General features: G+C 38.2%; 4 protein-coding genes, 1 long non-coding RNA gene and 1 pseudogene across 8 annotated transcripts; 3 read left to right on the top strand and 3 right to left on the bottom strand.

Annotated features, from left to right (window-relative positions):
• The first annotated feature begins 17,882 nt into the window (after positions 1-17,882).
• On the top strand, positions 17,883-18,673 carry LOC143664793 (E3 ubiquitin-protein ligase RNF13 pseudogene; annotated as a pseudogene).
• Positions 18,674-35,411: 16,738 nt separating this feature from the next.
• LOC143664792 (olfactory receptor 2T10-like) lies at positions 35,412-36,350 on the bottom strand. The gene has a single exon (XM_077138171.1). The coding sequence runs from the start codon at positions 36,348-36,350 to the stop codon at positions 35,412-35,414; it is 939 nt and encodes a 312-aa protein (XP_076994286.1).
• Positions 36,351-55,889: 19,539 nt separating this feature from the next.
• Positions 55,890-57,576, bottom strand: LOC143664791 (olfactory receptor 2T10-like). Its single transcript, XM_077138170.1, has 2 exons — positions 56,653-57,576; positions 55,890-56,102 (listed from the first exon to the last, which is right to left on the bottom strand). The coding sequence occupies exons 1-2, from the start codon at positions 57,559-57,561 to the stop codon at positions 55,890-55,892; spliced, it is 1,122 nt and encodes a 373-aa protein (XP_076994285.1). The 5' UTR covers positions 57,562-57,576.
• Positions 57,577-61,985: 4,409 nt separating this feature from the next.
• Positions 61,986-128,603, bottom strand: LOC143664409 (uncharacterized). 2 transcript variants are annotated; one of them, XR_013166409.1, is made up of 4 exons: positions 127,541-128,603; positions 66,307-66,680; positions 62,373-62,487; positions 61,986-62,075 (listed from the first exon to the last, which is right to left on the bottom strand). It is a non-coding gene; the product is annotated as an uncharacterized LOC143664409 (long non-coding RNA). The 2 variants fall into 2 exon arrangements; XR_013166410.1 differs by lacking the exon at positions 62,373-62,487 and having other exon boundaries at positions 61,999-62,075.
• Positions 115,809-116,782, top strand: LOC143664407 (olfactory receptor 2M2-like). The gene has a single exon (XM_077138019.1). The coding sequence runs from the start codon at positions 115,809-115,811 to the stop codon at positions 116,679-116,681; it is 873 nt and encodes a 290-aa protein (XP_076994134.1). The 3' UTR covers positions 116,682-116,782.
• Positions 128,604-128,728: 125 nt separating the features above from the next.
• LOC143664406 (uncharacterized) lies at positions 128,729-133,121 on the top strand. 3 transcript variants are annotated; one of them, XM_077138017.1, is made up of 4 exons: positions 128,729-128,783; positions 129,112-129,201; positions 130,962-131,138; positions 132,865-133,121. In XM_077138017.1, the coding sequence occupies exons 2-4, from the start codon at positions 129,135-129,137 to the stop codon at positions 133,056-133,058; spliced, it is 438 nt and encodes a 145-aa protein (XP_076994132.1). In that variant the 5' UTR covers positions 128,729-128,783; positions 129,112-129,134; the 3' UTR covers positions 133,059-133,121. The 3 variants fall into 3 exon arrangements, with proteins under 3 accessions (XP_076994132.1, XP_076994133.1, XP_076994131.1); XM_077138018.1 differs by having other exon boundaries at positions 128,768-128,789; XM_077138016.1 differs by having other exon boundaries at positions 128,769-128,862.
• Positions 133,122-144,179: the final 11,058 nt, after the last annotated feature.

Below are 144,179 nucleotides of genomic sequence, written 5' to 3'. Positions count from 1 at the left end.
GCATGGGACAACTGGATATCAACAGCCAAAAGAATGAAGGTGGACCCTTACCTCACAGCCTATACAAAAATTAACTCAAAGTAGGCAAACACCTAAATATAAGAAAAAGCATCATAAAGCTTCTAGAAGAAAATGTAGGGAAATATCTTCAAGACCTAGTAATAGGAAGTAGCTTCCTAAACTTTACACCCAAGCACAAGCAACAACAACAACCAAAAAAAAATAGATAAATGGGAACTCCTCAAAATCAAATGTTTTGCATCTCAAAAGACTTTGTCAAAAGATGAAGAGGCATCCAACTCAATGGGAGAAAATAATTGGAAATCACACATCAGATAAAGGTTTGATATCTTATATACATAAAGAAAACATACAAATCAACAAAAAAAGAATAAACAACCCAATTATAAAATGTACTAAAGATATGAATAGGCATTTTTCTGAAGATCAAATACAGATGTCTCAAAAGCACATGAAGAGATACTCATTTTCATTAGCTATAGAGAAATACATAACAAGACTACAAGGAGATACCATGTCACACCTGGAAGAATGGTTGCTATTAAACAATCAGGAAACTACAAATGTTAGAGAGGATGTGGAGAAATTGGGACACATGTGCACTGCTGGGGGGAATGTATAATGGTACAGCAGCTACGGAAGACAGTTTGGTTGTTCCTTAGGAAACTAAATATTGAGTTGCCTTATGATCCAGCAATAGCACTACTTGGTAAGTACCCAGAAGAGCTGAAAGAAGTGAAACAAACAGACATTTGCACACTGAATCAATATTTAGAAATTCCTGAGAAAAACAAATATGGCACTATTAGACCTAATAAATAAGTTAAGCAAAGTTTTAGGATACAAGATCAATGCACAAAAATTAGCAGTGTTTCTAAACACTAGTAAAAAGCAATCTGAGGAGGGAATCAAGAAAAACATATGTAAACAATTACACTTAAAAGAAGCAAATATCGAGACTTCCGGAGAAGATGGCAGCTTAGTAAGATGCGCAGATCTTAGTTTCTTCCCCAGGACAGCTACTAGGGGAGTAGAAACGATACAGAAAGTGCCCAAAGCCACAACAGAGATAAAAAAGACAGCGTACCCCATCCTGGAACGGCTGGCTGGCTGAGAGAAGCAGCTCGGGTGAGATCACCGACGCGTGCAGGCCTCACCGGGCGGGGGGGCAAGCGGCCAGAGTCACTCCCTTCCCCCTTCCTGGGCCGGCTGGGAGAATTGGAGAGGCGGTCCAGCTGGCGCCCACACCACGCGTGGCCACCCGGGCCAACAGAGAATTGGATCGGAAATCCCCAGGCCACGGAGAACGGTGACGGGTGGGGGAGGCCCCTTCCAAACCCGTGACTCCCCGGGAACGTGCACTCTCCCAGGCAGGCCGCTGCCGCTGGCGCCCTCCCTCCACGCTTGTCGCCCCGGGCTGACTAGGAAATTCGGACGGGCTCTTTCCCAGGCTGCGGCGGCCAGCAACCCTCCCTGCGTTCGGACCCCGGGCCGGCTCAAGCCGCTTCGGCTAGTGAACCTCCCGGATGGCGAGAGTTTTCCAAAGTTAAAGGTCCCACAGCACGTTTTACTGGTGGGACCCGCAGACAAACGTGTGCCACGAGCGCCACCTACTGGGCAGGATAAGAAAAACAGAACCCAGAGATTTCACAGAAAAATCTTCCAAACTTTTGGATCCAATACCCAGGGAAATCTGTCCAAATGCACAGACACCAACAGAAGATAACGGATCACGCTCAAATAATTGAAAATATGGCCCAGTCAAAGGAACAAACCAATAGTTCAAATGAGATACAAGAGCTGAGACAACTAATGCTGAATATACGAACAGAAATGGAAAACCTCTTCAAAAACGAAATCGATAAATTGAGGGAGGACATGAAGAAGACATGGGCTGAACATAAAGAAGAAATAGAAAAAATGAAAAAACAAATCACAAAACTTATGGAAGTAAAGGACAAAGTAGAAAAGATAGAAAAAACAATGGATACCTACAATGATAGATTCAAAGAGACAGAAGATAGAATTAGTGACTTGGAGGATGGAACATCTGAATTCCAAAAACAAACAGAAACTATCAGGAAAAGAATGGAAAAATTTGAACAGGGTATCAGGGAACTCAAGGACAATATGAAGCGCACAAATATACGTGTTGTGGGTGTCCCAGAAGGAGAAGAGAAGGGAAAAGGAGGAGAAAAACTAATGGAAGAAATTTTCACTGAAAATTTCCCAACTCTTATGAAAGACCTAAAATGACAGATCCAAGAAGTGCAGTGCACCCCAAAGAGATTAGACCCAAATAGGCATTCTCCAAGACATTTACTAGTTAGAATGTCAGAGGTCAAAGGGAAAGAGAGGATCTTGAAAGCAGCAAGAGAAAAACAATCCATCACATACAAGGGAAACCCAATAAGACTATGTGTAGATTTCTCAGCAGAAACCATGGAGGCTAGAAGACAGTGGGATGATACATTTAAATTACTAAAAGAGAAAAACTGCCAACCAAGACTCCTATATCCAGCAAAATTGTCCTTCAAAAATGAGGGAGAAATTAAAACATTCTCAGACAAAAAGTCACTGAGAGAATTTGTGACCAAGAGACCAGCTCTGCAAGAAATACTAAAGGGGGCACTAGAGTCAGAACCGAAAAACAGAAGAGAGAGGTATGGAGAAGAGTGTAGAAAGAAGGAAAGTCAGATATGATATATATAATACAAAAGGCAAAATGGCAGAGGAAAATATTATCCAAACAGTAATAACACTAAATGTTAATGGACTGAATTCCCCAATCAAAAGACATAGAATGGCAGAATGGATTAAAAAACAGGATCCTTCTATATGCTGTCTACAGGAAACACATCTTAGACCCAAAGATAAACATAGGTTGAAAGTGAAAGGTTGGGAAAAGATATTTCATGCAAATAACAACCAGAAAATAGCAGGAGTGGCTATACTAATATCCAACAAGTTAGACTTCAAATGTAAAACAGTTAAAAGAGACGAAGAAGGACACTATATACTAATAAAAGGAACAATTAAACAAGAAGACATAACAATCATAAATATTTACGCACCAAACCAGAATGCCCCCAAATACGTGAGGAATACACTGCAAACACTGAAAAGGGAAATAGACACAAATACCATAATAGTTGCAGACTTCAATTCCCCACTCTCATCAATGGACAGAACATCTAGACAGAGGATCAATAAAGAAATAGAGAATCTGAATATTACTATAAAGGAGCTAGACTTAACAGACATTTATAGGACATTAAGTCCCACAACAGCAGGATACATCTTTTTCTCAAGTGCTCATGGATCATTCTCAAAGATAGACCATATGCTGGGTCACAAAGCAAGTCTTAACAAATTTAAAAAGATTGAAATCATACACAACACTTTCTCGGATCATAAAGGAATGAAGTTGGAAATCAATAATAGGCGGAATGCCAGAAAATTCACAAATACCTGGAGGCTCAACAACACACTCTTAAACAACGAGTGGGTCAAAGAAGAAATTGCAAGAGAAATTAGTAAATAACTCGAGGCAAATGAAAATGAAAACACAACATATCAAAACTTATGGGATGCAGCAAAGGCAGTGCTAAGAGGGAAATTTATTGCCCTAAATGCCTATATCAGAAAAGAAGAAAAGGCAAAAATGCAGGAATTAACTGTTCACTTGGAAGAACTGGAGAAAGAACAGCAAACTAATCCCAAAGCAAGCAAAAGGAAAGAAATAACAAAGATCAGAGCAGAAATAAATGAAATTGAAAATATGAAAACAGTAGAGAAAATCAATAAGACCAGAAGTTGGTTCTATGAGAAAATCAATAAGATTGATGGGCCCTTATCAAGATTGACAAAAAGAAGAAGAGAGAGGACGCAAATAAATAAGATCAGAAATGGAAGAGGAGACATAACTACTGATCTCACAGAAATAAAGGAGGTAATAACAGGATACTATGAACAACTTTACGCTAATAAATACAACAATTTAGATGAAATGGACGGGTTCCTGGAAAGACATGAACAACCAACTTTGACTCAAGAAGACATAGATGACCTCAACAAACCAATCACAAGTAAAGAAATTGAATTAGTCATTCAAAAGCTTCCCAAAAAGAAAAGTCCAGGACCAGATGGCTTCACATGTGAATTCTACCAAACGTTCCAGAAAGAATTAGTACCAATTCTCCTCAAACTCTTCAAAAAAATCGAAGTGGAGGGAAAACTGCCTAATTCATTCTATGAAGCCAACATCACCCTCATACCAAAACCAGGCAAAGATATTACAAAAAAAGAAAACTACAGACCAATCTCTCTAATGAATACAGATGCAAAAATCCTCAATAAAATTCTAGCAAATCGTATCCAACAACACATTAAAAGAATTATACATCATGACCAAGTAGGATTCATCCCAGGTATGCAAGGATGGTTCAACATAAGAAAATCAATTAATGTAATACACCATATCAACAAATCAAAGCAGAAAAATCACATGATCATCTCAATTGATGCAGAGAAGGCATTCGACAAGATTCAACATCCTTTCCTGTTGAAAACACTTCAAAAGATAGGAATACAAGGGAACTTCCTTAAAATGATAGAGGGAATATATGAAAAACCCACAGCTAATATCATCCTCAATGGGGAAAAATTGAAAAGTTTCCCCCTAAGATCAGAACAAGACAAGGATGTCCACTATCACCACTGTTATTCAACATCGTATTGGAAGTCTAGCCAGAGCAATTAGACAAGAAAAAGAAATACAAGGCATCAAAATTGGAAAGGAAGAAGTAAAACTATCACTATTTGCAGATGATATGATACTATACGTCAAAAACCCGGAAAAATCCACAACAAAACTACTAGAGCTAATAAATGAGTACAGCAAAGTAGCAGGTTACAAGATCAACATTCAAAAATCTGTAGAATTTCTATACACTAGTAATGAACAAGCTGAGGGGGAAATCAAGAAACGAATCCCATTTACAATTGCAACTAAAAGAATAAAATACCTAGGAATAAATTTAACTAAAGAGACAAAAAAACCTATATAAAGAAAACTACAAAAAACTGCTAAAAGAAATCACAGAAGACCTAACTAGATGGAAGGGCATACCGTGTTCATGGATTGGAAGACTAAATATAGTTAAGATGTCAATCCTACCTAAATTGATTTACAGATTCAATGCAATACCAATCAAAATCCCAACAACTTATTTTTCAGAAATAGAAAAACCAATAAGCAAATTTATCTGGAAGGGCAGGGTGCCCCGAATTGCTAAAAACATCTTGAGGAAAAAAAACAAAGCTGGAGGTCTCGCACTGCCTGACTTTAAGGCATATTATGAAGCCACAGTGGTCAAAACAGCATGGTATTGGCATAAAGATAGATATATCGACCAATGGAATCGAATAGAGTGCTCAGATATAGACCCTCTCATCTATGGACATTTGATCTTTGATAAGGCAGTCAAGCCAACTCACCTGGGACAGAACAGTCTCTTCAATAAATGGTGCCTAGAGAACTGGATATCCATATGCAAAAGAATGAAAGAAGACCCATCTCTCACACCCTATACAAAAGTTAACTCAAAATGGATCAAAGATCTAAATATTATGTCTAAGACCATAAAACAGTTAGAGGAAAATGTTGGGAGATATCTTATGGATCTTACAACTGGAGGTGGTTTTATGGACCTTAAACCTAAAGCAAGAACACTGAAGAAGGAAATAAATAAATGGGAGCTCCTCAAAATTAAACACTTTTGTGCATCAAAGAACTTCATCAAGAAACTATAAAGACAGCCTACACAATGGGAGACAATATTTGGAAACGACATATCAGATAAAGGTCTAGTATCCAGAATTTATAAAGAGATTGTTCAACTCAACAACAAAAAGACAGCCAACCCAATTACAAAATGGGAAAAAGACTTAAACAGACACCTACCATAAGAAGAAATACGGATGGCCAAGAGGCACATGAAGAGATGCTCAATGTCCCTGGCCATTAGAGAAATGCAAATCAAAACCACAATGAGATATCATCTCACACCCACCAGAATGGCCATTATCAACAAAACAGAAAATGACAAGTGCTGGAGAGGATGCGGAGAAAGAGGCACACTTATCCACTGTTGGTGGGAATGTCAAAGGGGGCAACCACTGTGGAAGGCAGTTTGGCGGTTCCTCAAAAAGCTGAATATAGAATTGCCATACGACCCAGCAATACCATTGCTAGGTATCTACTCAAAGGACTTAAGGGCAAAGACACAAACGGACATTTGCACACCAATGTTTATAGCAGCGTTATTTACAATTGCAAAGAGATGGAAACAGCCAAAATCTCCATCAACAGAAGAGTGGCTAAACAAACTGTGGTATATACATACGATGGAATATTATGCAGCTTTAAGACAAGATAAACTTATGAACCATGTAATAACATGGATGGACCTAGAGAATATTATGCTGAGTGAATCCAGCCAAAAACTAAAGGACAAATACTGTATGGTCCCACTGATGTGAACGGACATTCGAGAATAAACTTGAAATATGTCATTGGTAACAGAGTCCAGCACGAGGTAGAAACAGGGTAAGATAATGGCCAATTGGAGTTGAAGGGATACAGACGGTGTAACAGGACTAGATACAAAAACTCAAAAAAGTACAGCACAATAATACCTAATTGTAAAGTAATCAGGTTAAAACACTGAATGAAGCTGCATCTGAGCTATAGGTTTTTGTTTTGTTTTGTTTTGTTTTGATTTTACTATTATTACTTTTATTTTTTTTCTCTATATTAACATTCTATATCTTTTTCGGTTATGTTGCTAGTTCTTCTAAACCAATGCAAATGTACTAAGAAATAATGATCATGCATCTATGTGATGATGTTAAGAATTACTGATTGCATATGTAGAATGGTATGATCTCTAAATGTTGGGTTAATTTATTTTTTTCCATTAATTAAAAAAAAAAAGAGAATGGGTAATTGGAGCTGAAGGGATACAGACTGTAAAACGGAACTGGATATAAAAACTCAGAAATGGACAGCACAATACTACCCAATTGTAATGTAATTATGTTAAAACACTGAATGAAGCTGCATCTGAGGTATAGGTTTTTTGTTTTTTTCTTTCTATTATTGTTTTAATTCTTATTCTGTTGTCTTTTTATTTCTTTTTCTAAATCGATGCAAATGTACTAAGAAATGATGAATATGCAACCATGTGATGTTATTAAGAATTACTGATTGTACATGTAGATTGGAATGATTTCTAATTGTTTTGTTAATTCTTTTTTTAATTAATAAAAAAAAAGAAGCAAATATCTAGGGATTAATGTAACCAAATATGTAATTACAAAATACTGCTAAAAAGAAATTCTAAGTAAATGGAAGTTTATTCTGTTTTCATGAATTGAAAGTCTAAACATTGTAAAGATATCAATTCTAACCAAATTGATTGGCAGATTCAAAAAAATCCAAATCAAATATTTGAACAGCTTAATTTGCCAAAATGGAAAAGCCAATCATGAATTTTTTTGGAAGGATAAGGGGTTGAAAATAGCAATAGCATGTTGAAAATAATGAACACAGAGGATTCACACTTCCTGACTTAAAAGATATTATAAATTTACAGCAGTCAAAACAGCAGAGTAGTGACATAAAGATAAATATACTGACCAATGGAGTTCACTTGAGTGTTCAGAAAGAGAACATCACATCTATGGTCAATTGATTTTTGACTAGCTTGTCAAATCCACTGGGTTGATAAGGAATCATTTCTTTAATAAATGATGCTAGGAGAACCGAATATTCATATGCAAAAGAATTTAAAAGCACCCCTATCTCACACTATATTCAAAAATTAACTCAAGTTGAGCTAAAGACATAAATATAAAAAACAGGAGTATATAACTCTTAGAAGAAAATGTAGGAATATATGTGCAAGATTTTATGGTAGGTAATGGTTTCTTAGGCTTTACACCAAAATTACAGGCAACAAAATAAAAAATATATAAATATAACTTCCTCAAAATTAAAAACTTTTGGGCAGCAAAGATCTTTGCCTTCAAAATGAAAAGACAACTGACACAATGACAGAAAATATTTGGAATCCATACTCCTATATGTTTTATTATCTGGAATATATATATCCTCCCACTCAACTATAAATAGCCAAACAACCAAGTTTTTAAATGGGCAAAAGACTTGAAGAGATGTTTTCCAAAGAGTAATTAAAAAGCTACACAGCACATGAAAACATATTAAACAACACTAGTTTTAGGGAAATGCAAATTGAAACCACAATGAGAAATTGTTTTACACCTATTAGAATGACCACTATTAATAAAAAAGAGAAACAGTAGTGTTGGAGAGGATCTCACTGGAATGACAGTTGCTTTAGCAGGTTTGTGCAGATGTCAGGAGGGATTTATTTCATTGTCTCTTTCTCTTTCTTTACTTGCCTTTCTTTAGTCTCTCTTTTAAGTCTTCTGCTTCTGTTGTTATTATACCCAGCATTTAAGTTGCACTAATTGCTAGGCAATTGCTTTATTGTTTTTGACAAGGCTTGGCAGATAAAATGTCCAACAGATTGATCCAATTAAATTCACGACACACAAGTAGTTTTTGAAAACAATCTTTGAAGTTTGTGCAGATACCAGGAGAGCTTTACTTCAATGTCTCTTTCTCTGGTTCATTTAGAAAACTTGATGTCCTATGGCTTAGCTGTTGCTCTCATAAAACTATAGACTACTGTTAAATGGTTTAGCACTGAAATTTCCAATGCTTTCAAGAGAGTTACTAGACTTAAACTTCCTAAAGCTATTTCCCAAGTAAGGTCATTTTCCTTGGGAAGAGCTTCAGAGGTGTCTGATTTTATAGTTTGATTTTCCCTCAGGCAATATGTCTGCATCTCTGCTTCATATCTGGGGGAAGGGAGGACAGTGACATGCTTCTCATAAAGTGACCTCCAGGTTTATGTGAAAAACTTTGGGTAGGGGTGGTAGATTTTATTCCACTCAGCCTGCCTCTTCCAGCATTGAACCTCCACCTTAGCCGTGAGCTGAAGTGAGAATGACTGAGTAGTCCCAACCATGACTCTTTCTAAAAAAAAATTTGTGAAAGGGTGTGAGGGTAATTCAGTGGTAGAATTCTGGCCTGCCAGGTAAGAGAGGCTGACGGATGCACAACAACTCTGTCAGATGGAAAGGCACATGACTGGCATCTGCTGATCCTTTGGCTTCTGGTTTCAACCAGCATCCCCAGGGCTGTTTTTTTTTCAGAATCTCCAAACATCTCTTTCAGTATTGTCTCCGAGTTTTCTCCAAAGTGATTTCCTCTTAAAAGATGCCAGTAAACAACCCAACTTGAATAGTAGGTCACATCTCCATGAAAACAACTTTAAAAAGCCACATTCACAATTGGGGGTACAATATCTCCATGGAAGTAACTTAATCAAAATGCCACACTCACAGTTGAGTGGGTCAATCTCAATGTAAACACTCTAGTTAAAGACTTCCACTCTACAACATTGAAACAGGATTAAAGGACATGGCTTTTGGGGGGTACACAACACTTCCAACCCAATGCATTCCACCCTCTGGACCTGAAAAGACATGTTCTTTACATACACAAAATTACAATATCACAAGACTTTAAACAATTTCAGTAACAATAAAAATACAATACAAAGTCAAAAACAATAGAAAATCTCATCAAAGTCAGTTATAGGCATGGTCTGTCCTAGGGCAAAATTCTCCTCTGGCTTTGACCTGTGAAACTCAGCAAGTAATTATGTGCTTCCAATACATTAAGGAGGGACAGTTATACAATACATGTTCCCATTGCCACAGGAAGAAATTAAAAGCCAAACAAGGGACAAAAAGGAAGGTATTGAGTGTCAAAGATGGCAGCTTAGTAAGGTGTGCGCATTTTAGTTCATCCTCCAGAGCGACTACTAAATAACCAGAAACAGTACAGAACAGCTCTCAGAGCCACGATAGAGACCGGGCACACAGCGTACCCCAGTCTGGACCAGCTGGACCAGCTGCGAGTCTCCAGAACAGTGAATTCCCCGAGCTGCACGCACATCCCCAAGCCATGGCGGCCAGCGGCTGGTGTCCATCCCTCACAGGTGGCTTCCCAGACCGGCTGCGAGGCTCCGGAACAGTGAGTTCCCCAAGCCGTGGCAGCCGGCGGCTGGCACCCCTCCCCCACAGGTGGCTTCCCAGACCAGCTGCGAATCTCTGGAACAGCGAGTTCCCCAAGCCATGGTGGCCGGCGCCCAGTGCCCCTCCCCCACAAGCAGCTTCCTGGAGGGAAAAGAAAGAGTCTCCAACAGTAGCAGGGACTGAGTCCAACCAAACACTAATAGGCATTAATAAACCAATTCGGACTACTGAAAATAAGCCCAAAGCTCAGACAAAACTGATCAAGGCAGAAGTCACCTATTGGGCTAACTGAAAAAGAGGAAAGGTGATGAAACAGAGCTTTCTGCAGCTGTTTCTACGGAGGCTTCGATGCCTCTGGACTCAGCGCCGGGATTACACAGGCTGCAACTGCCCCAAACACAGAAAGAAGCTGCTTTCAGGGCTGTCTCCTACCTGAACCTTCCCCACGGGAGGGGTGAAATGCAACCCAGGTGGAATCCCTCTCTCAAGGAATTCAGATCCCAGGTCTTCACAATTTAAAGCCATTAAAACCAGCCACAATCTTTCCTCTGTCTCTACCATACCCCTACAGGGAGAGCCTTCCACAGTTAAAGGAGCCACAACATCTTTTGCTGGTGGGACCCACAGACAGGCAAGTGCCACATACTGGGCAGGATAAGAAAAACACAGAGCCCAGAGACTTCACAGGAAAGTCTTTCAACCTGCTGGGTCTCACACTCAGGGAAAACTGACAGAGGTGATTCCTTCCCCTGGAAAAGAGGCCAGCTTAGTCTGGGAAAACCTGGCTGGAGTCTGTAATACCTATGTAGACCCTCCTAAGGGTAGGGAGGGAAAAGGCACCTTACAAACAGGACAAGAAACAAGAAAATAAAAAATGAAAATTTACCCTCTGTTAAACAAAACTTAAGCGAGAGACCCAGAAAAAGCTGAACTGAAGGTCAATGAACAGATAGACAACAAACTCACCTAGCAAGAAAACCCTAGGTAAGATAAGTGAAAGCAATCTCCAGAATAAATTAATAAGGTAATTAAATGTCCAGACGCCAGCAAAAAATAACGGATCACACCAGGAAAATTGAAGATATGGCCCAGTCAAAGGAACAAACCAATGGTTCAAATGAGATACAGGAGCTGAGACAACTAATTCTGAATATACGAACAGAAATGGAAAACCTCTTCAAAAACAAATCAATAAACTGAGGGAGGACATGAAGAAGGCAAGGAATGAACAAAAAGAAGAAATAGAAAGTCTGAAAAAACAAATCACAGAACTTATGGGAATAAAAGATACAGTAGAAGAGATGAAAAAAACAATGGAAACCTACAATGGTAGATTTCAAGAGACAGAGGTTAGAATTAGTGAACTGGAGGATGGAACATCTGAAATCCAAAAAGAAACAGAAACTATAGGGAAAAGAATGGAAAAATTTGAGCAGGGGCTCAGGGAATTGAATGATAATATGAATCGCACAAATATACGTATTGTGGGTGTCCCAGAAGGAGAAGAGAAGGGAATAGGAGGAGAAAAACTAATGGAAGAAATTATCACTGAAAATTTCCCAACTCTTATGAAAGACTTAAAATTACAGATCCAAGAAGTGCAGCACACCCCAAAGAGAATAGATCCAAATAGGCGTTCTCCAAGACACTTACTAGTTAGGATGTCAGAGATCAAAGAGAAAGAGAGGATCTTGAAAGCAGCAAGAGAAAAACAATCCATCATGTACAAGGGAAACCCAATAAGACTATGTGTAGATTTCTCAGCAGAAACCATTGAGGCAAGAAGACAGTGGGATGATATATTTAAATTACTAAAAGAGAAAAACTGCCAACCAAGAATTCTATACCTATAAAAATGGTCCTTCAAAAATGAGGGAGAAACAGTAATAACACTAAATGTTAATGAACTGAATTCCCCAATCAAAAGACATAGACTGGCAGAATGGATTTTAAAACAGGATCCTTCTATATGCTGTCTACAGGAAACACATCTTAGACCCAAAGATAAACATAGGTTGAAAGTGAAAGGTTGGGAAAAGATATTTCATGCATATAACAACCAGAAAAGAGCAGGAGTAGCTATACTAATATCCAACAAAGTAGACTTCAAATGTAAAACAGTTAAAAGAGACAAAGAAGGATCCTATCTACTAATAAAAGGAACAATCCAACAAGAACACAAAACAATCATAAATATTAATGCACCAAACCAGAATGCCCCAAAATACATGAGGAATACACTGCAAATACTGAAAAAGGAAATAGACACATCTACCATAATAGTTGGAGACTTCAATTCCCCACTCTCATCAACGGACAGAACATTTAGACAGAGGATCAATAAAGAAACAGAGAAGTTGAATATTACAATAAATGAGCTAGACTTAACAGACATTTATAGGACATTACACCCCACAACAGCAGGATACACCTTTTTCTCAAGTGCTCATGGATCATTCTCAAAGATAGACCATATGCTGGGTCACAAAGCAAGTCTCAACAAATTTAAAAAGATTGAAATCATACACAACAATTTCTCAGATCATAAAGGAATGAAGTTGGAAATCAATAATAGGCAGAGTGCCAGAAAATTCACAAATACGTGGAGGCTCAACAACACACTCTTAAACAACCAGTGGGTCAAGGAAGAAATCACAAGAGAAATTAGTAAATATCTCGAGGTGAATGAAAATGAAAACACAACATATCAAAACCTATGGGACGTAGCAAAGGCAGTGCTAAGAGGGAAATTTATTGCCCTAAATGCCTATATCAAAAAAGAAGAAAGGGCAAAAATTCGGGAATTAACTGTCCACTTGGAAGAACTGGAGAAAGAACAGCAAACTAACCCCAAAGCAAGCAAAAGGAAAGAAATAACAAAGATTAGAGCAGAAATAAATGAAATTGAGAACATGAAAACAATAGAGAAAATCAATAAGACCAGAAGTTGGTTCTATGAGAAAATCAACAAGATTGATGGGCCCTTAGCAAGACTGACAAAAAGAAGAAGCGAGAGGATGCAAATAAATAAGATCAGAAATGGAAGAGGAGACATAATCACTGACCTCACAGAAATAAAGGAGGTAATAACAGGATATTATGAACAACTTTATGCTAATAAATATAACAATGTAGATGAAATGGACAAGTTCCTAGAAAGGCATGAGCAACCAACTTTGACTCAAGAAGAAATAGACGACCTCAACAAACCAATCACATGTAAAGAAATTGAATCAGTCATTCAAAAGCTTCCCAAAAAGAAAGTCCAGGACCAGACGGCTTCACATGTGAATTCTACCAAACATTCCAGAAAGAATTAGTACCAACCCTGCTCAAAATCTTCAAAAAAATTGAAGTGGAGGGAAAGCTGCCTAATTCATTCTATGAAGCCAACATCACCCTCATACCAAAACCAGGCAAAGGTATTACAAAAAAAGAAAACTACAGACCAATCTCTCTAATGAATATAGATGCAAAAATCCTCAACAAAATTCTAGCCAATTGAATCCAGCAACACATTAAAAGAATTATACATCATGACCAAGTAGGATTCATTCCAGGTATGCAAGGATGGTTCAACATAAGAACATCAATTAATGTAATACACCATATCAACAAATCAAAGCAGAAAAATCGCATGATCATCTCAATTGATGCAGAGAAGGCATTTGACAAGATTTAACATCCTTTCCTGTTGAAAACACTTCAAAGGATAGGAATACAAGGGAACTTCCTTAAAATGATAAAGGGAATATATGAAAAATCCACAGCTAATATCATCCTCAATGGGGAAAAATTGAAAACTTTTCCCCTAAGATCAGGAACAAGACAAGGATGTCCACTATCACCACTGTTATTCAACATCGTATTGGAAGTCTAGCCAGAGCAATTAGACAAGAAAAAGAAATACAAGGCATCAAAATTGGAAAGAAAGAAGTAAAACTATCACTGTTTGCAGATGATATGATACTATATGTCGAAAACCCTGAAAAATTCACAGCAAAACTACTAGAGCTAATAAACGAGTACAGCAAAGTAGCAGGTTACAAGATCAACATTCAAAAATCTGTAGTGTTTGTATACACTAGCAATGAACAAGCTGAGGGGGAAATCAAGAAATGAATTCCATTTATAATTGCAACTAAAAGAATAAAATACCTAGGAATAAATTTAACTAAAGAGACAAAAAACCTATACAAAGAAAACTACAAAAACTGTTAAAAGAAATCACAGAAGACCTGAATAGATGGAAGGGCATACCGTGTTCACGGATTGGAAGACTAAATATAGTTAAGATGTCAATTCTACCTAAATTGATTTACAGATTCAACGCGATACTAATCAAAATCCCAACAACTTATTTTTCAGAAATAGAAAAACCAATAAGCAAATTTATCTGGAAGGGCAGGGTGCCCCAAATTGCTAAAAGTATCTTGAGAAAAAAAAAAAAAAATGAAGCTGGAGGTCTCGCGCTGCCTGACTTTAAGGCATATTATGAAGCCACAGTGGTCAAAACAGCATGGTACTGGCATAAAGATAGATATATTAACCAATGGAATCAAATAGAGTGCTCAGATATAGACCCTCTCATCTATGGACATTTGATCTTTGATAAGGCAGTCAGGCCAACTCACCTGGGACAGAACAGTCTCTTCAATAAATGGTGCCTAGAGAACTGGATATCCATATGCAAAAGAATGAAAGAGGACCCGTATCTCACACTGTATACAAAAGTTAACTCAAAATGGATCAAAGATCTAAATATTATGTCTAAGACCATAAAACAGTTAGAGGAAAATGTTGGGAGATATCTTATGAATCTTATAATTGGAGGTGGTTTTATGGACCTTGCACCTAAAGCAAGAGCACTGAAGAAAGAAAGAAAGAAATGGGAGCTCCTCAAAATTATACACTTTTGTGCATCAAAGAACTTCATCAAGAAAGTATAAAGACAGCCTACACAATGGGAGACAATATTTGGAAATGACATATCAGATAAAGGTCTAGTATCCAGAATTTATAAAGAGATTGTTCAACTCAACCACAAAAAGACAGCCAATCCAATTACAAAATGGGAAAAAGACTTGAACAGACCCCTCTCAGAATAGCAAATACAAGTGGCCAAAAAGCACATGAAGAGATGCTCAATGTCTCTGGCCATTAGATAAATGCAAATCAAAACCACAATGAAATATCATCTCACACCCACCAGAATGGCCATTATCAACAAAACAGAAAACGACAAGTGCTGGAGAGGATGTGGAGAAAGAGGCACACTTATCCACTGTTGGTGGGAATGTCAAATGGTGCAACCACTGTGGAAGGCAGTTTGGCAGTTCCTCAAAAAGCTGAATATAGAATTGCCATATGACCCAGAAATACCCTTGCTAGGTATCTACTCAGAGGACTTAAGGGCAAAGACACAAATGGACATTTGCACACCAACATTTATAGCAGCATTATTTACAATTGCAAAGATATGGAAACAGCCAAAATGTCCATCAACAGACGAGTGACTAAACAAATGTGAAAACCTTATGTCTGATGCTCCTTTTAGCTACTATATCAACAGAAGAGTAGAACATGTGGAATAAAAATAACAGGGGGAACAGATGTTGAAATAAATTCAGTTTGAAACAGTGGTAGGTGAAAGCGAGGGGTAAGGAGTATGGTACGTGTAGTTTTTTTTCCCTCTATTATCGTTTTATTTCTTTTTCTGTTGTCTTTTTATTTCTTTTTCTAAATCGATGCAACTGTGCTAAGAAATGATGAATATGCAACTATGTGATGATATTAAGAATTACTGATTGTATATGTAGAATGGAATGATTTCTAAATGTTTTGTTAGTTAATTTTTTTAATTAATAAAAAATAAAAAAATAAAAAAGCCAAACAAGTGTCAAAGGTCAGAAACAGTACCTAAGACCCGTAGGGCAAAGTCCACTAGATTTCAAGGTCTGAGATTCAGTTATGGCATGATGTTTCAGCGTCATGGCTTCAAAGACTAGCAATACCATTCACTCTAAGGGCTTACACAGTGTCCCTGTGCTCTGCAAACACTGGGATGAGGGTTGCAACACTGGGGAATGTTGAGGGGACCAACTTTCTCTTGGCTCCATACTCCCCAAGAATTAGTGCAGCACCTAGGCTCTCTGCCATCTCCAGGGCACATGTTCAACCACCACAAAATAATGGGGTGATCACTAGGGTCTTCTAAATCTCCAGGGAATTTGCTCCACCTTCTCCAAGGTTTGATGTGGCAAGACTCTCCTTGAACAATGAAGCAGAAAGCAAGCCTTCTGCTTTCCAGGCAAACTCACCCTTTCTATGTGGATGATGGGTCCACTCTCCTTTGCATTCTCCTGGTCCAAGATTTCTTGGCTACAGTCCTTAGCTTCCCTGGTTCTACCTTTGATGACAATTTTCCTTCAATCCTATCTCTTTTTTCTCTCTTTTAGTCTAGATTGGCAATGATCCCATTTATACAGATCTGAAATATTTTTTATTTTTCATGTAGCACACAGGGATCAAAGCCACTTTCGATATCAAAGGACTTTCAATATCAAAGGACTTTCAATATCTACTTTCTAGTTAAGTCCATTTCCAGTCCTGGCTTCTTCTGTAATGGATGACTGGTTCCATGTTTGCTTAATTTTTAAATGGGGCCTTATTCTCTGGGGTCTTACTTTCTGGAAGTCCAGAATTTTCTAGACCATCAATTTCTGGTTTCTTTGTACCCAAGAGTTCAGTTCTCAACTTATCTCTTTCCTGTCACAGTCTACTATATGCTACAAGCAGAAGCTGGACTACAGTTTCCACATTTAATTTGGAAATTTCTTCCACTGAGTATCTAAGTTCATCACTCTCAGATTCTGCCTTCCATCCACAAAGATCACCTTCCTTCCAGTTTGCAATGACACGTTCATCATTTCTGTCTAAACTCTCATTGGAGGTATCTTTAGAGTCCACATTTCTACCAACAATCTCTTCAAAACACTCTATCAAGTGAAGAAGATATATTCTCTATCAAGATTGCCATAATTCTTCTAGAATCTTCTCCTTATCTATTTCAAAAGCCAATTTTGTTTTTTTCTTTCTTGGGGTGCAGGCCAATGAGACACACCAGGCAGTACTTCCTCCTCACCTCGGTGGTGTTGTCCCTGCTCTGGTTCCAGGCTCTGGAGATTGCTGCAGATATTCAATCATGAAGACTCAGTGGGACTTCTCCCTCAGTGATGCTCCAGATGAGCCAGTTTGTGTCCTGGGGCTGGGTTCCAGGTTATTTTACAATGAGACACATAGAAATGTTCATGTTGTTGGCAACACCATATACCATCTATACTGTCTGTACCATCTTGACTGTCCAGTTCTTCATATTCTTAAACCTACTGTCAGTAGAAGCAGACTTTTTAGCATATAATTCTGAAAATGTGTCTCAGACATTTGATGACCTTCCTGTAAAATTTGGTTATAGACTCCCAGTAGAAGGTTTAAAGGGTTTTCTGATTAACTCAAAACTAGAGAATGCCTGTGAACATATACTGCCTCTACCACTAAAAGATAATCATCTTGCACTTTCATTGCATAAGTTAGAAGATTTGATATGCAATTTTTATATAAAGGTTTTAAATGGCGAGCTGGTTTCAAAGCCGCCATCATAGGTCACAATGTTGATTCTGATGACCTCAATAGCCAACAACAATGGTGTGTTAAAGAAATTTAACTTTCTATCTCTTTATTGGTGAATCATTATCTAATTCCCTGAAAGATGAATTCACATATAAAAAAGGGGACCACATTATTTTAGTTCCAGAATTTAGTCTTCCTCTGGAATACTATCTAATCCCCTTTATTATCATAGTGGGCATCTGTCTTATCTTGATAGTCATTTTCATGATCATGAAATTTGTCTAGGACAAACACAGGGCTAGAAGAAACAGACTTCATAAAGATCAACTTAAAGAACTTCCTATGCATAAATTTAAGAAAGGAGATGAGTATGATATTTGTTTGGATGAATATGAAAAGAACTTCCTATGCATAAATTTAAGAAAGGAGATGAGTATGATATTTGTTTGGATGAATATGAAGATGGAGACAAGCTCAGAATCCTTCCCTGTTCCCATGATTATCATTGCAAGTGTGTATACCCTTGGCTAACTAAAGAAACAAAAAAACCTACCCAGTTTCCAAGCAAAAAGTTGTTCTTTCCCAAGGTGACTCAGACTGTGACATAGACAGTAGCCAAGCAGAAAGGAAGTGTCAGAGCATACTCCTTTACTTAGACCTTTGGCTTCTGTCAGCACCTAGTCATTTGGAGCTGTGTTGGAATCCCACTCACCAAAACATGAGAGAATCTTCAGACTATGAGGAAGATGACAATGAAGACACCAGCAGTCGTGAGGCAGAAAATGAAATTAATGAACATAGAGTCATGGTCCAACTGCAGCCTAGGTGAATGGGATTACATCACGTGTATATAGTTTGACTTTCAGAGGGTGTAGTAGTTAGGTTCAGGTGCCAACTTAGCCAGGTGAAGGTGCCTAGTTCTGTTGCTCTGGACATGAGCCAATGGCACATGAACTTCATCTGTTGCTCATTAATCTGCAGTCAGCTAGAGGCGTGCCTGCTGCAATGAATGATGTTTGATTTAATTGGCTGCTGCTTAAATGAGAGAGCTCAATGTAGCACAGCCCAAGCAGCTCAGCATACCTCATCTCAGCACTGGTAGCTCAGCCCAGGACTTTGAAGTTGCAGAAAGAAATCACCCCGGGGAAAGCTGTTGGAACCCAGAGGCCTGAAGAGAAGGCCAGCAAAGACCATCCTGTGCCTTCCTACATAAGAAAGAACCTCAGTTGAAAGTTAGCTGCCCTTCCTCTGAAGAACTAACAATATAAATCCCCTTTTATTAAAAGCCAATCTGTCTCTACTGTGTTGCATTCCAGCAGCTAGCAAACTAGAACAGAGGGCAATTGGTTTATTTCCTTTTCAAAGGTTTATTTACATGTATAATTGTTTTTGCTCCCTTCAGATTTCTGTAGAAGTAACTCATTTGTATTCTACCATTTAATCAGATGACTGAAACAGGTTTTTTGATCCAGTATATTATCTGCATATTTCATTTCAGTAACTAACAGAAAGGTGCTATACATCAAGCATCAAAATTAGCTCTCCTTTGGAGTGAAATATATGGTCAAAACATTTTTTAAAAATTCCTTATCAAGCCTGCAGGCCTTGGTCATGGTATGCTAATGTTTTGTTTTACCACACAAGGCCCATGCTGCTGCAACCTGGCGTGAGCTAAGCCAATTGCCACCTCCATAAAATTATGTAAGATGGTTGAATTGAATATTTCCTATTTTCCTGGCATATCTCTAAATTGCCACTGTTAGTCATACTCAACAAGGTACTATTATAATACCTTTTCCTCCTATCAGCACCACAATATAAATACTTACTTAAAGTTGTCTTTCCTTCCTATTCCCAAGTAGTTTTATCCTGATAGAGTGGTCTATACTAGTGCAGATTTCAAACATTTTTTGAGGTTTTAACTTCATAGTGTTATATATGAACTTGATTTAGCAGCTAAAATAACAGGTCTCTGAATTTTACTTACTGAATTTCAGTATCCCTAAGGCTTTTATGTGGTTGTGATCAAAGCAAAAAGAAAATACTGCCTAAAAATAATGAACTCAGCAACTGTTGATACTCAAATCATGCATCTCTTAATAAAAAGCATCTTACATTTATTAGTCCTGCTAAACTACATACATAAAATAATTGTTTATTTCAAGTACTGAATTTGAAAATAAGTGCTTACATTTAACAGAACTAATGATGTACTTTAACAATGTAAGATGAAAGGCTAAATTATATTATACATCATTAAAGCTATGTAGACAATATAGACTTAAGTACAATCAGAAAGCTATGAATTTTTATACGGCCTTCTATAGGGTAGTTTGAATGTAAATAAACATGTTTTCCTCTTTAAGAACCAGCAAAAAAGCCATAGCAACATGTTTGACGTTTGCAAACAGCAACAGCCCACTCTCACTACCAAAATCTGTTTCAGCTTTTTAAATACTGCCAGAATACAATATATCAGAAATGGATTAGCTTTTAAAAAGGAAATTTATTATGTTACAAGTTTACAGTTCTAAGGCTATAAAAATTTCCAAACTGAGGCATCCAGATAAAGATACCTTGACTCAAGAAAGATCAATATCTCACATGGGAAGGCATGTGGCTGTTAACTGCTGATCCTTGGACATCGTTCTGTTTCATCCAGCTTCTGATTCCAGTGGTTTCTCTCTAAGCATCTGTGGGCCTTTATTTAACTCCTCGGGGACAAAACTCTGGGTTCTGCTTGCTTAGCATCTCATGGGAAGGCACATGGCAATGTCTGCTGGGCTCTGCATCTCCAAACGTGATTAGGCATCTGCTCTCTCTGTAGGCTCTCCAAGCACCTCAAAGTGCATCTCTGTCAGTTTTGAAGCAACTGTATTTTCTCCAAAATATCTCCCCTTTTAAAAGGACTCTAGTAAACTAATCAAGACCTACTTGAATGGGTGGATTCACAGCTCCATCTAATCAAAAGACAACACCCACAATTGGGGGTGTCACATCTACATAGAAGTAATCTAATCAAAATATCACACCCACAATTGAATGGGTCAATCTCCATAGAAAAAATCTAATAAAAGGTTTCTGCCCTACAATATTAAATCAGGACTAAAGGACATGGCTTTTCTGGGGTTTGCAATACTTTCAAACCAGCACAGTATGTCCCAGGGAATTGTACCATACCCTCGCAAACTGGTCCAAGACCTGAACTAAGTATGGAACAGAAATGCATTTAATCCATTTTCAGGGTACTTGAAATGTAAGAAATCAGTTTTTTCCCCCCAAAAATTAACCAATTTAATTTCAAAGAGTCATGAAACACAAAAGGATGGCTACAGTGATTAGAGGCAAAAAAGACAGCAGGAACAAAGCAAGGAAGGCACCAGTACTCTACCTATAACTATTACTGTAATAATTGATTTATAGGCTGAAAGTGAGTTCTGGTCATTTTTCAAGTCTCAAACTGCAGGGTGAAGCAGAAACCATTGAAGAGTAAGTTTGTGGTGAATGAATATGAAGCCTGCTTCTCCCAGTAAGTAAGAGTGCTATAGAAAGAATTCTACACACACATGGAAGAGAGAGATAAACATTAACTCCAAATGCTCTGCATAAATATGAAATTACAGAGTTGTAAGGTATTGTTAATGCTGTTACATCATATCTCCATAGTAGGGGTGTTGTCATCCTCTCCAGCAGCTCATTTATTGCATTCATTCCCAACCCCACATAACAGATCCTGTTTAGTAGGGTGTGCTTCTCTCCTTGGCCACCACTTCCCAGAAAAGGAGTTTCAGAGCCTCTAGAGGAGCAGTGCCCATGCTCTTCCAGTCGGGGCTCCCTTTTGTCATTTACTCAAAAATCTTTCTACAGGGCTTCTTTTGATTTTTAGGACTCAAATTTAAACACAGTGATGGGTAATGCAGGCTAATAGAGATTTAAAAGGCAATTATATGTTCCATTAGAAAAAAGTAAAAAAATATATGGTAATTTAAAAATATTTCTCTAATGTAAAAATAAAAATAATTTTAAGGAGAAGCATAAACATACAAACAAGAAGAGAGACTGAGAAGCATTAAAATTGTGGGACCCTCAAAAAACAGAATAGCTCACCCAATCATAGGATTTCCAACTGAAAACTTAATACCTTTGGTCCTCAATGCCAACACCAGTCACAATGATGATTGGAATTTATGTTTACTTTTGATTGTTATTACCTCCAATAAAGGAATGCATAAGAATAGAAGGTTTGGAACAACACTAAGGATTAACATAGATGAATAAAAGTATTTATTTTATTATAAGTAAGGTAAGCAAATATTTTATTTCTAATCACCGTAGAAGAGTATATCAGCTTATATAAAACCAATCACCTCTATGTGTTTGAGAACTGACATTTATGGGGATGACCTTATAACGTAAAAGATGGTATATTTCCCTTTGCATATACCCATCTGAATGTTTGGAGGTGAGCATGCACAAAACTTCTATATACTTGACTTGAATTCTGTTTTTACTCTGTAGGAAATAAAAGATAATCTAGGTCTTTGACAGGAAACAGATATGAAATGTCAAAAGGTTATCATATTTTTTCAAGATAAGTTAACCTCGGATACAGAAGTGAAAAAAAGAGAGAGAAGGGGAACTGTATATGAATTGTGACCTAAGTATAATAAAAATAAACAACTGCCACTTTGACTGATTCTGAAAGCCCCTGGAGTCTAGCTAGGGAGTGCCTGAAGAGTTTCTAAAAATATCCTTGTTGAGGGAGGATAGTTTAGCATTCTCCATAAAGCTGATATATGCAAAATTAAGCTTGCCAATAACCATAAGTAAAGATAAACTGAAAGTTTTTAAAGTCCGGGTAGTCAGGATAAGGTCATGTATGGTCATCTTTAAAGAATTCAATGTATTTTGGCCAAATCATAGGTCAAAGTGTTATAATTTAATTCAATAGAACATGTTTTCAAATTCCTTTTTTGAAAGAACATATATTTTAAATTTCAGGTGATAAATATGGACTCCAAAAATCAAATCTCAACTGATTTCATCCTGCATATCAATTAGTTGTAAAACAGATTTCAGAGTTTGGTATGGGTTACAATTCTGCAATTTTAGGTTTTTACTTCTAGCTACTCTAAGATACTGGAGACTAAAAGAAATATCAATTTAATGATTGAGCAATCATATTCATTTGTGAAATCTGACTTTCTATGCATAACTCCACCTCCACCATCAGCTTTGATCTTTCTATCCCACTCTTCAGTGGTATTTGGGCTATGCCCAGTCTCACTTTTTCATGTTGGAAGGGACTGTCAGTAATAGGGGGTAGGGAGATGGAACTAGCTGATGTTCTGGAGAGACTATCCCTCTAGGTTTTCAGAACAAGCAACTTTTGTAAAATTTTGAAATTTATTGCTGTTTTGTATATATGTTATTTTTGTTTTTCACAAAAAAATTTTTAAAAGATTGCTTGTGATGATTAAAAAGATATTTATTCCTTCTCACCTCCTATATTTGTCATTTGAGTAAATGACAACTGGAAGGAAATGAGCAGCTGGAAGGAAAAATCTGAGAGGTAGCCCATGACATACTCTGGCATCTATCCTGTAACTGCTTGTTGAAGAGTGCTTTGAAAACTATTTCTTTTTCCTTTCTTTGTTTTGTATATATGTTATATTATACAATTTAAAATAGCATTAAAAATTAAAATGAATAAAATTGGACAAAATGTAGTGCCGTCCTCAAATTTCATAGTCCACCTAGTCATGCAGATGTTATGTTGTCAGGCTGAAAATATGACACAAACTTTGAAAGGAAGAGCATTCAGGATCATGTATTTTAAAAATAATTTCTTGGAATGGAGGTGATCTCAGGCATATATGACAGGGATAAATTGAGTATAATTTTAATGTATTATTATTATGATATTTTGCCATAATCTAGTCAACACCAATTACTATTATTCTGTTATTACAAATAAATACAGCAAATCCTTAAACAATGAAAATACATATAGTAATGTCCAAGTTATGGTCTTTCATCCCAGCACAATTTAACTTTAAGAAGAGAAACTTTATTTTAATCTCTATTTTAAGATAGGGTCCACTGACCCTGCTCTACAACTTTGGCAAGTACTTAGGCAGGATTTAGTAAAGGTGAAGATTTGCAAACCCTAAAATTCAACAATTCCTTTCAAGTTATCTGTCCTAGAGAAGTTCTCGCATATGTGCCCAAAGAAATAAGAATATGAATATCCATTACAATAATGTTTCAGTAGAATAATTTTTTAATTAATTAAATTGAATTTAAATGGAAATGGAATAAAAATTAATTATGATCAGCTAATATTTGTTCAACGAAACATTACAACACATTTACAATAAAGAACCAGACTTTATCAGCATGTCAGTAACAAATATTGAGGGAAAAAGGCAAATTCTAAAAATAAGTACAATATAATAAAACACACACACTCTGAAAACAGTGCAAAATTACCAACATATTCTATATGGTGAACTAGAAGAATACATCCTGTCCAAGACTGCAGTGATCTCAAGATAGGAAAGAAAGTTTGAAAGTCAGTCTGAATGTGCATAAAATGAGTCTCAATGGTATTGGGAATGTTTTAATTATTTTTAGAAAGATTTTAAGTGTTTATCAGAATGCTTTAAATTGCTAAATTTACATTATGTTCTTACCATATCTTTACTTTTACTATCTTTGAAATAATTCTAATAAAATTATCATTAAAATAATTTTGTGCACTTGTGAATATTATATATAAATATATATACATATATACTATTTTATATCCTATTTTCTTCTCATTTTAAAAATATTTCAGAAATTAGGCCAAGAAGTTTTTAAGGAATAATACTTTCATTGTTATTTGCTTTAAAATACTCTCTTATTTCCGTTGTAATTTTCTTTAAAAAAATAAATAGTATGAATATTATTCAGATGATGTGTGACAGTTGTCTTTCCCTTTTTCTTCTAAAATGTCCATGATCACCACTTCCACTCTTCTCCTCCCAGTGAGACCTGTTCCAATGTGTTATGTACTTGAAGATATTCTTAAACATACATACTTTTGAACTGAATGTTGTTGTTTGTCCTTTTCCTAAATCTCATTGTGTCTTAGGACTCAGTCCTTTTTTTATTCTTTTACTCAAAGCTGCTCTATATGATTTATATTCCTGCATGTGAATCTTATGCACTGCTTGTAACTGAACATATTCTGCAATATTTCAGAGCCTTGACATCTGAAATTGGGTATTTCTCTTGCAAAGAAGCATTACTAATATTGTGAGAAAGAAATTGAGTATTTGAATCTAGGTGAATTAAAATTCCAAGAACTTTTATTGAAAAAAGTTTTACAAGGTATTCACGTAAAGGAAAATGAACATATAATCATAAGTATACAGCTTAAGAACTTTCACAAGATGAACATACCTGTGTAACTATTAGCCAGATCTGGAAATGAAATATTATCATGTCAGATGCCTTATTTATGTCTCTTGTCAATTACAACACCTTCCCCAAACTCAACTTCTACCTCAACTTCAAACAGTAGAGTTTTTCACTATTTTTATAATTTTAGTTAAATGGAAACACAGTACATATATTCTTTCCATACTGGCTATTCTTGCTCAACATTTTATTGGTGAGAGTCATCTATGCTTTTGCTTATGGCAGTGTTCTACTTATTTTTGTAGTCATATATTACATTTTATCAGCATACTTTAATATAAGATTCCAGTCTAAGTTGGTAGGAAATGAGGGTTTTTTATAGTTTTTTTTTTAATTATGCCCAAAGCTACTATGTATATCTTTGGAATGGCTTTTGGTAATCATTCCATTGCATTTCTTTAGGGAATATATCTAGGGGGGAAATTGCTGGATTTTTTGTTATATACCAAATCAGTGCTCTCATGTTCATTATTACTGTGACATGAGACTGAAATAAGGATAGAAAGGATGATGGAAAACAGGTGAAACTTGGATTCATTATCTCTCCTAGTAAAGAGTATGCATCTGTTTACCGATATTAGATGCTGCCAAACTATAGTAGCTCATGCTACCACTAGCAAAATTTAAGAGAACAAGTTGTTTCAATTTTATTTTCAGATATTTTAACTTTACCATTCTGGTGAGTCTGTATGTCATTGTGACTTTTAGGGAGAAAGACATTTGTGTAAGAAAAAGGTTTTCTCTGAATTTTTCTGAACAAGGTCCTACTGACTTACTGAAAAACAATCCAATGTCACAGTTCATTATATGTCATTCTCCTCCTTCCCTCAAGTAACAACACCTCAGTTCACCTCAGTTTGACCCCTGCCCTTGGAAGCCCACCAAGGCACTTGTATTAGGCTGGATTCTCCAGACAAACAGATAACAAGATGTGTGTGTGTGTGTGTGTGTTTCTATATTAAGAAAAATTTTTGTTTGAATTGGATCACACAACTGTGGAGATCGATATGCCTGAATTCCGTAGTACAGACTGCAAGTTTGAAACTCTGATAAAAGTGACATTGAATCCATAAGAGAAACAGGTTTATGGAAGCAAAGATAGAAATTAATCTTTCTGACTTCTGAAAACCACTGTTCTGTTTCTAAGGCCTTCAATTGATTGGAAGAATGCACTCCTCATATTGAGGAAAGCAATCTCCTATATTGATTGTAGATGTAATCAATCACTGACACAACAAACTGAATATGATTTAAATCCTTCCACAAAATACACTAATAGTTACAATCAGTCCAGTGTGTGCTTGATGAAAAAACTGGACACCATAACCAAGCCAATTTAACACCTGAAATTAACCATCACAATCCAAGCCTGTTAATATAGCGATCTCATAATGTGCTTATTCTAAATGAAAACAACAAAATAAAAATACATTCAGCTAATATAATTCATTTTTCCTATGCCTGACCCAGGCTATCATCCCACAACTTTCTGGCCCACAGTAGCCCTCCTTGGATTTGGGTAGCTTCATTTTCTGCCTTTATCAATAGGGCATGGTAGAATTAGAGACAACCTAAGGTATCACCCATGTTCAGGAATATCCTTTACCCACAATTGTGTAGTAACACTCATATTACCCCTTGATAATCAGGATCAATCACACCTCCCTTCTTTGCCTGCTGATTGAGAGGCATCAAGAGCTCAGGATGGCAGGGTGGTAATATGTTCTTACAATTGCACGGAATCATTGGTGTGTCTCACTGTTGAAGCTCTTTTCCTTTTGCAAGTAGTACCATTAGACACATGGATGATAAGGTCACAGGAATAGGAAGCACAAAACTTTTACTGAATTACTAGGTGGGGCTACTTTCATTTTCAGTCCTTGATTCCTGCACTTGTGAATCCTGGCTATGGGACAGTAGCAACACAAGTTGGACACTGATTTAGAGCACATACAGCATCCTGAATAAAACTGTCCCAGTCCACCAAGTTATTGTCACCAAGGTGGCACTTTAATTGAGGTTTCAAACGGCCATTCTAATAAACAGGAACATGAGAAAATAAACTTCATGATAAACGGGAACATGAGAAAGCCTGTGTATTCTATGAACATGGACCAGTTGCTGCACTTAGCTGTGAAGTGACTTCTTTGATCAGAAGAAATGTTATGTGGAATAACTTGACAGCAGATGTAGCTTTTTGTAAGTCTATAGATGGGATTTTTGGCAGAAGCACTGCATACAAGGAAAGTAAATACATATTAAGAGTCTATTCGAGTAAGAACAAAACACTGTCCCTTTCATAATGGAAAAGGACCCATTAAATTAATCCACCAAGAGGTATCAGGCTGAGCACATGGGTATCACCTTGGGGACTCATGTTAATTTCTGCTGCTGGCACATTGGGCACTCAGCAGTAGCTGTAGCTAGATTGGCCTTGGTGAGTGGAAGTCCATGTTACTGGATCCGTGCAAAATCTCCATCCTGACCACCAATGCAATGGATCATGAACCCACTGTGCAATGAAAGGAGTGGCTGACCAGTAGCCACAGAACAGATCATCTTATCCACTTGATTATTAAAAGCAACCACAGCTGAATTCGTTCTATGGAAAACATTTACATGGGACATAATTATCTTCATTTATTACCAAAACACAGATTTATACACTTACCTATCTCCCAGACCACATAGACACCAACTTTCCAATCACATTGCTTCCAAATCCTTAAACCACACAGGCAAGCTATTGACCATAGTGCATGAATAGGTATATATAGGTAACTCAGCAACTATATATAGGTAATTCCTACATCTAAGCAAAATGAACAGAGATGTACATACTCTAAATTATGCTAAAAAGGAGAATTTCCCTGCGCCCCTGTCCTTCAGAGATGTCACAAATGGGACTGTAACATAGCAGGTGTACAGTGATGTGTGGTTCCTGCATATAGTAGGGAAACATTTGTAAACCAGGTTGGAGTTTTCTTTTCCTTAGTCGACTAATTGTATGGAACTCCTGAAAGGCAATAGATGTGGGCTAGAAGATAAAAATTAATGCAGAGGAAATAGGGGCCATGAGCACTTGGATCATTTCCTCATGTAACTTACTTGTTCCCTTAGGGCTTGCTCTAGCTCAAATTCATATGCACCATCTGCATTTGATGATGGCGTAATGTTATGTACAACCAACAAAATGACTTGTAGGTTCAGACAATACTCAGTTTTTGATGGGAAACAGGTCTCATGGAACTTAGTAGTCCTAAAGTTAAACATTCTTTGTCTACTAAGGTGTTCTAGTTTGCTAGCTGCCGGAATGCAACACAGCAGAGACAGATTGGCTTTTAATAAAAGGGGATTTATATTGTTAGTTCTTCAGAGGAAGGGCAGCTAACTTTCAACTGAAGTCCTTTTTTATGTAGGAAGGCACAGGATGGTCTCTGCTGGCCTTCTCTTCAGGCCTCTCGGTTCCAACAGCTTTCTCAGGGTGATTTCTTTCTGCATCTCCAAAGGCCTGGGCTGAGCTGCGTGTGCTGAGATGAGGTATGCTGAGCTGCTTGGGCTGTGCTACATTGTGCTCTCTCATTTAAGCACCAGCCAATTAAGTCAAACATCATTCATTGCAGCAGGCACACCTCCTAACTGACTGCAGATGTAATGAGAAAGAGATAAGGTTCACGTACCATTGACTCATGTCCACAGCAACAGAACTAGGTGCCTTCACCTGGCCAAGTTGACAACTGAATCTAACTACTACATAAGGTGAGTAGCAGACCAAAATATATTTCTCAAAATGAAAATAGTTACCTTTAGACGATGGCAATACTTTGCCCCAAACTCCTAAAGGTCAGCAATGTGGCTCTCCTATAGGAGTCGTCAGAGGCTCTAAACAGCATCTCTATTTGCTATAGACACTACAGGGACCATTGTACCAGCTTGATTATAGTGCCCAAATGACAGAACAGTTGTGTTGAATCCTGGACCTCTAGCAGAATCTCCTTTCATTCCAGTCCTCACTCAAAACTAGAAACTTTATTGGTCATTTGGTAAATGAGCTGGTGCAAAGCTAAGTGATTAATGTTGCCTCTAAATTTCAGAGAGGTATACCTTTATTTGTAGGCAGGACCAGATGAAACATCCCTCACCTAAAAAGCGATATCTAGACATGCCACACAACACTGGGTATCTAAAAATTTCACTATCATGTAAGAATCCTGAGTTTTTCTTAGGTTTATCTCCCATCATCTGGCACATGAATACTTTAAGAGTAAGTCTAGAGTAATTGCTACCTGCTGCTCACTAGGTCCAATCATTACAATGTCTTCAATGCAATTCACCAGAATGATGTCTTATGAAGGCAAAGATGATCAACTCTCCTGCAGACTAGATTCTGACACAGGACTGAAAAGTTGAAATACCCTAAGCTAAAAAACTGAGGGGCTAATGTTGCTCTTTCAAACTGAATGCAAACAGTTTCTGATGGTCTTTACTAAATGGTGTCAAGATAGCCATATCAGTAGTTGCATGTCAGATACCAGGGGTTGGGTTGCTTATCACAAGTAGTTAGATCACAACTGCAACAGCAGCTACAGTTGCATTCACCTCCTGCTTAAGTTTACAGTAATCCACAGGCATTCTCTAAGATCTATGTGTTTTCTTCACAGGCCAAATAAACAATTTGGTAGGTATATGGGAATCACCACCCCTGCATTCTTCAAGTCATTGACGATAACACTAATATCTGCAAATTCTCCAGTAATGCTTCTGTGGTAGTTAGATTCAATTGTTAACTTGGCCAGGTGAACCAAGGACATGAGCCAATGGTACAGTTCTGTTGCTGTGGACATGAGCCAATGGTACGTGAACCTCATCTGTTGCTTGTTACATCTGCAGTTGGCTAGGAGGCATGTCTGCTATAATGACTGATGTTTGATCTAATTGGCTGGTGCTTAAAACTCAACATAGCACAGCCAAACAGCTCAGCATACCTCATCTCAGCACTCGCAGCTCAGCCCAGGCCTTTGGAGATGAAGAAAGAAATCACCCAAGAGAAAGCTGTCGGAACCCAGAGGCCTGGAGAGAAAGCCAACAGAGATCGCCCTGGGCCTTCCCACATAAGAAAGAACCTCAGTGGAAAGGTAGCTGCCTTTTCTCTGAAGACCTAATAAAATTAACCCCCTTTTATTAAAAGCCTATCTGTCTCTGGTGTGTTGCATTCCAGCAGCTGGCAAACTAGCTTTATTGTTTTCTCAGGGTATTTTTCTCCTAAGTAGAGGCAGTTCTAGTGGCTTCCATGATACTTTTCTACTATACTTTAACCCCACTCTATAAGCCAATGAACCAATGTTGGGATTCTACCAGCTCATGACTATGTCTTTTCCAATGATGATTCCAGAACAGGGTAAATAACCACCGAGTGGGAATGGGAATGGGAACCCACTGAGCCTGTAAGATGGACCTGAACTAAGAACCCATTGATCACCTGGCCTCTATAAGCCCCACTTCTACTGGTGGACCACTGGGATGATTGTGTCTTCTGGAATTAGTCAGATCAGGAAACCCTGAAAAGTCTAATCATTTCTTTTCCTCCTGTGCAATTACATCCTGGAGAAAAGTTGAAAGTTTCTTCTTGGAAGCTTGGAGAAAGATTAACAGTATGAATTTTTGACAGTGTAGCAAGGCCAATCCCCCAGAAGACTATGCCTTCCTTTCATTCAAGGGGTTGTGTATCTGTAAGATATTTCAATTCAGAATTTAGAGGGACTTGAATCTCTGTTTTTGTGATTCCAATTTGACTTCTGTTCACTTGCCCAAGAACATATGACTCTACAGAACAAGCAAGAATTTAGTAGACTATCCACCTATGTCACTTCTAATTACCCCTGATCAACTAAGCCAACACCACAGATCTCTGCAAATCAGACTATTATGCTTACTACTTTCACTCTATTGCCTATGATAGTAACAAAATCCATCTTTTATATAGCTACTAAGGACTTCCATTTTGGCTTCTATCAGCCCAGGATTGGAGCATTCCCATTGTATCTAAGTACACTATTTCAGTGGAAGCAGTTTCTACAGCAATATCTGATCTATAGAGAAAAGCAAACATAGAGTTCCTCAGGTTTGATGAAGCTGCCCTTATATGTTAGTCAGGGTTTTCTAGAGAATCAGAGCCAACAGGAGAGATCTGTAATTATGAGATTTATAAATGTGTCTCATGCAAATGTGGGAATGTAAGAGTCAAAAATCCAGAGGGCAGGCTATGAATCTGGTGGCTCCAATGAAGGGTCCGGATGAACTCCACAGGAGAGGCTTGCTGGCTGAGGAAGTAACGAAAGAGTCTCTCTTCTCCCTTAAAAGCCTTCAACTGATTGGATTATCTTATTGTGAGAGATACATCTTAGTTCATCACAGATGTAATCAGCCATAGCTGCAATCAACTGACTAATTTATCAACCAGTAGTTTAGAATCAACCTTCTAGTTTATCAACCAGTAGTGAAATATCCTTGCAGCAATGGTCAGACCAGTGTTTATCTGACCAGACAACTGGGCATAATCATTTGGCCAAGTTGACACTAGAACCTAACCATCACAACATTACTAATTTATTCCTCACAGTCCTGGTGAAAGGTATGTCCTCTGGGTTAGAAGTTCTTACATAATAAACCCACATTGACATTGCAATTTATCTTAACCTCAGCTACAGGCATGGTTTGTCCTAAAACAAAATTCTCTAACTGTGGGTCTGTGAAACTTAGAACAAGTTATCTGCTTCCACTATACAAAAGAGGGACAAACGTAAGATAAATGTTCCCATTCACATAGGAATAAATTGGGAAGGAAAACAGGGGTCACCAGACCCAAACAGTTCCAAAAACCAGCAGGGCAGACTCTATTAGATTATTAGATTTTAAGTTCTGAGAATCATTTATCCTCTGGGCTTGAAAAAGCAACAGTCCCATCCTTTCCAAGGGCTTACATAGTGGCCCTGCTTTCTTCAAACACTGGGGTGAATGTTTCAACATATCCAAGCACTTGAGAGACCACCATGTTCTTGGCTTACCCCCTTCAAAAATCTGGGTGGCACCAAGACTGTCTGCCATCTCCAGGGCATAAGTTCAACCCCTTCAAAATAGTGGAGTGGTGGCCAGGCTCTCCTCAATAACCAGGGAATGTGTTTGAGGCCTGAGGCAGCAAAACTCTTTCTGAACCTTGAGGAGGAAGGCCCACTCTCTGCCTCCATGGCAAACTCACACTTTCCATGGAAGGGTGGGTCTGCTCTTCTGACCTAAGGTTTTTTAGCTCCAGACCTTAGCCATTTTTTGTTCAATCTATCCCTTTCTTGTCATTTTTCATCGAGACTGGCAGTGATTCTGTTCATACAGATTGCACAGCAAACTTGTCAGTTTTTCATGCAGCACACAGGAATCACTACAATCAGACAATAGGACTTTCCACAAATCCTTTCTGGATAACTACATCTCCAATCCTGTTTTATTCTGAAATGTCTGACTGGTTCCATGTCCTGTTAAATCCTCACATGGGACACTATTCTCTGGGGTTTCACTTTCTGGAAGCTCAGAATTTTCCAGACCATCAATTTCTGGTTTCTTTGTACCCAAGAATTCAGTTCTCAGCCTATCTCTTTCCTCTCACATTTTACTATAAGCTACTAGGAGAAAATAAGCTGCATTTTCCACATTTAATTTGGAAATTTCCTCAGCTAGATAGCCAAGATCATCACTTTCATTCTGCTTTCCATACAACACCAGTACTTAATTTTGCCAAATTCTCTGTCCCTTTAAAACAAGGATTGGCTTCCTTCCAGTTTGCAATAACACATACATTATTTCTGTCTAATACCTCATTAGAAGTGCCTCTAGCATCCATATTTCTATCAACAGTCTCTTCAAAGCAATCCTGGCATTTCCTATTCATCTCCTCACAATTCTTCCAGAATCTTTCCCCTTGTAAATAACTATTCCATATGCTTGGTATTTGCAAACTGCAGCACCCCACTTCTCTGGTACCAAAATTTGTTTTGGTTTGCTAAACCTGCCAGAAAGCAATGTACTAGAAATGAATTGGCTTTTATAAATGGAATTTATTAAATTATGAGTTACAATTCTAAGGTCTTGCAAATGTCCAAATTAAAGCAACAAAAAAAGGATACCTTCTCAAAGGAAAGGCAGCTGGCATCTGGAGCACCTCTGTCAGCTGGGAAAGCATGTGGCTGGTATTGGCTGATCCTTGCTTCGTGGTAATTGCTTTCAGCTTCTCTTCCTGTTGGTTTCTCTCTTTAAGTGACTCTGGGTCTTTTCTTAGCTTCTCCAAGACAAACTCTGGCTTTCATTTCTTAGCTTAGCCTCTCCTAGGTGCGTTTCTGTCTGCATCCCAAAAGCCTGTGCCTTCATCAAAATGTCCCTCTCTTAAAAGACTCCAAGAAGTGGATTAAGACCCATCTTGAATGGGTGGGGTCAAATATCCAGAAACAACCTAATCTAGAGGTCCCACCCAAAAGTCTTCCCCCACAAGATTGGATTAGAAGAACATGGCTTTTCTGGGATACATAACAGCTTCAAACGAGCACAGAAATATAATCAAAACCACAATGAGATATCATTTCACACCCATTTGAATGGCTACTATTTAAAAACATAAATCTAAAAGTGTTAGGAAGAATGTGGGGAAATGGGAACACTTATTCATTGCTAGTGCAAATGAAAAATGTTTGGCAGTTTTTCAGAAAGATAAGTATAGAACTACCACATGAACCCCAAATCCTGCTACTGTGTATATACTGAAAAGAACTGACAGTAGGGACTCAACTTATTTGCACATCAATGTTCATAGTAACTTTATTCACAATTGCCAAGAGATGGAAACAACTCAAGTGTCCATCAACTGGTGAATGGATAAAGAAAATGTGGTATATGCCTATTATTCAGCCATATAAAGGAATGAAGTCCTGGTGCATGTGACAACATGAACGAACTTTGAGGACATTTGGCAAAGTGAAATAAGCCAGATACAATAGTACAAATAATGTATGATCTCACTGATATGAAATAATAATAATAAGCAAACTTAGAGTTTTAGAATCTAGAATATAGATTAGCAGGGATAGATTGGGGTTAGGGAATGGGATGTTGATACTTAATTCGTGCAGGTTTTCCATTTAGTTTCATTTTGAAGTTTTGGAAATGGATGGTGGCCATGGTAGCACATTATCATAAGTACAACCAACTACACTAGATCATATATGTGAAAATGGTTAAAAGGGGCAATATTAGATTGTGTATGTTGTTAGAATAAAAATTAAATGGCAAAACAGAAAACTGTATAGCACAATGGACTGTATTATTGACAATTATTATTTATAGTACAAGTATAAGAATGTTCTTTCATGAATTTTAACAAATGTACAACATTAATACAAGGTGTTAGTAATCGAGTATTATATGGGAAAATATATCTAATGTTAATTATGGATGATAGTTAATAGCATTATTTCAATAATCTTTTATCAATTGAAATAAAAATAACATCCTAATGTAAAGCACCAAAAATAGGGGGCTATATGGGAATAGTACATTTTTACATGAATTTTCTTTAGGCCTATAACTGTTCTAGTTTTAAAAAATAAATAATAGTAGGACATATTGCACATGCCTGAGTATTGGGTGTTTTAAATGAGGTAATCTATATAAATTGCTTCACACATAGAATCTCTCAATACATGTTGTCCACTCCTGTGAAAAAATAGTACAATTATAAAATGTACTACAGTCAATTGGAACAAATGTTCCACACCAAGGTGTTGATGGTGGGATAGTGGATGGGAATCCTGTGTTTAGACAAGATTGTTCTATAAACTCACAACTTCTCTAATAAAAAAAAACTAAGAAAAGTAGGAAATGTGAGCGTATTCTCAAGTATAAGAAACTGAGCATGTGAGAGAGAAAAATTAACCTGAAATTTCATCAAGTACAATTCAGGGAATCAGAGGTCACCTGGGGACACTGATATTTTTGGGGAAATGGCACCTACAGTGAAGATGGAGGCAATAATGCAGGGAGAACTTGGATCCCTTCCAACATTAGTATGATACTTTCCCTGCTCTCAGCACTTTCTTCAGAGCCCCTGTGACATCTTTATTCCTGAGGCTGTAAATCATAGGGTTCAGCACAGGAGTAAGGATGGTGTAGAAGAAGGACACCATCATGTCCTTCTCAGGGGTGTGGTAGGAGCTGGGGAGCATGTAGGTGTAGATGCCAGCTCCGTAGAAGAGGATGACGACCATAATGTGGGACGAGCAAGTGGCAAAGGCCTTCTTCCTGCCCTCTGTTGATTTCATCCTGTGGATGGTGAGGATGATGAAGTAATAAGAACCTGAAATGATTGTCACAGGGATGAGGAGCATGATGACACAGCAGAAATACATAAAGATCTCATAGAGTGAGGTGTTCAAGCAGGAGAGCTTCAACATGGCGGGGACCTCACAGAAGAAGTGACGAATCTCCCGGGATCTGCAGAAGGGTAAAGTCATGGTGATGGGAGTGAGCATGAGGCCATCTACAGAACCAACTAGCCAGCAGCCAGCTGTCAGGAGGATACAGACCCTGTAATTCATGAGGACCGAGTAGCGGAGTGGATGACAGATGGCCACATACCGGTCATAGGCCATGGCCCCCAAAAGGCAGTACTCTGCACCCCCCAACAGTAGATAGAAGAACATCTGGGTCCCACATCCAAGGACGGAGATGGTCCTTACTTTGGCCAGCTGGTTCACCAGCATTTTGGGAACAGTAACAGAAATGTACATCAGGTCCATGAGGGAGAGCTGGTTGATGAAGAAGTACATGGGAGTATGCAGACAGGGCTCTATGTGAATCAGAAAGATCAAGATAATATTCCCAGTCACAGCCATGAGAAATATACCAAAAATGAGTGAGCAGAGCAGACCAGGGTGTGAGCTTTGGCTGAAGATTCCCAACAGGAAAAAGTTACCCCCCAGGGTTTCATTGGCAAGCCACATATTTGGATGATTGGTTGGAATGACTTTACCTAGATGAAAAATGAAACTTTATTAAATGTATACACATGCACATATAAACATACACAACACGTGGAATGTTTCCATTATCTCATATATATGATATATACACATATATACATATATAGAATTATTAATATATATCACTCATAAATAGTTAACATGGCAATTTTTATCTGCCTTTAGAGTGAATACATGACCTTAGAATGTAGCCTCAGGAATGAATTTGCACTGATAAGAGGCAGGATATTAGGTATGAAATGGATTCTCCATCTAGAATGGGAATGTTGTATTTATATACTCAGTGAAAGTTTTAATAAAACTGATGTTAAACTACTTCCTGCAGAAGACCACAGTGATTTCAAACCACTCATATGTCATCAATTCTTTCTTATTTTTACTTGCAATGTTCATACCTATAATACAATGCATGTACCTTTATTGCCTTACTCTTCTCTCATGAGATTTTGCAGAGTTAATAACCAATATTATAGTAATGCTATATTCGTGACTTTCAATGGGTATTTTTGCAGGAAATGGTAGTACTGCTCATGCTTTTTTAAAGTTCATATCATAAATATAAGAATATATGAAACAGTTTTCTTAACATTTAAATACCCACTTATTCAATAATAATTACAAATAAATTTTTCCATGAGATTTACATTTATACATTGGTCAAAATTTTAGTCAAATTACTTTAAATATGTTAATAAAGACATTAGTCCAATTGTTAATTTTTCCTAAATAACGTAAACATTTTTTAAGCATAAATGTTTAGGAAAATTATTTTTACACTTTCACTTAAACTATTTCAGAGATTCTGTGGGTTTTATTCATATTTTCATGATCTGTATAGAGAGTTTATAATCTGTTAGGTCTTCAGCAATCTTTCAAGAAGTAAATAATAACAGCCTCAGACCAATGAAGCTTGTAGAGAGAAAGATTTGGCTATATTTACTTTACCTTTATTACAGATTATTGCCATATCATAATATGTAGGAGGGTTGTTCTGCTGTTTTTTCTCCCAGTAGAGAAAGGTTGGAGCCTATAAGTTCCAATTTCTTATTATTGGCCAATCCACCAGCTTGTTACAGACTATTGGGCCCTTTCGTACCTGGTTATCGTGTGGTTCACATCAGCCCTTCCTTTTCTTAGCACTATTACTCTCTTTTTCAGAATTCAGTGGTTTACTCATGGATGTCATTATTTCTTCTTCTCTAGTTACATAGATAAAACATTTTTCTGTCATTCAAAAAGTGTATACAGTTAATGAAAAGATTTCGGTAAGTAACTCTACTTCAAATCAAATATGCATTTGATTCTTCCATCTTTTTATTGCAGTTTCTCTTTGGTACACTTTGTAAGTAATGCTGTTTTGTCACAGTCTAATAGACAGGAGTTGTTGCAATTCACCATTATAATATGTTTGCTATTTCAAATGTCTCAGCCTGGCTAAAGTAGTCTCTATGAGCTGTCTACTTTGTTTTTTAAGCATTATCCTAAATATTTTTGTTAACGCCCTTGTTTTCTGCCACAAAATGTTACTGGCCAAGAGAATAATGCCCTCCTTTTTATTTATGACTTTTGTTATTTGGATCATCTCTTCATCTTTGTCAGTCTATGCTAAAGTTCATCAATTTTATTGATCTTTTCAAAGTAACAACTTTTTGCTTTATTGATTTGTTTTCTATTTCATTTATCTCTGGTCTAATCTTTGATAATTCTTTCCTCTGCTCCCTAATCCAAGATGTGGAATCAGCTCCTGGCTAAGGATCAGGTTCCTTTTAAGGAGGACTAAAATCTAAGCTAAAAGCCCATGCACTATCTGGGCATATCAGACGCTTTCAAATATTCAGACATAACAAATTGGCACCTGGTACAATAATGTTACCTTGAACATCTTGGTAGTGGAGCTGATTTATGATTTATGACCATGAATACCCTTTGTACTTCCAATTAATACTTAAAGTATGAAATTATTTTAAAATTCATTCTAACTTAAAATAGCATTTTCCTATAACACTACTATTTAAATATAGTTGTACCCTCTTATGTGTATAATCAATGCCTCACTGACCAGCATAGTTGACAGTGAAAGATATTGGATCAAGACAGCACTTTGCTTTCACCTCAAAATTCCAATTAAATCATGGAAAAATATAAAGTAAATAGCAATCTTGTAAATCAATGGAAATGGTTTTAAACTAAGGTTTTATTAGCAAAGAAATAACTTTTAGGAAAGCAGCAAGGAGATCAAATTTGATTCAAAGGAAAGGAATTTCAGCCAAAGGATGAGGAAGTTACTACAGAAATAAAAATACTTATCCCTGAGATAGCCCACTAACCCTGAACTCAGAGACAATCAATATAAAGATTAGAGAAGACCCAGAGAGCAATCATCGGGCTCATTCACTCAAGACTGATTTATGGAAAAGTTGGTCCCACTCTAGCTTTGGTCCCAGTGCCTATAAAACAACATCCACAATAAAAAGGGAAGATTCTGCTAGAGGAGGGCTCCCGGTGTGCAGGAATACCATTTTATTCTTGGCTTTGATAGTTTCTTTAGCATAATTATAAATAACCATTAGTGTAGGTGTGTACAATATATGTGCAATAAAATTCTAGAAAACATGAGAAAGGAAAACATCATCCATAGAGCAAAAACTAAGACTGGGTTACATGCATCCCACTTGCTAACTACCTCCTCCTGGTTTTGCAGCTTACTCTCCCTAATGCCCCCACTGCAGCTCTCCCTCCACTCACCTAAGCCCTCCAACCCATCTATCTTACAAATTTGTCTCTCTCTCTCTAACCTCCTTGAGATTCTCATTCCCTAACTTATTCAACGTAAATTCTCTATTCAGTAATTATAATTATTCCTTCACAAAGGTACCCTACTCCCTTGTTCACTCCCTTGGCCAAAGCACAACCCACAATAAACCCATCTTTCTGCCAGCTCTGCTCCTGCATGTCCTATTGACAGAGGCTGGGGAAAGCCACAAACCACTGTTATGGATGCTACTTCAGATATGCCACTCCTAAACTCGATGGCCACAACTGCTGCCAGGCAGTTTTTATTGTGCCCCAGTCCATTCACACTGATTTTCCTAGATAGAAGTTTCACATTTTCATCTTTCATTAGAGCCTCATACCTCCTCCCCTGTTGTCACTATCAGTTTCATAATCTGGTTTCCTATTTTCCTAGTAAGACCATGAAAGAATTAGGATAAAATGCCCACACATTCCCACAACCTACCTGTATCTGTTCACGACCTCTGCCTGCCCATTTTTACCTTACTTGAACTGTCCAGGCTTCTGTCAATGACCGTTCTTTTACTATGTCCTCTCAATTGCTCAAGAGCATGAGAAAATCAATTCTTCTTTTTCAATTCTTTACAAATAAACATCCCATCATTGGACAAAATAAAGGGCAGATCTTACTTAAATCTTACTTAACGGTAACTAATAAGTAATAAATAACTAGACAAATATTTAAGAGACTAACTTCTCTTGGAACCAAAAATAATTTTCCAAGTATATAAAGACAAAATAAAAATTCCCAACATCGTTCAAAAAAAACCCTAGTCAATTCCAATGAAACAATACCTAGAAATCATGAACAAAAAACTGGTGGCCCCAAGATATGTCATCTGTCCAAAAAGAAGGCAGCATAAAGGCCCTGTCAGGTATGCAGACTTAGGAGGTGGAGACTCCAGTCTCCTTCAACTGCTTTGAAAATTCATTATTTGCCTTGCTCCCATCAAGTGAAAAAGAAAGCAAAATAGTAAACTAAATAATGTGGAAATCATCATACAGCAGGACTTGAGGGCAGAACCAAGTAAAACACACATGTGCCCAATTAGTAAACCATCTAGCAATAGCCCAAAATGTCTCATAGAGGAAGTAAGTTTGGAAAACATGAGAAGGAAAGCAAACTCGGCGAATTTCCAAAACTGATAGGAGAATAGGCAGTGGCATCACTTAGTGGTTCCTTAATGAATGAGTAAAATATATTTTATGCCCACCCACAAAACATAAGCCCATCTAGGGGAATTGGTGGTTATAGGACTCATGCTTCTGAGTGCATAGTCCACAAAAATTTTGTAACATCTTTGCCCAGATCAAAACAATTAATAGGCCATTTCTGAGGAATGTGATTATGTAAATCAGTAGTAAGATAGAGTTACACTATTCACTGTGACTATAACTAAGAATGTCCACAGGAGAATGGAATCAAGAGTGGCTGTGGCATTTCTTTGCTGTATAGTTCAATGTACAATTTTGACTTGGTGAACAAGATAGAAAAACAAACAAAACTGCATGTTCAGTCTTCTCACACGCTTCCTAGAAGACCCTGAAATAAAGAGAATCAGTCTGTAAAGATGCCTAGCAAAAACTTTCTAAACCAAATCAATGCTGTACTTTCATAGGAAACAGATGGGAGAGGTATGGATTGGACCTGTATACAATGATTAGTTCAATTCAAAAGCAATCAATTTGGTATTTCCAAAACCAGACCCTCCAAGGAATAGCCAAAAGATTTGTCATGAGTTTCAGGCTAGAAACCTCTACACTGTGTGAAGGCGGGAACCCTTCTTTTTCAGTGGGCGTTTAACTTCAAAATGATGAGCCATTTCTTTCTCTCTACTATACTTGAAGCTCCAGCTGCTCCTCCCACTCGTAATCACTTTCCACAGCAAGGGTTCCTGATACAAGTTTTTTTATTTTTTTAAAGAGAGAAAGATGAAAAGGAAGGAAAGAAGAACGGGAGAGAGGAAGGAAGGAAAGGGAAACAGGAAGGGATGAAGAAAGCTGGAAAGAAAAGGAAACAGAAGGAAAGAAAAGGAAAACAAAGGAAAAACTTTGCCATATGTAACATTGCTCAGATTTTCAGAGGAAAAAGTTAGCAATCATTTGCTTGTAAATCAGACTTCTCTGGAAAAATGAATGCAGCACCACCTGGAGGAAAATTCTCAGAGTTTGAAGTTAGCTTTTTCTTGTTTTAGCTCCCTTCTGTCCATTCTGAGGCATTTTTGAGTCACCTTTGGGTCTTTTTCCCACATAAACAAATAGAGTTACAGAATATTTGTACAACCTACTTGATAAAATTTCTGTGAGGTTCAGATATGAAAATATGCACAAGAATTTTTAAAATTGTATTTGTATCCAAATATTAGCTTTGGTATGGTAACAACAAATACTATTTTATAGGAGATATATAATTTTGCTTTCTTACCAAGCCAAAAGAAGAGAAATATGATATTCCATTCAAGAAGGAACTCTATTTCCAGTAAGACACTTCTCTTAGACTTCTCACTGAATTAAATCCCTGCCTTTTCAATTTCCTCCTAGGCCCTGCAAATACTGAAGCACCACTTGCTTTTCTGCAGAAAAGAACACAAAACTGTCCCACTTTCAGCACCCTGTGACTTTTCCTGCAGAGCAGCAGATGTGGCAGAGTCTAGTGTGCACTTCCTGGTGATGATGGACTTGAGGATTAGCTCTCCACCATGTGAGCCTTCCCCCAAGGACTGCAGTGTCCTCTGTGGGCACAGTCCTGGAGGAGTCGGTCTTTAGCCTTTGATCAATCACAAAACATGATTCTGTAGACATTTCTAATTACATAAATCCTATAACCCTCCAAAGGAAGAAAAATGTTTCTCTTAATAAGGTACAATGTCTTCTCCAAGAAGTTTCCCCAAGAATTTGTCTCTCTGATGAAAGAGAAATGGTAACCTGTATCAGCCACATCACTTCTCAAACACATGAAATTATCACTTGTTGTGATGGAAAGTAGAGAAACTTAAACCAAAATGAGATAAGTGATAATATGCTTACTAAATTATACCTTTTATAAATGTTTCCTGATTTTAATATTTAGAACTGATCATTTTTCAATAATTAGAGGTTATATGCAATTATAAAAAGGACAATAATTCACACTCCAGGATTCTAAAGATAATCAATAGTATGGGGGGGTTTCCCTTTTAGGCAGTTTTATTCCATTAGCATAATTAATATCTGTTTTTTTATAGAATTTTTACTTATGTTTCACTTCACTTTGAAAATATTATTTCAGGATCACGTCTTAATTCAATGTATGGTTTGTTTGATTTTGAATTTTCAAATTATTCCAAAATAAGCAATAGATGTAGTACATTGCCTGCACAAACTACAAATTATGTGACTTTCTTGTGTTGTTTTTGTTGTTCCTGTGTCGTTAAACTTTCAAGATGTTCTTCAAGTTTTGCTAATATGAATGCTGCTCCAGTGTACAATTCTCTGTCCCACAGCTTTCTTTTGGTTACGTTACAAATCGGAAATTCCATGCTCCAGTCCCTCTTGAAACATTCCACTAAATTACTTTAAAAATGTCAACACTAGCAGGCCACTGTGGCTCAACAGGCAGAGTCGTTGCCTGCCATGCCGGAGACCCGGGTTCAATTCCCAGTTCCTGACCATGCAAAAAAAAAAAAATGTCAACACTAAGAAAAATGTTACATTATTTCTGGTTCCAAAAACAATATATTTACTATAGAAAAGCCACAACTATGTATTTTTAAGTCAAGAAATAATCCACAGAAATTGAAAGTGTACTTGAATACAAGTAGTAGTGTCATAACATTTGACATGCTGCTATCACCAAAATGAGTCAACCTCGAATGTGTGTGTATGTCACAGACAGGTATGTTCCAAGCATATGGTATTTGTTAAGACTGAGACTCTCAGAAGCTGTACAGAGAAAGTAATTATACTCTCTATATTCATTTCTTATAGCTACTTAACAAATTACCAAAAATGTAGTGACAATACAACTCACATTAATTACCTTACAGTTTGAGTAGGCCAGATATTTGAAATCAGTTTCGCTGGGCTGAATTCAATGCACTGGAAAGTCTAGCTTTTTGTGCAAGCTCTAAGGGAAAGTCTCTTTCCTTGCAAATTATCCATCTTCTAGCAGCTCCCATATTTCTTGTCTGGTGGCTGTCTCCTCCATTTCCAAGATGCGTCTCTCCAATCCTTGCTTTTGCTGTTACACGACCTTCTCTTTTGAGTCTGACTCCTCCTGCCTCCTGCTTACAAGGACATTTGTGATTATGTTGAACCCCCAGATACTCCATGATTATCTTCCCCATCTCAAAATCCTGAACTTAGTCACAGTTGTCTTAATCTTGACATCTTTGGGGCCCACTATTCAGTCCACCACACTACCCTCGAGTGTAGATAAAGAAATTGAGGCACAGAATGACTAAGTTAACGTCTCCAACATCAGGCAGGTGAGAAACTGGGCAGGTGGAATGCAGAGTGGGCCCCCAGAACCACATGCTGTACTCTCTATGGTTACAATTCCTAGTAATGGCCTAAGGCTATTCCATGATTATATTTTTGTAAACTTTTTAGGAATGAAGTAAAACTACACACAAAAAAAATCACAAACTGAACTCGTCCTGTAGGAAGATACACAGTCTACAGCACCCCAGTAGAGCCCGTGTTCTGCCACCAGGTCACAATACCCTCCACCAAAGTATTGTTGCTCTGGTTTCTTACATTGCAGATTAATTGTTGCCTAAATATGAATGTGTTGTAAGTGGAGTCAGTAAATATACACCCTTTTGTCCTTGGCTTCCTGAGATACAGTCATGTTGACAGAGTTTTGGTTTGTGGTTTGTTAATTTTCATGCTGTGTAATATTCCAATGTATGAATCAAATTGATTCCTTATCTATTCTATGTCAATGGGACTTCAACTGTTATTTAATTTTTACTATTATAATCCTCCTTAGGATCATAGTTAACACATATTTTGGAGAAGATATGTAAATTAAATGGGTTATAGGATAGGTCCATGTCAGGCTTTGGTAGATAATGTCAAATTGCTTTCCAGAGGGATTGAACCATTTTATGTTCACATAACCAGTGCGTCAACCTCGTAATAAGTGAGACTTATATATATGTGTTGATCTGTTTCTAGTCTCTGTTTTCTGTCCCTTTTGTCAAATGACAACTTAGCACTGATACTACATCATCTAAATTACTCAAGTTGTTTTAAATAAATTGTTGTGTGTTATAAATATATTTGTCTATTTCTCCTTGTATTTCTCTAGGGTTCATTTTGTCAATTTATAATTTTGAAGTAGAAATTAAACTAGTATGTAATTTATCAACTTGAGCCCTTAACGATGAGTGAGATTGCAGCAACTGTGCACTATGTTACAAATCCATCCGAATGGTGTGACATGTACACCTTCTCCCTTGCCCCATATCCAAACTAAAGATCAGTTACCCTCCAAGAATGTCACAAAGAAGAAATATATAGGTCACATGTAAGTCTTCTATAGAAAACAAAAATATAAAATAAGGAGAGTATATCTATATTTTCACATACAAAAGAGAATAAAAGGCTGAACTTTATGTGTCATAAACAAAATTGAAAGATAAATGTATGAAAAGTCACAATATATATGAGTGGCAAAGCATTGGTATGCTTAATATAAGAATGTTTTCACATGAGCATGATAAATTAAAGCCCAAAATGAGAACACAAGCAAAGAACACACACAAAAAGAAGTTATATCAAAAAGAACACAAATTACAAATAATCACCTGGAAAACTAGAATTCTAATAAAATCAACAATGAGGTAATACTGAATCTAATGCAATGGTAAAAGTATCTTAAAATTGTTTCCCTACTTTTGCGAAGTTGCAGATATTCTAGAAGATATACAATTCAGCTTGGTACTGAAATTGTAAAAACAGGCAACTTATGGAATTCTTAAAGCTATGCATGCATACTGATCTAGAATTACACTTCTAGAATTGCATTTTAAGGAACATTCAGAAGTGTGAGTAAAAATGTATTTTCAGCACATGTCATGCAGCAAAGAAGGAGAAATAGTTTAAATACACAGTTATAAGAGACAATGATTGAAAAAAATATATATTTTTCTACAAAGAATAATAATGGCAGGGGGTTAGCATATCTTTTATGTTTAGAAATGAATGTTATATCGTGATATAATTTTCCTCTGGAGGGGTCTAGGTAGAGAACCAAGGAGAGGGCTTTAATGACGGTGACTTCATCTATCAAACAGACTCGTAGACTAAATAAGCGTGACTATAGAAAACGGATAATCCTTCACAGGGCATTTAGATGACTACATACAGCTTCTACAACAAATATTCTAAAAATTAAATTTCCAAGAGGAAACATTTAGTCAAGAAATATCATTTTCCATGACCAAGACTTACACAGTTTTGCAGTATACATAACTGCAAAGAAATAGTTACATTGAATAGAAGGTCAAAGTTAATACATGCATTAAAAAGAAAAAAATTATTGACAGATAATTTGTCTTCAGCAAACAAATGAACAGCACACATATACTGGTTCATGATCTCAAAATATAAAGAATTCACAGAGATGGTTCAAACTGAACCTTTTCACTATCAGGCCGATAGAATCATTTTTTGCATGACTTTATAGATGTTTTGCAAATACTACAAAGGAAAGGATAGCCAAAGCTCTAGAATTTTAATACAATTTTAAAATTTTAATAAAATTGTAATTGTGTTCACAATTTTAATTACAATTATATGCAAATTTGGATCAAAATATTTGGGGTTCATCATATTATGTATTCATACTGTACATTCACATCACGTGGAAAGATGTTATTTATTAGAGCAATATGATTCCAATTATAGTGTCATGTAAATGCAAGAAAGAGTCAGAAGCATAGGGACAGTGAACAGTGAAAAACAGAGAGTGTGCATAGAGAGAGAGAAGGACAAAGAGAGAGAGAGCATATGAATAGGTGCAGAGACTGGATAAAAAAGAACAAAAAATTACTGAAAGATTATTTGTGTGGTGAACAAATGGGTGATTTTTTAATCTTCCCTTTTCTAATTAACTATAACTAAAAAAATCTGGAATATTAACCTTTTTCAAATACGAGCCATAAAATCTGTCACAAATTGCACTCAAGCTGAAATCAATTTTCCCAGAATATAGGTAGTTAAATATCCAAAAATGAAAGGTGCATAAAAATTTTACCTAATACTTAGGAGAAGGAAAATGCAGAAATAAAATAAACTTTTTTGTATCATTCCATATGTTCCTGCAACTGTTTGATGTTTTGTCTATACTGGCATGCTTAAACTTCCCAAAAACCATAGAAGGAAGAACTAGTTATATATGGCAGAAGCAATGCTGAAATAGGAAGCTGAGGCACACAGGGAAGAAAGGAAATTTCCTGAGCACATAGGTAGTAAGTAAGTTACAAAACTGCTAACAAACTCTCTGGCCTTGAAGCTGCTTTCACTTTTGCAACTGAATGATTTCCTTGATGCAGCAAACTTGAGGTATTGAATAAAATGCTGTAGATTGTAACTCATCTCCAGTATATCTCTTGATAAGCCTGGAGTTTCAATAGAGCTATAAAAAGTGCCCCTCGAAGGCTGTGGGCTTAGACGACTGACCAGTGAGACCCATACCACAGACTTTTTGGGTCTACTGCTCAACCGCCTGCATACCCATAGTAAGCTCTTACAATTTCTAAATTTGACAGCTTGCATTGCATTCAATGCCCTTTCGTTCAGGACTTAAGTTCAGGATTTGTTGTTTTGATTTCTTTTACTTAGGTTCTTTGGTTTCAGTCCTATCATCAGGTGCTTCATTTCATTTCTCTGTCACATATGCTCCTTCCTCCACTTTCTAATTTTCTTTCCAACAATTTCTCTCAGAGGGAATGGATGAGTGTCATCAAGTGAACTCACAACTGGCTTCACATAGCAAGTGATTGTCCAGCCCTCATGACTTGATGTCAATATTTGAAAACTGTTGTGGCTCCTATCCTTAAAACTGAAACAAGCTTCCTTTTCTGCCCATGGAGCTGCTTCTTGTTTGCTCTGCATGCTTTTCTTGCATTTCCTCTATCTAAGGGATTCCACAGTTGCATCTAAGGCTGCAACAGTTTCTGTATTTCCGAGTCAAAAGGTTAAGGGGTACAAGTCACAAGATGTATAAGCAACATTTCATCTGATCATTGAATAATGGACTCTCTTAACTTTAAATATCCCTCTCCTCCACCTTCTAAGGCCTTGCACTATGAACCTGCTACCTGTGGCTTTCTCCATATATAGATGGATCAGATGAAATAAAATTTGTCTTTGAAATAGTCACGTTGAAGAACCTTGGATATGAACAGAATTGTTCAATTGATGGGTGCCATTAGTATAAAACAGGTCCAAGAACTCCCTGAAACAATAGAGAGCATTCTTCAATTGGTACATGAAGACTTTTAAATGGGAATTTGCCTCCATGATAGCTATACTTAGAGATTCATTAGAAATGGAAAAATCCAAGAACAGACTGAAAGGAAATAAACCTCAACCTGAATCTACTGCTCCCCCCATTTCCTATTACTGTCTTTCCTCCATAATCCTCTGAACCTGTCATTCCTTCTGACCCCTTTATCACCACCTGCCCCAGTGAAAAGAAAATCCTAGTTCAGGTTCCCTTAAAGATTAAACTTCCACTGAACTTGAATTATCTTATTTTACAGAATTTAATCCTTGATCTTGAGCAGAATTTAAAGCCATCAGAAAGGATTTCCCTAAGTCTAAAGAAAGCCAAAAATAATTCACAAATGAGTTTAGAATGTTACTGGGAGCCTATGATCCCGGCTTCCCAGCTTACACTAATTGATACATATGCTAACGGAACACTGAGATGCTAAGCATTGGGCAGAAAACGTTTGCTAGTATTATTTACAAGACCTGGATGATTATGCTAAACCAGATGTTGTAGACAAAACTGGAAAGATAGGCCAATCTCTACTGTAAAGTACCCATGAGATATTATCAGTTAAAATTGATTGACTATAATTGATACCTGTAAGCAAAATAAAAATGTGAAGCTATTTTGAATTACTGAAAGAGATTAGAAAATATCTTCTGAAAACACTCCAGAATTAAGAAAAGTGTGGATATAACTCCTGCCCAACCCTCTAATTTTGTTAATGGAATTAAACCAAAGATTGGGGACTAAATCAAAAAGGGAAACCTTGAATGGATATAGCTCCCTTTTCTGAGCTACAATACTTGGCAGAACACTTTGAAACAGAATTGGAACACTGATGAATTCTACTAAGCATAGATTTATGGTCTTACACACTAAGCAACTAAATGCCCCTCACTCCATCCAGTCCATAATTATAATAAAACTGTATGCAGGTACTATAAGCAGAAGGAATATTTAAAAAGAGATTGTCGTTTTCTACAGTAAAAATGAACCATGTAAGCCAAATTTCCTAAATCTCCAGCTCTGATGTAGTTCCTTGAGTGAGTATGGCCTGTTCTGTTCAATATAATGCAATGAAAAAGGGGAAGTTCAAATTGTATTTAAGGAGGTGAAGCAGGTAGGGGGTCCACATCTGTAGACCAGTGGAGCTCAGGGTCGCAGGGACAGGAACCAAAAATATTCCTATTGGATCACTAGGGGTAATAGTGAGTGGTGCCACTCCCATTTCCACTCCTTGGTTCCTGACCCATGGATCCTGGCTATGGGTGAAACCACAATATAGTGGATGCTGATTCAGAGCATACACAGCTTCCTGGAGAACGTTACCCCTGCCCTTCAAGGTATTGTCACCTAGTTAGCACCATAATTGAGTTTTCAAAAGGCTATTCCATCATTGTACCAATCTAGCTGCTTCTGGATGATGGGAAACATGGTAAGACCATGGAGTTTCATGAGCATGTGCCCATTCCCACACTTCAGTTGCTGTGAAGTGTGTTCCTTGATCAGAAGCAATGCTGCATGGAACAACATGATGATGGATAAGCCATTCTGTAAGCCCATGAATGGTAGTTTTGGCAGAAGCACTGCATGCAGAGAAAACAAACCCATATTCAGAGACTGTGTCTATTCCAGTTAGAACAAATCACTGCCCCTTCCATGAAGGGAGTGGTCCAATGAAATCAACCTGCCACCATTGTAGTTGGCTGGTCACCTCAGGGAATGGTGCCATATCTGGGCTGAGTGTGGGTCTATGCTGCTGGTAGATTGGGCACTCAACAGTGGCTATAGCCAGGTCAGCCTTAGTGAGGGGAAGTCCATGTTGCTGAGTCCATGCATACCCCATCCCTACTACCATGACCACTTTGTTCATGAGCCCATTGGGAAATGATAGGAGTTGCTGGGAAAAGAGGCTGACTGGTATCCACAGAACAGATCATATTATTCACTTGATTATTATTATTAGAGGCATTGTGCCTCTTTTTTGGTCATAGGAGAGGCCAGATGCAGCAACTTATCCTTCACCTTAGAAGGGATATCTCAACATGCCCCACACCACTGGACACGTATAAATTTCACTGAGGTGGAAGAATCCTGTATTTTTGTTGGATTTATCTCCCATCCTCTGACATGCAAATGCCTTACCAGTAAGTCTTGAGTAGTTGCTACTTCTTGCTCACAAGGCCCAATCAACATGATATCATGAATATAATGGACCAGTGTGATGTCTTGTGTAAGAGAGAAATGATCAAGGTCCCTGCGGACAAGATTATGGCAAGGGCTGGACAGTTGATATACCCATGAGATAGGACAGTGAAAGTATATTGCTGACCTTGCCAGCTGAAAGCAAACTGTTTCTGGTGGTCCTTACTAATAACTATTGAGAAAAAAGCATTTGCCAGATCAATAGCTGAATACCAGGTATCAGGGGATGTATTAATTTGCTCAAGCAATGATACCACATCTGGAACAGCAGCTGCAATTGGAGTTACCACCTGTTGAGCTTTTGATAATCCACTGTCATCCTCCAAAACCCATCTGTTTTCTGCACAGACCAAATAGGAGAGTTGAATGGGGATGTGGTGGAAATCACCATCCCTGTATCCTTCAAGTCTTTAAAAGTGGCAGTAATCTCTGCAACCCCTTCAGGAATCTGGCATTGATTCTTATTTACTATTTTCCCCGGGGGGGGGGGGAGGCAGTTCTAGTGGCTTCTACTTGGCCTTTCCTACTATAGTAGCCCTCACTACATGAGTTGGAGAGTCGATGTGGAGATCTGCCAGTTGCTCAGTATGTCTATTCCAATTATACATTTTGGAACTGGTGAAATAACAAAAGAATGGGTCCAAGGGTCCACTGGACCCACTGTGAGACAGATTTGAGCTAAAACTCCATTGATCACCTGGCCTCCATAAGCCCCCACTCTGACTGCTGGACAAGAGTGATGTTTTGGGTCCCCTGGAATTAATATCACTTCTGAACCAGTGTCTAATAATCCCCGAAATATCTGACGATTTCCTTTTCCCCAATTCACAGTTACCCTCATAAAAGGCCATCAGTCTCCCTGGGGAAGGCTTGGAGCAAGATTAACAGTATAAATTTGTGGCAGTGTAACAGGGTTCTCCCCCAAAGGAACCTGGCCTCTCCTTCACTCTAGGTCTGTAAACTGTTTCAAGTCTGGAAATTGATTAAGGGGCCATAATCTGTGTTTTTGTAATTCAGGTTAGATTTCTGTTCACTTGACCTAGAACTCTTTTTTTATATACAGCTGAAACAAGAATTTAGTAGACTGCCCATCTATTGTATTTCTATGTGCCCCATGATTTACTAGCAATTTATTAGAGATTTACTAGATTACAAATCTCTGCAAGTAAGATTATTTTGACTTCTGCTTTCAGCTTGCTGTCTATTACAATAGCCACATCCACTCTGTCTTTGGTGATCAAGTTCCACCATCTGGCTTCTGCCAACTCAAGATCCAGTCATCCCATTGTGTTTAAGGATTCCAGCTCAGTGACAGCAGTTCCTACAGTAATATCTGACCTACATAGAAGTGCAGCTACAGAGTTTTTCAGGGATAATGGTCCTAGTCTCACAAATGCATTTCCCATTGTACTGGTAAAAGGTGCATCCTCGGGACATTCCTGGGGTGTAAGACTAGGCTATAAATGATAAATCCATTCTAACATTCCAGTCTCTCTAAGCCTTTGGATCCCCTCATCTACATTATACTTGGGCTGTTCTGGCATTTCAACCTGAGGTAAAGTCAGCCACATTTTGATGCATGTTTCAACCACCCATCAAAAAAAAACTGTTAATGCCTTTTCTAACCCCTCGAGCTATAATATTGAATGCAGAATCTCTGCTTCGTGGGCTCATATCAATAAATTCAGCCTGACCCAGCCTTATATTCTTCCCACCATTATCCCGCACCCTTAAAATCTATTGCCACACATATTCCCCTGATTTCTGTCTATATAAATTGGAAAACTCACACAGTTCTTTTTGAATATAATGTACCTCCTCATGTGTCATATGTTTGTACCTCACCTTTAGGGGCCTTTTGGGACTTTAGTCTAGTTATAGGTCTGGAAAAAATGAGGGGTGTCTGGGGTAGGTCATGAAAAGAATTTAAAAATCACCAGGCGTGGTTATGGGACTCTGATTCCCATAATCAGAATGACACTTCCAATCCATGAAGTGAGTTGGCAAAAGAGATAGTCAAAATATCACCATTTTATTTTTCTAATGCTTTGCTGTATGAAGCCAGGTTCTGGGGGGTAATGTTTTTGACACCCTTATGGAGTTTTATGGAAATAGGAGTTATAGAGATGTTGGCTGGTTGTTAGATAAACTGGATACAGTAATGAGTGAAACAGTTGGGCTTAAGTCTTCAAACGAGAAGCTTAAGCACCATGTGACAGATGAAGACGTTTCTATGAATATCCTGAAGGAAAATTGTATTTTTTCCTTCAGAATTTACCAGTTGTATTAGTTAGGGTTGGCTAGAGAAACAGAATCAACAGCAAATATTCATAAATATAAAATTTATAAAAGTGGCTCACATAACCATGGGAACGTAGAGTTCAAACTCTGTAGGGAAGGCTGTGAAGCTGATGATTCCAATGAAGGGTCTGGGTGAACTCCACAGGAGAGGTTCGCCAGCCAAAGCAAGAAGAAGCCTGTCTCTTCTGAATCCTCCTTAAAAGGTTTCCAGTGATTAGATAAAGCATCATTCATTAAAGACACTCTCCTCAGCTGATTACAAATGGAATCACCTGTGGATGTAGTTAACGTGATCATGATTTAATTCTATGAAATGACCTCACAGCAACACACAGTTCAGCACTTGCCCAAATAGACAAACAGGTACCACCACCTGGCCAAGTTGAAACATGAACCTGACTGTGACAGGAAGCCTGGCTCTTAATCCATTTTTGTGGGTTTGGTGTATGTCCTGGACATGGCAGAGATCTCAGATGCTTCCCTGATGTTTGGAGAAGGTGGAGCTGAGAAAAAGGTCATCCTCCCAATGAACTCCAATGTTACATCTCACCCCAGCATTTGGAGAGATAGCCAGGACACTGCATAGGCCCTTGGAAAGGGTGGGACTGCCACTTTATAAAACCCTGAAGATAAATGACTTTCAGACTTTGAAATCCAATAGAATTTTCCATGAAGGTTTTCAGAACTGTTTGGGTCCAGCGACCCCTGTTTACCTTTTGATATCTTCCTATGGCAATGGAAACATGTATCCTATGACTGTGCCTTCTTTGTATTTTGGAAGCAGGTAACTTTTCTGAATTTCACACATCCAAAGCCAGAGACCAATTTTTGCCTTAAAACAGACCATTCCCAACTGATTTTGATGAGATTTTGTACTGTTTTGGAATTTGTACTGCATTTCTATTGTTACTGTAATGGTTTAAGGAATTTGTGATATTTTAATGTAATTAATATATTTTATAAATGGAAGAAACATGTCTTTTGGGGGGACCCAGGGTGGAATGTTTGAAATTTTATGTATCTGAGAAAAGCCATGTTTTAATCTTGATCCAATCCTGTGGAGGTAACCATTTCTTTTAATTGTCGTTCACTACCGTAGGGTGGAAACTTTTGATTAGATTATATTCATGGAAGTGTGGCATGCCCAACTGTAGGTGTGACCTTTCAAGTAGATGGAGATGTGACTCCACACATTCAAAGCGGGTCATAATCAGTTTACTGGAATCCTTTAAAAGAGGAAAAGAGCTGACACAGATGCAGCACTTGGAGATGCATCCATTGCTTCAGAGCTGACAGAGCCATGGATGTTTAGGAATTCTTGGAGTGCCAACAGAGAGAGCAAATCCCTAGATGTGGACAGAGCCCACCCAAAGTCACCATGTGCCTTCCCATAAGATGCTAAGCAAGACAGAACCTAAAGTCATGTCCTGGAGGAACCAAGTGAAGACCCATGGATGCTTAGAGAAGAAATCACTGGCATCAGAACTTGGAAAAAACAGAACCAGGGACAAAAACCAGCAGATACCAGTCCACAGGTGATAGAGGTATTATAAGAGGTGTTCCAGATGGGATCATCTTTTCTTGAGTGAAGGTAGGCTCTAATTGATGCCTTAATTTGGACATTTCACAGTCTTAGAATAGTAACTTGCCACTTATTAAATTCACTTTTTAAAAGCTGTTCCATTTCTGGTTTATTGCATTCTGGCAGTTAAACAAGCTAATAAATACCCAAATTCTCTACCATCTCAGGGGCACATACTCACACCCTTCAGAAGAGTGGGATTTCATCAAGACTTTCCCTAATCCCTGGGGAATGTGCTCCACTCTCTCTGATACCTGAACATCAGAATTGTCAATGAAATGGAAGGCCCACATTCTGCTTCCAGGACAAACTCACCCTCTCCACAAGTATGGATGAATATGTTCTCCTGGCCCAAGATTTCCTGGCTCCAGACCTTAGCTTCCAAGCTCTACCTGGATATCTGAGCTCTTTACTTTCAAATTCTACCTTCCTTCATCACCAGGACTCAAATTTGCCAAATTCCCTGACACTTTAAAACAAGGATCACCTTCCTTCCACTTTGCAATAATGCAGGCATTATTTCTGACTAAGACCTTGTTGGACATCCATGTTTCTAAAAGCTGTCTCTTCAAAACCTCCAAGCCTTTCCTATTCATCTCACAATTCTTCCAGAATCTTTGGTATTTGCCAAACACAGAAACCCACTTCTCTGGTACCAAAATCTGTTTTGTTTTGCTAAAATTGCCAGAATGCAATACACTAGAAGTAGATTGGCTTTTATAAGGGGGATTTATTAAATTACAAGTTTACAGTTCTAAGGCCATAAAAATGTCCAGATTAAGGTATCAAGAAGAGGATAAATTGACTCAAGAATGGCCAATCATGTCTTGGGTTTCTCTGTCAGCTGGGAAGGCATGTGGGTGGCATCTCCTGGTCCTTTGTTCCTGGGTTGCATGGCTCTCAACTTCTGATTTCAGTGGATTTCTTTGTTGGCCCTGCAAGCATCTCCAAATGTTTGTGTCTAGACATCTGCTTTCTGTATCATCTCTGAGCTCTTTCTCTATCCGTGAGCACTTTTAGAACTCCGGTAACAAATTAAGACCCCCTTTGAATTGGCGGACTACATCTCCACAGAAATAATCTAACAAAAAGGTGCCACCCACGATTGGGTGTGATACATTTCCATGGAAACAATTTAATCAAAAGATCTCACCCACAATAATTCTGCAACTGCAAGACTTGTGTGTAGAATAACGCCTAACACATAGGTGCTAAGTAAATTTTTGATAAATGGCTGAATATATGAAAGAGTGAATGAGTTAAGGAATAAAGGAAGAAGAGAGTGTGATGCAAATATTTTTAAAAGGACATCATAGAGAAAGGTAAAATCATGTGAAAACCCTTGATTAGGGAAGAACTAAAGCATCTCTGGCCATCCTGGGTGGAGAGTAGAAGGGAGAAGGAAAGTGAAATAAAAGTTGTGAGATGGAGGCAAATTCAGATCCTGTGTGGTCTGTAGGTTAAGATCAGATGGACTAGATATTTCTACTTTGACCCATTCTCCAAACACCATCTATAACCCTAAAGGTCTGTGAAATGTTACCATCTCTTTGACCCTTAAAGCATTTCATTACCTCCTTACTTATTTCCTGAAAGAAATGTAAACTGTTGGATACCACATGCCCAGCCTATGTTGGCATGGTAGAAGTATTTAATGTATCCCATGAGATGCCATATGGTATGGGAAAGGCCACAGATTCCATGAGAGACAAAAACACACAATGTTAGAAGCAGGGATTTAAGAATCTATGTGCCTGAGCTTGGAACCTATTGTAGCCATTAAAAGCAGCATAACCCCATGCATGCTTCTCAAACTCATTGAATCTCAGTGATATGAGCTGTAGGATAAAGCTGATAATAAGTGGTCTCTGAGAATTAAAAGTGCCCTACATGTAGTGCCAGTGCATAACAAGCACACTACTGAACCATTGTTATTATTGGTTAAATAAATGAATGAAGACTTACCCATAGAGCTATATAAAATCTTTATCTGAAATAATATTCTAAACAAATGTACATTTGACACCATTGGCTTGAACAGGAAGAATATGAGAACTATCTATAAATCAACACAATTCTGCAAAAGTGTGCTTCCAGATAGTCCATTTCTCTAGTGTAATATTGAGAATTGTTAAGAGGCTGTGCTCATAGAAAAACAGAGTGTATTTGAAGACACATTTCCTGAAATATTGATGGAAGAAGAAACAAAGTTGTAAATTTGTGTTGGCTGAGATCCTGAATCCTTAAGTTTGTCCCAAATGTTGGGAATTCTTATTAGTAAACAAGCTGGTCCCAATACATAAATTCTGAAGGCAAATTTCCTGTGTCTAAACTGACCCAGAGCCTGGGTGAGCCCAAGCATAGAGCAGTGCATCAATGGCAAACCTTGATCCCTTTTTGCTTATCTGAAAAATAAGAGCAATCTTGGCCTCCCCCACAGAGAAACAAATGATGTAGTGAATGAAACGTGCTTAGCACAGAATGAATGTTCAGTAACCAATCAGAATATGGTTATCATTATTTCATAATCATCAAGGAGTCCATGATGCTGTCTAAACAGCTGTGATGGAGAGTGCGCAAGGATCATTAACCGAGATTTATTTTCACATTTCTTAACTTTAATCTGCAAAAGGTCATTGATTCAAGAGGATGGTATGAAAATTAATGTTATAAGTAAAGGGGCATATATAAGCATAATCTAAAGATGAGAAAATGAGTATCCAATGGAGAAAAATTAGCCTAAAGTCTCCTCAAGTCCAACTCAGAGAGTCAGATCTCACCTGGAGATACTGGTTGGTCCATGGAATGGCACCAAAAGTGAAGATGGAGTCAATAATTGAGAGAGAACTTGGATCCCTTCTAAATTAGTATAAAACCTTCCCTGCTCTCAGCACTTTCTTCAGAGCCCCTGTTACATCTTTATTCCTGAGACTGTAAATCATAGGGTTCAGCACAGGAGTAAGGATGGTGTAGAAGAAGGACACCATCATGTCCTTCTCAGGGGTGTGGTAGGAGCTGGGAAGCATGTAGTTGTAGATGGTGGCCCCATAGAACAGGATGACAACTGTAATGTGGGACGAGCAGGTGGCAAAGGCCTTCTTCCTGCCCTCTGTTGATTTCATCCTGTGGATGGTGAGGATGATGAAGTAGTAAGAGCCTGAAATGATTGTCACAGGGATGAGAAGCATGATGACACAGCAGAAATACATAAAGATCTCATAGAGTGAGGTGTTCAAACAAGAGAGCTTCAACAGGGCAGGGACCTCACAGAAGAAGTGACGAATCTCCCGGGATCCACAGAAGGGTAAAGTCATGGTGATGGGAGTGAGCATGAGGCCATCTACAGAACCAACTAGCCAGCAGCCAGCTGTCAGGAGGATACAGACCCTGTAATTCATGAGGACTGAGTAGCGGAGTGGATGACAGATGGCCACATACCGGTCATAGGCCATGGCCCCCAAAAGGCAGCACTCTGCCCCCCCCAACAGTAGGTAAAAGAACATCTGGGTCCCACATCCAAGGACGGAGATGGCCCTTACTTTGACCAGCTGGTTCACCAGCATTTTGGGAACAGTAACAGAAATGTACATCAGGTCCATGAGGGAGAGCTGGTTGATGAAGAAGTACATGGGAGTATGCAGACAGGGCTCTATGTGAATCAGAAGGATCAAGATGCTATTCCCAGTCACAGCCATCAAAAATAAACTGAAGATGAGAGAGCAGAGTAGGCCAGGGTGTGAGCTTTGACTGAAGATTCCCAATAGGAAAAAATTATCACCCAGGGTTTGATTGGCGAGCCACATTTTTGGGTGATTGATCAGAATGACTTTACCTAGATGAAAAAAATGAAACTTTATTAAATCTATATACAAATATGCACATATACATGAAATGTACACACCACATGAAATGTTTCCATGATTTCATGTATATAATACACACATTTACGTATATGTGTATATGCACACACGTACATATATGTACACATTATAAATATTTATCTTCATACACGGTTAACATGGTTATTTTTTTTTACCATTGGAGTGAACGCATGCTTCAAGAGTTTATTTGTAGCATCAGAACAGAAATTTGCCCTGAAAAAAAGGCAGTATGTTAGAACATGAATTGGATTCTCCAACTCATATATAAAGTGTAATATTTATATATTCAATGAAAGTTTTAATATAGCTGAAGTTATAATACTTCCTAGAGAGGATCACAGTGATTTCAAACCACTCATATAGTTATCATTTTTTTGTTAATTTTACTTGCAGTGTTCATATCTATGATATGTGGGGTTGCTAGTATCATACAGTACATATGCCCATATTGCCAGAATTTTCTCAAGTGACTTTTCAGGGCTAATTATCAGTGTTATAGCCATTGCTATAGCTTTGACCTTCAAAAGCCATTTTTTCTGAATAGTATAGTACTACTTAGGCTTCTATTAATGATCAATATCTTAAATATATGAATATATTCAGCATTAGTTCCCTAAATATTAAAACAACACTTATACAAATAATAATTCTAAACAAATTTTATACATGAGATTGACAAATATTTACACACCAGTCAAAATTTTAGTCAAATTCCTTTCAGTATGTTAATGAAGACACCAGTCCATTCTGTCAATTTTTCCTAAATGATGTAAATATTTAAACACAAGTGAGTATGAAAATGATGTTCATACTTCCACCTAAACTATTTCAGGGACTGAATGAGTTTTCTTAATATTTTCAAAATAATCTCTCTGAAGATTTTATAACCAGTTAGGGTTACATCAACGTTTCAAGAGCTCAGAGAAAATTATGATGGCTTCAAATCAATAAAGCTTGCAGATACCAACATTATTTTAGTCTGTGGTTTCTCCTGGGTTATTTAAACCACAAAATTTCCCAGGTTATTCCTTCTTTATTTCCTCAAAATTAAATTGCAATTTTAATGAGATTTTACAAGCCCACATCCTCCACATTTTGCCCATCAAATCTTAATCAGAGCAAATGTTCCTTACACTTAACGTTTATTTTATTACACCATTTTGCCTTATCAGTATATATGGGATGGTTATTCTGCCATTTTTCTCCCTGTAGATAATGAATGGAGCCTTTTAGGTACTAATTCTTTCAAATTTGTCAAATCCATCCCCTTGTAACAGCCTATTGGACCCTTTTCTATTTTATTGTTTTGTGATTCTCATCAGCCCTTCCTTTCTTTAGCACTATTCTTTGCTCTTTCAAAATTCAGTGGTTTACTCATAGATATCTGTTGTCTCTTCTTTCCTAGATACATACATAAAGGCATGTCTATCATCCCCCAAAATAATAGAGTTAATGTAGAGAAAACACCTCGATAAGCTAACTCTACCAGCATATCAATCTCAATTTAAAAATCAAATACACATTAGAGTCAAACTTTTTTATTGCAACTTTACCTTGGTATACTCTATATTAACTCCTCTGTCTTTCAGTATTAATATTAACTTGTAATTTTATAGACAGGAAGTTTTGCAATTAGCAATTATTTCAGGTATGGTATTTCCATATTGTTTGATATTTCTTATTTGGCCAATAGAAGTCTATTTGAGGTGTTACCTTTATCTTTTAAGTATTATCTTAAATATTTTTTAAAATGCCCTTCTTTTTTGGCAACAAGAAGTTACTGGCTGATCTAGATTTTTCTGTGATCCAGGTTCTTGGATTAGCTTCTTCCAAGAATCAGGTATCATTTAATGGGATACTAAAGTCTGAGATAAAAGTCAATGTACCGACTTCCGGAGAAGATGGCGGCTTAGTAAGACGCGCGGGTCTTAGTTCCTCCTCCAGAAAAGCAACTAAAGAAACAGAAACAATACAAAACAGCTCCCGGAGTCACAACAGAGACCAAAAAAGACAGCGTACCCCATTCTGGAACGGCTGAACGGGTAGGGAGAATCCACTGCTGTGAGATACCCGAGGGGTGCACGTTTTCCTGGCTGGGGTGGCTGGCATCTGGGGTCCCCTCCACGCACGTGGCTCCCCGGTCTGACTGGGAACGTTGGATAGTGGGGCCCTCCCGTCACGCTTGGCGTTTCGGGCCAGCTGGGCAATTTGGACCGGCACTCCCCCAAGCCACAGCCAGCGACCCCCGCCTCCACGCGCGGTTTCCCGGGCCGACTGCCCCGCAGACAAACGACCGCCACGAGCGCCACCTACTGGGCAGGAAAAGAAAAACAGAGCCCAGAGATTCCACAGAAAAACCTTTCAACCAGCTGGGTCCCACACCCAGGGAGATCTGATCAAATGCCCAGACACCAGCAGAAAATAATGGATGACGCTCGGAAAACTGAAGATATGGCCCAATCAAAGGAACAAACCAATAGTTCAAATGAGATACAGGAGCTGAGACAACTAATGCTGAATATACGAACAGAAATGGAAAAACTCTTCAAAAACCAAATCAATAAATTGAGGGAGGACATGAAGAAGATATGGGCTGAACAAAAAGAAGAAATAGAAAATCTGAAAAAACAAATCACAGAACTTGTGGGAGTGAAGGACAAAGAAGAAAAAATGGAAAAAACAATGGATAACTACAATGGTAGATCTAAAGAGACAGAAGCTACAATTAGTGAACTGGAGGATGGAACAACTGAATTCCAAAAAGAAACAGAAACTATAGGGAAAAGAATGGAAAAACTTGAGCAGGGGATCAGGGAACTGAATGACAATATGAAGCGCACAAATATACGTGTTGTGGGTGTCCCAGAAGGAGAAGAGAAGGGAAAAGGAGGAGAAAAACTAATGGAAGAAATTATCACTGAAAATTTCCCAACTCTTATGAAAGACCTAAATATACAGATCCAAGAAGTGCAGCGCACCCCAAAGAGAATAGACCCAAATAGGCGTTCTCCAAGACATTTACTAGTTAGAATGTCAGAGGTCAAAGAGAAAGAGAGGATCTTGAAAGTGGCAAGAGAAAAACAATCTGTCACATACAAGGGAAACCCAATAAGACTATGTGTAGATTTCTCAGCAGAAACCATGGAAGCTAGAAGACAGTGGGATGATATATTTAAATTACTAAAAGAGAAAAACTGCCAACCAAGACTCCTATATCCAGCAAAATTGTCCTTCAAAAATGAAGGAGAAATTAAAACATTTATAGACAAAAAGTCACTGAGAGAATTTGTGACCAAGAGACCAGCTCTGCAAGAAATACTAAAGGGAGCACTAGAGTCAGATACGAAAAGACAGAAGAGAGAGGTATGGAGTAAAGTGTAGAAAGAAGGAAAATCAGATATGATATATATAATACAAAAGCCAAATGGTAGAGGAAAATATTATCCAAACAGTAATAACACTAAAAGTTAATGGACTGAATTTCCCAATCAAAAGACATAGAATGGCAGAATGGATTACGACCCAGCAATACCACTGCTAGGTATCTACTCAAAGGACTTAAGGGCAAAGACACAGACAGACATTTGCACACCAGTGTTTATAGCAGCATTATCTACAACTTCAAAGAGATGGAAACAGCCAAAATGCCCATCAACAGACGAGTGGCTAAACAAACTGTGGCGTATACCTACGATGGAATATTATGCAGCTTTAAGACAGACTAAACTTATGAAGCATGTAATAACATAGATGGACCTAGAGAACATTATGCTGAGTGAGTCTAGCCAAAAACTAAAGGACAAATACTGTATGGTCCCACTGATGTGAACCGACATTCGAGAATCAGCTTGGACTATATCATTGGTAACAGAGACCAGCAGGAGTTAGAAACAGGGTAAGATAATGGGTAATTGGAGCTGAAGGGATACAGACTGTGCAACAGGACTAGATACAAAAACTCAAAAATGGACAGCACAATAATACCTAAGTGTAATGTAACTATGTTGGAACACTGAATGAAGCTGCACCTGAAATATGGTTTTTTGTTTGTTTGTTTGTGTGTTTGTATCTTTTGTTTTTGTTTTTTTCTTTTTCCTTTTTATATATATATATATTATTAGTATTATTATTTTAATTCTCTTCTCTATATTAACATTCTATATCTTTTTCTGCTGTTTTGCTAGTTCTTTTCCTAAATCGATGCAAAGGTACTAAGAAATGATGATCATACATCTATGTGATGATACTAAGAATTACTGAGTGCATGTGTAGAATGGAATGATTTCTAAATGTTGTGTTAATTTCTTTTCTTTTTTTTGATTAATAAAAAAATTAAAAAAAAAAAAAAAAGTCAATGTACCATCAGGTGGTGTCACGGTGGCTCAGTGCAGAATTCTCGCCTGCCATGCCGGAGACCTAAGTTCAATTCCCGGTGCCTGCCCACGGAAATGAAGAAAGAAAGAAAGAAAGAAAGCCTCATTAAAAGTCTATGTACTATCCATGAATACCAGATGCTTTCAAATATCTGTGCATACCAGATTGGCACCTGGTACAATACTGTTATATCAATCACCGTGGTAATGGAGCTGGAAACTTTTTTCTTTTATTCAAAGTGAAGAATATACTTTAAAATTTCCAGTTAAATGTTAACATTGTTAAATTATTTTAAATTCCGTTCTAACTAAAAATAGCATTTTCCTACAATAGTGCAATTCAATTATAATTGTACCCACTTGGTTGCATAGTCTTCAGGTCTCACTGATCAGCATCTTGAACACTGTGCTGCCATTGAGGGATGTGGATTAAGATGGTAGCCAGGAAATACTTAAACACTTTGTTTTCAGGTCACTATTCAAATGAAATCATGGAAAAATATAAAGCAAATAGCCATCTCATAATACAATGGAATTTTTAATAGGTTTTATTAACAGAGAAGTAATTTTCAGGAAGGGGGCAAGATTAAATTTGATTCACTAAGGAAAGGAATTTCAGCCCAAGGATGATGAGGTTACTACACAAATAGAGCAGTTATTCCTGAGATATCTGCACACAATCCTGAGTTTAGAGGCAATCAATATAGAACTCAGAGTCTCGTGGAGAGCAATTGCCATAGTCATTCATTAAGACGAACTTATGGAAAAGTTGCTCCCACTGTGCCTTTTTTGCCCCAGTTCCTGGAGAAGAACATCCTCAACAAAAAAGGCATGCTTCATCTGCTTGGGGAAGGCTCCTAGCAGGCAAGATAAGTCCAGAGGTAAAAGCTGAGAAATGCTGCTTCACAAGAAAGATGGAAAGAGGAAGGGATCAACAGATGGAACAGTCTGCTATCAGCCAAACTGTGGGTACAGTTCTTTAGGAAGCAATCTGACATGGCAATCTCCAGTATGAGAGCTGGAGCTGGAGAAACAGGGCAGGGCACTGCCTTAAGAAACATACTCCAGTACAGCCTGACACCTGGCCACAAAATCACACAAAACCCATCAGAGCACAAGCTTATTACAGAATGCACCCATATCAACAGAGGAATGAGGACTCCCAACTCAACTGAGGAATTACCCAGATATTAGCATTATGTTGAACCCCATGGCTTATTTGCAAAGTAGGGAGGGTAAGAAAGAAATGCCATTTTAATCTTGGTTTTGATATTTTCTTTGCCCTAATTATACATAACTGCTAATGTGCCTGTGCACCATATATGCATAAAAAAACTGTGGAGAATATGAGAAAGGGCAACTTCATCCATAGAGCAAAAGCTAAGACTGTTACATGAATCCCACTTGTTGACCACCTGCTTCCAGTTTTTGTAGCTTACTCTCTCCAATGCTCCAATTGCAGCTCTCCTTCCTCTCAGCTCTCTTTCAATCTATTGATCTTGAAAAATGTGTTTCTCTCTTTCTCACCACCTTGATGTTTTCACTCTACAATTTAGCCCATTTAATGCCATAATCAGCCGTTATAATTATTCCTTCACAAAGATGCCCCTTCCCCTTGTTCACGCCATTAGACAAAGCACAACCTTAGATAAACCCATCTTTTTGCTGGCTGTTCTCCTGCATGTCCTATTGACAGAGGCTGGGGAAGGTCACAAATCACTCTTACTGGTGCTACGTCATATATGTCACCCCTAAACTCATGTGTCCACAGCTGCTGCCAGGCAGTTTTACTATGGCCCTAATCTACACACATTCTCACTTTCTTAGATGAAAAATTCACTTTTTTGACTCTTTCCAAAAAGCTTCATACCTCCTCCCCTATTATCACTCTCACTTTCATAATGTTGTTTCCTAATTTTCCTACTAAAACTGAAGGAATCAGAATAAAATGTCCACATGTCCATGCCAACATTCATGTATCCATAACCTCTACCTTCTTTTACCTTACTTGAATTGTCCATGCTTCTATCATTGACTGGTCCCCTTCTGTACCCTCTCAATGGCTCAGTGGCATGTGTGAATCAATTGTCCTCTCTTGATTCCTTATGAAGAAACATCACATCACTGGCCAGAACAAGGGGCAAATCAGCTTATTGGTAAATTATAATTAATAAATAACTACAAAAATATTTAAGAGACTAACTTTTCTTGGAACAGAAACTAATTTTCAAAGTACATGAACACAGAATAAAGAATTTCCAACATTCTTCAAAAATCCCTTTAGTAAATTCCAAAAGACAACGAAACAACATCTAGAAACTCTGAAAGAGAAATTGATGACCCAAGAATGCCACATTTATCCCAAAGTAAGAGGACCTCTCTGGTATCCAAATACTTAGAAATGGAGAATACAGAAAACTGCTTCAAAAATTTGAATGATAAAGAAAACAACATAGCCAATGCATGATGAATTTCAGGAATAATGTATAGGACATAAACAAAGAAAACATAAATATGCCCAGTCAAATGAAAACCATCTATTGATATCCCACAATTTCAAAGGGTAATCAGGAATTAAGTTTTGGAAATGGACTAAAGAAAAGTAAACTCTGCAACTTCCACAATGTCTAGGGGAGGAGGAAACATCACCTTACGACTCCTTAGCAAATGAGTGAAGTATACTTTATGCACATCTACAAAGTGAAAACCATGTGGGGACGGTAGTGGTGATATACTCACACCTGTGAGTACTTGGTAAGTGAGGATTTATATCTGAGATCTTTGCCCAGATCAGAACAGTGACAGGTTATTTCTAAGTAGTGTGATTATGTAAACAGCAGGAAGATAGAAATGAGTTTTCAGGGTGACTATACCGAACAATCACATCTGGAGAGTGAAATAAATAATAGATGTTGCATTTCTTAGCTGTGTAGTTCAAACTACAGATTTGACTTGGTAGAAAGACTAGATGGAAAAACAAACAGAAGTTCAGTCTTCATATGCACCTGCATAGACACTTAAACGAAGAGACTCAGTGCACAAAGACGCCTAGAAGAAAATTTCTTTAACCAAATCAACTTTGTACTTTTATAGGAAATAGATGCCACAGGTATGGAGTATGAATTGGACCTATGCAAGATAAAAAATAAATAAGGAAACAATGATAAAGTCAATTCAAAAGCTATGAACTTGAATGATGTTCTGACATTTCCTAAACCAAACTTTCCAGAAGCAAACCACCAAAGTATTTGTCATGAGTTTCACGTTAGAAATGTCTATACTATATGAAGGCAATAAACCCCTTTCTCCAGTAGGCATATAACCTCCAAAATGATGAGCTAGGGAGGAAGCAGAATTTTGTTTCCGTCTCTCTGCCACACTTGAGTTCTATCAACCATATCTCAATTATCACTTTCCTTATTTAAGGTCGTTGAGATCTGTTTTGTTTTGTTTTGTTTTATAAAGGAAAGAAGGAAAGGAAACACATTGCCATATGTAAAATCACTCTAATTATCAGAGGGAAAAAGTTAGAAATTATGTTTTTAAGCCAGACTTTTCTGGAAAATGTTATTAATGGAGCACTTTGCTACCCAGAGGAAAGTACTCACAAAGTCTGAAGTTCATCATTACTTGGTTTGGCTCCCTTCTGTCACTTTCAAGGTACCTCATGAGTCACCTAAAACCACGGAATCTTTTCTCTTAATATAAACAAATAAATATATAGAATGTTTATACAGCCTAATTAATCAGATGGCTCTCAGGTTCAGATACATGTGAAGCAAAAATGTTCTATATTATAGCTTTGTGTCTAAATATTAACTTAGATATAATAATCATCATATAATAAATATTATTTTACCGAATATATATATATATATATATATATATATATATATATATATATATACCAGAAAATAGATTTTACTTCCTTACCATTCCAAAGGAAGGGATATATGATACTCCATTCAAGAAGGAACTCTATATTTTGTCCCTGGCTTCCTAAGATTCATCTTTGTTGACAAGTGGTTGTGTTTTTTGGTTTGTTCATTTCACATTGCATAATATTCTGTTATATGGATAAAAACCTATTAACTATTCTATTGTTGATTGACTTTAATTGTTTTACATTTTTGGATATTATAAATATCAACTTAATATCAGACTTAAAATGCATTTTCTTAGTGTCTTATCACTGAATTAAAGCCTTGTCCTTTAAATTTCCCTCTTAGGCTCTGCAAATACTGAAGCACCAGGTTGCTTTTCTGCAGAAAGGAAATAAAACTGTAACACTTACAGGACCTGATGACTTTTCCTGCAGAGCAGCAGATGTGGCTGAGTCTAGTATGCATGTTCTGATGATGACAGACTTGAGGATGAGCTCTCTACCACGTACTCCTTCCCCCAAGAACTGCAGTGGCCTCCGTGGGCACAGTCCTGGAGGAGTTGGTCTTTAGTCTTTGATCAATTGAATGACATGATTTTGTAAACAATTTTAGTTACATAAATTCTATAACCCTCCAAAGGAACACAAAGTTTCTAGTAATAGCCTACAATGACTTCTTCAAAGCTTGCAGAAGTTTCCCCGAGTCTTTGCCTCTGATGAAAGAGAAACGGTTACCCAGGTCTGTCAAATCTCTTTTCAAACATATGATATTACATCATCATTTGCTGCAAGGGAAAACATTAAAATTTAAACCAAAATAAGACAAGTGATAATAAATTTAATAAATCAGGCCCATTTATAAATGCTTCAAGAGTTTATTAGTAACAACTGATCATTGTTCAATAATTAGAGATTAAATAAAATTACAAAAAGAAAAATCTATACTTCAGAATTCCAAAGTTAAGTAATAGTTTGGGGTTTTACCCTCTTAGCCATTTTTATGCCATTAACATAATTAATAATCTTTTCATCATAGAATTTTATACCTCTGCTTCACTTGGCTTTGATAATATTCTTTATGACCACATCTTAATCCAATGTAGTTTTATTTAAATTTTGAACTTTCAGATAACTCTGAAATATTTAATATATGTAGCACATGCCCTACCATCAGGGTGTTTCTCAAGTTTTGCTAATAGGAGTTATGCTGTAGTGAGCAGCTATCTCTGTTCTACATCTGTCTTTTTGGTTGAGTTACAAATCTGAAATCCCAGTCAAACTCTCTTAAAACATTCCATTAAATTACTTCAAAAATTTTACCACTATTAAAAATGTTATAAAATGTCTGGATCCAAAAATAATTTATATTCATTGTATAAAATTTGTAAATACTAATTTTAAATTGAGAAAAAAATCCACAGAAATTGAATGCATATCTGAATAGTCTGATTTTTATACTGGAATTAGTATCATAAATAATTCCTATGCCACTATTATTAAAATGAGCTTTTCTTTTTTATCCTTCCTGGATAACACAATCTCCAATGCTCCATTTTCCTGAAATGACTGGCTTGTTCCATATTTGGTTAAATCCTTGTATAGGGCACTATTCTCTGGGCTCTCCCTTTTTGGAAGCCCAGAATTTTCTGACCATGAATTTCTGGTTCATTTCTCAACTCCTCTCTTTCCTGTCACATTTCATTATAAGCTGCAAAGAGAAATCATGCTGCAGTTTCCACATTTAATTTGGAAATCACTTCAGCCAAATATCCCAGCTCATGGCTTTGAAAATCTGCCTTCCATCTAAGACCAGTATTCAATTTTGCCAGATTATCTGCCATTTTAAATCAAGGGCTGTCTTCCTTCACATTTGGAATAATGCATGCATCATTTATACCTAAATCCTGGCCAGAGTTAACTTTAAAGTTCATCTTTCCACCAACAACCTGTTCAAAGCACTCTAGGCCTTCTCTATCAAGATCCTCCCAACTCTTTCCAGAATCCTGTCCTTATTCATTTAAAGAGCCATTCCAACATGTTTGTATTTGGAAACTGCAGATTTTAACACCAAAAAGCTGCTAGAATGCAATTTACCAGAAACAAAACAGCTTTTTAAAATGGAATGTATTAAGTTGCAAGTTTACAGTTGTAATGACATAAAAATGCCCAAATTAAGGCACCAACAAGAGGTCATATTCACTCAAGAAAGACTGATGCCATATAGGACACATCTGAAACCTGGGAAGCCACACGTGATAGTTAGGTTCTGGTGTCGCCTTGGCCAAATGTTCCTATTCAGTTGTCTAGTCAGGCAAGCACTGGTCTGACTATTGCTGCAAGGATATTTTAACTGGTGGTCAATTAAATCATCAGACAGTTGACTGCATCTGTAACTGATTGCATCTATGATCTATTAAGGCATGCCCCCCCAAAACAAGATAATACAATCAATTGAAGGTTTTAAAGGTGGAAGAGAGACTCTTTCACTGTTTCTTCAGCCAGTGAGCCTCTCCTGTGGAGTTTATACAGACCCTTCATCAGAGCAGGCCACTTCACAACTTGCCCCATGGATTTTTGTCTCTTTGATTCCCATGGTTGCTTAAGACACCTTTATAAATCTCATTTTTACAGATCTTTTCTGTAGATTCTGTTTATCTAGAAAATTCTAACTAACACAGCTTGGTACTGTCAAGTTATAGTTCAAGGAGCAGTAGCTCTGGCCTGATAGCAAGTTTAAAAAGAGCACAAGGAGTCACTGGTAGAGTGGTCATTTTTAAATATTCCCTCTACTCTGCTCTGATGCTTGCAGATCAGTAGTCCCTTATATACTAGATCACACAAAAGTGGCATTTTTTCAACAAGAGACTTCGCTCCTGGGATACATGATTAGATACATGTATATTATATCAAAATGACTTCACTTGTGGGGTACATGATTAGATACATGCATATTACATCATTAGTTACACAAGCTATGTTGTATCATGTCCCTCTGGAATTTATGGTGGCCATCTTAGCAGGCTGTTATACTAAGAAATTTTTCTGGGCCCCATACTCCACCCCTTAAATGGCCTGTGTTCTAGGGGATGCCGTATCCCACAGGGCTGCGCCTTGGGCCCATAGGCCACAACAGCAATAATGTGAGCAGCAAAATATTAGAAATCCAGACAGGCATGCTAAGTTACTATTAACCAATGCCAAATCCTGTCATGGAGTTCCACCTAGACCATAAGGAATTCTGTGAGAGGGAGTGATTGGCTTGTACTTCCTCATCCATTTTCATTCTCATCCAAGGTATCTTCAACAGAATTTTGATTTTCAGAAAGATACATAAAACATTCTACATGTAACATTGCACAAGTTCCCCTTGAGCATCTGTCAAGAGATCTAAAACCATTCTTTTTTGAATAACAACCCTACTCATCTGGGTAATTCTATCCATCCCTTCATACAGGCAACCATGCCATCACATTTTGGGAACTGTAGACATTATGGTCTGATTACAAAAAGACTCAGGACTCCCTCCACCCTGCTACCCTCTGGGAGTTTCCCTGATGTTGCTCAATACACCATGTTGCTTTTTCTTTTCAATCCACATGTTCAGCCCATATGCCATCCCCAACCATTCTTTATGGCACACCTAAACAACGGATGGGTGGGGGCAGCGGGAATGTCCATGTCCCAGATAAGCAAAGTGTCAACTAGCTTGCTGTACCTCTTCCCAAGCCAGAGAACTGTGATTGTTTCATTCTAGGCTTGCCCAGTTCTGTTCAGTGGCTGGTGCTATCTGCCATGGGACCCCTTCAGTTGCCTCTGTTGGAAACTCAATACACACTCAGCAATGAGAGACATTGTGGACTTTCGTATAGGTGTGGGCCCATTCTGCCACACTATTAGTCACAATCAGCCTGGTAAGAGAGATAATAAAGCTTTAGAAGCCATTAGAGACAAATTTCATCCACTGAGCCTAGCACAGGCTACTTGCTCGTCCTGTGAAAGAATAGTGGCAACCAGGGGTTTCTACCCCAGGAGGGAGTATCAAACCAGGTTCCCTCAGGCCATGCTAGCATCATCAGGATGCAAGACAAAAGTTCTTTGAAGCAAAGAACTTTCCTCTTCATCAAGAAGGGTCACCTACACAGGAGCTGCCCACCTCTTAACCCAAGTTTGTACTTACAAACCTCAGGTGTTACCATCTCCCCAGGGCAAAAGACATACCACACAGCAAGAGGTTTTGGTCAATGTTTTCCATGGTCATGGCCATTCATTCCTTGTCCCTGGTTGCAAAACACGGGGCGCTTATAATAGTAACCCTCCTTCCCACACATGGGGTCCTTCCAACACATCACTTCCTTGTACTTGCATGTGCAAAGGCAAGGCTCATCCCCTTATTTACCAAGCCTAAAGGGAAGTAGTCTGTATGCCAAGGCCATTCATTTAAGAAGCAAACACCAGTAAACAATTGGAGTAGCCCACCCCTTCAATGTTGGTTCCTCCAGGGCTAAACCTCACAGCTTTTCTGTCAGGAGGCCATTGTAACTTTTAATCATTTCCACAGCTTGTGGTCTATATTACACATGCCATGTCCACTGTATATCTAGATCTTTGGCCCATTTCTGGCCACACCTTTGGCCCAATCCTGGGCAGAACTTTGACACAATCCTGGCCATATCTGTGGCCCAAACTGGACCACAAACCCACTGCCATTCAATGGGGGTAGGTTGTCTTTATCACTTGCAATTTCTGCTGGTCTTCTATTACAGGCCTGTACTGGACTTGCTTGCAGGGCATCATAGACAGCAGCTTCTTGATGCTCAATGGGGGAGTATCTCATCTCTGCTCCCTTCCATAACTGGGACCAAAATCCTATGGGGACCTTGCATCTGCCCTGGAGTCTGCAGTTAAAGCCTGCTTCATGGGCTGTCATGTCCAGGTGGAAAGGAACCACCTTATTCACCACATGTAATACCTGGGCCTGCACTACTGCCCTTTTTGTTGTGAACAATGCCTGCTCTTGATCTCCTCCCCAATTCCATGGGGCATTTATTTTAATTAAGGCATACAAAGGAAGCAAGACCTGAGCCTACTGGAGGATTAACACTCTCTAGTACCCCAAAAGGCCTACAAAATCTTATAGCTGCTTTACTGGAATATACTTGGACCTTATCTATCACAGCTTCTGAGATCACTTCGGTCTTATATGACTAGACAACTCCCAAGAACTTAACAGACAATTCATGCCCTTGGACTTTGGCCTCATTGATTGCTTATTCTCAGTACTCTTGTGTGTGATGCAGGCTGTCTGTGGCATCTTCTAGATATGTAAGGGAATCAGAGATTAGCATGATATCATTTATATAATGATATGAAGACACTGTATCCTTATATTGCCAAGTGGTCAAGTCCTGAGCCACCAACCTATGGAACAGAGTAGGACTATGTATATAGTCCTGTGGCAGAACCTCAAATGTCCATTCCCACCCTTCCCAGATGAATGCAAACTGGTCCTGGCTCACTGGAGCCAGGTCAATAAAGTAAAATTCATTTGCCAAGTCCACCATATAGAGGTACTGTCCCAAAGAAAGAGTCAGTTGATCCATTACATCTCATCAATGATATTGCAGCATGCAGGGGAGAAGTGACTTTGATTGAGCTCATGGTAATCAACAGTCATTCTCCATGTGCTGTCTGGCTCTTGCACAGGCCAAACTTGGGAGTTGTAAGGACTATGGGCCATCTTCATGATCCCAGACTTTTTCATTTGTAGGATTATTTGTTTAATTTCCTCATGTCCTCTAGGCAACCACTATTGCCTCAACTAATTCACCTTAACAATTCTTCAGGGCTCAGGCAGGCACACCAAGGAATGGTGAGAGTGACTTCCAAGAGCAGGTTTTACTATTCACACCCATAACCAAAATTCTTCGTGGGTGGTTCTTAACATCAGTCCTTGCAAAGTTCCCATGCCTAACATATATTCAGGAATAGCACAGATATATACTGTGTAAGCTCAGGGCAGCAAGCAACCAATGCCAGGCACTATCATGGCTTGTCTGATACGGACTGTGTGCCCTCCATATCTGTCAATGTGAGTCAGAAGGCCATCAAACCAGGGTTTCTATACAACATTGTGCATTGTGCCCCTGTGTCAACTAGGGTCAAGACATCCCATAAATTGTGGGAGGGACAAGTATTTTGAAAGTTTTACATGGGGCTTTCAGTTCCCCTGTTCCCTCACTACCCAGACCCCCACAGCCAGCATGTCAGTCAATTACTCCCATGTCATCCCAGCTGTGCAGGTGTAAAACATCATGTAGGCACAAGGGACAGGGCTCAACCTTCTTTATTCCCTTTAACTTACTGAAACACTGTTCCCAGGATAATTGTTTCCACAAAGCCAGTAACACATCATTGGGCTGCTGATCAATTGTCTCTGGATTCACTTTTGTGGCTATTAAATCACCTACATTTGCAACTGCGATACCCTGGTGGGGCCACTGGCTTTGCCAGCCTCTTTCCTCTCTAGGGTTGGCTTTTATTCAGATAGCAGCTCCACCCCTTGCTTTACCAGGCACCCTCTCTTCTCCCATTCATGCACCTCTACATTCCCTAACTGTGCTGTTCAGCTTTCTGAGAGTTCCAGGTGGTCAGCCCCATTGTCTTACAGGTGCAATAGCCACACCAGGAGTGTCTCGCCAGATTTTGCCGTACTTATTTCACTTTCAGAGAGTTCTAGCCTTCAGCCCTTTGTCTTACAGGTGCAACAACCATGCCAAGAGTGTCTCACCAGGTTACTGACATACCTGTTTGATGATATCTCAAAGCCCTTCCAGTTTGTATGCTGCATATGTTGTCTAAACTTGTGGGGGACCCATTGGCCCACACCCTACAGCCAAGGACTGGTTAGTCTTGACCATTTCTTTGGTATGGGATTGGCATGGAACAAGGGAGGGTTACTTGCTTGGAACGGTGCCAACTCACTCCCAACTCCCTCCATTTCAGATGATCCCAAGGCTGCCACTTCCTCTTCCAGGGCTCAGACCTGGGCTTCTAATTCTTGCTTCTGCTGCTGCCTCCAGACCCATGCTTGTGCTATTAAAGCCTCCTTATGTTGCTCCCACAACATAGTTAAAAAAAAAAAAAAAAAAAAAAACAAGACAGCTTCCCTGCTATACCACACTGGGGAACCCGGATTCCAGTGGCAAACAGCCACTATGGGATGCCACAAGCTTGTGGAAGGCTACATCCCATCTGGTCTGGCATTACTGAGGCAGGGGGGCCACTCACTGTTCATCCTACTGACTATGCCATATGTCAGGTTCCAGTTCAAGGAGCTGTTGCTCTGGTCAAGTAGCAAGCTGAAATAATGCATAAGGAGTCACTGGTAGAGTGGTCATCTTTAATCATTCCCCTGCACTCTGCTCTGATGCTTACAGAGCAATAGTCTCTTATAGAATAAATTATACAAAAGTGGTATTTTTTCAACAAGCGACTTAACCCGTGGGATACATGATTAGATATATGCATATTACATCATTGGTTACACAAGCTATGTTGTATCATATTCCCTTAAAACTTATGGGGACCATCTTACCAAGCTGTTTATAATGAGCAATGTTTCTGGGCCCCACATTACCAGGAGTGGTTCTTGAGAAACAAAATCTTTTAAAAAATGGGTTTTTACAATTGGTTTTCTACTCTGACTAGACTCAGAGCCATTAATGACTCTGTTTCCCATAATCAAGATGGTACTAGCAGTCCATGGGGTGAGTTGCCTAAAGAGATACTCAAAATGTCACCATTAGATTCTGCAAATTATATGTTGATATGAGTCAAGACTTTGGGTGATAATGTTTTTGAGACTTTTACAAAGATTTGTGGAATTAAGAGGTATAATGATGTTGGCTGGTTGTTGTTAGATATACCGGATACAGTGATGAGGGAAAGGAATGACCTAAAGGCTTCAAATTTGAAATTTCAGCACTGTGTGAATGATCTAAAAGTTTCCATGTGTGCCCTGAAAGAAAATCTTTCTTATTTCCTTTGGTCACTGTGCTGGTTTGAAAGGAAGTATGTACCTTAGAAAAACCATGTTTTAATCAAAATCCCATTTTGTAAAGGCAGAATAATCTCTATTCAATACTGTATGTTTGAAACTGTAACCAGATCATCTCCCTGGGGGTGTGATTTAATCAAGAGTGGTTGTTAAACTGGATTAGCTGACAACATGTCTCCACCGATTCAGGTGGGTCTTGATAAGTTTCTGGAATCCTATAAAGGAGGAGACATTTTGGAGAAAGAGGAGATTCAGAGAGAGCAGAGAATGCTGCAGCACCATGAAGCAGAGAGCCCACAAGCCAGTGACCTTTGGAGATGAAGATGGAACATGCCTTCTGGGGAGCTTCATGAAACAGGGAGCCAGGAAAAGAAGCTAGCAGATGATGCCATGTTGGCCATGTGCCCTTCCAGATGAGAGAGGAACCCTGACCATTTCAGCATGTGCCTTTCCAGAAGAGAGAGAAACTGACTATGTTCATCACGTGCTGTTCCACTTGAAAGAGAAACCCAGAACTTCATTAGCCTTCTTGAACCAAGGTATCTTTCCATGGGTGCCTCTGATTGGATATTTCTATAGACTTGTTTTAATTGGGACTTTTTCTCAGCCTTAGAACTGTAAACGAACAACTTATTAAATTCCCCTTTTTAAAAGTCATTCTGTTTCTGGTATATTGCATTCCAGCAGCTAACAAATTAGAACAATCACAGACTTGAAATCTCTGAAAAACAGACACAAAGCCACATTGTGCAAATAGCAGGTTTACAACATAAACTAAAATCTCAGCCTTGCAGGGCGTCTTCTGTTAAAGTAAGGACTTTGATTGGAAAATAATGGGATCCTGAATCAGGGGATGGAGATATATGGCTTGATGATGATGATGATGATGGGAGACAGGACCCCTGGAATCTGTTGAGGCTTTGCTAGATAGACCTGTAATGGACTGCCCTCAGGAAACAGCTTCCTGGCCTTCAGTCTTCTCAAAGAAGAATGCCATTCAATCTCCACCTAAGGAGATTAATCCTTCACTGACTACTTACCCTGTAACCACCTCCTGTGGGGAAACAGCCTTCACTTCTCTGTCTGGTGTGACTAATCCTGTTTCACCAGATGAAATTGCAATGGAATGTCCTGATATAATTGGTTTGAAAGACATTTCTATTATTTTCATGACCCACCCCTACCACCCATATTTTCTTCAAGATCTATAACTAAAGTCCCAACCAGCCCCAAAAGGTGAGGTACAAAGTGTGACCCATGAGGAGGTATGCTATACTCCAAAAGAACTGCATGATTTTCCAAATTATATAGACAGAAATCAGGGGAATGTGTGTGGGAATGGAGTGTGGGATAATGGTGGAAGGTTTATAAAATTGGATCAAGCTGAATTTATTGATGTGGGCCACTTAAGCAGAGAATCTGCATTCAATGTTATGGCTTTAGGAGTTACAAAGTGCATTACTGTTTGGATGGTTGGCTGAAACATGGATTCAAAGCTGGCTAACATTACCTGAGGTTGAAATGCCAGAACCACCCTGGTATAATGCAATTGAGGGGATGCAGAACCTTAGAGAGATGGGAATATTAGAATCAATTTATCATGGAAGACCAGCTCACACAACTCAGGAATGTCCAGAGGACGTGTCATTCACCAGAACCTATAGAAATAAATTTGTGAGACTAGCTCCACCATCTCTAAAGAGCTCTGTAGTCACCCTTCTCTGTAGGTCAGATATTACTGCAGGAACTGCTGTCACTGAGCTGGGATCCTTAAGCAAAATGGGGAGATTGGATCCTGAGTTGGCAGAAGCCATGTAGTGACAGTTAATCACCAGAGACAAGTTAGGCATGGCCACCATAATGGACTGCAGACTCAAAGAAGCAATCAAAATAATCTGACTTGAAGAGACTTGTGGCATTGTTAGTATATCATGGATACCTAGAAGTAAAATAGATGGGTAGTCTACTAAATTATTCTTTGAGCTGTATAAGCAGAAGAATTCTAGGTCAAGTGAACAAAAGTCCAGCTGGAATTACAAAAACAGTGAATCATGGCCCCTTAATGAATTCCCATAATTAAGACAGTTTACAGACCCATGGTCTCTTAATGAGGGGAGGACCAGGTATCCTTGGGGAAGGATCCTTTTACAGTGCCCAAAATTTACACTGCTAACCTTCCTCCCAGACTTCCCCATGGAGATCTATGGCCTTTTACCAGGGTAATGGTGCACTGTGGAAAAGAAAATGGCCAGATATTTTAGGGATTATTAGACACTGGCTTGTAAGTGACAATAATTCCAGGAGACCCAAAACATCACTCTGGTCTACCAGTCGGAGTAGGGGCTTATGGAGGTCAGGTGACCAATGGAGTTTTAGCTCAGGTCCATCTCACAGTGGGTCCAGTGATTCCCTAGACCCATTCTGTGGTCATTTCCCCAGTTCCAGAATGCATAATTGTAATTGACATACTCAGTAACTTGCAGAATCCCCACAACGGTTCACTGACTCACAGAATGAGGGCTGCTATGGTAGGAAAGGCCAATTGGAAGCCAATAGAACTGTTCTCACCCAGCAAAATAGTGAATCAGAAGCAATACTGGATTCCTGGAGCGATTTCAGAGATTAGTGCCACTCTCAAGGACTTGAAGGATGCAAGGGTAGTGATCTCTCCTATTTGGCCTATGCAGACTTGGAGGATGGCAGTGGATACCGTAACCTTACTAGGTGGTGACCCTAATTTCAGCTGCTATTGTAAATGTGGCATCATTGCTTCAGCAAATCCACACATCACCTGGTGCCTGGTATGCAGCTATTGATCTGCCAAATGCTTTTTTCTCAATAGCTGTCAGTAAGGACCACCAGAAACTGTATTCACCTGACAAGGCCAGCAGTATACCTTCACTGTCCTGCCTCAGGGGTATATTGACTCTCCAGCCCTATGTCACAATCTTGTCTGTAGGGAACTTGACCATTTCTCCCTCCCATAAGACATCAAACTGGTCCATTATATTGATATACTGCTGACTGTACCTACTGAGCAAGACATAGCAACTACTCTAGACTTATTGGTCAGGTGTATGAGTCAGGAGATGGAAGATAAATCCAGCAAAAATACTGGGGCCTTCTACCTCAGTGAAATTTCTAGGTGTCCAGAGGTGTGAGACATGTCAAGATATCCCTTCTAAGGTGAAGGATGACAACTATTGCATCCGGCCTCTCCTAAGTCCAAAAGAGGCACAATGCCTTGTTGGCTTCTTTGGATTTTGAAGACAACATATTCCTCATTAGGGTGTGCTACTCTAGCCCATTTACTGAATGACCAAAAAAATCTGCTAGTTTTGAGTGAGGTCTTGAACAAGAGGAGGCACTACAACAGGTCCAGGCTGCTACGCAAGCTGCTCTGCAACTTGGGCCATATGATCCACCAGATCCAATGGTGCTGGAACTGTCACTGGAAAATAGGGATGCTGTTTGGAGGCTTTGGCAGGCCCCTATGAGAGAATCACAACACAGACCCTTAAGATTTTCAAGCAAAGCCTTACTATCCACTAAAGATAATGACTCTCATTTTGAGAAACAGTTTTTAGCTTGCTACTGGGCCTTAATAGAGATTGAAAGCTTAGCCATGGGCAACCAAGTTACCATGAGACCAAGTTGCCTGTCATGAGCTTGGTGTTGTCTGACCCACAACACCATAAAGTTAGTTAGGCATGTACACAAGCATTCCATCATAAAATGGAAATGGTATATTAGAAATAGAGTTCAAGCAAGTCCTGAAGGCACGAATAAGTTACATGAGGAAGTGGCCCAAATTCTCATGGCCCCCACTCCAGCCACCTTACCTTCTCTTTCCCAGACCAGAGCTATGACCTCTTGGGGAAATCCTTACAGCCAGTTGACTGAAGAAGGGAAAACTTGGGCCTGTTTTTCAGATGGTTCTGTATGATATGCAGGGACCAACCAGATATGGACAATGGCAGCACTACAATCCTATTCTGGGATGTCCTTACAGGACAGTAGTGAGGAGAAATCCTTCAAGCAGTGCACCTTGTTGTTCATTTTGCTTGAAATGAGAGCTGGCCAGAGGTGCATTGGTATACTGACTCATGGATTGTTGCTACTGATTTGACTGGATGGTTAGGGACTTGGATGGAGCATGATTGAAAAATTGGTGACAATGAGGTTTGGGGAAGAGTTATATGGATGGACCTTTCTGAGTGGGCAAAGAACTTGAAGATATTTGCACCCCATGTGAATGCTCACCAGTGGGTGACTTCAGCAGAGGAACATTTTAATAATCAAGTGGATAAGATGACCTATCCTGTGAATTCAAGTCATCCTTTTTCCTCAACCACTCCTGCCATTCTCAATGGGCTTATGAACAAAATTAGCGTGGTGGTAAGGATGGAATTTCTGCATGGTCTCAGTGGTATGGACTTCTACTCCCCAAGGCCAACCTGGCTACAGCACTGATGAATGCCCAAACTGCCAGTACCAGAGACCCACACTGAGTGGGTCACCCTGAGCTGAGGTGATCACCCTGCTACCTGGTGGCAGTTCGATTAAATTGGGACACTTCCATCATTGGAGAGGAAGTTATTTGTGTTGGTTTGAATTTTGGTGTATCCCAGAAAAACTATGTTCTTTGGTCCTCATTCAATATTGCTGGAGCTTTTTGATTGTCTCTACAGGATGTGACTCAACTAATTGTGGGGATTAACCTTTGATTGGAGGGACATGTGATTCTGCCTATTTGAGGTGAGTCTTGATTAGTTTACTGTAATTCTTTAAAAGAGGAAACATTTTGGGGAGAGTCCCCTTGGAAGCCACAGGAGAACATGGAAACCATGACAGACCACACAGCCAGTGACTTTTGGAATGAAGAAGGAAAATGTTCCTTGGGAGCTTCATGAAACAAGAAGCCTGGAGATAAAGCTAGCAGACATCACCATATTTGCCATGTGCCTTTGCCATTGAAAGAGAATCCCTGAATTTCATCGGCCCTTCTTGAGTGAAGTTAACCTCTTGTCTTGATTTGAACATTTCCTTCTTGAGTGAAATTAACCTCTTGTCTTGATTTAAACATTTCTATAGCCCTGCTTTAATTTGGACATTTTCACAGTCTTAGAACTGTAAACTAGCAGATTAATAAAGTCCCCTTTTTAAAAGTCATTACATATATTGCATTCTGGTAGCTTGCAAACTAGAGAACAGATTTTGGCATGAAAGAAGTTGGGGATTGCTGTGGTTTGCAAATACCAAACATGTGGGAACATTTTCATAAATGAATAAAGGGAAGATTTTGGAAGAATTGTGAGGAGCTTGATAGAGAATGCCTAGAGTGCTTTGAAGAGACTGCTGGCAGAAATGTGGACTCTAAAGATACTTCTGATAAGACCTTAGACAGAAATGAGGCAAATGTTATTGTAAATTAGAAGGAAGGCGAACCTTGTTTTAAAATGGCAGATAATCTGGCAAAGTTGAGTAGTGGCTTTGCTGGAGGGCAGATTTTAAAAGTCATGAACTTGTATATTTCACAGAGATTTCCAAAATAAATGTGGCAAGTGCAGCCTCCTTCCTCCTTGCAGTTTACAGTGAAATGTGACAGGAAAGAGAAAAGCAAACTACTGAACTCTTAGATGCAAAGAAACCAAAAATTGATGCTCTGGAAAATTTTGGACCTCCAGGAAGGGAGACCTTGAGAATAATATCCCACAGGAGGATTTAATCAGACATGGAAGCAGCCAGCAATTTCAGAAAAAGCCAGGATTGGAGATGGAGTTATCAAGGAAGGATTTGTGGAAAGTCCTATTGTCTGATGGGCATAATCCAAGACTGATTTTTACAAGTCCAGAGCCAGAGGAGAATTTTGCCCAAGGATAGACCATGTCTGTAACCAACTTTAATGAGATTCTGTATTGTTTCTGATTTTGTGTTGTATTTGTATTGTTCCTAAATGGTTTAAAGTTTTCTAATATTATTATGGAATTAATATATTTTTCATTTGGAAAGTACATATCTTTTTTGGATCCAAAGGGTAGAATGTGCTGGTTTGAATTTTGGTGTACCCCAGAAAAACTATGTCTTTGGTCTTCATTCAATATTCCTGGATGGAGGCTTTTTTATTTTCTCCACAGAGATGTGATTTGACCAATTGAGGAGAGTAACCTTTGATTGGAGGGAGATGTGACTCTGCTCATTTGAGGTGGATCTTTATTAGTCTATGGAAATCCTTTAAGAAAGAAAACATTTTGGAGAGACTCCCTTTGAGAACCACAGTAGAGCACAGGAACCATGGAAAGTCCATGCTACCAGAGACCTTTGGAGATGAAGAAGGAAAACGCCCCTGAAGGAGCTTCATGAAACAAGAAGCCTGCAGAGAAAGCTAGCAGATATCTCTATGTTCACCATGTGCCTTTCCAGTTGAGAGAGAAACCCTGAACTTCATTGATCTTTTTTGTGTGAAGTTAACCTCTTGTTGATGCCTTAATTTGACATGTTTATAGCCTTGCTTTAATTTGGACATGTTCACAGTCTTAGAACCGTAAACTAGCAATGTAGTAAATTCTCCTTTTTAAAAGCTATTCTGTTTCTGTTTTGTTTTTTTTTTTTGCATTCTGGCAGCTTGAAAACTAGAATATTTGTTCTAACTGGAATAGTCACATACTTCAGGTATGGGTTTTTATTCTCTGCACATAATGCTCCTGCAAAAACTACCATACTTGGGCTTAAAGACTGCCTTATCCACTGTCATGGTATTCCTCACCGCATTGCTTCTGATCCAGTAACCCACTTAACAGGAAATAAAGTGCAAGAATGATCTCTTGCTCATGTAATTCTCTGGTCTTACCATGTTCCCCATCATCCAGAGGCAGCTGCATTGATAAAACAGTGGAATGGCCTTTTGAGGACCCAAGTATGGTGCCAACTACATGGCAGTACCTTTCTGGACTGAGTCAATGTTCTCCAGGAGGCTGTGTATAATATCAGTATCCATTCTATGGTGCTGTTTCCCCAAAGCTAGGATTCATGAACCCAGGAATGAAAGGGTAGAAATGGAATGGCACCACTCACTGTTACCCCTTGTGATCCAATAGGAAAATTTTTGCTTTCCATCCCCAAAACCTTAAGCTCTATTGGTTTACAGGTCTTAGTTCCAAAAGGAGGAGTGCTCCTTCTGGGAGACACAGCAATGATTCCATTGAACTGGAAATCAAGACTGCCACCTGGCCACTTTTGGCTTCTCATATCACTGAATCAACAGGCATGATATGGATTACTGTCATGTCTGGGGTGATTGAGCCTGACTGTTGAGGGAAAATAGGACTGCAACTACACAATAGAGATAAAAAAAAAAGTTTCCTGGAATACTGGGGCTACCTAGGGCATCTCTTAGTGCTAATATGCTCTGTGATTAAAGCCAATGAAAAACTTCAACAACCCAATCCAGGCAGGGATACCAATGGCACAAAAACTTCAGGAATGAAGGTCTGGGTCAACCAAGCTGGCAAAGAACCATTACCAGCTGAAGTGCTTGCTGAGGGTAAAAGGAACATGGAATGTGTAAAGAAGAAGGTGGTAATAAATATGAACTATAACTACATGATCAGTTACAGAAATGAGGAATGTGATTGTATGAATATTTCTTTCCTGTTTTGTTATGCGTGTTTGCATTTGTACATAAGCAAATAGCTTGTTTTCCTCTTATCATATGACATATGTTGTATTGTTCATGTTATAGTATTTAAGTCATAGGATATGAAGTTTAAGAATGTTACTAAGGGCTTGCACCCTCTTCTGGAAAAATGTAGTGTGTTTCTGGTTGTATGCAAGACAGCTGAGAATTGTTAGGTTAAACATACGCCTGTTGTTGTGTTTTATTTGGAAATTAAGCATGTTTCAAGGTGCTTAATTGCTGCCATCTTGATAAGGGTGGAATGTAATAGTTAAGCTCTGGTGTCAACTTGACCAAATGACTAGTTGTCTAGTCAGGCAAGCACTGTCCTGTCCATTGCTGCAAGGATTTCATGACTGGTTGATAAACTGGAAGACTAATGTATTAAGCCTCAGTCAGTTGATTGTATCTGTAGCTGATCACATCTGTGAATCAACTGAGGTATGTCTCCCACTGTGAGATAATCCATTCAGTTGAAGGTTTTTAAAGAAGAAGAGAGACTTTTTCACTGCTTCTCCAATCAGTGAGCCTCTCCTGTTGGGTTTATCCAGACCCTTCATTAGAGCTACCAGCCCTACAGATTTTGGACTCTTCAATTCCCATGGTTGCATTAGGTATCTTATAAGTCTCATATTTACAGATCTCTTCTGTTGGCTCTGTTTCTCTAGAGAACCCTGAATAACATAGCATGTTACTGGCATCGCTGGAGTCTTTGCTGCTGAACATCTCTGTTAGCTGAGAAGGCACTTGACAGTATCGCCTAACTTTCTCTCCAGGCCTCTCATTTCATAAGACTTACCCAGAGGTGTTTTTCTTCTGCATCTACAAAGGTCTCTGGCTATGTGAGCTCTAAAACTTTTTCCAATATGGTTTCCTCTTAAAGAACTCTAGTAAGCAACACCACCATGGAGACATCTCCATGGAAACCGCTTAATCCACTGGTCCCACCCACAATTGCATAGGTCATATCTCCATGGAAATAACTTAGTCAAAATGATCCCCCCCAAAGAAAAAAAACTAAATGAGGATTAAAGAACATGGCTTTTCCTAGGTACACAACAGTTTCAAACCAGCACATGCAAATATGCCTGAAGATTGAGATAATATTCAAATGAGAAGGAGGTGCTATAACTGAGAAATTAGGATTAAACAAGTGATTCTGACTACTGACTCATTATATTTCTAGTTTCTAGTGTATTAAAATAGGTAGAAGGAAATATGTGAAACTTTTGAGCTGTAACCCAATAGCCTTGGACATTGATAATGATTGTATAACTATATAACTTCTATTGTGTGGGCATGTTATTATAAAACTTAGTGAATGACACTCCCTTTATCCAGTGTATGGGTAATGGCAAAAGTTATCATAATAAAAGGGGGAATAAAGGGTGTGAGATGTTTTAGGTATTCTCTTTTATATTTATTTCATTTTTGAAGTAATGAAAATGTTCTAAAATTGTGGTGATGAATGCACAACTATATGGTGGTACTATGAGCCATTTATTATGGTACTATAACTCATTTGGATGGGTTATGTGTTGTGTGACTATATCAATAAAATTGCATTGAAAGATAAAAAATGAGGGAGACTTTAAAATATTTACAGATAAACAGAAACTGAGAAAGTTTGTCAACAAAAGATCTGCCTTACAAAAACAACTAACGGTAGTTTGGAGGTTGAAAGGAAAAGGGAAAGTGCCTTGGAGAAGAAGTAAAGAAATGAAGTTCACTGTTAAGGGTAAAGATAAGGGCAAATGCAAAACCTTTAGTACTGTGTGTTCCCTATATAACTCTTTAATTCCTGTAACAGCAAGAATAAAATTGAACAAGTAAAAAGTATATGTCTTCATAATGGATAATTAAAATATAAAGAGAAAAAGAGAGACAAAAAGAATATAAAAAGGAGAAATGGAGGGATATGGGAGCAGAGAACATGTATGTTATTGAAGCTAAGTTGGTAACTTTTCAAATAGAAAGAACATTAATAAAGGAACAAAGAACTGAATAATGTGAAAAATAAACCAGAACTAACAGATATAAATATGTGTTATTTGCTGAATTGCACCTCAATTCAGCAGAATATACATTCTTCTCAAGTACATTTGGATCCTTCCCCTGGATAGACCACATGCTGAGTCACAAAAAAGTCTCAATAAATTCTAAAAGATTGAATGATACAAAGCATCTTCTCTGACCACAATGGAAAGAAAATGGAAATCAATAACAGGCATAGGACAGGAAAATCCACAAATATATCGATGTTAAATAATGCATACTTAATCAGTGAAAGAAGAAATTGCAAGGGAAATCAGTAAACATCTTGATATGAATGAAAATCAGAAAAAAAGATATCAAAACATATATTATGTAGTAAAAGCAGTATTAAGAGGGAAATTTGTAGTCCTAAATGCTTATATCAAGAAAGTAGAAAGAGGCTGTGCTAGCTTTACATTGTTGTGTACCCAAGAAAAGCCATGTTCTTTAATTCTGATTTAATATTATAGGGTTGCATCTCTTTTTTTGGTATCCTTTTTATTAAGCTGTTTTCATGGATATGTGACCCACCCAGTTATGGGTGGGACCTTTTTGATTTCCATGGAGATCATCTCCACTCACTCAAGGTGGATCTCATTCTGCTTGCTGGAGTCCTTTAAGAAGAATCTATTTGGAAAAAATCTTCAGTGCTGAAACAGACAGAAACATTGGAGATGCAGAAATAAAACAGCTCCAAGGAAGCTGTTTGAAGCCAGAAGCTAAAGGACCAGCAGATCCCAGCATGAGCCCTCCCAGCTGGCAGAGGTATTCTATTCCATCTACCTTTCTTTTGTCAAGGTTCCTTTCTCTAAATACCTTGGTTTGGACATTTTTATGGCCTTAGAACTGTGAACTTGTAAGTTAATAAATCCTCTTTATAAAAGCCAACCCATTTCTGATATATTGCATTCTGATAAAATTAGCAAACTAAAACAGAAGTTAAATTGAAGACCTAACAAATACCTGGAGAAACTAGAAAAATAATAGCAAACCAAACAAAATGCAAGTACAAGGAAAGAAGTAACACTGGAATAGAGCATAAGTAAATGAAATTGAGAGTAAAAAATAGACTAACAAAAGCAAAGTTGGTTTTCTGACCAGATAAGTAAAATTTGACAAAACTTTAGGCAGACTGACAAAGAAAAGAAAAGAGAAGATGTAAATAAATAAAATCAGACCTAAAAGGGGATATTACTGGTGACCCCACAGAAATAAAAAGAATCAAAAGAGAATACAATGAGCAATGTATGCCAGCAAATTATTCAATTTGTCATCTAGATAAAATGGACAAATTCTTAGAAACATACAAACTACCTGAATTGACAATAAGAGAAACAGAACTCAATAGAGAAATTGTAAGAGATTGAATCAGTCATCAAAAACCTCCTCCCAAAAAAGAAAATCCCAGGACCACATGGTTTACCACATGAATTCTACCTAACATTCCAAGATGAATTAATATCAATCTTTCTCAAACTCTTTCCATAATCAAAAATCAGAGAACACTATATAACTCAGTCTACATGGCCAACATCACCCTAATGACAAAGCCAGATTAAGATAATTAAAGAAAAGAAAATTATAGACCTTTTTCTCTTATGAATATATATGCAAAAATCCTCAATAAAATAGCAGTATATTGAATCCAACTGCATGTCAAAAAATTATATACCATGGTCAAATATTATTTATTCCAGATATATGGTGGTTTCTTAACATAAGAAAATCCATTAATGTAATACACCAAGTTAACAAATAAAAGGGAAAAAACACAGCTGATGCAGAAAAAGGCTTAAGTTTCTGCAGGGTCCTACTCAAATCCAGTATGTGGACGGCCTATTACTCCTCCAGATATATGGTGGTTTCTTAACATAAGAAAATCCATTAATGTAATACACCAAGTTAACAAATAAAAGGGAAAAAACACAGCTGATGCAGAAAAAGTCTTAAGTTTCTGTAGGGTCCTACTCAAATCCAGTATGCGGAAGGCCTATTACTCCATTCTAAGATTAAGGAGGCTTGCCAGGAAGATTTCCTTTATTTACTAGAGGCACTGGTCACAAAGGGACACAAAATATCCAAGGATAAATTGTAATTCTGTCAAAGGACTGTACATTATTTACTTCCTAACCCATCTCAAAAAGGGAAAATATTAACTTCAATTGCTTCACTGCTATTCTACACTTCGTTTGGCCAATCAGATAAAAACAACTTCAGAAATTCTTGGGATTAATTGATTACTGTCAGCAATGGATAGCTAAACTCTCAGTTTTAGCAGCCCCATTCTATGACCTCACTGAAATTAGCATTCTGGAACTCCTACCCTATACTGATGATGAAGGAAAGGAGTTTATTATAGTCACTTTCTTTGGTACTTCCAAATTATGCTAAGGATTTTTTTTCTGTTTGTACCTGAAAAAAATGGACATGACTTGTGAGTCCTAACCCAGAACTTGACCCAGTAGCCAGAACCTATCTATCTTGTCTTAGTGCTGTCACTGCTACCACCAAATTTGTTGAAGCCTCATAGTTTTTTGCTTCCTGCATATAATTGTTCCTTATGATATATAGACACTCCTTCTAAGGTAAACATCCCACTTTTTTCTGCTGAGATTGAACTCATCTGAAATCCTTCTTCTGATCCCTCAATACATTGATGTAATTACATCAATTACAATTAATCAAGCCATTAATGTAATTCCCTTAATTCAGCCACATTCTTTCCTCTCCCTGATGAGGGCATCTACTTGTCCAACATCTATGAAGTGTCACCCCCTAAATTGGACTTCCAAAATGCTCCTCTCCAAAATCCTTACTTCTTTGTATATTTGGATCTTATCTTAAAAGTGAAAATGCTAATTGTCATAAACTATACAATAACCTCTTCCCAGGAACTTCTTGAATCAAAATTCTTATCAAATCAGCCCAAATGGCTAAATTAACAACTTTAACTGGAACTTTAAAATTGGCAAAATATCAAAAAACAACCATTTAACAGTAAATGTGCTTTTGGTTTAGTACATGACTTTGGCATGCTCTGGAAAAATGACATCTGCAGGAACTAGTTAATGGCTTGATGAGAGCTCTAAAATATCTGAGAGATGTAGCTAACACAAAGTAGAAGCTCACGCAATAACAGACACTGAGAGGATAAAGGAAAAGACTTCAATGGCTTTTATACCAAAAAGGCAACACAGACATTTTTACCTTTGGACAAGTAACCTTGATGATATTCAGGTGTCCCTAACAGTAATACAACAATTGACTTAAAGAACTGCAAAGCAAAAGTGGCTCAGTGCTTGATGCTCTGATGGTCCTAGGATGGCTGTTTGGTAGCACCTTAGTCCATAAAATGGCCTACATCTAGGACCTTACATGAATACACACAACATGGTTCAGAATACATCATTTCAACTTTTAAAATTCACTGGTGAGTAGACTTTAACTGAGAAACACATCGAGAATATGAATCTTGTTCCAATAGTCAATTGCATGATTCTAGTAAAACTGTAAAGGAGAAGCAGGGTCATATAATTCCACCAAAAGGGCCTTTTGAACATCTTCAAATGGATATTATACAGTCACTCCCTTCTATGGGATATGAATATGTCCTGGTTATTGTATACGTATTCTCTGGATGGGTAGAAGTTTTTCATTGTCCCAACACTATTGAGCCCACAGTAGCTAAAAAGCTATTAGATTATGTTTGCCCCACCTGGGGAATTCCTGCTACTCTTTGAAGTAATACAGGCATCCATTTTACTGGAACTGTGGATAAGGTCCTATTCATCAATGAAAAGCTCATTTCCCCTATCATCCTCAAATGTCAGGAAACCTAGAAAGAATTAATGGTATTTGAAACTTAAATGAAGGATGGTGCGATTGGCTCAGTGGCAGAATTCTCACCTGCCATGCCAGAGAGCCAGGTTCAATTCCTGGAGCCTGCATAAGTAGTATTAAAAAAAAAAAAGCTTAAATGAGCTCAATTATCTGACTCTGTCTTGGCCTAGAGTTCTTCCCTTAGCCTTGATGGCCATAAGTTCTAGGCCATCAGGAAAATACCGTCATCTCCCTTACCTCACTGTGAAATCACAATAAGAGACTGAGACTTATTATTTCTCCTACCATATCAAACTCTGATTTATTACAATCTGAAATTACTGATAATTGTAAAGAACTAATAGAGGACATCCAGTCTTCCATTCCCAGATACAGGATGCCGTTCCTGATACTCTTCTACAGTGGACCCTTCAGAACTTCCAACCCAGAAACTTGGTATACTAGAAGAGACATCAACAGATGACTGCTTGAAAACTTAGAAGAAAAGGATCTGACTAAGTTTTATGACCACAACAGTTATAAAACTACAAGAAATTGGCCCCTGAGTCCATGCATGACAATTAAAACATGCAACAAGCTATTTGGATATCACTCCCATTTTTGAACCACAAACTGAAATTGACCTGAGGATCCCAGAAGCAGATGGTATTTGATGTGGACAGCCAACTGAAGGCCAATGGAACAAGCAGATGATCACTAATAAAAAACCATCCTCATCTACAAAAAGACCAAATACTTTTCTTATATTTATCTTCCTTTCCTTTCTCTTGTGCTCTTATAAAAACACTCTCCTCCTGACCTTTTATTGCCTTATCAAGATTCTACTGCCTATTTAAAGTGACTCACTGCCCTTTTTCCTTCTTCTTTTCATCTTATCTAATACTTCACCTGCCCATTCTAATGCCACCTTATGCCCAGTTAATGGTCTTTAGGTTTACTGAAACAGGTACCCCATCCTAAACCTTACTAATTCTTGTATATGCCACCCACCACCAAATCACAGGACAAAACCTCTGAGAAATTATATTCTCTTAAAATTAGATCATGGAGAATTTTAGCAGAGGCCAGTTCCGCCTACACCTTCATGCACAACTAACATTAAACAAATAAGTTTGTGATTTAAATATAATCTGCATCCCTGCCAAAAAAAAAAAAAAGTTTATTGCAACCTATTAACCAGAGCTTACACAGCTCTGATTTCACTTTTCCTAACCCTCCTAAGGTTCCTAGTCAAGTCCTCACCTCTGTTAAAAGACTAATAGAGATCAAGATATGAACCCAGTCAATACAAAACTTTGGTTCCCAGATATTTGCAAGTAATTTCTACTTTCTTGGATTTCACATCATGCTATTGGAGATTATGTTCTTTGTGCTTGCCTCCAACTAACATCTCATGCACATTAGGAATAGTTCTGATATGTATCTTTGCAAAGAAATCTGATTTCTATAAATCATCAAGTTGGAAACCATGATCTAGGTGTGGATGTCAAAGTGAAGCCCTTCTTGTTTATTATGGCACATTTCCTGAGGAAATTACCTTCTCATTGTTTGTGTAAACAACCATAGTGCTATTCCCAACATTTGGAGTCATACAAGTAGAAAAGAAGGTAATAAGCTTAACACTAACCCTGGCAGAGGTTATTAATGAGATTCACCCCACTTTAGACTGAGTACAGATTAGTTTAGCTGATTAGCCAGAGTCACAATGCATTATCACATTGCCTAGGAGTTTTACTAGCTAGTCATAGTGGCATCTGTGCCATTACTAATATCTCCTGCTGTGTTTGGATAAATGAAACAGAACAAGTGAAACAAACTAAACTGTTGGCTTAAGGAAAATGCTGGGTTTTCCAAGGTAGACCCCTCAGGCACAAGGGACTTAATTTCTAATACTGGTTTGGGTTCGTGGACCCATGGCCCAGAGAAATCCTAATAGGAGGACTTGTGAGCTTTTGTCCTAATGTTCATAATACCCTTCACTTGTTGTGAGTCTTTTGTCTCTCAAAAGCTACTGTGCAGTCACTAAGTCCATAAATGACACAACTGATTCATCAAGAACAATGATGTTGGAATGATCTCTTGGAGCCTTGGGAATATAAGTCAGTGAATTACAGATAATTCATGAGATACAGAAAAAAAACAGTGGTGAATGAGAGACTAGCAGTATTTTTGGTAAAGACCTCACATCTGAAGGAATGGCTGAAAGGGGGGCATTGATACAAATAATCAAAAAGTAGCTACTCCAGTTTCTCATGAAACCATCACTTCCAATTGCTAATGCAACTCCAGAATCCAGCCTGAGTCCCAGAAAGAATGAAAAAGAATAAGAAGCATAATCAGCAGCCTTCAACACCTACTCCTTGTTTACAACTGGGTCACAGGCCAACTCCAGTTGTATGGGAGGCTAAAAGATTGAGGTTTTTATCACTGTAATCATTAACACAAGAGAGAAAAGCACTGGAATAAGTGTTGTGCAATTCCATGAGAAGCATCTGCCAGAAAAACTTCAGATTTTTTATTCTTTTGGATTGATTTTAGTGATTATGCCAGAAAATGCTAATAGTTTTCCAGAATCATTCTCCCCTTATACATATTATTAGTACACATATGAGCTGGGTGAGTAAATATCTCAGTTTTCCCAAAACAAGGGGTTTCTAAGGATGAGAGGCTTTCAGTTCTAAGCTTTGTGGGACACACACACAGAGGGACCTGTGTGACTTGGTGGAGCAAAATCTAGCAATATTTGCTCTGAATGTTTTGGGAAAAGAAAATTTCCACATATGTAAAAATTTCTGTCTCATTGTTATAACAGCTCTTGGGACTGGACTGTTATAATAAAAAAGCAAAATGTATGATATTCATATATGAGCCAAAGGTGGGCTCATAGAATCAGACAATTTATGCAACAACTTAAAAACTGTTATTGTGCTATGGGGAAAAATGATAAAATTGTTACCAGAAACAACTTGGAAGGCTAACATCATACAACTAGAGCTTCCTGCTTATTTCATTAGAAATAAGTAGTGTTTATATATGTTAACTTTCTAGTACCACTGTTACCAAGCACCATTAAAGACATGCACTCTGGCAAGAATTGCAGTTTGAAACAGAGATAAAAAGAAATAGATATCAAACTTTACCATCAGGGAATCCCCTGATACTGTATCAAACTTTAGGAACACCAAATCAATAGGCCATGTCCTTGATCCTGTGGCTTACTCTTATGAAGCTTATGTAGGTAGTGGCGAAGGTTATCCTACCTATAGGTATGCCTAAGAGTCACTTCTGGAGGACCTCTTTTGTTGCTCAGATGTGACCTCACTCTCTCTAAGCCTAACTCTGCAAATTAAATCATTGCCCTTCTCCCTACATGGGATATGACATCCCAGGATGAAAGTCTCCCCAGTGGCATGGGAGATGACTCCCAGGGATTAATCTGGCCCTGGCACCATGGGGTCAACAATTTCATCCTGACCAAAAGGGGGGAAGATATGTAACTAATAAAGTATCAGTGGCAGAGAGCATTCAAATAGAGTCGGGAGGCTACTCTGGGTGTTATTCTTATACAAACTTCAGTTAGATATTGTTACCTATCATAACCTGCCAAACCCCAACTAGGACCATTCCAGCCAATCCTAAAGAACACCTAGGGTAATGTATGGGATTCCACAAGGGTTCCATGTATTAGTTTAACTTTACAGAAACCTACAACTTCCAGATGAGTACATGGATCAGATAAGTCCTGAGAGCTAGAGGGCCCAGCCTCTCCAGAACATCAGATAGTTCCATCTCCTTACCCCATATTAGTAACAGACACTTTCAATATGAAAAATTTAGAATGGCCATAGCCCAAACACCCCTAAAGAGAGGGATGGAGAAATCAAAGGTGATGGTGGAGTTAAATAGAGAAGATAGGATTGAACATACAAATATACTTTCTGAACATACAAATATGCTTTTTATCATTAAATAGATATTTCTTTTAGTCTCCAGTATCTTAGAGCAGCTATAGGTACAAAGCTAAAGTTGCGGAATTGTTACTCCATGCAAACTCTGAAATCTGCTCAACAACTCTTTGTGGTGCTGTGCTTTGAAATTTATTGCTTTATTATATATATATATATGTTCTTTTTCACAAAAAAGAAAAAAAGTCAATTGTGATGATTAAAAAAAACTGTGCCTTCTAACCTCCTATATTCTGGAGAAGCTAGAAGGAAATATCTGAGATGATCATATGGTAGCCCACGACAAACTCTGGGATCTGTCTTGTAACACCTTGTTGAAGGGTCCTTTGGGAACTATTGCTTCTTTATTTCTTTGCTTTGCATGTATGATATATTATACAGTAAGAAAGGTATAAAAAATAAAGCTTTGTCAATTGTATCTTATGTTTTTCTATAACTTGCAAGTTAAATTGCAAATTGGGGCCTTTGAGAAGTATTTCTATTGCCCAAAGCCAAAAAATTTCCCATGATGTCTCCAGACATCAAATATTTATCCCTAGGAGAAATGAGACTTTGGAGGGATGATAAAAGCATCCTTATTTAAGAGGTGGACAAAAGAAAGATAACTTGCTGTATGAGATTTTCAGTTCCATTGACAAAATAGTACCAATATCAGAATTACAAACACTTATAATAATTAGCAAAATAAGGAAAATGAGTCTCACATTTACCCCCACAGTACTCTTCAAGAACTCTGCCTTCATAAAGTTTAGCATCTAGCAAGGATTTCATGCAATTAAACAGCCAATTACTATAAAGTGTAGCCAACACGATTATTCAATTATACCCAATGTCTGCTTTATAAGAGTCCATAGGAGTTAAAATTCATTTTTTACATTAATGCAAGTGTTCAGAATCTGAATTAATTAATGTAATTAATCAAGTCATTGCATAAATGCTAAATTAAAGCTGCTTGCACACATCTCTGCCAAAGTATAAGAAATCAAGGTAAATCATGTTTAGCAAGTTGTAATGTAAAAAAATATTGTATATGAAGACTCTACATAAATTGTAATTTATGTACTAAGAAAGGGGTCAGAAAACTATCACTTACAGAGAAATCCAGCCTTTAACCTATTCTTGCAAATACAGTTTATTGGAACCCAGTTATGCTCATTCATTTGCATATGGTATTTGACTTTTTTATTCTACATTGGCAGAGTTGAGAAATTGCAACAAAAACTATCACTCAACTGTAAAACATATACGTGATGTAAAATGAATGTACAGGCATGACATCGTCAACATGGCAATTTAAATAGCTACTGAAAACCTCTCCCCAGAGATTCGATGAAGGAAAGGAGAATCTTCACATGTTCAGAACTCTACAAAAGGTATAGAATGGAGAAGGATCCCACAAATGCCAAATCAAAGAAAGAGAAACATATAAGGCCTATCTCGGACCAGCTGGACATCTCCTCTTCCCCTCTCTTGGTCCCACACAACTTGAGAAGTGCACAGAAGCAGGAGTTGGGATGCCTCCACCTTCCACCAGGGACACAGACTGTAAAATCTCTCACAGCAGTGAGACAGATTCCCACCTACATCTAGACACAGAAACCCAAGCCCACAGGAACCCAGAACAGGGATTGAGCCATGGGGGTGGGCAGAAAACAAAAGGTCAACAAAGAGGAATTTCTAAAATGTTGGATTAGGGAGGAAAACAAATAAACAAATAAATCCTCCTTAAAAGCAACAAGTAACCAGCCAGAAAATAATCAAATTAACTATTTGGGGAACTGAGGGATTGGGGAGGACATTTCAAGGCCCAGATCAGTGAGGGATAAAGAATCTGAGAAAACGTGGGCAGAGACTCTATTTCCTGCCTTGGATCCTGGAATCCATCCTCTACCCTTCAGGGAAACAGCAGTGAGATCCTTATCTGGGGAATGGCTGAAGACTGGGACAGCTAGAGGAATCCTCTACAAGTAAAATGGGAGGCACAGTCCCACTGGTTCAGTGTGGGACTTGCCAGCAAACTGAATGCCCAGAAACCCCACACTTTCAGTTCCTCCTAGGCACTCACTGTGCCCCAGTAGATAAAAAGTTTCTGAGAACCAGTAAATCACTTAACAGCACCATCTGCTGAGCAGGACAGAAAGCACAGGGGAACAGCAGAGCTTTTCAGACCTTCTCCAGATCCTATTCCAGACCCTTTTGAGCTGGTCTACACCCCTCCATGGGAACCTGGCACTGTTTTGGCTGAGGAGTATGGATGACTCAACTGTCAAAGCAGTGTCCTAAAAGAAACCCAGGTCCAGATGGTTGGTATAAAGCAAAGTATTCCTGGGCTGTCTGCTGACTGGGGAAGATGAACTTCTCAGTCCCCCAGCCTGAAGTCTTACCATATAGGAACCTAGAACTCAGCAGAACTATTTTGCCCACAAGTGGTGTCTCAGCTGAGGTGCACAGTGCTCATACCCTACCACAGGAGTAGGTGGCTTCCAATGCATATAGAGTCCTGTGGCCTTGACTGGATTCTTTCCTGGTTGGGTCCCTGCCCAGCAGGCTGCTGCAGCCAAGGAGAGGCGAGGTTGTGGGGAAGGAGTGGCCTAATGGTTCTATCTACTGGGAAGATAGGTAAAGCGCAGTCTGGAAAATTCCTTTTCTGCTGAGCCCCTAATAAACTTCAGAAAAGGGCTGCACCTCCTGTGTGAGGCCCTGGCCATTGTTTGGCTAGAAAATATTGACAAATAAAGTGCCAAAGGAGACCTTCAACACAAACCCAAGCATATAGATGAGTGAGAAAACCAACTTTCAAAATAACCTTATCAAGATAATCAAATGCTAAGAAACCAGCAATAAATCACTACCCACATAAAGAAGCAAGAAGATATGGCTAACCCAAATGTCAAAATTAAAAAGGTAAAGGAGATGCAGAATTTGGAATAACTAATTGTGCTGGTTTGAAAGGAAGCATACCCCCTAAGAAAAGCCATGTTTTAATATAAATCCCATTTCATAAAGGTAGAATAATCCCTATTCAATACTGTATATTTGAAACTGTAATGAGATCATCTCCCTGGTTGATGTGATTTAGTCAAGAGTGGTTGTTAAACTGGATTAAGGGATGGTATGTCTCCACCCATTTGAGTGGGTCTTGATTAGTTTCTGAAGTCCTATAAAAGAGGAAACATTTTGGAGACTAGGAGATCCAAAGAGAGCAGAGAATGCTGCAGCACCACGAAGCAGAGAGTTCCACCAGCCAGCAACCTTTGGAGATGAAGAAGGAAAATGCTTCCCAGGGAGCTTCATGAAACCGGAAGCCAGGAGAAGAAGCTAGCAGATGATGCCGTGTTTGCCATGTGCCCTTCCAGATGAAAGAGAGAAGCCCTGACTGTTCTTGCCATGTGCCATTCCACTTGAGAGAGAAACCCTGAACTTCATTGGCCTTCTTGAACCAAGGTATCTTTCCCTGGATGCCTTAGATTGGACATTTCTATAGACTTGTTTTAATTGGGACATTTTCTCAGCCTTAGAACTGTAAACCAGCAACTCATTAAATTCCCCTTTTTAAAATCCATTCTGTTTCTGGTATATTGCATTCCAGCAGCTAGCAAACCAGAACACTAATCAAAGATACAACCTTCTAATAACTCCACTGAGTTGTCGGTCGAGAAAAATTATACCAAGTAGACACTAAAAGAGCATAAAAGAAGAACTTGAAAGAATAAATAGAAAACTATCAGATATGATGGAAATAAGAGATACTGTAGCTCTAATAAAAATATACTAGAGACAAACAACAGCAAATTTGAAGAGGCAGAAGAAAGAATAAGCAGACTAGAGGACAGAACAACTGAAATCAATCACACAAAAAACAAATGATGAAAGAAATGGAAAAAATTGAAATGGACCTCAGGGAAATGATTGACAACATTAAGTACACAAATATAAGAATCATTGGTGTACCAGAAGGAGAAGACTAAAGGGCTAAGAACATTATTTTAAGAGATAATTGAGGAAAACTTCCCAACTCTTATAAAAGATAAAAATATGGAAGTCAAAGAAGACCAGTGAACCCCCAAATACAATAAATCCACACAGACACACTCCAAGACATATACCAATGTCAAATTTTAAGGAGAAGGAGAGAGTCTTGAAAGCAACAAGAAAAGCACATCACTAATATAAAGGAAGTCATGTTCAACTAAGCTGTGACTACTCATTGGACACCATGGAATTGAAAAGGTAGTGATACAATATATTTAATTTTCTGAAAGAGAAATATTATCAGCCAGTAATACTTTATTTAGTGAAGCTGTTCTTAAAAAGTGAGGGAGAGTTTAAAATTTTCACAGGTAGACAAATACTGAGAGATTTTGTCAATGCCATGCCCTACAAGAAATACTAAAAAGAGTTCTGTTGGTTGAAAACAAAGAAAGACAGGAGATAGAGGTCTGGAAGAGGGCAAAGAACTGAAGAGCATTAGTGACAGAAATTGTGCTGGTTCCATGTTTGGCTAAATCCTCACATGGGGCACTATTTTCTGGGGACTCATTTTCCAAAAGCTCAATACGTTCCAACCCATTAGTTTCTAGTTTCATTATATGCAGGATTTCACTTCTAAGCTTATTCCTTTACTCTCACATTTTATTATAAACTGCAAGGAGAAGCCAAGCTGTAATTTCCATACTTAGTTTGGAAATTTCCTCAGCAGTATGCCTCAGTTTGTTGCTTTCAAATTCTCTCTTCCATGCATACCAGGATTCAATTTTGCAAAATTCTCTTTCACTTTGAAAAAACGGTTCCCTTCCTTCCACTATGCAATAATTCATTCATCATTTCTGTCTAAGGTCTCATCAGACATACGTTTAGAATCTATATTTCTACGAAGACTCTCTAGGCCTTTTCTAACAAGAACCTCACAATTCTTTCAGAATCTCCCCTTTATCCATTTATAAATCCATTCCAGCATTTTTGGTATTTGCATCATACAGCACCCCACTTCTCTGGTACCAAAATCTGTTTTGGTTTGCTAAAGTTGCCAGAATGCACTATACCAAAAATGGATTGGCTTTTACAAAGGGGATTAATTAAGTTATAAGTACAATTCTAAATCCGTGTAAATATCCAAATTAAGGAATTAACAAGAAGATACCTTTACTGAAGAAAAACCAATGGTGTCCAGTGTTCCTCTGTCATATGGGAAGGAACATGGTGACATCTGCTGGTCCTTCTTTCTAAAATGTCTCTGGGCTTCTGTTTCTATTGGAGTGTTTCTTTCTAAGCTCTCTCTCCCTCCATGAGCCCTCTTAAGGTACTCCAATAAAGTATTAAGACTGACCTTCAGTTGGGTGGGTCACATTTCCATGGAAACAATCTGATCAAAGTTCCCACCCAATAATAGGAATTGAAACCAATAGGAATTGTTGGGTGAGAGCTTTGATCAGATTGTTTTCATGGAAATGTGACCCAAACAAAAAATAAGATAGTTGAATCAAGAACTGCATTTATAGTAATAACTTTGAATGTTAATGTATTAAAGTCCCATTTACAAGACACAAACTGACAGAATTAATTCTTGAAATTATATAAAACATTTTCTCTGATCATAATGGAATAAATATGAAAGTCAACAACCACCTAAGAACTGGAAGTTTCACAAATATATGGAAGTTAAAAAACACACATTTAAACAATCAAGGGGTAAAAGAAGAAATTGTAAGAGAAATCAGTGAATATCGGGAAACAAATGACAAGGAGAATATAACATATTTAAATGTAAGGGATGCAGTGAAGGCAGCATTGAGAGGGAAATTTATAGCCCTAAATGCCTATATTAAAATGAAAAAAAGAGCTAAAACCAAAGACTTAACTGAATACCTGAAGAAGTTAGAGAAAGAGCAGCCAACTAATCCCAACGCAAGCAGAAGGAAAGAAATGACAAAGATTAAAGTGGAAATAAATTAAATGGAGATTTAAAAACAATAGAAAGAATTTTTTAAGTTGGTTCTTTAAAAAGATCAACTAAATTGACAAACCCTTAGCTAGACTGACAAAGTCAAAAAGAGAGAAAATGCAAATCATTCAAAATCAGAAATGAGAAGAGGGTCATAAATATGGACCCAAGAGAAATAAAAAGTGTCATAAGAGGATACTATAGACAACTATATGCCAATAAACAAGACAACTTAGATGAAATGGACAATTTCTTATAAATACACAAAGAACCTTTGCAGACTCAAGAAGAAACAGAAGACCTTAACAAACTAATCACAAGTAAAGAGGTTCAATAAGTCATCAAAAACTTCCTTACACAGAAAATCACATGACCAGATGGCTTCACAGGGGAATTTTATCAAACATTCCAAGAAGAATTAGCACCATTTCTGCCCAACCACTTCCAAAAACATTGAAGAAGAGGGAAGACTACCTAACACATTCTGTGAAGCCAACATCACCCTAATATAAAAGCCTGGTAAAGCCACTACAAGAAAGGAAAACCACAGACCAACAACTCTGATGAATATAGATATAAAACTTCACAACAAAATACTTGCAAATCAAATCCAGTGGCACATTAAAAGAACTATACATCACAACCAAATGGGTTCTATTCCAGGGGCAAGGGTGGTTCAACACCAGAAACCAAGTAATGTTATACCACACATTAAAAAAAATCAAAAGATAAAAACCAAATGAGCATCTCAATTGATTCCAAAATTCAGCATCCTTTCTTGATAAAAACCATGCAAAATGTAGAAATCAATGGAAACACCCTAACATGAGAAAGCATGTATATTGAAAACCCACAGCCAGCTTTTTACTCAATGGTGAGAATCTGAAAGCCTTCCCCCTAAGATCAGGAACAAGACAAGGATGCCCACTGTCATCACTGTTATTCAACATTGTGCTAGAAGTTGTAACTAGAGCAATTAGGCAAAAAAAAGAAAAAAAAAAGCTATCCAAATCAGAAAGGAAGAAGTAAAACTCTCATTATTTGCAGGTAACATGATTCTGTATTTGGAAAATCATGAGAAGTAAGCAACAAAGTTCCTTGAGATAATAAGCAAATTCAGCAAAGTGACAGGATACAACATTAATGTGCAAAAATCAGTAGTGTTTTATTAGTACACTAGTAATAACCTTACTGAGGAGGATATTAAGAAAAAATTTCCATTCACAATAGCAACTAAAAGAATCAAGTATCGGACTTCCGGAGAAGATGGTGGCTTAGTAAGATGCACAGATCTTAGTTCCTCCTCCAGAACAGCTACTAGGGGAGTAGAAATGATACAGAACAGCTCCCAGAGCCACGACAGAGATAAAAAAGACAGCATACCCCATCCTGGAATGGCTGACTGGCTGAGAGAACCCGCTCCGGTGAGATCGCTGAGGGGCACGGGCTTCCCCAGGCTGGGGCGGCAAGCGGCCGGAGTCCCTCCCTTCCTCCTTCCAGGGCCAGCTGGGACAATTGGACATACGGTCCCCTCAAGCCACGGCGGCTGGCACCCCCCCCATGCGTGGCCCCCTGGACCAACTGGGAGAATTGGATCGGAGATCCTCAGGTTGTGGAGAACGGTGACCGGGGTCCCTTCCAAACACGTGACTTCCCGGTCCGGCTGGGAACAGTGCACTCTCCCGGGCCACGGCGGCTGGCGCCCTCCCGCCACGCTTGGCTCCCCGGGCTGACTAGGAGATTCGGACAGGCGCTCTCCCGGACTGCGGTGGCTGGCGACCCTCCCCACGTTCAGATCCCCGGGCCAGCTGGCACTCTTCCAAGCTGCTTCGGCTGGCGAACCTCCCCCAGGGCGAGAGTTTTCCAAAGTTAAAGGACCCACAGTACCTTTTTCTGGTGGGACCCGCAGACAAACATGTGCCACGAGTGCCACCTACTGGGCAGGATAAGAAAAACAGAAGCCAGAGATTTCACAGAAAAATCTTTCAACCTGTTGGGTCCAACACCCAGGGAAATCTGACTAAATGCCCAGATGCCAGCAGAAGATAACGGATCACGCTCGGAAAATTGAAAATATGGCCCAGTCAAAGGAACAAACCAATACTTCAAATGAGATACAGGAGCTGAGACAACTAATGCTGAATGAAAAACCTCTTCAAAATGAAATCGATAAATTGAGGGAGAACATGAAGAAGACATGGGCTGAACAAAAAGAAGAAATAGAAAAACTGAAAAAACAAATCACAGAACTTATGGAAGTGAAGGATAAAGTAGAAAAGATGGGAAAAATAATGGATACATACAATGATAGATTTAAAGAGACAGAAGAGAGAATTAGTGATTTGGAGGATGGAACATCTGAATTCTAAAAAGAAACAGAAACCATAGGGAAAAGAATGGAAAATTTTGAACAGGGGATAAGGGAACTGAAGGACAATTTGAACCGCACAAATATACGTGTTGTGGCTGTCCCAGAAGGAGAAGAGAAGGGAAAAGGAGGAGAAAAACTAATGGAAGAAATTATCACTGAAAATTTCCCAACTCTTATGAAAGACCTAAAATTACAGATCCAAGAAGTGCAGCGCACCCCAAAGAGATTAGACACAAATAGGCGTTCTCCAAGACACTTACTAGTTAGAATGTCAGAGGTCAAAGAGAAAGAGAAGATCTTGAAAGCAGCAAGAGAAAAACAATCCATTACATACAAGGGAAACCCAATAAGACTTTGTGTAGATTTCTCAGCAGAAACCATGGAAGCTAGAAGACAGTGGGATGATATATTTAAAATACTAAAAGAGAAAAACTGCCAACCAAGACTCCTATATCCAGCAAAATTATCCTTCAAAAATGAGGGAGAAATTAAAACATTCTCAGACAAAAAGTCACTGAAAGAATTTGTGACCAAGAGACCAGCTCTGCAAGAAATACTAAAGGGAGCACTAGAGTCAGATACAAAAAGACAGAAGAGAGAGATATGGAAAAGAGTGTAGAAAGAAGGAAAATCAGATATGATATATATAATACAAAAGGCAAAATGTTAGAGGAAAATATTATCCAAACAGTAATAACACTAAATGTCAATGGACTGAATTCCCCAATCAAAAGACATAGATTGGCAGAATGGATTAAAAAACAGGATCCTTCGATATGCTGTCTACAGGAAACACATCTTAGACCCAAAGATAAACATAGGTTGAAAGTGAAAGGTTGGGAAAAGATATTTCATGCAAATAACAACCAGAAAAGAGCAGGAGTGGCTATACTAATATCCAACAAATTAGACTTCAAATGTAAAACAGTTAAAAGAGACAAAGAAGGACACTATATACTAATAAAAGGAACAATTAAACAAGAAGACATAACAATCATAAATATTTACGCACCGAATCAGAATGCCCCAAAATACGTGAGGAATATACTGCAAACACTGAAAAGGGAAATAGAGTCATATACCATGATAGTTGGAGACTTCAACTCACCACTCTCATCAAGGGACAGAACATCTAGACAGAGGATCAACAAAGAAATAGAGAATCTGAATATTACTATAAATGAACTAGACTTAATAGACATTTATAGGACATTACATCCCACAACAGCAGGATACACCTTTTTCTCAAGTGCTCATGGATCATTCTCAAAGATAGACCATATGCTGGGTCACAAAGCAAGTCTTAACAAATTTAAAAAGATTGAAATCTTACACAACACTTTCTCGGACCATAAAGGAATGATGTTGGAAATCAATAATAGGCAGAGTGCCAGAAAATTCACAAATACGTGGAGGCTCAACAACACACTCCTAAACAACGACTGGGTCAAAGAAGAAATTGCAAGAGAAATTAGCAAATACCTCGAGGCGAATGAAAATGAAAACACAACATATCAAAACTTATGGGACGCAGCAAAGGCAGTGCTAAGAGGGAAATTTATTGCTCTAAATGCCTATATCAGAAAAGAAGAAAAGGCAAAAATTCAGGAATTAACTATCCATTTGGAAGAACTGGAGAAAGAACAGCAAGCTAACCCCAAAGCAAGCAAAAGGAAAGAAATAACAAAGATTAGAGCACAAATAAATGAAATTGAAAACATGAAAACAATAGAGAAAATCAATAAGGCCAGAAGTTGGTTCTATGAGAAAATCAATAAGATTGATGGGCCCTTAGCAAGATTGACAAAAAGAAGAAGAGAGAGGATGCAAATAAATAAGATCAGAAATGGAAGAGGAGACATAACTACTGACCTCACAGAAATAAAGGAGGTAATAACAGGATACTATGAACAACTTTACGCTAATAAATACAACAATTTAGAGGAAATGGACGGGTTCCTGGAAAGACATGAACAACCAATTTGACTCAAGAAGACATAGATGACCTCAACAAACCAATCACAAGTAAAGAAATTGAATTAGTCATTCAAAAGCTTCCTAAAAAGAAAAGTCCAGGACCAGATGGCTTCACATGTGAATTCTACCAAACGTTCCAGAAAGAATTAGTACCAATTCTCTTCAAACTCTTCAAAAAAATCGAAGTGGAGGGAAAACTACCTAATTCATTCTATGAAGCCAACATCACCCTCATACCAAAACCAGGCAAAGATATTACAAAAAAAGAAAACTACAGACCAATCTCTCTAATGAATACAGATGCAAAAATCCTCAATAAAATTCTAGCAAATCGTATCCAACAACACATTAAAAGAATTATACATCATGACCAAGTAGGATTCATCCCAGGTATGCAAGGATGGTTCAACATAAGAAAATCAATTAATGTAATACACCATATCAACAAATCAAAGCAGAAAAATCACATGATCATCTCAATTGATGCAGAGAAGGCATTCGACAAGATTCAACATCCTTTCCTGTTGAAAACACTTCAAAAGATAGGAATACAAGGGAACTTCCTTAAAATGATAGAGGGAATATATGAAAAACCCACAGCTAATATCATCCTCAATGGGGAAAAATTGAAAACTTTTCCCCTAAGATCAGGAACAAGACAAGGATGTCCACTATCACCACTATTATTCAACATTGTGTTGGAGGTTCTAGCCAGAGCAATTAGACAAGAAAAAGAAATACAAGGCATCAAAATTGGAAAGGAAGAAGTAAAACTATCACTGTTTGCAGACGATATGATACTATACGTCGAAAACCCGGAAAAATCCACAACAAAACTACTAGAGCTAATAAATGAGTACAGCAAAGTAGCAGGTTACAAGATCAACATTCAAAAATCTGTAGCATTTCTATACACTAGTAATGAACAAGCTGAGGGGGAAATCAAGAAACGAATCCCATTTACAATTGCAACTAAAAGAATAAAATACCTAGGAATAAATTTAACTAAAGAGACAAAAAACCTATATAAATAAAACTACAAAAAACTGCTAAAAGAAATCACAGAAGACCTAAATAGATGGAAGGGCATACCGTGTTCATGGATTGGAAGACTAAATATAGTTAAGATGTCAATCCTACCTAAATTGATTTACAGATTCAATGCAATACCAATCAAAATCCCAACAACTTATTTTTCAGAAATAGAAAAACCAATAAGCAAATTTATCTGGAAGGGCAGGGTGCCCCGAATTGCTGAAAACATCTTGAGGAAAAAAAACGAAGCTGGAGGTCTCGCGCTGCCTGACTTTAAGGCATATTATGAAGCCACAGTGGTCAAAACAGTATGGTATTGGCATAAAGATAGATATATCGACCAATGGAATCGAATAGAGTGCTCAGATATAGACCCTCTCATCTATGGACATTTGATCTTTGATAAGGCAGTCAAGCCAACTCACCTGGGACAGAGCAGTCTCTTCAATAAATGGTGCCTAGAGAACTGGATATCCATATGCAAAAGAATGAAAGAAGACCCATCTCTCACACCCTATACAAAAGTTAACTCAAAATGGATCAAAGATCTAAACATTAGGTCTAAGACCATAAAACAGTTAGAGGAAAATGTTGGGAGATATCTTATGGATCTTACAACTGGAGGCGGTTTTATGGACCTTAAACCTAAAGCAAGAGCACTGAAGAAGGAAATAAATAAATGGGAACTCCTCAAAATTAAACACTTTTGTGCATCAAAGAACTTCATCAAGAAAGTAGAAAGACAGCCTTCACAATGGGAGACAATATTTGGAAATGATATATCAGATAAAGGTCTAGTATCCAGAATTTATAAAGAGATTGTTCATCTCAACAACAAAAAGACAGCCAACCCAATTACAAAATGGGAAAAAGACTTGAACAGACACCTCTCAGAAGAGGAAATAAGGATGGCCAAGAGGCACATGAAGAGATGCTCAATGTCCCTGGCCATTAGAGAAATGCAAATCAAAACCACAATGAGATATCATCTCACACCCACCAGAATGGCCATTATCAACAAAACAGAAAATGACAAGTGCTGGAGAGGATGCGGAGAAAGAGGCACACTTATCCACTGTTGGTGGGAATGTCAAAGGGTGCAACCACTGTGGAAGGCAGTTTGGCGGTTCCTCAAAAAGCTGAATATAGAATTGCCATACGACCCAGCAATACCATTGCTAGGTATCTACTCAAAGGACTTAAGGGCAAAGACACAAACAGACATTTGCACACCAATGTTTATAGCAGCATTATCTACAATTGCAAAGAGATGGAAACAGCCAAAATCTCCATCAACAGAAGAGTGGCTAAACAAACTGTGTTATATACATACAATGGAATATTATGCAGCTTTAAGACAAGATAAACTTATGAACCATGTAATAACATGGATGGACCTAGAGAATATTATGCTGAGTGAATCCAGCCAAAAACTAAAGGACAAATACTGTATGGTCCCACTGATGTGAACGGACATTCGAGAATAAACTTGAAATATGTCATTGGTAACAGAGTTCAGCAGGAGTTAGAAACAGGGTAAGACAATGGGTAATTGAAGCTGAAGGGATACAGACTGTGCAACAGGACTAGATACAAAAACTCAAAAATGGACAGCACAATAATACCTAATTGTAAAGTAATCATGTTAAAACACTGAATGAAGTTGCATCTGAGCTATAGGTTTTTGTTTTGTTTTGTTTTGTTTTGTTTTGATTTTACTATTATTACTTTTATTTTTTTCTCTATATTAACATTCTATATCTTTTTCAGTTATGTTGCTAGTTCTTCTAAACCAATGCAAATGTACTAAGAAAGGATGATCATGCATCTATGTGATGATGTTAAGAATTAATGATTGCATGTGTAGAATGGTATGATCTCTAAATGTTGGGTTAATTTCTTTTTTTCCGTTAATTAAAAAAAAAAAAGAGAGAAGGGATAATTGGAGATGAAGGGATACAGACTGTACAACGGGACTGGATATAAAAACTCAGAAATGGACAGCACAATACTACCCAATTGTAATGCAATTATGTTAAAACACTGAATGAAGCTGCATGTGAGGTATAGGTTTTTTGTTTTTGTTTTTTTTCTTTCTATTATTGTTTTAATTCTTATTCTGTTGTCTTTTTATTTCTTTTTCTAAATCGATGCAAATGTACTAAGAAATGATGAATATGCAACTATGTGATGTTATTAAGAATTACTGATTGTACATGTAGATTGGAATGATTTCTAATTGTTTTGTTAATTCTTTTTTTAATTAATAAAAAAAAAAGAAATAAAGGAGGTAATAACAGGATACTATGAACAACTTTACACTAATAAATACAACAATTTAGATGAAATGGACGGGTTCCTGGAAAGACATGAACAACCAACTTTGACTCAAGAAGAAATAGATGACCTCAACAAACCAATCACAAGTAAAGAAATTGAATCAGTCATTCAAAAGCTTCCTAAAAAGAAAAGTTCAGGACCAGACGGCTTCACATGTGAATTCTACCAAACATTCCAGAAAGAATTAGTACCAACCCTGCTCAAACTCTTCAAAAAAATCGAAGTGGAGGGAAAGCTACCTAATTCATTCTATGAAGCCAACATCACCCTCATACCAAAACCAGGCAAAGATATTACAAAAAAAGAAAACTACACACCAATCTCTCTAATGAATATAGATGCAAAAATCCTCAACAAAATTCTAGCAAATCGAATCCAACAACACATTAAAAGAATTATACATCATGACCAAGTAGGATTCATCCCAGGTATGCAAGGATGGTTCAACATAAGAAAATCAATTAATGTAATACACCATGTCAACAAATCAAAGCAGAAAAATCACATGATCATCTCAATTGATGCAGAGAAGGCATTTGACAAGATTCAACATCCTTTCCTGCTGAAAACACTTCAAAAGATAGGAATACAAGGGAACTTCCTTAAAATGATAGAGGGAATATATGAAAAACCCACAGCTAATATCATCCTCAATGGGGAAAAATTGAAAACTTTCCCCCTAAGATCAGGAACAAGACAAGGATGTCCATTATCACCACTATTATTCAACATCGTGTTGGAGGTTCTAGCCAGAGCAATTAGACAGAAAAAGAAATGCAAGGCATCAAAATTGGAAAGGAAGAAGTAAAACTATCACTGTTTGCAGACGATATGATACTATACATCAAAAACCCAGAAAAATCCACAACAAAACTACTAGAGCTAATAAATGAGTACAGCAAAGTAGCAGGTTACAAGATCAACATTCAAAAATCTGTAGCATTTCTATACACTAGCAATGAACAAGCTGAGGGGGAAATCAAGAAACGAATCCCATTCACAATTACAACTAAAAGAATAAAATACCCAGGAATAAATTTAACTAAAGAGACAAAAAAAAACTATACAAAGAAAACTACAAAAAACTGTTAAAAGAAATCATGGAAGACCTAAATAGATGGAAGGGCATACCGTGTTCATGGATTGGAAGACTAAATATAGTTAAGATGTCAATCCTACCTAAATTGTTTTACAGATTCAATGCAATACCAATCAAAATCCCAACAACTTGTTTTTCAGAAATAGAAAAACCAATAAGCAAATTTATCTGGAAGGGCAGGGTGCCCCAAATTGCTAAAAGTATCTTGAGGAAAAAAAATGAAGCTGGAGGTCTCACGCTGCCAGACTTTAAGGCATATAATGAAGCCACAGTGGTCAAAACAGCATGGTATTGGCATAAAGATAGATATATTGACCAATGGAATCGAATAGAATGCTCAGATATAGACCCTCTCATCTATGGACATTTGATCTTTGATAAGGTAGTCAAGCCAACTCACCTGTGACAGAACAATCTCTTCCATAAATGGTGCCTAGAGAACTGGATATTCATATGCAAAAGAATGAAAGAGGACCCGCATCTCACACCCTATACAAAAGTTAACTCAAAATGGATCAAAGATCTAAACATTAGGTCTAAGACCATAAGACAGTTAGAGGAAAATGTAGGGAGATATCTTATGAAACTTACAATTGGAGGTGGTTTTATGGACCTTAAACCTAAAGCAAGAGCACTGAAGAAAGAAAGAAAGAAATGGGAGCTCCTCAAAATCAAACACTTTTGTGCATCAAAGAACTTCATCAAGAAAGTAGAAAGACAGCCTACACAATGGGAAACAATATTTGGAAACGACATATCAGATAAAGGTCTAGTATCCAAAATTTATAAAAAGATTGTTCAACTCAACAACAAAAAGACAGCCAACCCAATTACAAAATAGGAAAAAGACTTGAACAGACACCTCTCAGAAGAGGAAATACAAATGGCCAAAAGGCACATGAAGAGATGCTCAATGTCCCTGGCCATTAGAGAAATGCAAATCAAAACCACAATGAGATATCATCTCACACCCACCAGAATGGCCATTATCAACAAAACAGAAAATGACAAGTGCTGGAGAAGATGCGGTGAAAGAGGCACACTTATCCACTGTTGGTGGGAATGTCAAATGGTGCAACCACTGTGGAAGGTAGTTTGGCAGTTCCTCAAAAAACTGAATATAGAATTGCCATACGACCCAGAAATACCATTGCTAGGTATCTACTCAAAGGACTTAAGGGCAAAGACACGAACGGACATTTGCACACCAATGTTTATAGCAGCATTATTTACAATTGCAAAGAGATGGAAACAGCCAAAATGTCCATCAACAGATGAGTGGCCAAACAAACTGTGGTATATACATACAATGGAATATTATGCAGCTTTAAAACAGAATAAACTTATGAAGCATGTAATAACATGGATGGACCTAAAGAACATTATACTGAGTGAGTCTAGCCAAAAACTAAAGGACAAATACTCTATGGTCCCACTGATGTGAACCAACATTCAAGAATAAACTTGGAATATGTCATTGGTAACAGAGACCAGCAGGAGTTAGAAACAGGGTAAGATAATGGGTAATTGGAGCTGAACGGATACAGACTGTGCAACAGGACTAGATACAGAAACTCAAAAATGGACAGCACAATAATACCTAATTGTAATGTAATTATTTTAAAATACTGAATGAAGCTGCATCTGAGCTATAGTTTTTGTTTGTTTGTTTGTTTGTTTGTGTCTTTTGTTTTTTTATTTTTCCTTTTCTTTTATTATTATTATTATTATTTTAATTTTTTTCTCTATATTAACATTCTATATCTTTTTCTGTTGTTTTGCTAGTTCTTTTCCTAAATCGATGCAAATGTACTAAGAAATGATGATCATGCATCTATGTGATGATGTTAAGAATTACTGATTGCATATGTAGAATGGAATGATTTCTAAACGTTGTGTTAATTTCTTCTTTTCCTTTAATTAATAAAAAAAGAGGCAAACAACATGAATTACATAAAAAAGAGTTGGTCATTAATGGTTTTTATTTTTACTTCTCTTTATTACAGTTGTTAGTTAACTTAGATTATTATTAGTTCTAAGGAATAATGATTAATTTTGAAATTCTTGTCAGGCCAATTTCTGGAACTCAAGAAACTAAAGGAAATTTAGCTCATTAGAAATTGCACATTCACACATGTGCAGGTAGGGCAAAATATACTTATTTCAGGTAGAGAATTTAACAAGTAAGGGGAGGGGCCTTGGCTCCCAAACACCTTCCTTCACAATACTACTGGGAATTATGTGCCCACATTTTCAGCCCCTATTGACCCAGGATACCATGTCATCAATGTCCTTGAACACACAAAAATAAACAACCTGCCCTTGCTACTTTATCCATATCCACTGTATTGGTCAGGGTTCTCTAGAGAAACAGAATCAGCAGGTGATATCAGTAAATATGGGATTTATGAAGGTGTCTCATTCAACCACGTGAATAGAAAAGTCCAAAATCCAAGGGCAGGCTGTGAATCTGGCTGCTCTGATGAAGGACCTGGACTAACTCCACAGGACAGGCTTGCTGACTGAAGAAGATGTGAAAATGTCTCTCTTCTTCCTTAAAAAAAAATCTTCAACTAATTAGATTATCTTGGTGGGAGGCACACCTTAGTTGATTGCAGATGTAAGCAGCCACGGATGCAATCAACTGACTGATGACTTAATATACCAGCCTTCTGGTATATTATCAACCAGCCATGAAATACCCTTGCAGCAATGGTCAAGTCAGTGCTTGCCCTACCAGACAAATGAGGATCATCACTTGGCCAAGCTGACACCAAAGAATCTAACCATCATATCTACCTTCTAGGACAGCATCAGATTTCCATCTGTTGAATTGAGGGCCTACGGCTGTTACCTAAAATGGGCACTCATAGCAGTATAGGGCTCAACCTGCATTATTTCAGGTTTTCTTCCCAGATGAATCTGAATTCCAGGCTAGTGATGGCCTATCCCTGAATGCTCTGACCTTATGGGACATCTACATCTACCTTACAATAGCCCCACCAGCTTTAGACTAAGCTGATCTGTATCAGCCTTATCCCCTAGTGGACCTTTGCTCATCTCTACTCATAACTAAGATGTTACAGCATTTCATTCTGCTTACCTGCTAGCCTTCAGGGGCCTTGGTATCTCTCTGCAAAAGAACTGTCAAATCCAGAAGTCAAATTTCCCAAGATTCGAAAACTTGCACATGTTCTCCCAATTTCTCTGTGTACATTTTATGCCCTCATTGAAACCAGTAAACCCAGAATCCTGTATAATCTTTTATTGGCAACTGAATTATTTTATAAAACTTACTTTTATTCATATTATATTTTTGATATATATAGTAGAATAGTCATACCCTAAATGAACTGTAATCCAAAACAGTGCTAACCTTTAATGTATCCAGAGTGCAAATATTTAAAATGTAAATAGCCTCACTAAACTATAGTCTGTAAGTTTTGAAGTAGACAGAAGCAAAAGCCTACAACTACTGAACTGCAACCCAGATGCCTAGAAGTTTCAATAATAGTGCCTTATTAAGTAGGTCTGTGTTCTAGTTTGCTACTTGCCAGAATGCAATTTACCAGAGATGGTTCATGACTTTTAAAAAGGGGAATTTAATAAGTTGCAAGTTTACAGTTCTGGGGCCATGAAAATGTTCCAAGTAAAGCAAGTCTATAGAAAAGTACAAGTTGATTAGTACAAGTTGATTAGAGGCTACCTCCACTCAAGAAAGGCCAACGAAGTTCAGGGTTTCTCTCTCAAATGGAAAAGCACATGGCCAACATGGCAATTTCTGCTAGCTTTCTCTCCAGGTTTCTTGGTCCATGAAGCTCACCAGGGGCATTTTCTTTATTCATTTCCAAAGATCTCTGGCTGCATGGGCTCCCATGATTCTCATCATTCTCTCATGGCTTTTGTCATTCTGAAGCTTTCTTCAAAATGCTTCCTCTTTTAAAGGATCCCAGTAAACTAATCAAGCCCAACTGGAATGGGTGGAGTCACATCTGCAGCTAATCAAATATTAATACCCACAATTGGACATGTTACATCTCCATGGAGATAATCTAATCAAAAGATTCCAACCTACATTATCGAATAGGAATTAAAAGAATCTCACTCCCACAAGATTGGATCAGGATTAACTCATGGCTTCTCTGTAGCATGTAATCCTTTCAAACCAGCAGTCTGTAAATGTAAGCTTCTTGAAGAATGTAACACTTCTTTAAAATTTCTAACTGACTCTGCCATAAAGCTCAGCAAACTCATCTTTTCTATCCATTAACCTCTGAAGCAGCAGATATTTGTAACCCAGACATCTGCATGTTTGTTTAATGACTCTTACATCATTATTCATGACTAGCTCTTACTTTAGGTTTACAACCCTGAAGACTGGTACCCTGCATGTAACTCACTATAATTACTAAAGTTACATGTGCCAGCCCAGAATTAAATACCTTGCTCATTCCCTAAGCATACCTGCCCTTGTTTGAATACTATAAACTATCCAAGATTTTGCAGTTCAGGAACACAGACCTGAGGTTTTTAACCTCTTGTTTTCCTTGTGCTAACACTACAATTAAAGCTCTTTCTCTCTCTGAAATCCCAGTGTCTCAGAATCAGTCATTGAGAGCATCAAGCAGGAAAGCCAAAATTGTATGCTATCATCATCCTTATTCTGAGATGGTCTTACTGGGATGAAGGTTTTGTGAGAGTTTTAATGGAAGAAACTCTTGTATGACAATGGAAAGGGGATAAATCAGGGCTTAGATTTACATATAGAAGAAGCCAATTACAGACTGCATTGTGGTCCCTTGGTTTGGAAGCATTTATTTCCCCTAACTGGCATTGCTCCCTGAGCATTCCTGGGCTTTTGTTTCCTTGCAATAAACATTAAGTCACTTAATCACTATTTTCTGAAGTCCTTGCACTTGAATAATCAGTTACTCTGAAATCTGCAAAACATTCAAAGTAGCTATCAGAGAACAATACTAATTAATATCTGGAGGCAGAATTCCCAATGGAAAGTGCCACAAGAGCTCCCAGAAGTGGTTACGTAACAGCAGCCATTTATTTCATCAGCCATTTTCCTACCTGATATTCAGGCTTCTAAGCTTGTATTTCCTGAAGGCATCACAGACCCACTGCAATATGACATTCATTATTTGGGCTATGTTCTCTTCATTGGTGTGCTGGTTTGAAGCTTTTATGTACCCCAGAAAAGTCATGTCCTTTAATCCATATTCAATATTGCTGGGTGGGAGCCTTTTGATTATCTATCCATGGAGATGTGACCTACCCAATTGTGAGTGGTAACTTTTGATTGGATGGTTTCCATGGAGATGTGTCTCCACCCATTCAAGGTGGGATTCCTTACTGCAGCCCTTTAAGAAGGAACAATGTTGGAAAAAGCACAGAGCCAACAGAGGCCACGGAGCCAGAGAACTTTGGAGATGAAGGCAAATGCCCCTATAGAAGGTTGTTGAAGAAGCAGGGAGAGAAAGCTAGCAGACATTGCCATGTGCCCTCCCAGCTGACAGAGGTGTCCAGAAGCCAAAGACCCCAGCATGTGCCAGCCAAGTATCTTCCCAACTGACAGAGAAGTTCCAGATAGCATCAGCTTTTCTTAGGTGAAGGTAACCTCTTCTTGATGCCTTAATTTGGATAGCCTTAAAACTATAAACTTGCAATTTAATAAATTCAATTTTTAAAAAGCCATTCTGTTTCTGGTTTATTGTGTTCCAGAAGCTTATCAAACTAAAACAAGTCGATATTAAATCAATAACTTAAGTGGATTTTTCACTAAGAATAAATCTGTTACCAACAGGAAACACTAAGTTTTGGAAAAATCAATATGAACTGGGAATAAGCACAATTATGAGGCTGCCATTTTTGGGGAACCACTGCCCAGCAATGAAGTGAAGTTCACGTCCAGGTCAATTCTTTTAAGGTATGTTCATTTGTAATCCCTTCAGCAGTTTGTGAGAATTTCAAATTCCACAGGACCTGCAAATCTGAAAGTAGGGCATTGCTGATGCTGATTCTAAGACAAGGTTGCTGGTTTCTAGATGGAGGCTGCAGAGAGATAAGTTGGGGCTGGAGGCCTAACCTATAAGAGATGTCTTTAGCTGGGAGACTGGCACCAGGGCCAACAAGGAGAAAAGTCCACTGAAGAATGTTGACCCCACTTGCTCTTGCTTCTTTCCTTCAACATTGTTCCAGATGCTTCATTATTTACTTGGGCCTCAGCCAAAATGAGAGATGGAATCAGGACTGTGGGTACAGGTATGGGTGCTCCCCTCTACTGTGAGAGTAGAAGAGGTCAGGGTAAATGGCAGAAGAACATACGGCTGGCCTGAGCAAGGAGAGACAACATAGCTATGGTGGCCATCCCTAGGAAGACTATCACCTCTGCCTGGTGTGCACAAAAGAGGACCTGATATTTGTGGCTACTTTATTTAGAGGCTTGGATTCATGAACAGCACAGACTTTAGTGATATAAAAACAGAACTTATTAGGAAAGTAATAAAAAAATTGTTAGAAATGAGACATAGTTACATCATCAGGTGGAACAGCACCAACACTTGAAGAGGAGCACTGGGGAATTCCAGAGACAGCATTTTCAGTGTCCAACTGGAAAAGTCCTGAGCAAAGCATCCTCCTCTCCTCTTGGATAAGATCCTCTCTCTCTCCTTCCTGGGATTCCAAAGTCTAACGACTTGCATGCAATTTATATGATATCTTTACACAATAGGGGCCGGATTCTAACCAGCTTATGTGACCAGGTCCAGGTGGTCCTCTGGGAACTGCATAGGGTCTGAGAGGAGTTTCCTGGGACCTAGATAATTTTCTCAAAATATGTCTCTGGGAAGATAGCCAGTCCTCCTAACTAGAGTGCACATTTCATAGCTTCACTCACCTGTAAAATAACATCTAGCATGTGTTCATGACAATGATTAGTAATAATTAAGTGTAAAATACTTAAGACCTCCTCCTAGTTAACACTTAAGAAGTCTTAGCTATGATTATCTCAACTATTACTATCTGTTCCATAGATTATCATTTGTATCTGTTCAGAAATTTATTTTAATTTTTTACTCTTTTCCCTTCAAGTTTTAGTCAAAAACAGTATAATTCTGGTATCACCTGGTTCAAGCAAAGACCAAGGCACAACCATCTCTAAGCCATCCAAGTCTAATGAAAGCAGCCATCTGTATTAAACATTCCAGAGAAGATCAGATAACAGACCCTGGTTATACGTTCCATTATCTATCAATTCCAGCTCACAATGTGAGACACCCAAGCTTTATGACAACCAGTACTGACATCCTGAGAAAATCAAAGGTAATTATTTTCTCCCTGTGGAGGATCCCCCACATTTAACCAGATTCAAGGGAAAAAAATCCTAATTATCATTACAAAGGTGAGTTCTTACAGTAACACCTATGGAATTCCTTGGAGGAACTACACCTAACTTATTTACCTCCTTCCTCCATCCTAGTTTTCATCTTTCTCCCCAACACCTTGCTCTTTTCTTTCCTTCTACAATATTGGGTATGTTATGCATCAGGTAGTACATCTCACTATAGGCTATCCTAGATAAAGAGATGAATAAGACTATCAAGTTTCTCACAGGCTATAGGTGGGAAAGCAGATATCAACAAATAATTGTAAATGCCTAAGTATAGCAGGGTTCTGAGGTATAGAGAGCCCAGAGAAGTGGCTCTGTTGATGAACAGTGCCAACTCTACATGAAATAATTTCAGGGATGCCCACCCATTTAAGAATCTGATATAGCATCAATCAAAATTAAAGATTAAAAAGTGTTTTTCTTTATTTTAAAAACATGTCTTTTAGAAGACTTCCAAAGGCTCTTTTTTATTAGCATTTGCATTGCTTTAAAAATGGAATTGACCTTGAAAAGTACTACTCATCAGCTCCCTCTCTTGAGGTACAATTGGTGCAGCCAGGACTTTAAGCCTGGAAGAGTGGGACAAGAATGAAGCATGCTGGGGAAAAGGATTATGCAAGTGGATCAGAAGTCCCAAACTTGCTGACAGTCACAGGCAGATGTAGAGGCAAAAGGGTGTCCTGTGGAGACTTGTTATAGAGGGAAAAAATACCAGAGACCAGCACCTTGCATCTCCTATTTCATTATTACATGTTTGGGAAAAAGGCCAAAAATTAAGCATTCCATTTAATCTCAGATTAATTCTTGAGGGCTCCATAATTACAACCTGGACTATGGAAAACACACAGTTGTCCTAATGATTCCAGTTACATAAGTATAAGCTTTCATACAGTCAAAATTTACCTGAATGTAAGAATTCAAGAATGACATTATTTATTTACTCATCTACATATTCTGAAATTTAAACTATGTGTTGGAAAGTCATATGTCCTCATCAAGCACATTAAAAAAGTGAGAGAAAGAGAAAGAGTGCTATGGCCAGGGATCATATAATAGCTAGTTGTAGAGGGTGAAGCAAGTTGGAGAGTTTCTGGCCTCTTTAAAAGCTTTCAAATTACATTTTTAAGATGTGCTGGCCAATCACAACATAATGGTATGCCAATGTGTGCTGAATTCAAAACAGTCCCTATAATTAGAGAATTCATGCAGCTTTCTTCTTGCTAAATTTGTTTAAGAATAGGAGAAGAATACTATTCTGGAAGCAATTACCATAAAATTTTATTTGTCCTTACTTTGAAGAAAATATCAATGTGGGTGACCATAAGTCAAAACTGCAAATATTTCATGTTTCTCAAAAAGAAGAATTTTCAAAGTCCATTTACAAATGATAATTGAAATGATGTGCATCTTCTGGGGTTACCATATCCTTTCAAATTGGAACAAACATGTTTAAACACATGCCACATCCAGAAGGAAGAACAAGCACCTCCACAAAATTTCCATAGACTCTTGGGGTTCAGGTTTGAGTAAGAAGTTGAAGATCAATGTCTCCTTGTTATGGCTTCTGCTGATTTCATTCACTACACAGTCAATTGTTGTTGAGAATTAATGTATGTGATCCCTGTACCATAGCACAACACCCTTTACCAGACACTGTTCTTTCACCCTCCAGTTAAGTACCAGACTATCCAAAGTTCGAGGATGCATGCCAGAAACATACCCAATGTTAACATGAATAATATGCATTCTTCTTTAAAGATATTTAGCCAAAATGTCCCTGGGAATTTCTCACCAGCCTCTGTGCTCCAAAGAATCCAATAAATTATTCTTTATCCCTCCCCTCTGGTCTAGTTATGCCTCTCACCTTAAATCCATGTTAATGTCATATGCAAAGCTTTTCATCACACTTGGCTTTTGTAAATCTTCAAACCTTCAGCTCTGGGATTCACCTTTCATATACAAAATTGCTAACAATGTATTTTCCTCAAAAAACACAGCTCTTCACGAATTAAATCTCTGGTGCTGCTAAAAGATTTGCTTCTTTTTTTTTTTTACACTAACACTGATGTTTAAAGAAAGCATCTTGATAAATTTATAAGAAAAATAAAGGTCATATTTCATCAAAATCAGCTCTTTTTTATTGTTTCCTCTATACCTTCAAGTTCAATTTTAGGAAATATCAACATGAGTAGAAAGAATGAAACATTGACTGATTTCTTTCTCTTGGGGATCTTCCCAGAGCTGTTGTATATCAGCATCTTCATCATCTTCATTATTGTGGTCTACATCATCACTTTCACTGGAAATGCCATCCTCATTTTACTGATCTGGGTGGACTCCCATCTCCACACTCCCATGTACATACTGCTCAGCCATCTCTCTCTCATTGACTTGGCCTTAATTTCTACCACAGTCCCAAAGATGGTCATCAACTTTTTCTCTGGGAATAGAAACATCTCAAAAGTTGGTTGTGGAACTCAGATTTTCTTCTTCTTTGCTCTTGGAGGTGGTGAGTGTATCCTTTTGACTCTCATGTCCTTTGATCGTTATGTGGCTATCTGCAACCCCCTGAGATATCCAGTCATCATGAACCCAAGAGTCTGCCTGCAGATGGCCCTGGTGTCCTGGGGTGGAGGCGCCTTAAATTCCCTCATCAACACCATCTACACCATGCATTTCCCCTTCTGTGGCTCTAGGGAAATCCACCACTTCTTCTGTGAGATGCCTGCCATCCTTAAACTCTCTTGTGAGGACACTTCCTTGTATGAGATGGTAGTATCTGTCATCTGCATTGTGTTCATTCTTATACCCTTAGGACTTATCATGACCTCCTACATGCTCATCTTTCTCACTGTTCTCCGCATGAATTCACCAGAAGGCAGGAAGAAAGCCCTGGCCACGTGTTCTTCTCATCTGGCTGTAGTGAGCTTCTACTATGTTCCAGCCATGATCATTTACATGACTCCCCATTCTTTTCACAGTTTGGAACAGGACCAAATACTGTCCATAATCAATACCATCTTTATCCCCCGATTAACCCCCTCATTTACAGTCTGAGAAATAAGGAGGTTCTTGCCGCTCTGAGAAAAGCAATCAGTAGAAGATTCAACTTCACATAGAAACCAGTAGGCTCCTATAGCTACAGAAACTCTGGAACCCCCAAATAGAAGAAAAACCAAATCCCCACACTTATAGCATCTAAGAGGTAAATAATTTTCCCTAAGATGTTACATTGACCTTGACTCATAACTTAGCAAAACTGATCTGAGGATCTGAATACCTAAGCAGGAACATGACATGAACACCTGACAGTTGTGTGAAAATAAGGAAGTTTATTTACCATCTTTGTGACAATTAGGGAATTGAACTTGGCGTTGAAGGTCATTTCCAGACCTAAAATTTTTCATGATTATAAGATTCTATGACACCACTAGGAAATGTCCAAGTTTCAATCTCTGGTTCATACTTCAAAAATGAACATAAGAATACCTGTTTAGTTATAAATATCGAGACTTTACTTCAGCCATTAAGTCAGTCAGGTTTTGGAAGGTGGTCCTGCCCCACTTTTGGTAAATGTGCTATACTCAACAAGATTGTCTGTGGCCAATTCATTAACAAAAGATTCTTAAAAGGAAAACAAAACAGCTTCAGATTTTGAACTAACCCCTCCTGAGAACCAGTAATAAAAATGTCCTCTTCATGTTGAAACATTCCCTGGGAGATCATTTGCCAGTCTCTTATTTGTATAGAACAGAAAATTAATGAAAAAACTTGTACCAAAGGTTAAAATATATTGGGTAGATGGAAATACTAGCAGTCCATGAGAGGGAGGGGTAAGGAGTATGGTGTGTATGAGTTTTTTCTTTTCTCTTTTTATTTCTTTTTCTGGAATGATGCAAATGTTCTAAGAAATGATCATGATGATGAATATACAACTATGTGATTAAAAAAAAAGAAATACGAGTGGTCAATGAGAAGGCATGGTAAAGGGTACGGCATATATTAGTTTTTTTCATTTTTATTTCTTTTGCTACAGTGATGTAAATGTTCAAAAGAATGATCATGGTGATGAATGCACAACTATGTGATAATATTGTGAGCCATTGATTGTACACCATGTATAGAATGTATGTCAAGAATGTTTGTATGTCTATTTGTTGTTTACAATAAAAATAATTAAAGAAAAAAAAAGAATATATGTCAGGCTCCTCAAGTTATTATGGAGTTGGCAAAGAGTCAGCAATCATAAAGAATGGCAGGAAAAGTCAGATTGGCAGCCTGTCATTGCCCCATTTGCACTTTAATGGCCCTCTTGGCTGACTTTTTTGTAGAACTTCTATTAATGATCAACAGGCTATGTATAAGGTACTTACTGTTCATTTTTAACTTATTAAATTACTTAAAGCTATTTATTAAAAAAAAAAGAAAGAACTTGTTCCACTTTGAAGAACAGCACCTTATGAAAAAGTAGCAATGAAGAGAAAAGCAAGAAGTAAGCAGTCTTGATAATTACAGCTGTGAGTCATTGCTATCTCCAATAAGCACTTATTCAATATCAAAAGAATCATTTCTAATAGCTTTTTGGGGGGGGGGGGGGAATGGCCAGGTTCCAAGAATTGAACCTGGGTCTCCATCTCGGCAGATGAGAATTCCTGCCACTGAGCCACTATTACACTGCTCTCAAGTAAATTTTGAGCAGAGACAATCCATGAGTACAACTGATTGAGCTAGTCTGTTCAAATAAAATATAAATTTAGAAATATGTCAAGCCAATAGTTCCATATTACATAGACCAAAGAAAAGAGCTGCTCCATGTACTAAATACTTAATCTTTCTATGAAATAAATATACTACATTGAGTTCTCAGAGTTTGAGGAAAGATACTCTGATATGCTTTACTAGACTCTCCTCCAGAATGATGCCTTCTGGTCCTTACTCTCCATTCTTTCCTTCTTGTTTGGTCATTATTCTCAACAGAGCTAGTGGCAGGCAAGTATTTATGATTTACTTTACAACATAAGAAATGGATCTCATTTCTTAAAAGGTATAAGCTAATGAAAGAGTATGTCCTTGTACTGGTCTTTTAGTGCAGTTTGAGTTGTCAATTTAATGAAGAAGGAGGAAGTGGAGATTTGTTCTTCTCCTTAATAGGGTGATTTGCCCAATTTCTGTCACCTCACTATAAAATGTTAATTATCAACTATAGATGGAAGTAGCCTAGGGTAAATAGGCTTGGATAGAAGCCACCACCATTCCTAATTGGCATTCATAAAGAGTGGGTCAGAGGTCCTCAAAACCCAAACACAAACTATAGCCAAGAGACAGTGTAATGGTATAACAGAAACCACATAGATTAAGCATGATGGTATATTCTAATGCTGACTATGGCAATAATTAGCTGTCACAAGGGATACGATCACAGCTATTGTCACCATCAACAACTCTTACACTTTCACAGTGTTCTGCTCATTTCACAGAACTTACCTGGACTCTAGGAAGTATTTTTCTAAAATTAGGCAAGAGGTTTCTTATTTATAGCTTTTTTTTTAATTAAGCAATGTTTATTTGCCACTACCTGGCTATGTAAAATAGGGATTTAGTCCTTGATCTTTTACTCATTGTGCTGGTTTGAAGCTATTATATACTCCAGAAAAACCATGTTTTAATCCTGATCCAATCTTGTGGGGGCAGCCTGTTTATTTTAATCCTGATTCAAATACAGTAGTTTGTAAACCTTTTTTTAAGATTCTCTCTACAGAGAAGTGATGTGACCAGTTGTCGTTATGACTTTTGATTAGATGGCAATGTGACTCCACTCATTCAAAGTGGGGTTTGATTAGTTTATTGTAAACCTTTAAAAGGGGAAACATTTTTAAGAAACCTCAGAGCCAACAGAGATGCTTGGAGATGCAGACATTTGGAGAACAGTTGCTTCAGAACTGACAGAGCCAATACAAGGCCCAGATGTTTGAAAGTGCAGGGCACAATAGACATTGCCATGTGCCTTCCCATGAGATGCTAAGCAAGCCAGAACCAAGAGTTGTGTCTGAGAGGAGTAAGTGAAGGTCCACAGACACCAAGGGAGGAACCCTCACAGGAAACAGAGACTGAAAGCAATGGAGACCAGGAACAAGGGACCAGCAGATGTCAGCCATGTGCCTTCCCAGCTGACAGAGGTGTCCTAGACTTTTAAAAAAATATTTGTGTTGACAAATCTTTACCCATATACATTCCGTACATGGTGTACAATCAACGGCTCATAATATCATCACATAGTTGTGTATTCATCACCATTGTCACTTTTTAGAACACTTGTGTCACTCCAGAAAATGAAAGAACTCATACATCACATACCCCTTACCCCTCCCTCTCATTGGCCACTGGTATTTTCATATATCCAATTTAATTTACCCTTTATCCCCCTATTATCTATTTTTATCCATATTTTTTACTCATCTCTCTATATCCTGGATTAAAAAACCATCAGCCACAAGGTTTTCATGATTACAAATTTGTTGCTTTCTGTTGAAACAGAGCTCGAAGGATATTAAGGAATGATGAGAAAGAGAGAAAGAAAGGAAGAAAAGAAAGACAGACACAAATGGGTTCAGGGGGTCTGAAGCTTAACTCTACATCAGACATCAGACATCAGACAACTTTATTCTCAACCAGATCCTGGTTATATACCACAGGATGTCAATAGATATGCAGGCATTTCCTGAGGGAGCAAAATTCCTATCTTACAGTGTTCTTCATACTTAACATAACCATTTGGGGTAAACATTCTCTTCCTCCCAGACTGCTCTACATAACAATCTCCGCGGCTTGCTGCCACCATCCTGAGGCCAGCTGCTTCCAACAAATTCTGCAGGTCTTGTTCTAACCCTTGGCTCCTACACAAAGTCACATTGTAATAGTTATATCTTTATATAATCATCTTCAAGAATCAAGGCTACTGGAACACAGCTCAGCAGTTTCAGGTTCTACCCTCCAGCCACCCACTATACCATAAACTTAAAAGGGATAGCTATATAATGCATAAAAATAACCTCCAGGATACCTTCTAAACTCTATTTGAAGTCTCTCAGCCACTGAAACTTTTTTCCTTTCTCTTTTCCCCTTGTGCCAGTTTGAAAGGATTTATGTACCCTAGCTAGAAAAGCCCTGTTTTAATCCTAATCCTATTTTATAAAGGCAGCCATTTCTTCTAATCCTTATTCAGTACTGTATGTTGGAAACTTTAATTTGATTATCTCCCTGGAAATGTGATTCGATCAAGAATGGTTGTTCAACTGGATTAGGTGGAAATGTGTCTCCACCCATTCTAGGTGGGTCTTGATTAGTTTACTGGAATTCTATAAAAGAGGAAACATTTTGAACAAAGGGGGAGATTCAGAGAGAGCAGAGAAGAATGAAAGAGCCACAAGAAAGCCACAACAGAGAACACCACAGAACAACAAAGCAGAGAGTCTGTCAGCCAGTGACTTTTGGAGATAAATAAGGAAAATGCCTCCCAGGGAGCTGAAGAGGAAGCAAGCAGATGACTCCATGTTCACCATGTGCCCTTTCAGCTGAAAAAGAAACACTGACCGTGTTCACCGTGTGCCTTTCTACTTGAAAGAAAAACTCTGAACTTCATCAGCCTTCTTGAATCAAGGTATCTTTTACTGCATGCCTTAGATTGGACGTTTCTATAGACTTGCTTTAATTGGGACATTTCCAAAGCCTAAAAACTGTTAACTTGCAACTTATTAAATTCCCCTTTATAAAAGCTATTCCATTTCTGGTATATTGCATTCTGGCAGCTAACAAACTAGAACATATTTTGGTACCAGAAGTGGGGTGCTGCTGTGGTTTGCAAATACAAACATTTTGGAACAGCTTTTTAAATGGATAAGGGGAAGATTCTACAAGAGTTGTGAGAAGATTGATAGCGAAAGCCTAGAATGTTTTGAAGAGACTGTTGGTAGAAATGTGGACTCTAAAAATACCTCTGACCAGACGCGAGTCAGAAATGAGGTGTGTGTTACTGCAAAATGGAAGGAAACTGCACCTTGTTTTAAAATGGCAGATAATAAGGCAAAGTTGACTAGTGACTTTGGCTGGGAGGCAAATTTTAAAAACCATGAACTTGAATACTTAGCAAAAGAAATTTCCAGATTAAATATAGAAGGTGCCACCTTGTTTCTCCTCGCAGCTTGTAGTGAAATGTGAGACAAAAGAAATAAACTGAGAATCTAACTCTTGTGTACAAAGAAACCAGAAATTAATATTCTGGAAAATTCTGGGCTTCCAGGAAAGGAGGCCCCAGAGAATAGTGCCCCACATGAGGACCTAAGCAAATGTGGAACCAGTCAGCCATTTCAGAGAAATCCAGGATAGGACAGGAGTTATCCAGGAAGGAATTGTGGAAACTCCTTATGTCTGATAGGCATAATCTGAGGCTACTGCATAGAAAGCCAACAGTGCTGTGGGACCTATATAAACAGATCTGCTTCCAGTCTGGACTCCAGGGTTCAAAGAAGGGACAATTGGAGGAATAATAACTTCAGAGGCAAAGCCATGGAAGCTGATATCTGAAGTCAAGAAGCCTTGGGCCAAGAAAGCAGAACCACCCAAGCATGTGGACAGAGTGAGTTTGCCCTAAAGTCAAAGGATGGGCCTTCCACTTCATTGCAGTGGAAGAGTAGTGCTGCCTCAGACCTTAGAGAGGGTGAAGCACATTCATTGGGTTTTGGGGAAAGCCTGGCAGCCACCACATGGAAGAATTGAGCGTGTGCCCCAGATATGGCAGAGAGCCCAGGTGCAGCCCCAATCCTTGAAGAAGGTGGAGCCGAAAAAAAGGTGGTCTCCCCAGTGTTCCCCAAGATTGTGTTCAGAGACAGGCAAGCCTCTGTGTAGGTCCTTAGTAAGGGTGGGACTGCTGGTTTCTAAAGCCCCTAAGATAAATGACTCTCAGACTGAAATATAATGGACTTTGCTCTGTGGGTTTTCGAAACTGTGTGGGTCCAGTGACCCCATGTTCCTTTCTCCCTATGGAAATGGATATATGTATCCTATGACTGTTCTTTCTTTGTATGTTGGCAGCAAATAACTTGTTCTAAGTTCACAGGTCCACAGCCAATGGAGAAAATTTTCCTTAAGACTGTCTGTGCCTGTAACTAACTTTGATGAGACTTTGTACTGATTTTAATCTTGTATTAATCTTGTGTTTGGAAGGTTACTGGAAGAGTTTAAGGTTCTCTGTTATTGTTATGGAATTAATGTATTTTGTATTTGGGGAAAACATCATTTTTTAGGGTCCAGAGGGTGGAATGTGCCAGTTTGAAAGGACGTATGTACCCTTAAAAAGCCATGTTTTAATCCTAATCCCATTTTGTAAAGGCAGCCGTTTCTTCTAATTCCTATTTAGTACTGTATGTTGGAAACTTTAATTAGATTATCTCCCTGTAGATGTGACTCAATCAAGAGTGGTTGTTAAACTGGATTAGGTGGGGATGTGTCTCCAACCATTCTAGGTGGGTCTTGATTAGTTTACTGGAATCCTATAAAAGAGGAAACATTTTGAATAAAGGGGGAGATTCAGACAGAGCAGAGAAAAATGACAGAGCCATGAGAAAGCCACAACAGAGAACACCACAGAACCACAAAGTAGAGAGTCCATCAGCCAGTGATTTTTAGAGGTAAAGAAGGAAAATGCCTCCCGGGGAGCTGCAGAGAAAGCTAGCAGATGACTCCATGTTCACCATGTGCTCTTCCAACTGAAAGAGAAACCCTGATCATGTTCGCCATGTGCCTTTCTACTTGAGAGAGAAAAACCCTGAACTTCATCAGCCTTCTTGAATCAAGGTATCTCTCACTGGATGCCTTAGATTGGACATTTCTATAGATTGCTTTAATTAGGACATTTCCACAGCCTAAAAACTGTTAACTTGCAACTTATTAAATTCCCCTTTACAAAAGCTGTTCCATTTCTGGTATAGTGCATTCTGGCAGCTAGCAAACTATAACACCTCTTTTGGTCAATGAGGCTTTCTCAATCCCTTGATACCAGGTCCTGACTCATCCCTGGAGTTCTGTCCCACATTACCATGGAGTTTTACACCCCTGGGAATCATGTTGCACATGAAGGGAGGGCAGTGAGTTCACTTGCCAAACTGGCTTAGAGAGAGGCCACATCTGAGCAACAAAAGAAGTTCTCTGGGGGTGACTTTTAGGTCTGATTTTAAGTACTATTAACTATAGTCTGGCTTACATTAGGGTTCTCTGTTTGTGTGGTACAGTCCTGTTTGTTTTTAAATTTCTATGCTAGTAGCATTTACACAACCTAAAATTTAACTTTGAATGAGATGTTTCCAAACTGGGGCCAGTGTTCTGTAGTAAATTAAGCACACTATAAAATTTATGTATGTCAAATGAACAGTACTTTATTTGTGGTATCAACCCAAAATTTTATTAATAAGTTTATTTATTTAATTACTCATTAATTTTGGTAATTAATACCCAAAAATGTTTGGGGTATTTTCTCTCCACTAATCATTAGTGGAGAGAAAATTGCCACAAAGGCAGCAACAAATATACTGTTGCCAATATTAGAGACATCATGCCCTTCACAGAAGAGCCAGCCTGAAAATTAACCCTTCAGTGACAAAATGGATGTTCCTGTAGGGGTCAAGGTCAAGGTTTTATGAATGATCACTTAATCATCCACATGCAAGTATCAATATATATTGAGTTCCCTGATTTTTCGGATGCCTAAAGAGGGTCTTAGAATTTTGTGTTGGGATCCCCCAGGTCCCTGACGGAGGATCCCAGAGGCCCACCCTAATTATCCCCTCAAGCAACATGCTTTAGAGTTGGAGCCGATTATCCTGAATCCATGCTGGTCTGCCCAAGGATTGTTTCCTGTGGTTTAGAGCCACCTCATAAGTTGGCCTGGCAGGGCCAGCAGAGAATCCCTGCTGAGGGAGACTTCCCCAAGGAACACACTGCTCAGAGCAGTTGGAGATGTCCACAGGTCTGTGTAATCGACTGGTCTGGTTCATCTTTGCCCATTAGTTCATCAAAGACCAGATAAAAGTGATACATTCTCTGAGTTCTTTTTAGGCACATCCTGAACAACCATGTAAGGTTGCCTCATCATTCTGGGATTTGACACAAATAAATAAAAGTAATTATCTCTGCTCTCTCCAAAGTGGGAGAGAACTGAAACTGACTTTAGGTTCTCTTTGATTCTTTTGAGATAAGTGAAAGCAAACTCAATTTTTCTGGTGTTTTTGTTTAATACAGCTAAACAATCTGCATTTTGATGAATATTAACAACTGATTGGCTAAAGATAATCAATATATTACTGTATTTATCATTTATAAAGTATTGTAACAATAACAATGGAAATAAAATGTAAAGAATCAGCCATCCTCCACCATCTCAAGATTCAAATTATCTGCCATTTATTTTTCATATGTGTAAACATATTTTATAGTTGCTATCATAAGGTAATTTTATATTCTTCATTGCAGTTTTATTATTATCATAAGATTTTCTCCATGTTACTACACATTTTCAAAGGATTGATGATCATCTATGTAATGGGCCTTAAAAATTTTATTTACTTAATTATCAGAGCTAGATATTTTGGAGTGATTTTTTTCCACTGTGTAATAATATAGTTTAAGCTACATGGAACATACTTATGAACACAGTTTTTTTACCCTTATGAATAATTGCTTTAGCATAAATTTCATAGAAATTAAACTAGAGGATTAATGTACTTTCTAAAAGGCTGTGCTAATTTACATAATGAAGTGATGCATAAATGTGTGCACAAAATACACTCAATTTGGGTTTACTCTTTGGAAAAATAGAAATTTGTATTTAGGAGTAGCTCCATTTCTCCATTTCTAAAATCAGGACTTTCTACAAATCCAACAGCTTTATAGGTCAACTATACTGATGAGTTTTAATGGACTTGACCATTCTAATTCTAAATATACTTCACTTCTCATTTCCCAAAGAAACCTGATATTTTCCACATTTAGTTTGCAACTCTTCTCAGCTAAATATCCAAGCCCATCACTTTCAAATTCTGTCTTCCATCTGATATCAGTGCTCAATTTTGCCAAATTTTATGCCACTTTAAAATAAAGGTCACCTTTCTTCCAGTTTTCAATGACACACTCATTATCTAAGGCTTCATCCGAAGTAATTTTGGCATCCATATTTCCACGAACAGTCTCTTCAAAGCAGTCTAGGTCTTTTCTATCAAGCATCTCACAATTCTTCCAGAATCCTCCCCTTATCCATTTACAAAGTTGTTCCAGCATTTTGGTATTTGCAAATTATAGCACCCCACTCTTTAGATACCAAAATCTCTTCTAGTTTAGTAAAGCTGATGACATGCAATATACCAGAAAGGGGTTGGCTTTTACACTGGAGATTTATTAACCTACAATTTACAGTTCTTAAGTCATAAAAATGTCCAACTCAAGGCATCAACAGGATGATACCCATACCCTGAAGACAGGCTGCCAGCATCTGGGACACCTCTGCCACATGGAAGGAAGTAGGCCAGCGTCTGCTGGTTCAACACTTCTGGATTTCATTGCTTTTTAGTTTCTGGCTACAGTGGCTTCCTCTGTGTTTTCTGTGTGCCCTCTCTCAGTTCCTCTGGGGCTTTTCTTTTTTTTTTTTAATTCTAATTTTTATTTTAACACCTGTGTATTGAAGAATTGGGCCCAGAATGCTATCCATCACCTGGTAGATTATCTCCATCAAAGCTAGGCCTATGAAATGGTGAAGTATGGAGACCACATGCATTAAAATTCCATTTAGGGTTAATCTCAGGTATCTTTGGGAAGTGAGAAGTGAAGTGAGGGCAATGTGTCAGGGTCAAGTGGAGCCAGATTTTCAACCATGGTCATGTGACAATCAGGCTCTTTGTTGGGGTAAACTGTGTATACCCCAGAAAAACATGTTTTTAAATCTAATCCATTCCTGTGGATGTAAACCTATTGTAAATAGGAACTTTTCATGCATTTACCTTAGTTGTTTGGGGTAGGGCAGGGTTTTTCATTCTCAGCATGATCAACATTTTAGTCCAGACTATTCTTTGCTGTCAGGAGTTGTCCTGGGCATTGAAGGACATTGAGTAACATCCCTAGCCTCCACCCATAAGATGCCAGGAGCAGCCCTCCACAGTTGTAACAGACAATGTCTCCAGGCATTGTCGTGTCCCCAGGGTGCAAAATTGGCCCTGGTTGAGAACCACTGAGCTAGGATATGTATTCTCGATAACTGGGAGGGGGAGAGGAGGTGATATTGCCCCCACCCCCCCAAAGGGATAAAACTGGAGGATTTGGAGAGGGGAGGAATCTTAGGTATTACAACGGTTCGTGGCCCTCCAAAGGATCACAGTACATAAAGAGATAATCAGCATTTCTTGGTGGAGGGACTGATTAGGGAAAAAAATAAGTCTCTAAATAGTCTTCTCAGTGTGGCAATAAAAATAATAATAAAAATCACAGAAAAGCTGAGACACTATACACTAGAACAGGCAATGGAGAGGGAGTGAGACTGTTGGAGTGTCTGGGAGTGGGAGTTAAAGCATGAGTAACAGGAAGTTCAAGATCTGGACAGCTGTTCTACAGGAGTCTATTGTGTGACTGTGAGAGTGGGATGCAGACAAGGGGCAGAGGAGAGGAACTCAAAGTGAGGGCTCCAGGGTTCCTGGCTATCTAAATTTAATTAAAATTAAGCAAAATTTAAAACAGTTTCTTAATCCAACTAGCTGCATTTCAAGTGTACAATCACCATATGGACCTAGTTCTTGCACATGTAATGATGTAATAAACTACTACATACTGGGTGGCTTGAAAGAATAGAAATGTCTTCTCTCCCAATTCTGGAGCCCAGATACCTCAATATGAAGGTGTTGGTAAGTCCGCAGTCCTGCCAGTCCTTCTAGAAGAGAATCTATTCCTTCTCTCTTCCAGCTTCTGGTGGCTGGATCCCTTGTGAACGCATTACCAATCTGTCTCCGTGGTCACACTCCCCATTGCTCTACAACTTCTCCGTGTGTCTGTCTCAAAACACCCTTTGCCGCTCTGACATTTGTGTGACTGGTCTTAGGATCCACCCAGATAATCCAGGATAAACTCTTCCTCTCAACATCCGAATCACACCTTTTTCCACGTAAGGCAATATCCACGGGTTCCGGGAATTAGAACATGTACATATATTTGTGGTCACCATTTCAACCCATTACAGTTCTGAATTTGCACAGATATAGGACACTTTCATCAGTGCAGGAAGTTCATCCGCATAGTGCTGTTTGTGAGGAGCGTTATGAAACGAGGGTCAAAACACCGGATGAACGGTCAGAAGCAACCTAGTGGCTGGTGAGTCTACCACAAAGCACGAAAGCAGATGATAAGGCTGTGGGTGTAAACGTCAAAGGAGTAGGGATTGTGCAAGAAAAGCAGCCCTGGAAAACAGCAATAGCGGGACAAGGATAATTCTAACACTTTTACATTCAAACACAGAAGGGCTCCTTCCTTCAGTCAACACCACTGCCAGCGCGTTGATGTCTCCGGGACTTTGCTAGGGCCTGGACACATGGGATCGTATGCGGGCTTAGGGCCCCATCCTCTGAAAGCGTCGGCGCCCAGGGTTCAGCTTCAAGGAGGATATGAGCGACAGGAAATATTATGAGGAGCCAGACCCCGCCAAGAGGGCCGGACACGCTCATTAGTCCCCCCAGGGCGCGGAAAGAGGGGTGGGGGCGCGCACTCAGAGTTGGGCATCTAAGTACCCTCTCCTCCAAGGTGTTTAGAGGAGGGAAAGAGGGATAGCCTCACGATAACATCTTTGATTTATGAAAGTCGGTGGCGTCTGTGGGGCTTTCTTGAGGAAAACACGGACAAAACTCCCTCACCATTGTTCCAATCCGCTGAACTGAGGAGACAGCTCCCTGAGCTTTCTCAGGCCCCCGAGGGGCGGAGGCACTGGGTCCTCATTGGCGAAGGCGGCCGGAAGGGCGGGAAGAGCCTGAGGACGCGACCAATGGGGACAAGATGAGCGTGCCCCGCCCTCTTGGTCACCCGGACTGCGCGTGCGCAGTCTTCTCAGGCCGCCGGAAGTGGCATCTGGGACCCCGGCAGGTACAGGTGCTGGGACTCGCGACGGCTGCGCTATCCGGGCTGGGGCGGTCGAACACCGGCGCCCACCATCCTCACCCTTGTAAATGGGAGCGAACAGGATGGAAGCTCTTTCCGGGCATACTGGTCTAGGCCACATTTTCTAGTGCAAAGTGCCAGAAAGGGCCGAGTTCTTACCCTGGTTCCCGCACGCCACGGCCTGCGAGTGCGGGCTGTGAGGAGCGTGGGGAGCAGGACCCACAGAGACTCGTGTGGGAGGGCGGCCTCCGCCGACAGCCTTGTTATATTCCTTATCTTGGAATCCAGCTAATTTGGCTACTCTCTTTCACAGAGAAAGGGGACTCGGCCTCAGCCATGTGCCCGGCAGCCCCGCGGAGCCTCCTCTTGGCCTGCAGCCTTGCTTTCGCGCCCTTCCTGGCAGGTGATAGACAGGGGCCACGGAGCCCTGCCCCGATTTCCCGCCAGAGATCCCACCTGCGTTGCTGCTTACATTCCCGCTGAGTTTCTGCGTTACACCTACCTTCCCTCCCAAGTTCACCCCCCACCCCCCATTCTCGCCAGCACCTCTGTCAGGATTCCCACCTGCAGTCCACAGTGTCCCCTTCTGGGAGCTGTGCTCTCTTTCCAGATTCTGCTCTGGATTGGAAAGTCTCTTTATGTTCCTGTTTGAAAGTCTTTGTGTGTGTTATTTCGTTTTATTTTTTAAATTACTTTTGGCTCTTTGGACTGTGCGTCCTCAGACAGAATCTCGAGGGAGACCAGACCAAGTTACTGTTAGGTCTCTAAGGGTTGTAGTGCCTGGGAAAGCCATCTGGCTCATCTTGGGCTGCGCTTCTTTCTCTGCCGTGATAGCACTTGGCTCCTAGACCCACCCCTTTTTCTTCCCTCCTGCCTCATGTCCCTTCCCAGGGCCCACATTTGCAGGGTTCGGTGTGGGGGAAGGGGGAGGGCGTGAATGGAAATGGAAGCCCACAGACCATATGGCTCAGTATTTAACATTAAGCTTTAGAAAGCTGTTAAATTAGGTTTCTTTAACTTGAACAAATAAGCCTTCAGAACGGCCTTAAAGGCGTGGAGTTTTCTAACTCCTCAAGAGTTCCACTGAGCACTAAGAGATCCCAACTCTGGAGAAGGAGAAGTCTTCTCCTTCTCTTCCCACCTGCCTTTGCCTTCACTATATGAAGTGTATAATGATCATATGTGTAGACATGCCAGTCCTCAAGTCCAGGCTCCCAGCTTCTCTCCTAACTGTTTGGTCAGCCATTGTGTCTGTTTGAGCAAGAAATTCTGGGATTCTCAATACCCAGCAAGGTGGAGGCAGTGTGTGCATGTCCTCTTACTGCCAGGCTCCATGCCTGATAAGGAGGTGTGGAACCAGAGAAGGCCAAGGGGAAATGCTGGTGGAGGGGGTAGGTACCTAAATAGAAACCACCTTTTGGCAACCTGAGAAGAATCCTACAGATAAATACCATGGCTTTTAATCTTTTTTTACCCCTTGCCCTTATTGTTCTATAGATTTCCACCTCTCCATTCATAGTTCTCTCCACTTTCTGCTCTGCCCTAAGACAACCTTCACAGAAGCAGCCAAACCCACTCATTTTTCTTGTCAGTTAGTTTTCTGGTGGCAGTGGGGATCCTTGGATAGAGGTGGAATCTCTGTCAACTTCAGTTCACCAAAAAGTTGTTTACAGAGCCTCAGAGGTAAAGAATACAGAAGAAACTAAGGCTCTTGTCATTCGGTGCCCCTTCATTCAGCATCCTGTGCATACCTCCTTCTGTGACTTTTATTTGTGGAAGTGTTTGGAATAAGACTTCTTTGAGGCTTTCACTCAAAAAGTACCACCTTTTCAGTGCCACCAACCCACCATAAGTTACAACCCCATCCTGCACTTTTCATCCTGTTTTATTTTATTCTATCATATTTATCATCTGACATACTGTAACTTTTTCTGATTTCTTTTTGTCTGACTCCCCCATCATAAAGTAAATTATGAGGAAAGGGATTTTTGTAAAAGTCCAGTGTCAAGTTTGATGAGTTCATGATCTTCATATGAGGAATGCTGGGGTGGGGAGTAGGGGATCAATGGGTGAATGGGGAAGATCTGGTTCTAGGCTCTGCCTTGTGAGCGTGGATTGATTTTTCAAAGAACCAGCTGCTTTTACACCTTTTTTTTTTAACAGTCTCATGGGAGATTAAAATGAGTGACCTAGAGGAGAAGAATGTTGATGAGTTCAGCTCCAATGGTTTTAAGTGCCCAACATGCTTTGCAGTGAAAGGAAGAGAATGTGAAGTACAACTCAGGTGGTGCGCAGCAGATAAAATAGAGTGTGTTGAATTTTCTGGCATCGTAAACACAGGTATTTTTCTAGGATTCAGTATTCTGTAGACCCAGAACATGTGGCACTCTCATGAGCTATGGGGCATGTGTCCCACGTTAAAAGTTGAGGGGGAACCAGCTTTTGTCAGGATCTCATAGAAATGAAGAAACAGCAGTAGGCCTGACTCTCATTCATTCATTCATGAATTTCTGCATGCGCTTGTGGCAAATTCCTTGCAAGCTTTGAGGAACTTAGTTGAGCATATTGGATGACCCTTCATCCTCTACAAACTCTGGTTAATTTTTTAAACTCAGAAGCAATTTGTGTTCCTGGAAGTTTTGTTAGTTTTCAAAGTAAAAGTTTTGAACAGTGGTAATGATTAAATTTAAACTTGCTTCAAATGGAGAGTAAAGCATACTTTACTATGCTTGCTTTCCAAAAAAAAAGAATCTAAATTAATCAAAAACATAAATCAGAAATGAATCAGGAGTGGTAGCATGGTATAGCATAAAGCAGCAGGCTGAATTCCATGAGTTGAGTTGTTTTCATAGCTTTTCATTACTTTCTCACATTTTCCTTTTACTAATTAACTCTGGGTTCTTCAGCCTTCTCACAGTTCATCATCAATGAGGTAAGTCATGTCTGTTGGTTCTTGGATTCTTTTGTAATTTGCATAATGGGCTGATTCTTTGTTTTAAAAAAGCAGTCACTGAATAGGCACCCAGAGGAGGCCAGATGAAATCATCAAAAGCAGAGTCTGCCATGTAAAAGATTCATATCTGAAGGCATTTTAAAAAGAAGGAAACACGATCAAAATGATACCTTTTGAAGAATTTTAATATTTATGAAAAGATTAATAATCTTTTTATTAATATTAATATTTATTAAAAGATAGACCAAGGAGAAAATATTAGATTTGTGTCCTAAAAATCATGAAGGGTATATGTAACTGAAACACAGATGTACCGTATCCTTGAATATCAGTAGCATATGCGGTACTACTTGTTCTAGTTTGCTAGCTGCTGGAACGCAACACACCAGAGATGGATTGGCTTTTAATAAAAGGGGATTTATGTCATTAGTTCTTCAGAAGGAAGGCAGCTAACTTTCATGGCCTCTGGGTTCCAACAACTTTCCCCAGGGTGATTCCTTTCTACATTTCCAAAGGCCTGGACTGAGCTGCGAGCACTGAGATGAAGTATGCTGAGCTGCTTGGGCTGTGCTACATTATGCTGTCTCATTTAAGCACCAGCTAATTAAGTCAAGTATCATTCATTGCAGCAGGCATGCCTCCTAGCTGACTGCACATGTAATCAGCAACAGATGAGCTTCACACGCCATTGGCTTATGTCCACAGCAACATAACTAGGCACCTTCACCTGGCCAAGTTGACAACTGAATCTAACTACCACACTACTAATAAAGCCATTTGAGGACAAGGAGGAAGAAGTGTTTATTATCACTGGCATACTATGTCTCTAAAACATTATTATAGATCTCCAATGAAAAACATGGGTTGGAAAAAAGTTCACTTAAGGATTAGAAACCACACTAGCATTTGATTGATCTTAGGATATAAGGGGATTTAGGTACTTGGTATGTTTGCATTTGAAGTCCATGGCATCTGCCAGAGAAAACCTTTTTGGATGACACACACTTGAGTGTGGCCTAGTTTATATCTTGTTCCAGCCCAGTTTGGGTAGGTAAAGGGAGGAGTATAATGAAAGAGGAAGACAGCAGAAATCTCTTTTATGGTTTCTTGCAGGTATTAACAACATAACTGTTGAAATGAAGAGATGCATAAAAGAAGACCAATGCAAAGAGGGAATAACATCTTATATGGGCTTTCCAATTGCTAACCAGAGTACAAAATGCAGATCAGCCATCAGAAATGGGGCCACAGTCCAACCCCCAATTTCCACCTTCTTTGTTCTCTTCCTAGAGAAGCTACTTCATTGAGCTTCTGCCAGGGCTCAGCCACCTCCATTTGTGAATTAAACGTGGATGTTTGTTTACATATTACATCATGTCTATTATTTCTTCGTAGGTATACCCATTTATCCATTTATTTACTCATTCAGCAAGGTTTATCTTTTGGATACCCAGTGTTGCTTCCATGGACCGGAGTTCAAAGGATAGTAAGGAATGACAAGAGAGACAGATGAAATCAGGAGGTCTGAAGATTAGTGACAACAGACAACTTCATTCTTAACTAGTTCCTGCTTATCACATGCAGGGTTTATGTGACAAAAAGCATGCATGCATTTCGTGAGAAAACAGAGTGCTTGCTTTTCAGTGTTTACTCCCTACATACTTAAGATAACCAAAAAGAACTTGGGGTTAAGAAAAAACAAACATTCTCTCCCTCCCAGACTGTTCTCCATTAAGCAGATAACAATCTCCACAGTTTACTGCCACCACCACTCTGAAGCTAGTTGCTCCCAATAAATTCCGCAGGTCTTGTTTTAACCCTTGCTCCTACAACCCAGCCTTACCCAAAGTGAGTCAGGGCCAAAGTCAACATTGAGTCTCTGCCTTTGAAAAGGTCCCTGACCATTTAGGGAACAAGCAAACAAAATGCTTAGCAAACAACAGTAGAGATTTTTTTTAGCCCAAAATGATTGGTTTGGACACAGCATGGAAGTGGTAGAATGTAGGTTTGTTGAGGGAAGGTTTTGAGATTTTAGATGAAGTTTGAAGAAATGCATACTCTTTGGCAACAAGAATAGTGTTCATTAGGGCACAGAGATGTGGGAGTAAGCAAAGGCTAAGGCACAGCAGCTGTGGGTAATGGTAAGAAGAGTGGGGAAGAGGAAAGCATACATAAATGGGCTTTGCTGGAAGGGTTTCTGTCTGAGCGGTGGGTTGTTTATTACAATTAGCTGAGAGCTATAAAGAAGAATGCTCATTCCCAGCCCACTGCCAGAGATTCTGATTCAATTGGACTGGGTTGAGCCTGCCCCCAGCCCCATTTCTGCCCTTTGCTCATCTCATTTTAAATTCCCCCAGTGATTGTAATTTGCAGCTACTGTGCTAAAACACTACCATATGAACAAACGACTAAAATTGTTATTTTACACAAAGTAAAAGTCTTCAGTTAAGCCAACGAAGAATTGCATGTAGAACAGAAGAACTTACTGTCAACATCAAATTGTCAGCTGATGCAAAACTTGAAAAATTGCAAATACTCTTCTTTAGCTTAGGATGTGTTGTGCAATTTAAGAAAACTGACCAAATTAATTTGTCTCAAAGGCTTCCAAATTTATGAAGAAATGACAGTTGACCAGAAATATCAAACTCATGACATAGATACTTTAAAATCCTTTATATCAAAGAAAACGTTCAGCTGAATATGATTAAATTAGTTCCTATCATGACAAATGCTGCTTAACTATTTTAGGTCACCTATCAAGATTTATTGGACTTTTAAAGTAAGAGACATTTTTCTTATAACTTTATTCCAGTGTTGTTATATATTAAAAATATTTGTGCTATTTTCTGAGACGGTGAAAAGTGTCATGAATAGAATTAATAAAAGTCATTCAATATGTACATAAAAATGTCAAGAATCATCACCAGCTTAAGGAACTATCAAATAAAGACAGCAATAATTTGTTTTTGTTTTTGTTTTTGCCAATGCTCCTTGGGTGAATCATGGAAGAGTTTTAAAAAGATTTACTGTACTGTTAAACTCCAGTTCAAGATTTTTCAGGAAACAAAAATAATGCTTGCCAAACATTAAGTAAAGACCAAAATGGGCATTTTAATTTATGTCTTCTCACTGTCACACTACATATACATGAACTAAATTTTGACCTTCAAGAAAAGGGAAAGTTTATTTGTGATTTTGCTAGACAAATAAGAGAAACTGAAAATTTTCATAATACAAATCAGAATAATGACGTACACATTCTTAACATGAGTCAACATGAAGAACATTTTTACTGTAATCCACAGTGTTATGTAAATTGCCTGTAAAAATGACAAGAAAATTAGTGCATTGTTGATATTAATAAATTTAAGAGCTTGTTTTCAATTTATGCTGTATCTCTTTCAATACAATCTTTATAATATTGAGGACACAAAAGTTAATGGAGTTGCTTAATTTGGGCACATTTATTATTATTTTCAGTTTTGTTTTGAAGTAATTTAAAACTTACAGGAGAGTAGCAAAAATGATACAAAACCCATACAGAGAACTCCAACATAAATGACCCTCCAGGTAATTGGAGCTGAAGGGATACAGATTGTGCAACAGGACAATCTGTATAAAAACTCAGAAATGGACAGCACAATACTACCTAAATGTAATACAATTATGTTAAAACACTAAATGAAGCTGCATGTGAAAATGATAGAGGGAGGAGGGTTGGGGGCATTAAATGAAATCAGAAAGAAAGACCGACAATAAAGATTGAGATGGTATAATCTAGGAATGCCTAGAGTGTATAATGATAGTGACTAAATCTACAAATTTAAAAAATGTTTGTGCATGAGGAAGAACAAAGGAATGTCATTACTGCAGGGTGCTGAAATAGATGGTAATTAATATTTTAAAATTTCAACTTATGTGTGAGACTAAAGCAAAAAATATTTCTTTGGTACAAAATTTATATTTTGACTAGTGCATCTCCTAATGTAACTTATGGTGATAGCTTGGCTGAACACCATAAGTACTTGGAATCTTGGGTAGGACATGAGATTTTGCTGATTTGTCCAGAGTAATGCCCTGACAAATCCCAGAGTGATTTGATCAGTGGGTGGAAAAGTATTTGCAAAGTCCCCTTTGGGGAATGGTGAGAATAGGGAGAAATTTAACTTCCCCAAGTTGAATTATTGATATTCTCACAAACAGTGTGGGCTACCAAAGCTATAGGCTGAGCCCCCAGTTTTGGGGTTTGTTCATATGAAACTTAACCCCACAAAGGATAGGTCAAGTCTACTTAAAATTTAGGCCTAAAAGTCACCCCCAAGAGAGCCTCTTTTGTTGCTCAGATGTGGCCTCTCTCTCCAGCCAACACAACAAGAAAACTCACCACCCTCCCCCTGTCTACGTGGGACATGACTCCCAGGGGTGTGGACCTTCCTGGCAATGTGGGACAGAAGTCCAAAATGAGCTGAGACTCAGCATCAAGGGATTGAGAAAAACCCTAGAATGAGGTGAGACTCAGCATCAAGGGATTGAGAAAATCTTCTCAACCAAAAGGGGGAAGAGTGAAATGAGACAAAGTGTCAATGGCTGAGAGATTCCAAACAGAGTTGAGAGGTTATCCTGGAGGTTAGTCTTACACATTAAGTAGATATCACCTTGTTATTCAAGATGTAGTGGAGAGGCTGGAGGGAACTGCCTGAAAATGTAGAGTGTGTTCCAGTAACCATGTTTCTTGATGATGATTGAATAATGATATAGCTTTCACAGTGTGACTGTGTGATTGTGAAAACCTTGTGTCTGATGCTCCTTTTATCTACCATGTCAACAAATGAGTAGAACATATGGAATAAAAATAAGTAATGGGGGAACAAATATTAAAAAATAAAGTTAGTTTGAAATGTTAGTGATCAATGAGGGCAAGGGGTAAGGGGTATGGCATGTATAATCTTTTTTTTCTGTTATCGTTTTATTTCTTTTTCGTTGTCTTTTTTATTTCTTTTTCTGAATTGATGCAAATGTTCTAAGAAATGATGAATATGCAACTATGTGATGATATTGAGAATTACTGAATATATATGTAGAACGGAAAAACAAAATGACCCTCCAAAATACCTACATCCACCAATGTTAACATTTTGCCACATTTTCTGTATCATTCTATCTAGCTATCCATTAATTTTCCAAACATTTGAGAGTAGGTTTTAAACATCATGGTCCTTGAAAACGTAATACTTCCATGTACATTTACTAAGAACAAGGATATTGATTTATGTAATCGTCTTAAGTAGAGTTATCAAGTTCAAGAGCTTTAATGTCATTATAAAGCTTTCAGTTATCTATTACATTCCATTGAATCTCTTAATTTGCTTTTATTAATTGTGAAAACACACACCACATGAACTTTCCCATCTCAACCAAAATAGACTACAGTGGAGTTAATCATATTCACAATATTGTGCTTCCCTAACCATCATCCATTACCACAATTTTCCCATCACCCCAAAAAGAAACCCTACACAATTGCACTAATTCCGCATTCATCCACCCCCATGCCCCTGGTAACCTGTACTCTACTTCGTGTCTACATATTGCATATTCTAGCTATTTTTCATAAGTGGAATCATACAATATCTGTCCCTTTGTGTCTAACTTATTTCACTCAACATGATGTATTCAAGGTTCATCCATGTTGTAGAATGTACCAGAACTTCATTCCTTTTTGAGGCTAATATTCCATTGTATGCATATACAGCATTATTTCTCATTCATTTCCTGATGGAAATTTGGGTTGCTTCCACTCTGGGGCTTTTGTGAATATTGCTGCTATGAACATGGTGCATAAATATCTGATTGGACAGATTTATTTTTGAACATGACATGCTTTTGCTTCACAGTTAAATAAGAGATTCTATAAAAAAAAAAAACAATTTTTGTCAATGTGAATGAGAATACTAAAAGAAAATGACTTTTTCTCCAATCAATTCTTTTATCAGAAAACTTTTAAATATCTGTGGAATTACTGGCTTATGTAAATCGTTTCTTGTGAAATTTTACTTTAAATTTTTTGATATATAAATATAAATCAAATATTTTATGAAAGCATGTGAATTGAGATGTACTATACAAATAAAATATGCAGAATTTCTAAGACTGGAAAAAATAAATATTTCATTAATATTTTTACATTGACTACACATTGAAATAATATTTTGTATTTGTTGGCTTTAAATATATTATTAAAATTAACTTCTAATTAATTTTTTGAGAATTTTTAGATTTACAGAAAAAATATCATGCCAGAAATACAGTTCCCAAATGCCACCCTCACACATGCAGTTTTCCCTATTATTAACATTTTGCATTAGTGTGGTAACTTTGTTACAATTGATGAAACAATATTATCACAATTAGTGTAAACTATAGTCCATAGTTTACATTAGGGTTCAGGGTTTGGGTTATACATTTCTAAGGTACTGTTTTCAATTTTTATTCTAGTAACAAGCGAAAATTTCTACTTTTAACCACAGTCAAATATATAATTCAGTAGTGTTAATTGCATTCACTTTGTGGTGCTAACGTCACCACCATTATCAAAACCTTTCCATCACCCAAAATAAAAATGCTGCACCATTTAAACATTAATTCCCAATCCCTATCCTCACACTGGTCACTAGTAAAATGTATTTTAATTTCTAATTCTATAGACTGGCTTATTCTGGTCATTTCATATCAGTGAAATCGTGTAATATTTGTCCTTTGCATCTGGCTTATTTTACTCGACATGATGGCTTCAAGGTTCATCCATATTGTTCCAGGACTTCATTCCTTTTTATGGCTGGGTAATATTCCATTGCATATTTATATATAGGACATTTTGTTTATCCAAACATTCGTTTGCAAGCATACCACAACAATGTGATGGAAGGAATACCAGGCAAGGAGTCAGGACAGTCCCTCTGCCTGAAACACAAATTGCACTCACCTAATTTCACTTCCAAACTTTCCTTCAGAAGTGAATTGAACATCCCTTCCTTGGAAAAGCATTCATTGCCCACCTCCCAGAGTAGTTTAAGAGTACTTACATTCAAGTTGTTTAAGGTCCCATAAAATCCTGTGTTGATACCATTATAATATCTATCACTCTTTATTGTTATGATGATTTTAATAGTTAAGTCCTACTTTCATGTAAACCAAATCAACCATGCTCATCACTTAACTCTCACTTTCTGGGATATCTTATGCTGGATGTTGTTATTGAGGAAGTAGACGGAGTGCCACAAAACAGATCTCACATGAGATGTAGGCAATTGAAGTGGAAACCTGGGGTTTGGGGTACAGCTAATTGGAGTCTTTTTCACATCTCTCCTTTCTTCTCCAGTCTCTCTCTACATTTACCTGTCCCAAGAAAGTTATGTTTTCTTTTTTAAAGCTAAATTTTTTTTTGTAATGGTCATGCATGATTACCATGAAAACTTTTTTAAAAAGATGGAAAAGCCTTCCCATTACAGCTCCAAGGATAACCACTATTAAAAGGCCAGTAAATATCTACTTAAGCATGTGTATGTGTATAGTAGTATACAAATGGGTTCTTATTTTGTAAATTGTTTAATACATATCAATGCATGTCATCTAGATATGGGTCATCCTTTTAAATAACACACACTAATCAATTGTGTGGATGTAACATGATTAATTACAATAGTCTTTTCTTTTATTGATGAAGTTTTAGGTTGTTTTCAACTTCATTATTGATATTTGTATACATATCTTCATAAATTATGTCCTGCAAACAAATTCTTATTAGATCAAAGGGTTTGCACATTTAAATTTTGACAGATTGTCATATTGCCTTCCAGAATTATGGCACCAATTTAACCTCCCATCAATAATTTATGTAAATCATTTCCTAGTACCTTATGAATGAGTAGCCAGGAAGATATATATATATATATATCTTCTCCCATATATATATATATATATATATCTTCTCCCATATATATATATATATATATATATATATATATATATATATATATGGGAGTTTTTTGTTGTTGGTGTTTTTTCGCATGGGCAGGCACCGGGAATCGAACCCAGGTCTCCGGCATAGTAGGCAAGAACTCTGTCTGCTGAGCCACCATGGCTTGCCCCAGAAAGATATATTTTTAAAAAAAGTAAGACCATAAAGAGAAGATTAAAAATTTTTATAAATTACATGCAAAAAAAAAATTCTTACTGTTGCTGTAATTTGCATTTCTTGATTTCGAAAGTTTGAACCTATTTTCAAATTTACACATCACTGTAATGTATGGATATATACGTGTGGATTGTCTATCACATCATTTGCACAATTTATCATTTGGAGTGTTTGTTTATTAGCATGCAGCAGTCTTTTCTAAACTAAGGGGATTAACTTGTTGGCATAGATTGAATCATGTCACCACAAAAGGCATGTTTGGGTCCCAACCCCTGGTCCTGTGGGTGTGAGCGATTGTAAATAGGACCTTTGGAGATGGAGTTAGTTACTGTGTTCCCAAGCTGGAGGAGAGCTGGCCTTAATCTAACATGAGTGAAGTCCTTTAAGCAAAGGAAATTGGACACAAGAAAGAAAAAGCTATGGGAGACAAAAAGCTGGAAGTCAATGGAACCCAGAAAATCAAGGAGCAGACATCTCCATGCGCATTACCATGTGACAGAACAGCCAAGGAAGGACTGAGGATTGCAGGCAGCCAGCCCCGCAATCCTACAGTCTTCTGAGAGAATTACCTTCTGATGCCTCAATTTTGAACTTCTAACCTCAAAACTGAAAGCCAATAAATTCCTATTGTTTAAACCAAACCAAGTATGATATTTGTTTCAGCCACCGGGAAACGAATATACCTTTTATCTGTTATATATATTACAATTATTTCCTCCAATTTGCCGTTTGCCATTTACACTTTGTAAACTTTTTTCATATATAAGATGTAATATTTGATGCAGTAGACTCTGTTCTGTAAATCTTCTCTTTTGAGTGTGTGAAGGAATGAATTTTTTGTCACTTTAGATTGTCCCATTACAGAATTATACAAATGCTTTCTGTAATTTCTTCTCACACTTTTATGATTTAATTTTAATCTACTTTAAACTTATTTATGTGTATGTTATTAAGGATTTATTTTATTTTTAAAAAGTATTTGAAATTCCACCATGTCAAATAAAAATTCTTACATATATATACATAAACTATTTCTGGATTCTTGATTCTGTTTGACTGGCATAATATATTAGTCTCTTCATCTTCCAGTATACCACACTACCTTGATTACTGTAGCTATATAGTGTGTTTTAATAACCGGCAGTGATGTTTGTTTATAATTTCCATTTCTGTTCTTATCATGATCATGATCATGTTTTGCTGATTGGCAAATGAATGTGAATCTTGCTTTTTTCCAAGTTCTAAAGAGCTTATGTCATGCTGAAATTACCATACTTCAATGATTTATTAGAATTTACATGCATAATTTCCCTGATTCTGGTATCTTTGGGGGGGAATAAAACTTGACAGACTTCAATTTTCCCTAAAGTCACTGATCTCTCTGGCTTTTTGCCTGTTTTTTAAATTCCACATTTCTATATTTTCCTAGAGAAGTGCCTATTACATCCATATTTACAAATGGAATGGCATAAATCTATGAATAGTATAGTAAAACATATAAAAATGAAAATTCTATATCTGTGGATAAATCACTTTTATCATTACCCCCTCCATCTCTCTTAATTCAAACTCCACACAATAGTACCTATTTTAATGTTCTTTTCGGAGAACCTAATGTAACTTTTATTTGTCACATCTACATTTTTTTGCTCTGTCATTCATCTCTCCTTTCCTTTTCATCAATTTATTTTCTGTTTTTTAGTTTGTTTTCCAACGTTGTGAGCTCATCTTTTTAACTCATGGGGTTAAAATATTCAACCCTATAAATCATTCACTGCATACTGTTGTATATGTGTTCTATTGTTGCTAAAATATAGTATTCTCATTATTCATTTCTAAATTGTCTGTAACTTCTATTTTCTTTTTTGCCCCCTGTACTGGTTTGAAAGGATGTATGTCCCCTAGAAAAGCCGTGTTTTAATCTAAATCCCATTTCGTAAAGGCAGAATAATCCCTATTCAATACTGTATGTTTGAATTTGTAATTAGATCATTTCCCTGGAGATGTTAAGGTGGATTAGGTGATGACATGTCTCCACCCACGTGGGTGGGTCTTGATAAGTTTCTGGAGTCCTATAAAAGAGGGAACATTTTGGAGAAAGAAAGAGATTCAGGGAGAGCAAAGCAGAATAACATAGCCATGAGAAGGAGAGTCCACCAGCCAGTGACCTTTGGAGATGAAGAAGGAAAATGCCCCCTGGGAGCTTCATGAAACAGGAAGCCAGGAGAAGCTAGCAGATGATGCCATGTTTGCTATATGCCTTTCCAGATGAGAGGAACCCTGACTGTGTTCACCATGTGCCTTTCCAGATGAGAGAAACCCTGACTGTGTTTGCCATATACCTTTTCACTTAAGAGAGAGAGAGAGAGAGATCCTGAACTTCATCAGCCTTCTTGAACAAAGGTATCTTTCCCTGGATGCCTTTGATTGGACATTTCTATAGACTTGTTTTAATTGGAACATTTTTTTGGCCTTAGAACTGTAAAATAGCAACTTATTAAATTCCCCTTTTTAAAAGCCATTCCATTTCTGGTATATTGCATTCTAGCAGCTGGCAAACTAGAATACCCCCAAAAGAATTTTTATCAGTACCAATAGCTTCCAGGTAACTAGGTTTTTAAAATTTTGTGCTACATTTTTTTCTAGTTGTATTGCATAGTGGTCATGAATGTGCTGCATGGTTTCTTCTTTGGGTAATCATTTTTTTAGTTTATTTAGTTGCCTTGACATCTCACTATAAATATTCCATAGTTTGGGGGAAAATCTGAACAATGTTGATGGATATAAAGTTGTGTATATATATGCTTATGCAAGTTGTTATTCTGTCTTCAAATCGCCTATTCACTCATATACCTTTTATCCGCTTGTTCTTTGAAATTCTGAAAAGATTAATTATGATCTTCTGTTATTATGATTTTTTGAAACTCTCCCTGCATTAATAACAAATTTGATTTATATGTTTCAAAGCAATGATCAGCATCACACAGTGTACACTTGCAAGGAAGCACTCATAGGATTCTATGTGAATGGCACACCAGTGTTATACAATGCTGCCCTTCTGAAGGCTGTTTGATATGACTGGTGGATTGTAATTTTTGTCAGTATAAAATTTCTTTCTTCTTTTCACTGCCTTTTGTCTGGAATTCTACTTCATTAATTTACTATTTCTGGTTGTTGTATTGTCTGATGGTTGTCTTTTGTCTCAAATTCTACTTTGCTATTAATTTTACTACTTCTGGTTTTTGTTTGCAAAAATTACCTACACACACACAAGCTAGCCTTCTCTAGGTCTAGTAGGGAGACAGAAAGTTGACTTGGTGAAGATTTTTGCTTTTGTGAGAAAATTACTTGGATGGCTTTACTTAGTTATGAATTGCATTAAGACACTAATCAGTTCCTGGGAAATCTTGCTGGTGACCAGACACATCAAATGGGACTATGATTTTTGAAGTGGAACAGTTCTATAGCAGCTATGGGCTGAGGTTGGAGCCTCTCAGGATATCATACTGGTTAGTTAGTTTGATAGTTTGCTGCTTACTTCATTTGGTTTGCCAGCAAAAATATTGAGTTCATTTTACTCCTCAATTCATAGGACATTAGCATTAATCTTGCTCAGAAAGCTCTTTTCCTACCTCTTTCTTCTCCCCCGTCATGAAGATTGGAATGCCTTTAATGAATATGTTTTCGTTCTGTGCATTCTCATGATATCTTTGTTTTTTGCTTTGCATGTATGCATACGAAATTATATTCTCATTCAGTTTCTTTTTCACTTAATAAAATGAGTTTAAAACTCATGCATACTGCTGGGTTTCCATACAGTCCCTCATAAACATCCACCACATTTTCCCTATCAATTCCCCCATTGCTTAGATACACAGCAATTCCCCCATTGCTTAGATACACAGATTATTTCAACACTCAATTGCTAAATGTATTGCTACAATGAACATCTTGATATATGTCCCCTTACGGACCTCGATGAAAATTTCATACATCAGATCTCTAAACTGGTATATACCAGAGTAAAGCTGTTAAGCACAAAGTATATATTTTCTTAATTTGATTACTACTATTAAATGCTCTTCATGTGTAAATGTATATAATCCCATTGGCCTTATTTGAAGGATTCCATATCTCCACATACTGCAACTATTGGTATTATCTAGTATTCCAATTTTTGCCATCTTAAGAGGTGTAAGTTTTTGTAGATTTTTGCTTGGTACCATTCTTCTTT

Source organism: Tamandua tetradactyla, chromosome 20 (genome assembly GCF_023851605.1).
Source record: "Tamandua tetradactyla isolate mTamTet1 chromosome 20, mTamTet1.pri, whole genome shotgun sequence".
NCBI classification, from domain to species: Eukaryota; Metazoa; Chordata; class Mammalia; order Pilosa; family Myrmecophagidae; genus Tamandua; species Tamandua tetradactyla.
The sequence above is the reverse complement of the archived record's forward strand: the minus strand, read 5'-3'. Positions and strand labels throughout refer to the sequence as shown.

Bases quoted from the DNA above. Each gene is read 5' to 3' on its own strand.
- LOC143664791 (XM_077138170.1), bottom strand. From the start codon at position 57,561: ATGTGGCTCGCCAATCAAACCCTGGGTGATAATTTTTTCCTATTGGGA. The intron at 56,103-56,652 runs GTGCTGAGAGCA...GGGCTCACCCAG, and splicing joins TAACAGGGGCTCTGAAGAAA to GCTCTGGGTCAGTTTAGACA.
- LOC143664792 (XM_077138171.1), bottom strand. From the start codon at position 36,350: ATGTGGCTTGCCAATGAAACCCTGGGGGGTAACTTTTTCCTGTTGGGA.
- LOC143664406 (XM_077138017.1), top strand. From the start codon at position 129,135: ATGTGCCCGGCAGCCCCGCGGAGCCTCCTCTTGGCCTGCAGCCTTGCT. The intron at 129,202-130,961 runs GTGATAGACAGG...TTTTTTTAACAG, and splicing joins TTTCGCGCCCTTCCTGGCAG to TCTCATGGGAGATTAAAATG. The intron at 131,139-132,864 runs GTATTTTTCTAG...GGTTTCTTGCAG, and splicing joins TTCTGGCATCGTAAACACAG to GTATTAACAACATAACTGTT.
- LOC143664407 (XM_077138019.1), top strand. From the start codon at position 115,809: ATGAGTAGAAAGAATGAAACATTGACTGATTTCTTTCTCTTGGGGATC.